The following is a 143,613-nucleotide window of genomic DNA, read 5'->3' as shown; positions in this document are numbered from 1 at the left end:
AATTTTACAGGATGTATAGTGTAATGAAGAACTGAATTACTACAGAGGAGTTTAAATTGCCAGTTAAATAGTCTTTTATCATCACTTTGGTGGGGAAAGGGGGACATCTGGTGGGAGGTCTTTGTAAAAATTGAGCAAGGCAATTTCCTACTTGAAGCAGTAGGATATAAATCCCTATGGAAGTGGTATATTCTGAGTAACCGTTAGATTTTGCTTGATTTCTAACCAATTGATAATTAAAGTGTATCAAAATCACACAGCAGAATGTTTTGCAGTGGTGCATATAGTAAAGCCCTCATTTCCCTTTTATCAAGTTCGCAAAGAAGTGTAGCTAAGCCTGGATGAATGCTCTCTTGTAAAGAGATTTTTCACAAAAGGTCTGGGAAAGAAGGGGTGAGAGGAAGTCTGATCCAGAAAAACCAGTTAATACTTTTTGCTGGGGGTTAGAAAATAAATATTAGATATCTGCAAGAACTGCATAAGAAAGTAAGATGTTGTGGCATTCACTAAGCCTTGAGTAGACATATTCTCAAGGATCGTAACCTGCTTAATCAAGACTTGGAAATGCAGCAAGGCAGGAGGCAAAATATACATTAACACTTGAGGAGGACACTTCAACATAAATTGCAGCAAATTAAAAGAAGACGTAAGAATGTGGCACACCCAGGGTACAATGCCCAGTATGCTTTGGCCCATCATGTAAATAAAAAGTAATTACTGCATTTATTGCTAAAAAGGAGGAGAGGTACAAGTCTTTGTTGTTTCCTTCTTCTCTGATCCTTTCTAGCAACAATCAGTCTGGAATACGCAGCTCTGTTCCTTTTGCTGACATTTCATAGCTTCTCTGCCATTTTGTGCATGACCCCCTTCAGAAAGCATCCTGCAAGCAGACAGCTCCAGGGTCACAGCAGTCACAGGGTAAGAGCTTCAATCTTGCTGTGGGAGCAGCAATGATGGGAAATCATTCCCTGCACAAGCATTGCTGCACAAGGCTTTGAGAAGATAACCAGCATGAGGTGAGACCTTGACACTGCTGCTTTCTCTGTCAGGCCTTCTTGCATTGTAGCTGAGCTATCTCACCCACTGCTAACTGGCTGAATTTAATTTCCATTAAATTCTGCGGCAAATAGACCCTTTCATTTCTTTTCACCAAAAAAAGCGCACAAGAGATCTGTTGCAAGTTAAGAATTGAAGGGACTGTACTTCTTTTTCCCCAACTGCACTGCATGCTGTATTTCACTTCTTTGTCTGAATCATCTTATCTTCTGTGTCCCATGGCAGCATAGTATACTTTTAGCCCCTCATTGTTACAAATCTAGATTATTTTTTTTTTAATATTTCTCAGTTCTCACTAAACATTATCTCTGAGCACATTCCAGATTTATCTGCAGTCTTTAAAGTGCAGTAAGGGACTCTCAGTGCAGACAATTTATGCTTGCATTTGCGTTTAAGTTATCATTAGCGTAAGGTCTTAAATCAGATTATGATTAGCTTGCTTTTGCAAAGCTAAAGCAGAACTTTCTAAGATAAACTGTATCTTGCTACTATCCAAAAAGTTATTTCCATATAAAGTATGTTTATTAAATGTGCTGAACTGTTATAAAGTTCCTTTAAATTTATGAAAAGACTAAGAAACTGCTTGGCAAGAATACTTGAAATGACAATATATATCATAAAGGCCTTTCATACTATATAAAGAACAGCATGCAAGAAGAACAACTAAAAAAGTTCAGCATGTTCACTTACGCTCTGAGTATAACATAAGCCAAGCTGACCTCATTTTATGAGGCTGTTTTATACTCAAATATACCATTAAGCTTTATTTTATCTGTTGTATTTTCATTCTTTTTGGCAAAATTTGAAATGAGAGCATTGAGGCTTCTGAGCTGCCTGATAGAGAGGAATTTAAAAATGGAACAAGGTTCAGAACTGACTCCTCCGATGGATACATAATTTATTTCAGAAAATAGGCTTCTAAGCTAGCACAAAGAAGCGATGCTAATGTTGTGGTCCTACCTGGAGTGCACATTTTCATTGTCTGAACTTCTACTGCAAATGGAGTTTCAATTATCTCTTTCAAGAGTGAGTGATCTCGTAGTTTGTTAATTTTGGCAATCACTCTCTGAGTAGTTTAGTTTTGTAATGCACTACAACTGGCAAGTTAAGCCATTAGGAAAATTATTAGAGCCAAGTGCCCTTTCACTGTCAAACAATGAAGAATAAGATTTCTTGCACTAAATCTTCAATTCCCATTGGTTCCTGTAGGGTTTTATATCAGTCATGCAAAGTCATTTTTAAAGGCAGGCTCTCACAGCTGATGGTCGACAATGAAGCAGCTCTATGAAGCACCATTACCCAACACAGTTATTGCACTGAAGACTCTCTGGTGGAGTACTATTTGTTTGAGTAACTCTTCTGTTTAGAGATGTGCCCAAACCAAAATTCTGGACTTGAATGCCTGAATCTGAGTTTGTTTCTGCAGTTGATAGGTGGCAAAGGGAATGGTCTTCACCATTTGTGAGAAAATCTCAGTGAGATTGTACTCATTGGAGTCCATTGGCTAAGCTGTCTAACTAAATTTTCAGAAGACTTTACCAATCCACTTGCCTGTAATTACAGAGTTTAGCATGCTTGGAAAAGTAGCCAAATTTCAGGATCGGTCTGGTATGTTCTTCTATTTCCACACTATATTAGTCTGACAGGGTGTTCTACTTTTCTGTAGGACACTGAATATTTACTACTTACAAGTGAAAAATACCAGCCTTGATGGAAAAATCATCTGGCATGTTGTGGTAGGGTCCTGCCTTCCTGAGAGCCAAGACAGCTTAATAGCTAGGGTGAGTGCTTGCACTTCCAAAAGGCCAGCCAGAGGGCCAGTTTATGTTTGGGCATTGAGAGGCAAGGTGTGCAAATGGCATCATCCCTGAGGATTGCTGGGTGTTCCCTTGCAGAGTCCAAAAATGAAAAAGTTTGCATGACTCTGTGTGCATGTGTGCCCATATATATTTTTCAAAATAGCTTCAGATCATTTTTGTGGAAGTGTAGCCATCTGTAAACCTGTTCATTGTCTGACTTAAGCAATTTTAATTGTCGCAGACTCATCCATGAAATAAATGGGTGAATGAGATGTAGTTGCACTAGGCAAAAAGTAGATTCCTTGTGGTAATAGATGGCAGCAATCTTCAGCACAAAAAATAAGTGGCAAGTGTTTGCAATAGAAAGCTTATGCACATATATGAAAGATACTGTTAGTGATTTGGGTTAAGATTATACCAGAGTTAATGCTTGCCCATTCTTTTCTCAGGAACAGTGTAATGAAGGAGTTATATCTATTTTTTAATTGGGGTTTTCTGTCAAATCTTGTTTAAACAAATCCAAACTCAATTGAACTATACAAATAGAATCCATGCCAGATTAATTTTGTATGGTTTAGGGTTGCTTTTGTACATCATGCAACTGGACTTTCTATAGCAGACTGGCTCCCCAGCATAAGTCTGTTGACAACAACTTACATGACCTGTGTGCAGCGTGTACCCAGCTGAAGGTGTGTATACATGCATACATTTCATTATGAACTCTGCACAGGAGTCTTCCAGCTTCTTGGAAGATCAACGCTTTTTCTTTGGCTCTAGCGAGGTAAAAGATACTCCGTGGGAGAATTCAGAGAAGGAAACATTCATTTGAATTGAAAACACAGACAGGAAAATACATGACATCTACAGCACAACAGTTTATTTCTGAGGGATTAGTTGATGAGATTTTAGGAATAAATACAATGTACATTAGGTTTAGAAAAGGCTTTTCGCTAGATTACCATAAGAACATTATGCCATTGATTTCTGACACTGGATTTGTAAACTTAAAATGTAGTGCTGAATCAGTAAGCACAGCTTTTGTGGAAGTTAAAAATCATCTCATGCGGTAATTGTTCCAGCTGTAACTCTGTCACCAGCAGAACTGTGGGAAGTGTGATTTCTGTTCCAACTCTACAATGATTGTGCTGAATTTATTAATTTCAGTGTAATTCCATTGAATTAATGAAGCTATGCTAGAAGCAAATTCTTTTCTGGTCTATTTTTCAACTGGGTCTTTCTTTTTACTTGTTTAACGGAAGATAATTGTGTGATAGCTGTACTGGTTGCATCTGTAAACGCTTATGCTAAATTGACACCTCTATGGTGTTGTGCAGTCCTTGCTTAGGTGGTAGAAATATTTATAAGCAGGAGGAGAATTCAAAATACCTTTGAGATAGTCCTATGGTCATTGTGTGTCAGAAAAATAGGATCGACACATAACATTGTGAGAATGCTGGCACAATCTTTGTGAAAAACATCACTGAAACTAATTCGGGATTACAGCTGGAATAATTTTTTGCAAACAAGTCTGCTTAATATATTTTAAGCTATCCTACTTGGCAGAAACTCTCCCTGCTTGGTCTTTGTTCCATTTTTTCCATTCTAATGAAAAGAACAGTCGTTTTCACATCTTGTGTGGAAGTAGCAGTAACAATTAAATATTTTCAGTAATATTAACAGCCAAGGAGATGCAGGAGGGATGTGTTGATACTGAAAACTCTCTAAGCTGCTCCTGCTTAGAGAGTGACTAGTGGAAAGATAAGGTTGAAAGTAGCACACAGTTCTCTTCCTGCATGTAAATGATAACACTCTTCTTACCGGCCTGTTTGTCGGACTTACCTCAGTGTTGGAAGAATATATAGGAAAATGTGCTATTTAAAATCTTTGAACCAATTCAGTGAAACAAAAGCCTGATGTTTCATGCTACTGCAAAGTCTTCACTGTCATCAAGATAAAGTTCACCTTCCATAAACCAGAAACTGATCTTTCATCATTCTTTGACATTTTTGTGCTTCTTCCATTATTTCTTCTTCCTGTTCCTTCTCCTTTTCCCTTGGCCATCGGAGAAACAGATATGTAGATAGATTTTTTTTTTCTACATAGGTACATTTACATATTTTTATAAATACATACATGTGTTTAAATTTATGTATAAACATATCTATATATAAATAACCTTGCAAAAGAAAACAATCATCAGCAACTAAAATTCACTTCTCTGGATCAACTGTGCTGAGTAACCATCAGGAAGAAGAGAACCCCAAAGCTTAGGAGAATTAACAGACTCTTTGAAGGCAACTCAGGCAAACCAGGCCATGTCCTCTCTCGGGACCAGGTCCCACGACACAGACAAAGAAAACATTGAAGAGCCTGAGCCTGTCTCAGGATGCCACCAATGCGCTAAATCATTCTATATTGTTAGGAAATATTTATATTACAGTAGAGCACAGGAACACAACTCGAGATAAGGCACTACCGTGCAAGGCTCTAAAGTGAACTTAGTAATAGCATACTGACTGCCTGGGAAACCTTGCATCAGTTTAGAGAGCCCTCAGCAAAGTTGCTCCTGTAACAGAAATTACTCATCCTCCGAACACCAAACACCTCGTTAAGCTCCGAGATGTGCAGCAAGACATGATAATCACATTTTGCCCTGAAGCATTTGGGAGTTAATAATTCTTATAGAGAAAATCCACCTCATTCAATACTCAGAGGAACTCGTTGTCCACCCAGTCACCAGATCAGTCCCTTTTCATCTAGAAAGGGAAGAGTATTTCACGCTGTATTCTGGAATGTAATTCTGCATCACTAACTCATAAAAAGATAATAATGAACCGTGATATAAATGGCAAGAACTGCAAAAGCCATGGACAATACTTGGCCGATAGAAGCTGGTAAGTATGTGTGGGGTATCAGAGAAACACTGCTCGGCAGCTCAGGCTTTGAGGGATGCACTGGTTTCCACGAACACAACACTGGCTCCCATTTCTGGCACTCTCAGCTGCCCCCAAGAGAACTAGGGCCAGGCACGAGCTGGGGGCTGCTCGCATCTCCCACTCATCTTGCTGTGAACATCAAGTGCTTTCTCTTACATCCGTGGATCTGTGATGGTAAAAGCCTGCTTGAAGGAAAAGGGAAATCAGGCTTTTAGTGTCCCTGTAGCTCAGTTCATTCTCTTTTAAAATATTGTGAAGGTTTATTTATTTAGTATTGTTTTAAAGTTCAGATGCCTTAGTGACAGAGGCCTTTTACACAAATATTTGGAAGCTGTTCTTATGCGAGCTTTAAAACTTATCTCCTCTGGAGTACTCCAGGGGTCTAGACAGATTTATTCCCTTCACATATGCTTTCTTTCTCTCTCTCTTTCTCTGTTCCTCCCTCTGCCCCATGTTCTGTAAAACATATTAACTTCTTTGTCCTGAAAGGTATTTATTTTTAACTTATTCAAGAGATGGTCCTGAAACTCCATAGCTACATGAATTAAACATCATCTAGTTTTTGGAGCTGTAAATGTTGCTATGTTACTTTGACTCTGTAAGTGGGTACAAAAAAGATATTTCCCTCCTTTTCAGTGACTCATTAGGCATTGTTCTGTATGAAATACCTCCATCCACTGACTTACGTATTTTATCAATGGTTATAAATATCCTGAATGGGTACAAGCCAATCAAATAAATAAAACAGCTGATTCCTGGCTCTCGAATGAGATCAAAGACAACCATAATCAACCATTTCAGAGCAACAGTAAGTTTATGGAACTGACTCTTTAAATTTGTGTTCCAATATGTTTTTAAAAGAGAAGGAAGTGCTTTTAATTCCTACCTTACGCTGCCCCAGAGTTGTAATTATTGCACCACTTCTTTGGTTTTAATCTTTTTATGATTTTTTATGTCTCCACGTATCTAGTTCATAAATTCCCAGACATTTTTTCCCACTTTGGATAACTTTACTTCCTTCTGGAATGGCAGACCTCTGTACCATGGAAGTAAAAAATAAGCTGTTGGAGAAGAGACTGAAAGATTGATGAAGAACAGGAACTAATAAATTACATAGAGTCAGCATATCCTGCACTTATTTCACATAATTCTTTAAAAATATTATGATGTAATGATTTTTTTGTTCCATAAAGAGGACTGTTGGCAAAAACTTGCCCACTGAACACATCCTAGCACTAAGCCTGCACCCCTTTTTTTTTTTTTTTTTTTTTGCTGACAGGAACTGGCAAAAAAAAAGCGCCCTATAATTCGGAGTAGGTCTGCTCGAGGACACCACACTGCCTGACTTGCGTGCTCCTTTATTGGGTTCATCCTCGTCCAGGTAACCCACATGCTCTCTAAGAAACCAACTCCTGCGGAGTTGTGTTATTTAAGTCAATTCACTTGGGTGACTGTTTCAGACTATTAACCTCAGTAACTTGGTGTCTTTCAAGCATCAACATCTGATTCTGACAAATCCAAAGTAAATGAAGCTGTACTAGAACAAAACTGGGGAAAGATCAAAAGTGGGTGTCAAAATTTATTGTTTTCAGTCATGGAGTAATCTGTTAAAGAAGCTAAACTAAGACAATTCAATGCCGTTAACAGGTACTGATCGGTGCTACAAATGGTAAGAAAACAGCAGTAGAAACTAAGGCTGACTGGGTTTGTTATTTTCAGTTGCAATTTGTGTAACTGTAGTTCCATAAATAGTCTCTCTGATTTCAGGAGAAATACTCAAATTCTTCTGTCAATCATGCGTGCAGGGGCTTAGCATTGTTTCTGGTTAAAGAATCTTCACATATTATGTCACAAATCTCACCTTTGAAGAAACAATGCATTTCACTGCAGAGCTCCAAGCAGGTTTACATTGAATTAAGGGTGGAAATGGTTTGGGGCCTTCCAGAAGCACCATCTGTTTCTACGGCTGGGCATTGTTTGGATTATTTATGACTATAATTTTAAATTTATCTGGTTAACATTTGGATAGCCTCCCAAAATAGCTATTGACTCTTTGAGTTTTCAAGGTAATATATTAAGATGCAATTATTATTTTACAGAAGGGACCTCAAGGCTTTTTATGTAATATAGCAATACCTACAAACCCAGGAAATAGCTATACTATCACACAGCAAAGGGAACTGAAGCATCACATATTTGTTGTTCTCACCATGACCTATGCTAATTGAAATTTTTTCATGAGAAAAACAGAAAAGCAAAGGACAGCCTTTTCTTTTTTTTTTGACACTCTCCCTCCCAAACAGTACTTACCACAACATCTATCTTCATGTTACGGTTTAACAGAGAGAGAGGAGTAGATGGGATGAAGCTCCTCCAAAAATAATAGAAAAGAAAAAGAAAATGAGTCTTGAAGATTCATGACTTGCATCAGACTTAAAATGGATGAAAGGAGATGGAAAAAAGACTTTTCCATGTTAGCCTGTGTGATCTCATCCTGCACTATTAGAGGTGCTGGGAGTCTTTCCATTTTCCTTGAGGGATCGGGTCCCACAATTCAAAAATATTATGCTAAAATAAAAAGGACAGAACCCTGCTTGGTTTTGCAATCATTCATCAAGGATGGTTCAAATTTAGGTTGAAAATAAGCCAGTAGAAATTAGTATCTGTGGGAAAGGTTTTGTTAGACTGAGGTGGTTTTAGTTGGAGTATAATTACACTTTTCATCCTTGCTAGGTTATGCATACCAATATATAGACTTCAGTATTAAAGAGCATGAACTTTCATGAATTTGTTTGTATTTAAAGGGCAGAACTCCAGTCAAATGAGAACATTTGTAGAATTTATTCTTCAAAAAGGGTGAGCCCACAATCTCATGTAGCTTTTGGCTCCTCTTGGCATAACAGGCTAAAACAAACCCTGAGATTAAAACACCTTACTGTTTCACTTTGGACTTTATGGCTTACGTCCAGTCTTGGTTCGAAATTCATTTTACAATACTCTGAATCCACACAGCACTCTACAAAATGCACATTGATAAGGATATTGGCAACCACTGGGAAAAACAAACAAACAAACAAACAAACAAGTTTTGAAAAATATACTGCAAGAGAAAGTTAGTCTTTTCTTAGCAAAATGCTATGAATTGGGAAAACCTTTTTAGTCTTCCTAACAATGTGCGGTATTCCCCTTCCCACCAGAGAAAATATTCTTAAATTATCTAAATCTAAAAAAGGCTTTCTTCCTTTCTTCTTGGTGATCTCCCTGCATTCCCCTATCAATAAAAAATAAATCCAAGAGAGATACTGCAGTACAGTGCTACAATAAATAATAGCCCCAGGTATTTTAGGAGCAACTCTATGTACCTGGTAGAACATAAGAACATTAGATGAGGATCTCAAAAAACCATGAATTTAGGTCTCCCAGGTGGTACTGCAGAAAGATCAGATTGTTTCATTTGGGGGAAAAAGAGCCAAAATGCTGCATACCTAGCCTCTTTTTTACCCAAATTCACTTTGGCATAACCTTTTTAGCAGTCAGTGAAGGCAACCACATCATCACATGAGCTGGCACAGTCAAACACAGCAGAGGAAGTGAACCAGGCTGACTTACTCTATTACAGCCAGGAGCTTCCCAAGATGCACTCAGTATTGTATCCTATCTGTAGTCACATAATCTTCCTTTTTATGCTTCTAAGCCTATAAAATTAATTTGTCATTGTGGTGGGTTGACCCTGGCCAAAATGCCAAGTGCCCACCAAAGCCACTCTATCACTCCCCCTCCTTAACTGGACAGGAGGGAGGAGAGTCAAAAAAATAACAACAGGCTTGTGGGGTTGAGATAAGGACAGGGAGATCACTCAGCATTTACCGTCACGGGCAAAACAGACTCCATTAAAGGAAAAATGTAATTTCTTGCCAATTAACTCAGAAAGGAGTAATGAGAAATAAAACCAAATCTTAAAACACCTTCCCCCACCCCTCCCTCCTTTCCTGGGCATAACTTTGATCCCGATTTTCCTCCCTCCTCCCCCCCAGCAGCACAGGGGGAAAACAGGGAATGGGGGTTGGGGTCAGTTCATCACACTGTTGTTTTCTGCTGCTTCTTCCTCCTCAGGGGGAGGACTCCTCACACGTTTCCCCTGCTCCAATGTGGGGTCCCCCTCACGGGAGAAAGTCCTCCATGACTTCTCCAATGTGAGTCTTCCCACGGGTTCAGTCCTTCACGAACTGCTCCAACGTGGGTCTCCTCCATGGTGTGCAGTCCTTCAGGAACCGACTGCTCCAGCGTGAGCCCCCCTCACGGGGTCTCTGGCAGCAAACCTGCTCCAGCGTGGGCTTCTCTCTCTCCACGGGCCACAGGTCCTGCCAGGAGCCTGCTCCGGTGCAGGCTTCCCACGGGATCACAGCTTCCTTCAGGTATCCACCTACTCCGGCGTGGGGTCCTCCACGGGGTGTAGGCAGTCATCTGCTCCACCGCCCATGGGCTGCAGGGGGACAGCCTGCCTCACCACGGTCTTCACCACAGGCTGCAGGGGAATCGCTGCTCCGGCGCCTGGAGCATCTCCTCCCCCTCCTTCTTCACTGACCTTGGTGTCTGCAGAACGTTTCTCTCACATATTCTCACTCCTCACACTCGCTGCAATTACTGCTGCGCAACAACTCTCTTAAATACGTTATCAGAGAGGTGAAAAACGCTGTTGCTGATGGGCTCAGCCTTGGCCAGCGGTGGGTCCGTCTTAAAGCCGGCTGGCATCGGCTATATCTGACATAGGGGAAAGTTCTGGTGGCTTCGTACAGAAGCCACCCCTGTAACTCCCCCGCTACCAAAACCTTGCCATGCAGACCCGTTACAGTCATATTAGACCCAAATTGTAATTTGCATATTCACCTGAAACACTAGCAAAAATGAGGGGGGGTGCGTTTACCAATGTGTACCTGACAGGAGGGAATAAAAGAGAGGGAGCCAGGCTCTTTTCAGTCATGCTTACTAACAGAACAAGAAGCAATGGGCACAGATTAAAAATCATGAAATCTAAACATGAGAAAAACCTTTTTTACTCTGAGGGTGGTCAATCACTGGCACAGGTTGCCCAGAAAGGCTGTGGAGTCTCCATCCTTGGAGATTTCAAAACCAAGCTGGACATGGTCCTGGGCAACTTGCTTCAGGTGGCCATGCTTGAGCAGGGGGCATGGACTAGATGACTTCCAGAGGCATCTTCCAACCTCAGCCATTCTGTGATTCTGTGACAAGAGGAACTTCTCCTTTAGTTAGTCCATCTAGTTAAGCTTCAGTGTAAGACTGATGGCACAGGGTGAAGTTGATCACATTGTGGTTCTTTAATCTAAATAAGATTCCACAATGGCTAAACTACATTTTTTGAACCTTACTAATCACAAACACATATGGTGAGGGAAAAAGGGGGGGCGGGGGGGGGGGGGGGGAGGTGTTATGGTTATGTACCCTTTGCCCTTGTAGTTAACCAGCTTCAAATAATGCATTTAACACACTGTGGAATCTTCTGTGACATATTTTTTTGTTCAAAGTGTCTTGCTGATTTGATAAAGAAGCATAAAAATGTTTTACAAAATTTCTTATGGAGCGGGCATGTGTTTTGAAGTTTGCTACAAACGAATACAAAACTAGCAGTTATTTTTACATGACTTAATCTTATACTACCGCCTAGTGGCTAAGGTCTAAATGAGTCGCTGTACAACTGCACTACATTTTATATATTCATACAGATACAGAGTTGTTATGTGTGTTATAATATACTTTTCACTCATTTTAAGAAAACATATTATGATATTATATGTCCACACAGTAAGAGTTGCCAAACATAGTGAAGACCAGAGAAATTTCCATGTTGAAGGACACTAATGTTCGTGCTGAGCACTGCTCATGATTGAGTAATGTTAATATCAACAAGATCTCCATTTTAACATAGTTATGGTTTGAGATAGATTTACTTTAAAAATGAGCTATAGAGAAGGACTTCAGCCATCATGTTTGAGATATCTATCTGTTGTCATTGTTAGAGAGAAACGTTATTGGGGTAGATTGTGTTATAAATGTTCAGTGAGGAGTTTCTTACATCTTCCTATAAAGCTCAAGGGCTTGGTGATGAATAGAATTTTATCTTGCTCAGTGTAACAGATCCAGATACAGTCAGCCCTCAGGGATCTATTTCCCATTGGTTGCTGTAGTTCCTGTACCCAGCTCAGTTCACAAAATAAAGACCATGAGTGTATTGAGCTTGAAGTGTAAATCATTCAGAAGTTCCAGGTTTTCCCATTCCCTCTAAAGCCCACGCCATGGGTCCTAGCAGCAATACATGACTTAGCAAACAATCAGACTTTTGCAGAAGCTTAGAGGAAAACATTAGTAGTAAAAACTACTTCTGCAGCTGACAGTAACAACAGCTAGTTGGAGAAAAGGATTCCTCCTCAGGAAGATGAGTTTCCAGAAATGCACACTACATGACTTTTAATTCTTGGCATTTTGTACGCCTGCCACAGAAGCTGCTTCTACTACCACTTTCGGTGTTCTTTGTGACGGCACAACAGATGTGCACCTTGACTACTTCTAAAACTTTTTTTTAAAACCCGTGTATCCATATGCAGAGCTAGGTATAGATAGAGAAATTTAAAATTAATTATTTAGGTCTCTTCCCTAGAGGCTTCTGTACCTCAGGTCTTGCTAGAAGGAGAAATTTTAGTACATAAAGTTAGGTGCGGAACAGAAAATACAATGTCATTTTGTCCACCAGGCGGCACTTTTTATCAGGCTTCCATGTTTAAAAAAATCGCCTGAAGGCAAAACAAACTAGATTATGATTATATGACAGAGTATTATCTGTCTGTTTCTGGAAATGTAATCTACACAGATCTCTTCTGGGGAGGGGATAAGGGAAGGGGCTTTCTGTCATTGACTTAAAAGAAAAACAAATTGTCCTCAATTAGGTGAAAGCATTAGGGAAACTATTTGCAGTGTGCAGGACATATTATTTTTCTTCTCTCTGACTTGTTAGAAGATCTATATGAGTGATGGTGAGTGGTCTAATGCAACAGAGAAGGGAAATGGAAAAGGGGACGGTCACTGAGTGGCACAAACTCAGAATTTTGGACAATGAATAAGCCAAACAGGCAGTGCAATTCCTTCTGCAAGAGCTTCCTGCCCTGATGGAAAACATCCTAGTACAGTACTCATAAACCTTTATTTTGATGCAGTTTAGTCCAACACACACATTGTCTGATGTTCCTTTTCCACCACCAGCCGGAAGTCAGGCTGCAGATGTTAGTGTAGTATAAAGACATTTGTACAGTGTAAATGAGAAAAAAAATTATCTCTGGTGGGAGCATCACAGTTTGAGTTTGGAAACTGTCCCTTTACCAGTCATCTGTGCAAAAACTGTAGTTTAATGTTGTTTAAAAATGTTTTATTCTGTTCTGCGCAGTTTTTATGATTATGTATATGTTTAGGTAAATGTAGGAATGTGAGGTGTAGGTGATGTGCAATATACTGATGGAAGCTGAAACTGTTTTCCCAGTGGAACAGATCCACCCCATGTGGCAGCAGTCAGTGCACCCCAGTACCCCTGGCCAATACACTTCTGGAAAGGCAACTTCAGTCCTTACTTCTAGACCCTTTCAATCCTTTCCTCTTTTTCCATTGCAGCTCTCTGACAGTAATGGCTTTCCTAGAAGCAGCACAGTGAGATCACTGAGATCTGCCAAGGCCTTTGTGCTATGACAGGTCTCTGACACTGTCTCAGCTGGTGATTAGGGAATATTGTATTGCTCTTCATCAGACATCTCAGAGGAGCATCTTCTGATGTAAAACCTTTCTGCAAAGGAACAATTTCTAACTTTCTCTTCATATCTCCCATCCTTCTAGTTCCACTCTTCTACTTCTCCCTCAACCAAGAATTATTAATGGAATGCTTTACAAAAGGAATTAAAGGGAAAAATTTCTTACCTTTACCAAATTCACTCCAAAAGGTACCACAGGAATGGTAGCCTAAAACTGAGAATAAGACTGTACTTTATCATTGTTGGTGATCAAAATTAGGACAGTAACCTTTTTTTTCATTTTTCAGCCTGTACGTCTGATATGCTAAAGAGCTTGGTCCCTGGACAGGAGTCTGATTAACTGCAGAACACCAAACAAATCTCTGAGCCATGAAAAAGAAAAGAAATTAAATGTTTGAGAGTTTTATGCTTGTATCTCCAAAGACAAAAGAGAAAAAAAGGGCAGGGATAAGAATATGATCCTACTAAGCAAGGAGGGACAGGGGACAAAAGAGAGTAAGGATGAGGCTAAGACATGGACATACAGAAACAACATTTTAAGTTGATGAGAAGCAGGCAGTCCCCTTAATATTTTGGGACTCCTCCTAATGTCACCCAGTGCCAGACTCTTGACCCAGGATCCCAGAGGAACAACCCTACTAAGGAGTCATTGACCAATTTCCGTGATATATTGTTCCAGGCACAAATATTTCCTTTCAGATCTTATTTCAAAGGAAACAGATCAGTGAACACTTGGTTCCACCTTCAATCCTGAAGCTGCAAATGACAATGTATTTTGTCACATTCTTCATGCCAAGGCAACGACTAAAAGCAAAGTTGAAGCTTCCACACATTTTTTACAAGACTAGAGGTGTGTCAGTATCACGCATTTGTGAACTTGATACACCAGTGAGTCTCATAAGGTCTGTATTTTTGGCTGCTTTGATCAATAAAGCATCTCTTATAGTGATATGCACTATTTGATCACTATTTTAAAGGATTCAGTGGTGTTTCATAGAGTCACATGTATACCATAGCCATTACTAAAGATTTACATAAAACAATGAAAACCATAGTCAAAGTTCAGTGCAGCTTTTCGCAGTGCATGCAACCTCATAATTTTATACTGTGGTTTGCAGAAGTGCCTCTCTATGAAGTTTATCAAGTTACAAAATCTCTCAGCTGACATCAAGAGAAAAAAGCCAATCAGATAGGAAGAACAGGGAATTCTAATTGAAAAGCTAAGGATCATGTAACTTGATAAGAAATTCAAAATGAAGAAAAGCAGGAAAGGCATTGAATTGAGCACATAATTTGAATTTAAATGGGGTTTAATTTAATTTCATAGCACTTGCCTTTCCAAATGTAAAGATCAGAAGCTTTATTAGATAATATATTTAGGAACATTTCATCATAACTATTTCTTAAAATTTCTGACATCTTCTCCTTACAAAATTACTTCCAAAGTAAAGGATTATTTTTGCTTTACACAGTCAGGCTTTGCTGCTCTGGAGCAACACAAGTTCTCCTCATTCTTTTGCTTGGTCATACCCTCACTCATATGCCAGTGATGAAACTGGGAATTTCTATGGTCAGTGATTTCAGGTTGAGGTTCCATGTGTAGTATCGCAGGTAAAGTAGTGCTTTTCAAATGATCAGCTGCAGTATCAAAGGCACTGTAATGTCATGTCAGACTTCTGTGACATCTGTAGCTTTTAGTGTCAGTTCTCCTCTCTAATAATCATGCACCAAATATTTTCTTTGAGCCTCAAAATACAGTGTTGATGCCTACTACTCCTCTGATTGCTATTGCTGTGGCCACATTGAGCACACGTCTTCCTGGCAGCTGGCTTTTGGGTCACACTCAAACCACGCTTAGAAGATAAGGCTACAGGGTGCTAAATGTGCCCAAGCAGGTCATCATACAGTTTAAACAAAACTTTGGATTAAACAAAATTTTGAATTAACAACAAGCATGGGTTCAACAGCATGCCTGCTTCTTGGCTAGGTACCTTAATTTAATGAGTGTGTCTCTCCTAAAATCACTGCCCTGGGTTTGTCTAAACTGAATGGCAATTTAGCATCTGTTACATCAGTAAAGCTGGTCTGACAGGCTGGCCTCCATGAGATTGGACTGGAATAAGCTGTTTTACTATGAATGTTCCAGGATAGCTGTCCAGAGTGGAAACCCCATTAAAAATAAATAAAAGAGCTTTACTCCAGTACTATCATGTTCTGACATTTTTTAGAGTTAAAGACCTATGAGTTTTAGTAATTAAAAAGGGAGGAAAGAGGACACGAGCAAGAACATGAAACTTAGCTTTTAGAAAAGCTTTTCAGTAACTTCCTTCTCCTTTGTTTTTCCCCCTGTAATTAGTCTTTTTCTTTCCTTTTTTTAACAAGCAAAACAGACATGAAGCAAGCTGAAGCACTGAAGCAAACTTTGGTGGCAATAAATTTGCTCCATTTGGATGTCTCCCCTGAATAAGCAGTACAAAAATAATCTGAAAAGGCAAAAAATCCTAGGGTATTTTAAAAGATAAAAGGCTTCAGTTAGTTTTTTATGAACGACACCAGCTCTCTATGATTAGACAATAAGTCATCTAGGCATGGTAATTCTTTTCATTGTATCTAGGTTCAACCTCCACTGAAGCCAAATCATGATCCCTGAGCAGCTTTAAAGACTTAATAGCTGTTTCTCTAATATAAGTTCATAATAATCTGTTATACTACCTCTCCACACTGATGTGGAAGGAAAAACAAAGTTAAAAAAAACAGTAGTCATGTCAAAGCAGAACTCATTCAGTATTCTCAGTATCTTAGAAGATCATATTTAAACGAATTTGCTCAGGAGACGAGGAACAGAAGGCTTGACAGCCATGAAAAACTAAATTATTTGGAATTTGTTTGGAGGAGTTTTCTTCATATTTCTGAGTTTCTCCTTTCCCACTTGCTGTGTTTGTCTTTTGTTGCCCCAAGGAGAAATTGTAGTAGCAATAGTAGCTTCTTTGCATTTCTTTAATTAAATTCTGAAAGGCGCCAGATGCTTCCATTTGCAATTTCCCTTTCTCTTACTAAAGCATAGAGGAGTTAATCATACAGTAGGCTTCAGTTTGCTCTGAACTCAGGCTGGGGCAATGTTAATTAAGTCTTGCCATTCAGTTAAAGTATAGCCTGTCATCACAACAGGTCTCTGCTGCATTGTTTTCTATTGTTTTTTCAATCCAGAGGAGAACTCTGAGATTTTAGCACTCTCTGTAGTTTAAATTATTAAAGACTTGATTGGTAATCGTTTCTTCTTGTCCAAGAAATAAGTGCTATAATTTGGCCCTTAGGAAGTGTCTGGTTCAGTCATACTGAAGCGTAGACAGCTAGGGCTTGAAGAAAGAGCAAGAAAATTTCCAAGGATGATGATTCTTATTACTTTTAACCAGATTCAAAATTTATTTAGGTGCCCAAAGGTACAAGTAAGTGTGCCCTGGGATTTTCACAAACATCTCATCACTGTTAAAAATCCTGGTGTGGCATCATGTGCATCCTTAGGTATCTAAACACTCTATGTTCTTGACTCTTTCATCCTCTTTCCAGGGATGCTGCAGTGTTGAGCAAGGCAAATGTCACGCAGCTATTTTGGCACATACCCCAGAAACAGCCAATGAATTCACAGTCTTTACCTTTCGTAATGGAAATTTTATCCAAATAGTGCAACTGGGATGCAGATCACTTCCCAGGCACATCCTCAGGCTGACAAGATGAGTTTTTTGTCACTTTGCCTTTTCCTTCCCACATCTGATTCCTCTGGAAAGGAAATGTGGGTGCATGAGCCAGAAGAGACCCCCGGAGCACTCCAACTGGGTCCCTACCTGAGGGGCTTGGGCACTCAGTAAACAAGAGATCCCAGTCAGGAAAACACATCCTGCTCTACCTTCCCGTCTCACAACATGACTGTCAGATATTCACAGAGATTTATTCACAGGTGAGCTGCAGACCCAGAACTTTGTTTAGAGGAAAGACTTAACAAATAATTTTTAATAACAAACACATTTGAGGAAAACTTGCTCTGCTAGGGGACAATTATCAAAGAAGAAAGGTAAAAATCATCAGATAAATTATCCATTATGAATTATTCAAATAATTTTACAGAAAACTTTAAATTAGTGCAAGATAAAGATCCTAATTTATTACTCCCTTCCCTGAAGCACAAGACTGAGACCTTTAAATCACTAGGCTTTGTTTTCTTAAAAAAAAAAAAAAGTTTAAAGCATATTGCTTAGGCCTTTCTGAGTCTTTAATAACTCACTTGGATGAACTTTATCAGATTTGTAGTTATGTTAAATTAATTACAGAAAATTAAACTGGGGCCACGTAAACTGAAGTCATCACCAAGCATAGCCCCGACTCCTCAGGCTTAGCTTGAGCCTTACACACATGCACACACACACACAAGGAGCTTTCTCATAGGCTGCTATTGTCAGAAAATAAAATACTGTCTCCAGTGCAGGCAAAAAAAATAAAAGGCCCAGCCAGGCTAAGAACAAAACACGAATTGTGTGGGATTTTTGTCAGTCTTTCTCACAATGTCTGTTCATCTGCCCACTCTGGGGTGCCAGGAAGCCTTCTCAATGAAGGACTTTGAGTAAGGCCATTCCTCTTCATTTTATCCTGTCTATCTCATGCTCATATAAATTCATTGCTGTTTCTTTGAGAAGACTGTGTTATCGCAATCCCTCATGCTTGCCTGGATGCTCGGGATTTTAATCAGGAATCTTTCCCAGTTTTAACAAAAAGATCTTTTCTGCTGCCACATATCTAGCATCCCCTCTGTTCTTTCTGTAGTTAAGTTTTATATACTCAGAATCACTTAAAAACGTAATTCATTAGTCCACATGAGATTTAACACACACTCACACACAAACTCTCCATACAGTACCCTACTATTCTGGCCTATCCTTACTCGCACTCGAACAAAGGTACAAGGTACAACAAAAAGGTACAAAGGTACAAGGTACAAAGGCACAAGGTACAACATTGAGGAAAGCTCAGGGTTTATTTTAGCCTAACAAATGTTACATTACAAGCCCATACTTGTTAAAGTGCCCATAGCCTAAATAATATTGTCCTCAAAATGAAAATTAAAAAAAAAAAAAGGCTTTTTTTTTGGTGTAAAAACAAAGAGATCCTTGGTGGAAGAGAGGAAGCATGATTAAATGTTGGGGATGAGGTCACAGATCTATGATGTAGAGTGTTCAGCACCAGTGCCTTGTTATGGAGTTTCCCTCTTCCTTCTGTCTCTCATGCCTTAAGCCATTTGTTTCTGTTCCTGTGACTCAAAGCACCATCCTGGCTTAGTGGCAGCAAAGCTGTTCACGGGACTAGGCTAGGAATGATCACGAGCCCTTTACAATACTTGGCCAATATATTTCTCGGCAGGCTCACAGCACAGGCCCCTGCAGGGGCAGAAACAGCTACGGGAGGGCGATGGGCCACCAGGGAGGGACGGGTGAAACTGGTATGGCACACAAATGGGATTGCACTCTAAAGACAAAGCATCATATTAGCAGCCCATCAGACTTACTTCAACTTACAGATTAACTGAGAGAACAATTTTATTGCTGTGGAATGCAGCAAAGAGGACTGCCAAAAGAAAAGGCTGTATTACTGTGGAGAACTGCTGGATGCACAAGAGCTTTGTGAGTGGCAGCAAGCAGCAAACTGGATGCACACTTCCAATGTCCTGCAGTAATAAACAAATAAACAAATACACTGCTATGAAACTGGACTGTCTATACCTTTTCAAAGCATTTTTTTGCCTGCTTTGAGCTTATACTGCAGTGGAGTAAATGCTTATGAAAGGCTCATGGCAAGAAAAAAAATCAAAACTCTCTTCTCAAATGGCAGCCAAGAAGAAAGGTCATAAATTAAGAAAGATCAGAGGGATTGAAGTAAGCAAAATTAAGGTTCTGTTTTGCAAACCTAGTAATACTAATAGGGTTAGAGGTAAATACTGATCATGCAAGCAGGCTGTGCAGAAAATCAGGCTTTCATCAAGGATGATAAAATAATATAACCTAATAATAGAAAGAAATAAAAAAGGGAAAATTTAGACTTGATAGCCAGGGGGGAGCCTTTCATCAGATTTTTTTATACTGTGAAATAATATCCAAGGGAAATGGCAGAATTCACTTGAGACATTAAAAAAAAAAAAAAAAAATTAGACTAGCAAAGGCATTAGAAAAGGTACTGCAGAAAACTATCCTCCAGTGCCTGGGAGTGCTCCAGGTGACCTTTTGTAATAGAACTTCTCCATTACTGTTTTGTTTCTTTCTGAGCCCATATATATGAGCCCATGTATATTTTACTTTGGCCCTTAAATGAGATTGCATGATATATATCAACTATTGGAGAACCGGGATTGCTAATGGGAGCTGATCTTCAATGTCCGTTTGTCATTATACATGGAAGAAAAAGGAACCAAATTAATTGTTTCATTTCATTTTTATTCCGTATACTCTAATATATTTTCATGTTTTGAATTCCAATTTCTCCCAGTTCACTTTGTATCCAGTGTTGGAAAAGCCATTTCTTGTATTTCTTAATATGCTTGAAGGATCTAAGGAAATTACAGAATTTAACAGCTTTACTTCAAAAATCCATGTAAGAGCTCCAATGTCCACCATAAGCTGCGTGGTCATCCTGGACAAATTGTCTGACGGTTTAGAGAATTTACTTATATTAACATCTGGAATATAAAGTAGATAAAACCCATCAGAGAGTTTGAAATGTTCCATTCATCAGTAAATCCATTATACAGTATAAAACCACATTGACCTCTTCCCAGTTATGACATAAGTTTCCATTACTAGAGGTTTAAAGAACCTCTGTTTTTTCCAAGCCTTTTAATATTTAGATGAACTCTGGAGTTTGGAAAGATTCAGGATTAAACTGTGCACTCAGCAGTCTGAGTGAATCTCATACTGAAGTCAGTAACATCTGTTAGATGCATATAAAGAGGGGGAAAAAAGTCTTTTTTTTTTTTTTTTTTTTTCCTGAAGTCCTTAACCACATACTTATTAGAGGAAATTAGCTGAGTTCCCGCTGGTAGGAAACGGCAGGTACAAGCAGGTGAGAACTCAGCACTTCCATCATATCTTGTCCCTGTCCTTTCTGAGTCCCCACATTGGTAAGTTTTGTGTTGAGAGTAACCCCAAATGCCAAGCTTGGTCCAGAAAAGATTCAGGCACACCGTCGTGTATCTGTTAAATCGATTAGTATGTGAGGTCCGATTTTAGGCTGGTGACAGGTACTCATGCCAGCTGAGAGAGAGGACACACAGTACCTGCTCTGGCCTAAGGCCTGCATACACAGAGCTAACCAATCAAAAATTTTTGACCTGTGTGAACCAGCAAGGTGTCTCTGTGTTACGTGCCTACGGCCTTTTCAGTCTGGGATTAAATGGCCTAAAACTGGGTTTATTGCATGATCAAACCACAGCCTGCCCTCTGGCAGGCTTCCCCTTTGCCTCCATGCCCTCAGGCAGGTAGCTGGGATGGGGAAGTCCAGAGGGCAGGAGCAGCTGACGTCCCTGGAGAGGGGGCTCACTGCCCCAGCCATGACCGCAGTCTAAGGAGGCACTGGCAAATGCCAGGGACATGGGAAAAAAAGTGCAGGATGAAAGGGATACACTCCCCTGGGCAACAAGGCCAATATAAGCACTCTGTATGACTTGGCCGCATGTGATCCCCGTGGTGGCATGCCTTCACTCCGCTGCCTTTGATCCCACCACTGAAATACTGCCCTCGCTATTCAGCTTGGTGCCTGGGCTCAGGAAGTCTTTGAACCTCAGATTACTGGAAGCCAAAGGAATATTCTCAAGAAGTATCGCTGCAGCGTCTGTTACTCTTTCCCCAGCACCTACTATTAGCTATGGTTAGAGAGCAGATATCATCTAGAAGGAGTTTTAGTCTCACTCACTCCTGCTGTTTCTGTGTTTTGCAGTCTAGAGCGGTGTTTCAGAAATGCCAGTGCGCTCAGCCTGCCCTAGCTCTGAGCAAAGCTGCAGCATTCCATCTTCCTCCGACTGCAAGCACCTGTTTTTCCAGAAAACCTTTCAGTTACAGATGTTTGTCATGAGGTTCTGACTCTCCTTAGCGACCCCCAAATGACAGAGTCATGCAAGAGTACCTCTCTTTACCCCGTGGGAGGTATTTTGTCTGTACATGTATTACAAATCGACCACAAGTTGCCCCATGCAAAACAATTATTTTGCAGAATCTGCCCTTTAACTTGCATCCCTGCAATTTCTTTTGGCACATGGCTCTTTTGCCTCTCATTAAGTCACACTGGGATTTATCCTGGCATTTTCTCAGGTTATAGATACTGGGAGAAGGCACCATCAGCAGAAGGCCAGCCAGGTCTAGAGGGCTTGGGGGGGTGGGAAACTGCACTCAGTGATCTCAAAAAGAAAGTTGCTAAGTTGTGGGGATCTTTTCTGGTCACATAGATTCATCCCTCAGCTTATTCTTGTGACTAGATCCTTACAAAGTTACCACAACCACATGTTTGTGAATATCTGGAAAGAATCCTGATTTCAGTAAGACAAAGTTGAAACGTCAGTCACTCAGAGCAGTTTTGCAGCAGCTCAGCTACATTCACAAACTCAGGCACCAGTGCTCAGAGCACACGAAGCCTAGAAGAGTTGATTATAACAAGAGCTAGAGACTGTGATGTGATTGTGGCATTGCCTTTACCATGAGTATTTGCTGTGAAGGGGAACGGGTTTCTTTGAGGCTGTAATGGTGACAGCATCGTAAGAAATCTCAGTGAGGGCTTCTGAGTCCTCGTTCTTCTCCTGGACACTAGGGCTATTGCCCGCAGAGGTGCTCCCCCCACAGAGGTGCTTCCTCACATGGAGAGTGCCAGGGAGCCAGAGGCTGGTTCCTGTGTGCCGAGCATCTGGCTGTTGCTCAGGGTGTGAAGAGGCAGTCAAAGGCTGATAGCTGCAGTAGGGAGGAGCAGGGCATTCTTTGAAATGCAATGAGCTTTCCTTCACTCCAGAAGCTATGGAAGAATCTTCCTGTACAGGGAGATCAACATCAAAGCAGCAGGACTGCAGATGGGTGAGGAGGAAACCGTAGCACCAAGCCAGCCAGCACACTTTATAGTACTCCTGGCACAACGGTCGCTGATCCCCGAGAGGCCACAGGGATCAGAGGCTGTGCTGTAAAGAACCACAGTGGCCTCAGTATCAACTTTTTCTAAAATAAAATCTCTAATACACATTTTTGTGATCCACAAACCAGCAAAGGTTTATGGATCTAAGTGTACTAAAAAGCTCACTGAAAGGGACACCTAATCAATGCTTTATTTAAGATCTTTTTTCCAGAGAGAGTTTATTGAATGTTAGTACTATGTGTGCCACTTCATTTCTTCACAAATCACCGAAGGAGCAGAGAACCTCAGGGATGCTTTACAGGGTTGCTGCTGAGCAGGCACATCAGGCACAGAAATGTATTGCCATGGCCCTCAGTAGTGAAGTCCTTAGGATTTTCCCTGGTGTCCAGTATTTCCCCATGCCAGCAGAACTGCAATGGTTTACGGGCACTGTTACAACAGCTTGATATTCCTCCAAGCCTGTCCCCATTCCTGAGAAACACTACTAACAAATGAGTCACGGACCAGAACTCTGGGCAAGCAATTAGTCAAGTCATCAGGGTAAGCTGCTTTTGGCCATGCTGCACCTTGGGGAGCAGCCAGGGCCAGCTGCTCCATTAGGAAGAGGAGCCACAGCCGCGTGCAGCAAGGCAGGCAGGGCAGTGGCCCCTTTGACAGGTGCCCCATCTCTGTGCTGGCCCTCAGCCCCTGCAGCCAAACTGAGGAGCCTGACAACTGGTGTGACATGTATTGTTCCACATTTTTAAAGAATACTTGCTTGTAGCCTGAAGGTGTGACTATATCATAATACACTGAGTGTTTCTTTGTGACGGTTTTAGGTTTGCTACAGCTATTGCTGTTTGTTGCCCAACAATAATGACAGGAAAAGCAAGAAGCAGGTAGAATTCACAGAATCACAGAGTGGTAGGAGTTGGAAGTGACCTCTGGAGATCATGTAGTCCAACCCCCCTACCAAAGCAGGTTACCTCAAGCAGGTGGCACAGGACTGCATCCAGGTGGGTTTTGAATATCGCCAGGGAAGGAGACTCCACAACCTCCCTGGGCAGCCTGTTCCAGTGCTCTGCCACCCTCAGAGTAAAGTTTTTCCTCATGTTGAGGCAGAACTTCCTGTGCTCCAGTTTGTGCCTGTTGCCCCTTGTCCTGTCACTGGGCACCACTGAAGAGAGCCCGGCCTCATCCTCTTGACTCTCACTCTTTAGATATTTATAAGCGTTGATAAGGTCCCCTCTCAGTCTTCTCTTCTCCAGGCTAAAGAGCCCCAGGTCTCTCAGCCTTTCCTCGTAGGGGAGATACTCAGTCCCCTAATAATCTTAGTAGCCCTCCGCTGGACCCTCTCCAGTAGTTCCCTGTCCCTCTTGAACTGGGGGGCCCAGAACTGAACACAAATAACAGTGGGACTGACACCCAACCACCAGAAAGCCATACAAAATTAATCTGAATGTTCGATTTCTACAGAATCCTACTGTCGTGCAACCTGTTAGCGCCTCCGGTAATTGCCTGTGGAAACAAAACTGAGCCAAGCAGACCTGCCACAATTAATGCATGAATGGGATGAGGAGCAAAGATGCCCACAGGTGCCGCCGGTGGCCCCACCACAGCTTGGGAATGCCAGGCGCTGAAATCCAGCTGCACTTTCAGGCCCCCTCCTCGCTGTGCCGTGCCATGCCATACCGGGGTGGTCACCGTTGGTGACGGGTGCTGGGCTGGCAGAAGCGAGGCCTCTCTCCGCAGAGGTACGGCGGGGCTCCACCGCGGGGGAGCGGGAGCCAGGCACACCCCTGTGCGGTGGCACGTCTTCTTTCGTATTCCAGTCCTCCCTGAGGTTTGCTGGACGCTGAGTCTCACCTTACGGGTTTGCTGTCGCATGTCTTTCTTCCTCGTGTGTCTGAGCTCGTTTGGGAGAAAAAAGGAGCGGGTTCAGCCACCTTCGGGAGAGGGAGGCCAGCGTTTTGTCTTTTGGGAACAACACTGAACACGCCACATCTCAGCCTGCCAAGTAGCCGCCAAGTCAGGCGTTCCTCCCCAGACACACCCACCGAAAAAAAAAAAAACAATATTAACTAAACGCTTTATCAACACTGGTTTTAATAAAAGCTCGTGAAATGGGGCTGCCGGGTTGTTGTTTTCGTTTTAATCAGCAGCCAGCGGTTGGAAGGCCCTCGGCGGCTCTCCCTTGAGGCGGGACCCGCCAGCCCAGGCTCCTTTCCCCGGTGCCAGGGGCCGCCTCCTCGCTTCCCCGCGGCGCCGCCCTCCCGCCCCGGACCCCGTGACGGCCCGGTCCCGCCCCGCCAGGCGGTAGCGGCGGGGAGCTTGTGGCTCCATTCGGCGTGGAGAAGCCATGGGCTCGGTGGCGGAGCTCCTGCCACCGCTCAGGGAATGCGAGCGGGAAACGGGAGAGGCGTCTGTCCGGTACCGGCGGCGCCCGGAGGAGCAGGTGGGTGACAGCGGGTGAGGGGGCTGGGAGGGCGGGAAAGCGGCTTTGGGGCCGCCCGGGAGACAGGGCGGGACGCTGGGGGGGGAGCTGGCCCCCCCGCGGCGTCCCACGCCGTCCCCCGGGCGGCCCCGAAGCCGTGAGGCAAGATAAAACCGTCAACGCCTTTTGATCGATCGCCCGTGGCGTTGCTGTTCCAGCCCGGGTAGAGCTCGGTTGCGGCGGGGCTTATGCAACCCAACCGAGCTGCGTGGGGCTGCCCCCCGTGGGGCGGTGGGGTTACACACACACACCCCACCCCCCTGCCCCGCGGCGCTTGGTCTGCGTGGAAATGGATGGGAGCAGATGGATAAGGGTGGTGGTCCCCGCACAGCATCCACGTGTGAAATAATTGGGGTGCTGTTGCCATGCCCGGAATTGCCCAATAGTTCAGCTCTCGGTCGGTTTACGCTTGTTTGCTTAATTATTTCAAGCTTTCAGTCTCTTTGTTACTTACGAAATCGAAGGTGGTGTAATTGGAGAAAAATATCAACTCGTTTTTTGGACTTGGCTTTCTTCAGGGTGTGCGTTTTTTTGTGGCACAGTGGATGGAAGTGGGCTTTTCGCTTAGGAAATGAAAGGAGCTGTGTGCGTTTTTCCTTAGTGTTAATTGTAAAATGGCTTTCTACGCAGTCTTTGTTTTGTAGACACCATTGTCCCGGTGCTTAGACAAAAGCAGTGTTCTTAATGCGCCTTCATTGATGTTTCATGTAAAGAAAAAACCACAACCTTTTTCATACCCGATGCTCAAGTGTAATGATCTGTTCTGAGCGCCTTAAGTGGTTAAGAGAAATGCACTGGTAATTGCTCAGGGGCGAACAGAGCTGCTGGAGTACATCCCAAAGTAATTTCTAGACAGTTGTGTTTAATTTGTTAATCATTTCTGTTGAAAACTCTTATGAGATAGTCATGGTGGCACTCAACCATAAGTGACCCCTTTCACAGCCAGAATAGCTCAATACTTGAAAGTCTCTGGTCGCGCTTGCCTGACGTTACAGCTAGAAGCAGGCCACTTCTGAAAGACGCTGGTACTTGAGAATTCTCTTGGTGACTATTTACATAAGCCTGTACATCTTCCTTGGCCCTTTCTCTGGAAAAATGGGGCAGAGCAGGGCACACACCTGAATGTAGGGTAAGGCTGGGTGTGCTAAGAGGGGCACAGCAGTTCCCCTCCCTGTGTCCACAAGCCCTTCTGCAGGATGTCGCAGGAGAGTCAGAAATATTCGCTGGTTCTGGCTGCTGCCTTCCCTGAAAAGAGAGGTTAAAAAGTTGCATCGGGTCATCGTGGATGTTACTGTCTCGAAGTGCTTGTAACTCGCTAAGGAGGGAGCTCCCTGCAGGTTACCACCGCTTCTCTGACGAGTGTGGCGGCATGGTTTCAGGGGATGGTGAGGGCTGAAGAAGTGCTTTCCAAATTTGCCTAAATGCGTTAAAATGAAGCTGGTAAAGATACTGCTTGGGTGGCCACAGGCACAGTTGGCTGAGAAACTCTCTTCCCACTTTTCTCAGGCCCAGGTGCTGATCATGGCCCTTTCTGACAAGTTGGGGCGTAACATTAAGATAGCAAGACAGAAATTTTAAGTAGGAGAAAATCCTTCCTGTTTACTGGAAATGTTTCACCATTGGAGTGTAGAGTAATTTTTCTGCATACTGAGGTGCCAGCAGCTGGATAAATAATAAACTAGATCTGGAAATAAGGAATATCAGTTGCCTTTATTTAATATACATAGAGAATGTGAATATTGTATAACATAACAGTAAAAATAACCATAAATTGATAAATAAATAGGAGTATTTTATTTTGATGGGTAGATGAGGAGTTAGTGATACATACACTTGCTGCAAACTTTGACAGAAAGTCCCAGATTCTCTTGTTCAAGATGAGCACAGACATGTAGCTTGATTTGGAGGGGCCACTGCATGATTGAGTCTGGTCTTGTGCTGTCACTTGTTTGCTTTCATGAATGTGTCTGAATTTCTCTCAAAATCATCTGTTCCCCCTACCCTTTCTGCTCTCATGGAGGGGCTGTTGCTGAACCTTGCCATTCCAGCGGGCAGGCTGGGTCCTCCCCTGGAGTCCCTCGTGGAGGCCTAGCGTTGTCGCTGTGTTTGCTGAGAGCGTTTGCACTGTTACCATGACCGCTGGTCCTCAGCCTGTGTGCTCTCCTGAAGCACAAATGTGCGCACCGCCTTAGCGTGTTACATGTCTGATGCGAAAGAAATGGGTCAAAATCTGCTTTGACGATGGTGTAAATGCTTATTCTCTCAGCTGGTGTAAAGCAAAGCCTGTGTGAGAGCAAATCCTTTGGCCTTCTTTGAGAAGGTTTTGGGTTTTTTTTAGTTGAGGATCTGGGACTACAAACCTGGGTGTGATTTGTTTTTTCCCCCGTTTCCTCCAAAACAAACTCAGTTTGTGTAAGTTCATACCTAGTACTGTAATGCTAAAAGAAGCAGGATCTGAATGATCGTATATACACCCCTTAATATTTTCTTAAAAAAAAAAAAAAAAAAAAAAAAAAAGGTACTCTGTAGGAAATCTATTTCTTTAATGCCAAACTCTCTGACTTTAATTTTCTATTGAAGCTTATTATTATGTCAGCAAGGACATATTTAATGAAATTACGGATAGGTGCATTTTTAAAAGAACAGAAGGATATGTTACTAAGTATTCTACATAGCAATTGGAATCCATTATTGCAATAGACTGTAGAATTATCTACTTCAGTGATTAGATTTAAAAGCTGAACTGGATGATAATGTGATTAATATCCTTTGTAGGTTTGCATGCAAAGATGAGAATAATTGTGCTTACTTTAATCTTCAGAGCACTGCAGAACCTGGGTAGTTTCTTCCATCTTTCCTGTATTTCACTGCTGGTGTTCAGAAGTGGTGTGTGAAGGCACCAAAAGATTCATCTGCTCCTGAAGCCAGGGGAATAGGTTGTCTGCTTCACCCTGTGAATTCACAGTTTTTTCTTAACTGTTGATAGTTATTAGTCAGATCTACCAGTTGTCCTGTATTTTCAACATTGCTAGAGTTAAGGACCTCAAATCTCCTTCCTTAACCCACTTTCTAACCTAGATTAGCCTTTGTCACATTCCTACAGTCTAAATCTCGTCAACACCTTAAATTAAACCATGAAATAAGAATAGAAAGGTGGAATGCATGCGAGTGTGTAGTAATAAAAGGTGAGGCAAAAGTCCTGCATTACAGTAGGGCATGAGGTGGTAGGAGGAGATACCACACCTGATCCATCCATCAGGACTTTGAAGCCAAGCTGTGTTACAGCAGACTGAGCTCCTGAAAGCCATGGCATTGTGGCTTTCTTCTGTACGGAAAATTGTCTGTCTGGGCAGTAACGGGTTTTAGTCTCTCGTAATCTAAGTTGAAGGCAATGGCAAAATTCCCAGTTGCTTCAGCGAGGCCAGGATCTCCACCTCGTGCTGGTTTAGGATACATAGAATCCAAAGTGCTGTTGGACAGCTAAGCTAAAACCAACGCTTCTCCTGGCAAATGTCTAAATGCAGAGTTAATGTGCAATACATATATTCACAAGTAGATAAATTAGCCTAGATAATCACCTTTTCATTAACCTGAATTTGTAATACTTTGGTATGTTTTATTATTATTTTGAACAGTGTTTTCTTGTTTTCTCTCCATAAGTAGAGTACTCTATCTTCTAATAGATGGCTTCAGATTTAGAGGTGCTCTTACAAAAGGTTTTTGGTGTTTCCCGTTGAGAATTGTGTTGAAGAGGTATGGGTCTCTTAACTAAGTTCAGGTCCTGAACTATTTTAGTAAGTTTCCAATATCGCCAGTATTTCTCCAGCATGGAAAAATTAAGCAGAAACAAAACTAGAGAATAATGTGGTATCCCTTGTGTAAATGTTTCTTCGTTTATCAGACTGTAGGATGGATATATGCTGTGTTGCCTGGAACAGTATCACTTCAGTCACAAGTAGAGGCCAGGAATGTTTTAAAGTAAGTTTGTATGTGTGGAAACTGTGGTGCCTAAGGCTAGAAGCCTATTTCTAATTTATCCCACACAGAGATAATCTGAAAATTGTAGGTTTCTCCTGCTTGCAGTTGTTAGGATTTGTTTCTGAACTGAAAGTAGTAATACCTGACAGGGAGGGTTTAATACCCACTGTGTTCTGGCTCTACAAATCATATAATTCTGCTGCAGAGGTTCATACAAAATAATGCATGATAATAACTTTTTAACAAGCATTAGTGGGTTTTCTGAGGCTTGACAGCATTTGATGAGGGGGAAAAAAAAAAAAAAAAACAGACAAAAAAAAAAACAAACCCAAAAAAAACCCGAAACCAAACCAAAAAAAACCCCTTCAGGCATACCTGTAGCACCTACAATAAATAGGAGAGCATGCTCTGTTTGAATAATGTGAAGATCCCATTTTCTTAAAAAAAATTCTGTTCAGAATACTTTTCTTTTTTCTTTTTCTTTTTTACTTTTTTCTTACTTTATCTTCAGAATACTTTTCTTCTTAAAAAAGCAAAGTTAACAGCTGTTGCTTTTCAGCAAGCCAGTACCTTGATGCCACGCTGAACGTGCAGTGGATTGCAAGCTTTTTGCTGGGTCAAGCTGACCAATTTTAGTGGGGGAACCTTGGTAAACAAAACCCTATGGAAATTTAAGTGCTGCAGGTGTAAGGAAAAGAAAGATTAGAAATTGCTTTTCATTAGTCTCTCTGTAAAATTGCAGCTTGGATGGGACCAAGTTACAGGGACAGTGGTAGGAGCATAAGGAAGAGTGTAAACAGCAGCCTAAAATGGGGGAGAGAAGCAGCAGATCTTAATGTGAGGGCAGCCAGGTTTCCTCTCCCTCAGACCCTCCTGTGCTGGGTTCTCATCTGTGACACTTTCTTATCTGGTGCCATGTTAATGGGGAAATTTACTCCTGAAATCGTGGGACTCAAACACAGTTTATCACAGGAAGCCTTTGTTGCTCTTGAAGCCTTCTCTGCTCTGCACATGCACACGTTCAGTATCTGGAAAAGCCTTTTCGTCTCCTTAACAGAAAACTGCTCCTGGTATTTCAAAGTTTGTTCCAGCAACCGTTGATCCTAAACTTGAGTTGCCGTAAAAGCTGGCTAAAGGGAATCAATCCAGTGCAGTTGCTTTTCTTATGTTGTTGCTTGTTTCTATAGAAACATCTTGTTTCTATTTTATAAATGGTGTCTGGACTCTTGTTGTGAAAGGAACGTTAACCCAATCTTTATTTCGTAATGTTTTATTTAAACTCCCTCTAAGTATCACTTTTATTGGTAGCTGATGTAAAGTACCTCTGGTACTAAGAATTTTTCTAGTTTTCTTGCATTTGCCTTTTTTTTTTTTTTTTTTTTCCCCAAAGGAATGAGTTAAACTTGGTTTTTCTCTGTCTTGTTTTTCATCTGAAAGTGAGGTGTGATTTTTTTTTTCCCCTCCTTTCCTAATCTATTAATCTTTTCATATTAAAACTAGCCTAGAGAAATTAACCTGATTTTTTTTTTTCTCCAGACAGTTGAAATTAATTTTGTTGTCTTAATAGTCTGTTGGCTGAGTATCAAGATCTTTTTACTGCTTACATTTATAAGGTCAAATACTAATCGTTAGCTTCATGCTAGCAAAGGATGCAAAGCGATACTGTTCTTTTCTTGCTATAGTAGAAGAGGAAGAAAATCAGAAACCTTTCCAATAAAATTCTTGGCCTTTCTTGGGCAAATTTCACTTTCTTTTAATTAAACATAAGAAATCTTTTTAAGCATGAGAAAGGAGGGTGAAATCCTGGTCACATGTCAGGTGTTACTAGTAACGAAACTGTCTAGTTTGCATATGAGGAGGAGTAGGAGGCAGAAAGCCTGTACCCAGCCGCCCCATGCATTGCAGGGTTTTGTGCTGGTGCCTTGCGATGGACCGAGGCTGTGGTTCAGAGAAAGAGGCCACAACCTGGGAAGTTGTTCACTGCAAATCTCCAAAGCCTGCCCGTGGCAATACGCTTGGGCAGTCAGACGGCAGAGTACCAGCAAGGCTGGGTAATCCGTTCCTCTGGGACTGACATTGCTGGCTACACAACTATCAAGTAGCTGTGTGTTGGCTGGTACATGTCTCTGCACCCAACAGAAGTTGGCCTCTTATTTTGGAGGGGAAGGAACTTGTGGTTTCTTCCATCCTGGTCTTTGTCATCTGCTCACTTTCTTCTCATATTTTTCTGTAAGACTGAGCTTGGAAGTATTTTCAGTTTTAGTTTGCAACCTCTAAAAAGCGATGGCTGTGTGACACTCTCTCTTCTGGACGTTAACGTTCCCGCTTTCAAAAACATCGGAGTATTTTTCAGTACGTAAGAATGTTCCTAAAGTCACATCTCGGTGGCTTTTTTGACATTTAAGTATCTATGAGCCTCAGCTGTCAGACACACCACCTGCTCCCTGGTGTAAAAATAACCATGACTGGAGTAAAATAGATAGTGAGCAGTTAAATCCTGCAGAGGAAACTTTACTTGAAAAAAGGGAAAATGTGTGGGTGGGTCTGTAAGTGTGATATCACTGTGTTTCTTAATTACACCTTTTTTTTTTAATGTCTCCTTTAGATGTCATTAAACACATGTTTGCGACTAAACTCAAAAGGGGGTTCTTTCTATCTAATGTGGAAATAATTCCCTTAAATATGCCATCTCTTTTTCTGTTATAACTGTAAATGTGACCAATTGTAACATGATCTGAGGCACGTTACAAACAATTTGGAGACGCTGCTGCTTTTCTGTCTTGGAGATGAACTTTGTGGATTCCTTTTTCCTACTCCCCTCTCTCTTTGCTTTCCTTGCCCAGAAGCGTTTTTTCAGCTGTAAAATCACAAGCTTTTACATGGAGAGCAGTTATTTTCCTAATCCATTGGACTTTTCTCCTCCATTGCTGGAGTTCCCATTTGTGTAATGCCCTTTTGGGCAGCTGAGGCAAGAAGAGAGAAACAGACTTGTACTCAGCCTGGTGCTGTTGTCAAGTTGAGTGCAGGGTGGGAATTTTTCAAGTTGTCTGAGCAACAGAAGACTGTTGGGGTTTCTTCAATTTTATTTCATGAAAAATAGGAAGAGGGAGGTTATTTGGTTTGTTTTGAAGGATCTTGTGCTTTCAGAGTAGTTGAATGGATTTTTTTAATTTTTTTTTTTTTTTAACAAAACATCCCGAATTTTTAGGTGGGACAGGTTCCTTATATTCATCCACTCCCTCCTCCCACAGAATGAAGGCTGTTGAACTTCATCCAGTTATTTCACTCAAGTCACTTACAGTTTGGGGTTTTTTTTCCACACATGCAAAAAAAATCCCAAACCAAATAAACCCATCTAAAGATCCTTAAGCGAAGTGTGGAAAATTCTGGACTAAGCTGTTGCTTCATCAGATGAAATGCCTGGAAGGCAAGACCATTACTACGCCTGTTTTCCTCACGGTGAGTGCAGCGGTGAGGTTACAGGACTGAGAATCATGGCGGTCACTTCAGAGCAGTTTGGTTTGTGGTCCTCCCAAAGAACTCGTTGAGCCCACTGCTGTCTTTCCTGGTGGCCCTATAGCGCCTCATCCATCACACTAGCCTGGTGGCAGAGGGGTGTGTGATAAAGCAGGGCTGCCTTTCTTGCAGAAGGCACCGGCTGCAGCAGCTGGAGCAGCTTGCATCACTCCTTGCAGACTGCTTTCTTCTTTCCAGGGATGAGCCTTGGGATGCCCAAGTTGTTCTGGTGGGGGTGGCAACCCTCAGCACACAGAGGTTCAGCTGCACACAAACGTTGCAGTAGTTGGTCATGTGTGATCTGCGCATGGCCAGCAAATCCACCACATCTAGCAAGTGTGGGGTGCCCTGAGGCTGGGCACCAGGCTTCATCACTTGCAGAGGAAAATGCTGCAGCAGTGGCTGTGCCCCTAAGAGAAGCTGCAGGGACTTCCAGGCAGAGTTTGTTGGCAAGACTGTGTAAGGACATCTCGTATTTGTGTAAGGACATCATTTATGCTGTCCTTCAGTGAGCCAGCGTTGCTCATGGCAGAAAAAAGAAATGCTAAATCTGTGTTTCTGTGCTCTCTTTGATTAGCCACAGGAAGATAACTTCCCAAGCGTGTTGGGTAGGTTCATGTCCCCTTCAGATCTATGTGTGTATTGCATCCTCCAAGGGCTTGGCAAAGTTATTCACTGTGATCTGCAAATGGTCAGGGCAGGAACTGTGTGCTCCTAGCAATTTGAGGGGAAAAGACCTTGAACCGGCTACATTATACTTAGGAGGTGCAGAAAGGGATCAGCCTTAAATGACTGTGAAAAGTTCAGTGCTAACTTTATACTTCTCTCCTAGTGAGTACTATATGAGTCATTGCAAAAGTGATTTCTTTAGGGGGTGATTATGTTCTGATGGGTTCTCGTGTTTCTCTGCATAGTCAAAACATCCTTGATGGGAAGGGGGTAAGCAAGAAAAGGTTCCTGCTGTCAGAGTGGTGTGGAGTGGCCTCTGCTTGTGACTTACCATGTGCTTTCCTGAACTCAGGCAACAGTGAGTTTGAGTGAATGTGGTGGAAGTTTGCCATAAGCAAGGGTAGTTAGTGGTGAGAACACACGTAATTTTGTGTGTTATGTTGATGACAAACATAACTGGTAAAGCCACAGCCGATGTTTGTTGGGTTCAGTAGGCTCAGTTGACTTTACCTTCTCTGTTGTTTTAAAATTGCTTCAGGAAAACATTCAATTACATGGGAGATTTTTTTTTTCAGAAGCACTTCACTGATGTAGAAGCACCAGCTGTGCTGGGAGGGGACAGAACTTGCACTTAATATCTCCTCTGTGACCTCCTCAGAGACTTTCATTCTGAAAAAAGGTCCTTTTATGGCATCCTACCTCTGAAAGGGCATGTCATGGTTCTCCTGAAAGCATCCAAGCCCCGAAGCCATTTGGCCATATCAGCTGTGTAAATTTGGTTGCAAAGCTTCCATACTAAAGTTTTTCAGAGTTTGGATCTTCAAGTTCTGACTTTCCACCAATAAACAGCAGAAGACAGCAGACAACAGCCTTGCTGATGAAAATATGCCATTTTGAATAGGGAGGGAGATTTTGTAACACTAAACATCTGAAAAGACAGAGAAAACTGGGTGCTTGATGGGAACCTTCTGGTACTGCAGTAGGCTTGTGAAGAACATTGTTTGTGCATATGTGCTGAGCAACGGGACAGATCAGATGCTTCCCCTTCTGTTCCATGTGATAACTCTATTTTTAATTTTAAAGAATTTAAAGTCAAAAATAGAAACCAAGAATGAAATGGAGTATGGAGTACTGTGTCCAGTTCTGGAGGCCTCAGAACAGGAAAGACATGGACCTGCTCAAGCAGGTCCACAGGAAGGCCAAGAAGACCATCGGGGCTGGAGCACCTCCCCTATGAGGACAGGCTGAGAGACTTGGGGTTGTTCAGCCTGGAGAAGAGAAAGTGTCTGGGGGGACCTTGTAGTGGTCTTCCAGTACTTAAAGAGGGCCTGCAGGGAAGGTGGTGACAGACTTTAGCAGGGCCTGAAGTAACAGGACAACGGGTAATGGTTTTAAACTAAAAGAAGGCAGATTCAGACTAGATAAAAGGAAGAATTTTTTTTACAATGAGGGTGGTGAAACACTGGAACAGGTTGCCCACAGAGGTGGTTAGAGGCCCCATCCCTGGAAACTTTCAAGGCCAGGTTGGATGCGGCTCTGAGCAACCTGATCTAGTTGAAGATGTCCCTGCTCACTGCAGGGGGGTTGGACTAGATGACCTTTAAAGGTCCCTTCCAACCCAAACTATTCTTTAATTATACTGAGTATTTTTTAAGTGGGAAAAAAAAAAATTATTACACTATATGAAATAATTTAAGGAATATAAAATGAACAGGAAATTGAGGAAATGAAGTCAAACACAATGGTTGTACATTTGTGTAAAGGAATCTGCTAGTGTAATTTGGCTTTAAGGGCATTGATGACCCCAGTATGTCTAAAATAAAATCACTTAGATTTTAAATTAATTTAAATTACTGTAAGGAGCAATTCATTACAGCAATTTGATAAGAAACATTAGGTTAGGAAACAAATGTAGTCAGCATTTCTAATACATTCTTTTTTAGCTTTGTGCACACAGGAAAGCACATTCTCCTTTCTCCTCTAGGAATAATCCCGTATGTGTGTATTTGGTGAGTGTCTCTTAGCCAGTTGGAGAGGAGGGAAGTTGGGGAGACAACTGCTGTTCCTCTTTTAGGATGTTTGGGGCATGCATCCATCTATATCCATCTAGATCTTGCTCCCCTGGCCCCTCAGAATTTCTTTGTTGCTCCTGTCTTTTGAAGTGTGAGGAAAGGCAAACAAATTGCTGCAGATGAAGGAGACCTCTTCTATGTTCCCTCCTACCTTGTGGCAAGTGAAGCCTGGGGGTGCCCCCTGCACAGCAGGTGTAGCTATGAGGAGAAGAGCTGCTGTAAGGCCTTGAAAGCATGCTTTCTTGGGGGCTAGCGCAGGTAAAGAAATTCCCTCTGCTCTCTCTTGATACACAAAAAATTCTTAAAAGTTATGAAGCCAAGGTTGGGTTGTTGATTTTAAAACTAACGACTTTGAAACAGAAACTTCTTTTGCTTTTAAATGAGGAAGCTCTGTTTGGGAGCAGGGAGGGGGCGGCAGCTGCTCAGAATAGGTAGGTTTCTCTTTCTGCATTTTTCTATTATGGTAGTGTCTGTCTAGCTTCAGGCTGATTCAGCAAGATTTAGTATGAAAATAGGCCTATGGAAACTGAGTCAGCTGGGAACTGTGAGCTTGCTGAAGCCAGCTGATTTCTAAAAATGTTTAGAAAAGTACTTGGGGTGGCGGGGAGGGAGTATTTGGTTCTAAGGATATGGTTTGAGAGCTACTGGCACATATGCGGGACCGTATACTGTTTTACTATTGTCCTGAAAATTAGTGCGAGAACTTGTAGCCACAGTGTTAAAGCTTATTTAATATTTTTTAGAAATTTTGAGTATAGTAACATTACTGGTGTTTGCCCTAATGGTTCCATTTTAGCTACACCTCTGAAGAAATATATTTGTCCAGCATGTGAAATACTATGCAATACTAAAGAAAAATATGTCGTCTGTGTTTTAGGGCTCATCATCTGTTTTCAGCTTCACTTGGGTTTTGCTGAGTTGCCTGAAGCAAGTCATACTCAGCCTGAATTAACTGAAGCAGACTTTGAAATCTTGAGAATTCCATGATCATTTTGAAAGGTTTTGTAAGCTCTTGAAAATATTTGGAAAATAACTTGATGCTTGTTTTGTAATTAAACACAGTTGTTGGCCTCTGTGCTTAGAAGCTTGCTTTGCATAATGGCTTTAGGAAGTCACGAATCTACCCTTGTTTGAGAAGGAGAGGATGAGATAGTCTTACTTATGATAAAATAAAATAGACCTGGACAGCCTAAGTAAGGTGGAGTTTACTCTATACCCTGCTTAAGAGACTCTATGTAACTTCTTGCTGTTAGCTTATCAAAGCAGAATGGGAAATCCTGTGTCTAACAGCTGCCTCATACCAGGACAGATGTTGTCAGTGTGGACATGTACAGTTCATTGTGCTTAGCTGGCCTAGTGAGATGGAGTTCATGGACATGTGCCTGCTGGCAGCCTCCTTGCTAGTGCTGCACTCCGCTTGCTCTGTGTGAAGGCTTCCAGGACATTGCTAAGTACCATTAATAATCCAGAGGCAAAGAAGCAGTTCCTTTGTTTTCCCCCTCTGGTTGCACTGGCCACTTTGCTAGAAGGTGTAGTGATTTCTCCTGCACACATTAACTGCTTCTCTCTGAAGTGGTCTATGCGCCTCTTGACATGAGCTGCCCTCCACCAGCATCCCGTAGGCTCGTCCTCCCTGTGGTCTCTGCATGCAGGAAGCAAATAAATGTATTTTCCCTTCCCAGCACATCCCTTCTCTTTTTCCCTAGTTGTTCTGATCAATATACCACTTAGGCTAATAGTTTGTTTGTCTCTCTGTGCCTCTGGGAATAGAGGGATGCGAGTTCCTGTAATAACACTGTGTTCCCTGGGTGGCAAGCTCTCTGCCCTGCCCAGTCTGCAGGGGCTCACCAGAGGCTCTGCCTTTCTTGAAACACTGGAATTAACAAGGAGTCAACATTTATTTGAATTAAATAAAGCACAGTTAAAACTAAAATGCTGAAAACTGGGGTTTCCATATCTGATGAGGGGGAGAAGATGACCTGGGCCTGAGAAGCGGGCTGAAAAGAGACAAGGCGGTGGCTGTCAGTGCATAACCTCCAATTCTGCAGTTCTCCAGGATCAGGCTCTTCTGTAGACCCACAGAAAAATTGAACACAACATTCATTACTATTTAGGCTTCCTGCACCCCTCCCTTTCTGGGATTCAGTACTGAAGCGTAAACCAAAATCTTTATGAGTAAACAAATAAAAAAATACCCAAGAGCGCACAACTGAGAACTGTGGGGGTTTTGTTGTTGTTTTTTTTTTTTTTCAGTAGCAGCTGTGGTGCTTCACCCAGCCTTCATTCAGTTAGAAGGTTCTGCATTGGGGCCTAAAGTCTGGCCTAGACAAAAAATAAATAGCGTCCTTTGCTGGATGTTTTTTGGTGTGAACAGGAATTCGCTTTATTACTTGCTCTGTAATGGAGAGCCTGGCACTGCTGTGGGAGGGAGTTTCTAGTTCTCCACTGAGACCAAGCTGTGTAACCAGGGATGCAGAATAGCTTTCATCCTTGAGGACAACTAAAGATACATGTTTGCTTTGAATCCAGGAGTAGGCTAATTGCACATAAAGTTTGCAGGCAATTTGTTGGACCTATTGATCAGTTGACTGAAATATTGATGCGTACCTGCTGCATGTGTTTTCATTTCCATTCATTCAATGGAAGGATTAGAAAACTCATGTTCATAATCTTGAAAAGTGTGTTCACCCTATCATAACCAAACACAAGGCAATAAGGTTTTGTGCAAAGGATCTCTGCACACTCGGGAAGGAGAGTTGGATTCCAAGCTCTAATCTAGTTACAATTTACATGTTGAAACAGTCACATGTTTTCTGCAGTGATACTAAACGTGGTATCTTCATCTGAAGATATGCTTCTGCCTTCCTATGCATTTGCCCCATAATTTTTCTTTTTGGGAAAAGTGCGGAACTTGTTTCCCCTCCCCTTTGCTTCTTTGTACCACCACTTTGTGTCTGTGCAGTCCTTGGGTCTGTCTTTCTTTGACTTTCATGGCTTTCTACGCCAACATCGGGATGGATGTTTGCCTTCTTCCTAGTGGAATCCAGCACCACTCTTTCAGTGCTGACAGTGGCCCTTCAGTTCGCTGTGCTTTAGTGCAAAATATTTTATAGTTTGTGCTTAAGAGTTTTGTATCATTCTTGTCATTCTAAAGATATTCTGGAAATAATTTATAATAAATCCCCTCCCTGAAATTACAGGCATCTGATGCCATTTTGGTTACCCTGACAGCCACATGGTGCAGACAGGTAAAATGTAAGACCTACAAGAGAGCTTCACCCCTCTAGAGTGGCATCAGGAGGGGAGACAGGCTGTTGTGTGTTTGTAGTATCACTTCAGATGTCCCAAGTTTGGACAAGTGAGTGTCATCCTTAATGTTTACTGAAGGCAAAAGCTATGCAACATTTTCAGCTTCTCAGTTTAAGAAGTAGCTTTATTGCATGTGTATCTTGTTTTTATGCATTTTAATAGTAACAGCTGAGACTTGTTCAGAATCACAGTAATAAGGACTGATTGTAACAACATATTTTCTAATTTTGTCTTCTGTCCACAGGTCCAGCAAGAACAAAGAAACCACCCTGCCGAACCTGTAATAGATGACTACAGGAAGATGGGGACTCTTTTTGGCGAACTAAACAAAAGCCTTATCAGAATAGGCTTTACAAGGATGTACTTTGGAGAACGGATAGTAGAACCTGTAATAATTATATTCTTCTGGGTTATGCTCTGGTTCCTTGGCCTACAAGCTCTCGGACTGGTTGCTGTTCTGTGCCTTGTCATTATTTATGTACAACAGTAAAATTTTATAGATGCTGTTTGGATTACATATTTCAACACTGTCACTATGTCAGTGGATTTATGTGTTTAAATGGGTGGCATATCAAAAGCTGCAATGCTTCGAATTGCTTTTCACTGCACTTCCAGCGCTTGGGGTGAGGGGGACTAAAATTATCCATTTTAAGCAAAGACAGCAATGCCCTACTACATCTTTGAAGGGCAAAAAAAGATGATGTTTGTAATATAATGGTGTCCAAGGTACTGTTTTCTGCACTCTTGGGGCCTTAGTCCAAGGACTGGCTTTTTGCTCCCTCAACGTTCTTACTTTGTATGGGGAAAATTTCCTGTCTGGTTTTAAGAGGACACTTGATGTGAGTGTCCTGTTTCACTGTTAGGGGCAGGGAGCGCGGCTCCTGTGCTGTTTGTTCCCTGAATCTGCATAATTTGCTAGTTTTTTGCTGAAAAGCTAAATCTGCATGAGGGAGGCTTGCTAACAAACCTACAATGACAAACGTTCATAAGGTGAAGGCAACTTCCCGACACAAAAGCATCTTTGGTTAGTATAGTTTACAGCAAGCTTTCCCCCAGGAAACAAGCTATGCCAGCAAAATGCTTTTATGCTAGTGTTAGTGACTTCACACAAGGCTTCAGTTGTTGCTTAGGAGGAATTGCAGTCCTATATTGGCCGAATGGTGTAACGTAGCTCTGCCTTGTTTCTGGAAATGTACTCGGCTCCTGCTGCTATTTTTCTTTTTTTTTTTTTTTTTTAATACTTGCTTTTTCCCCCAGCCCTCCTTCTGAAGATAAATATTTGGATAATTCATGGACTTTGTAGGTAGTTACAGCTGCAGTGTTGGAGAGTTGCCATTCCAGATGGCAATACTAGAATGTTGTCTGCTTCCTCTGGGTCATGTGTGTAGTGTCTGAACAGCCAGATAGCTATCAGACCAGATCTCTTAATGCTTCCCTGATTTGCTGCAATGTAGACCCAACACGAGCTAGAAGCCTTGCATACATAAGCCATTCCTCATGCAAGGCAAGAATGTAGTTGAAATCAGGTGGCGTTTTTATTTAATAGTCTTAACTGATTCATTTCTACGCTGGGCAACAAAAATGCGTATCTGTAGGTGCATGTCATGGGCAACACAAATCGGACAGTAGGATATATGCATTCAGGAGTAGGTGCAAAATTCACTCTGGCTCCCCAGAAGCCACACCAGGGGTGTATTGAGTATTTCCAAGTTGAAGGTGCTCATTTAAAGAAAAATAGTAAAATGAGAGAGAATATTTAGTAAATAGGCTACCAATTTAATATTTGCTGTATGTTACTTTCAGAAACTTAATCGCAAAATTGACTTCATCTATGTTAGAGTGAAATTGTACATTTACTTAAAGAAATGTGATAAAGATGTGAAATTTACAGAAAACTACTTAACCTTTTACAGTGACTTTTTTCCTAAACATTTTTATACTAGCAGAGATCAACAAAGATTAGTTGAAAATGCTGTCCTATCCAGAGACTTTGAAGGTAAGGGGAGCTTCTTTATGATCTCAGCCCTGCAACTGGATTCTGAAGGCCGATTTTATGCCTTCATGGATCGTGGTGGTTGCTGGGCTCTACTTCCAGGACCCTTGGCCTAAGTCCTTTAAAGTCTTTATGTGCCTAAATGCCATCCATAGACATGTCTGTGCTTTTCTAATGAAGGTGTAGTACCTTCTGAGGAGCTAGGTCTCCTCTCCAGATTTTCAGGTGACCTTGACTGTGGATCCGAGAGGCTCTGCTGAACCAGCAGGACTGCGGGGGAGCGGGACTGAGGCCCAGCTGTGTGTTCAGATGGCAGCCTGTGTTGATTGGCACCTAGTTAAATAGTTATGCTGGTGGCAGGGAGATGTTTGACAACAGGAGGTGTTCCTGGATACAGGGGTTTGTTATTCACAGCTGGAAGTCCCAGAGCAAACAGCAAGTACAGGCTGAACTCAGAGGCAGGAGCTCTGTACTTACAAGTGCCTAGGGGTAAACTTTGGTTTTGTTTCAAGTCCCTTATAAAGCAGAACATCTGTTTACACCTTTGCATATTTGTATAGATATAATGGTGGGTTTATGTGTATTCTTTTCCTGTTTAAGGGCTGTACTACAAAAGCATCTTGCCATTAAAAAAAATAAAAAATTCTTCCTTTCTTCCCCTAATCAAGTTACTGTTCAGAGGATCTCATCCAATTCCTTTCATCCTGTAGGAAGAAGTGTCTCTGTGATATCCTTGTTGCAGTAGTACTCTTGTGTAAAGACACTGCGCTGTGAGATGGCTTGTAGTATTTCCTCGAAGTGGTGACTTTGCTCTGTACATAAGGCGTGGGGAACAACGAACCAAGGGTGTGACTGACAAGTTCAGTAGGGGCATTGTTTATATGCATGTAGCCTTGTAGTATGTGTGTAACTATGACTGTTTCACTCATGAAGTCATTTTAGTTGTTCTTTCCATGGTCATGTTTGTATACATGTACTCTAGGGAAAGGTAGTTTTTGGACTAAGACTGCGTACAGTGAATGTTTTATATGGTTTCTCTTAAGGGTAACTTCCTACGTCTGGTCCTTCATAGAAGTTTTTCATTTTAAAAACCTGAAAAAACAGCCCTCCTGATGGAGTTATGTTGACTGAAAATGAAAAAAGAAAAATCATGTATTGCATGGAAGATACCCATCACCTGCTTGGTTTCATACATTCCACTGTATACAAGAATTTGCACCAAATCATCTGTCCTAATTTTGTGCTATTGCTATACTATCTCCCTGTCATTTGCAGGAAAGGAAAGAGGAGTTAAGGAGAAAAGGAGACTGGGATATAATCAGACATAAAGAGTGGAAAATGGAATGCAATGAAATTGCGCATATCTGTGTCAAAAGAAATGTGATCGTAGACGTGTGCCAAAAGTGAGGGGGGAATGGGTGAACAGTCGTGACATTGTGTTCTTCCTTACATCCAGGCGTAGGTCCAAGGCAGAGGAAGTACCAAGCATTCAAACCATGTTCCTAGCTAAAAAAGCAGAAGGTTAATTTTTTAAAAAAAAGACAATTTCACTGTTGTCAATGTAGTAAAAATTGATAATGTTATTTATATTGGTATATATGTTTATTATTCTCGATAGAAATGAAAGCATGTTTATGCATCTATGTGTAGGACTGTATGAAGGAATTATGTTCCTTAAAACTGTGTTAAACAACAAATGATGTAATACCTGTTCATCAGCGTGACATATTGAAAGCTTTTTACATAACCTGTGTTTTTTTTAATGGATGGACTCTTCGGTACTGTTTCACACCCACCAAATGCATAAATGTTTCAACTACTGTGTACAGAGAAGAAACTCTATGTGTGGGAGAATCTTGGAGAACCCTGTTTGCACTGAAAAATCGTCACACCGACACTGTCCATATAAAAAGGAAAAATCATATTTCTTAAAAACTCTGTATTAAATGAATCCTATGGAAAGCACTTTGTTATTCTTTCTAATAAAAAGTATTGCCATCAATGAGAACTGTGAACTCTTTGTGGCGCTTTGTTCAAGGTTACTTGACTCCGTTCAAAATTTCTTGGTAGACCCAGATGAAATGGGGCAGGGTTCAGATATCCACTGAAATCATTTAACTTGCAGCTAGCGGAGAAATAACTGCAGTACAAGAGCTGAATAAACTGCATCAGGTCTTTATGGTTGAGTGTGCAGCAAGTTATGCTAAATTAAAAAAAAAAAAAAAAAAAAGTAGTAGAGCTAAATGTTAAAAAAATAATGATAACATTTTGGTTAAGTAGTGCTTATTTCACAGCATACCTATTTTTGCATCCGGATGTGGTCAGGGGGGTGAAAAATCCTTTAAAGTGGCAATTTCTGTGCCACAGAAAGGTATGGGAGTTTTCGTTTGGGTTTGTTTTTTGTTGTTTCTTTTCTAAATCTGCATTGAACAGCATATGGTTCAAAATGAATCCACTTCAAACTGTTCATTCTGGTTTTTTGGCAGGTCAGAAGGGTGTTTGTTCTGCCAGATCCAACAGACACTTAAATGTATCCATGTTGCTCAGGATGGGCAGTGAGTTAAGCAGTATAGGTTTTCTAAAAGTAGCAAAGTTGAATTTTGGTCCTTCGAACTCATATTGGTGGTTGTGCACAAAATAAATAAGGCTCACTGCTCAAATAAATTCAAGCTTTCAGGTTTTATTTCCGATAAAGTGTCTTGGTCAAGCCTTTTACAGAGTGCACGCAAATTCAAGAACAACCTGGTTTTGACTCCGAATCTTCCCATTCTAGGCTTTACTCTAGGTTTTGGAAGTTTATTTCTCAGCCTTTCCCCTCTGCCAGAACCAACATCTTCATCCCCTTCTTATTTTCCTCCTTTCACTCTGTAGCGTTGCCTTCTCTAGGGCTGCTCACTTAGAACAGTCTCTCTCTGTGCCAAGAGTTCAGGCTTTTTCATCTTTCAGTCTTATTAAAAGCTATCTAGGCAGAAAATCTATTTTCAGTTGGATATTTTGTTTTACTGAAACTAGACAGAAGATTTAAAAAAATTAGCATATGCTGGGTAGTTACTTCTTTACAGTGTTTAGCTGTTGTTTCAGGTGATGGCTACTGAACTGCGAATTGCAGTCACAAAAGGTCCAAGAGAGTGTTGCAAACATGTAGGGTAAAGAACTGTTGGTAGACTGGCACCAGGATTTTGAGAATAGATGGGTCAAGCAGCAGGTGGCTTAGGGTTGTTTAAAGCTTATTCAGACAGGTAGACTGCTAACTTCCCTTAAGTCCTGCCAACACCTCAGTTTTTTCTGAGAATGTCTCCAAATGCACATAAAATCATCAATATTGCTTCTGCAGTTGCTCTGGAGAAACAGATTTCATCAGCTCTGTTTTACACAGAGGAACTAAAAGGGCATGAGAATGGAAAAGGGGAATTAGACTTAACAATAGTGGTTTTAACTTCTGTGCAAGCTTGTGGTCTTCAAATTTTAGTCTTGTACTATCCAAGTAATGTTCTTACATCTTGTATGCAGTTGTTAGAAGTCTTTATATCAGCCCCAGACTATATATATTTTCCAATTAATACAGAAGTGAAGCAGCTGAGAAAATATATGCTTTTTCCCAAAGAATTTATTGAAAACAACCCCCCAGCCCCCCAAGTGGCAGGAGGGGTGTGATGGGATAAAGCCCTTCTGATGACAGGAGCTGCTCTTGGTGCAGCCCCAGGGGAACCAAGCTCCTCCCCAGGGTTACCAGGGTGCTGGGGAAGACATCTTGCCCAGCCCCAGGCATCAACTAAATAGCAGGAGTCCAAGTGGTATGTAAGGGGAAGGACTGTTACACCACAGTCCAAGGGATTTCATTGGACAGTGTTTGGGACAGAGCTGTTAAGGAGTACGGTGTCTAGGTTTTATGTTCATTAAATTGAAGTTAATTAAGCCAAATTGTTTCTTGGCTTGCCCTGGTGCATCACCTTAATGTCCAGAATGAACGTTGCTTGCAGCAAATGTTTCTGCTTCTGGAACCCATCTGTGTCTGTCTGGGCATACTTTAGACATACCATTTGCTGTTAATTGCATTTTAAAGCATTAAAAGGGAAAAGGCTCATCTTTCAGTCCTCATTTAGATGAAATTTTAATTAATATATGTGAGAAGGGAGCCAAATTAGTCACTTGCAAACTGTTGAAGGTTGAGGACCTTGTAGAGGAAAAAGCTGCTAACTGATGTGTGGGTGATGAAGGTACAAGAGACACGGGTTTGCATGCCATCCAAAATGGGTGGTGGAAAGTGATCGGGTTTTTTTCACAAATAAATTATCTGTTTTGTAATGTAGCAGTCTTCCTCAAGCTAGCTGGAACATACTTCCCAGGTACAAGAAGTCTGTATCAAGGAGATGAATCGTTAGGTAAGGAAAATCCTTTGGCAACCAAAATCCTGTTCTGTAAGGTATCAGACATTGAGAAGTCTCTTCCTGACTTGAATGAGATTTAAGTGCTTTGGCTTGTTCATCTTGAACTTTTTACCTGGTTATCCTTTTAAATCATTCTTTCCTTCGTGTTCTTTATAAAAGCTGTCAGTATCAGGCCAAAATTCTTAAAAGCCGCTCCTCTGTCAATAGCCGTTACCAGTAGGGCTGAAGATAGCGCATGCACGCAGGGTGGCAGGTCACAGGGAGAGACTGGCATGTCTTTAGTGCTACCTGGCTGGTGTCACAAAGCCTTAAAGCAGGTCTCCAGCATTTTCTTTGCTATCGCTTTCTGTATTCATGCATCTTGTTAGGTGCTTAGCAAGAGCTGACATTAGCCAAGTACCTGATTTCCTTGGGCATTTCAGTTCTCTGCACTTGGGACTTGATGCTGCTGAGAGGACTCTGCCTGTCTCCACACAGCTGGGCACCCACATGACTGTCCTTCACTTCTTGTTAAGAGTGGAAAGATACTCCGGCATACTGCGGTCATGTCCTCATGCTAGCAAGATTAGGAAAAGCATGACTATGTAGTTTTCCTGAGAGAGCAAACATTTCTATGACTATAAGCTGACCTCAATAAGTCTCTCTGAGAACATTCCTGTTGCAGAGGGGAAAAAGAATTTAACAGCCTTGAATCTATTGCCTGGTTTTGATACTTAGTAGATAAGAAAACCAAAGGCATGCATTTGAATTAAAAAAAAATTTCATTTTGATTCCTAGTTTCTTCATTCCATCTGTGATTAGAGAGATAAGAAAGTATTTGGCTGAGCTCTGTTAGCAATGGAGTTAACTTGGCTCTTAATTAACAAATTCTTATCCCAAGGTCTTCAACAGGTGCATACAAATTGCTGTACTTTTTAAGCTTTCCTTCACAGGCTCTATTTTTTTCTTGTTCTAACGCATTAACCTATCTTTTTTTGTTTTTTTAAAATGTGTTTTGGGGAGAGTCTGTTCCTTGCTATGCATATAACTCAGTGGAGATGGGATTGTTGGACAATTTAGTGTTTTGACCCTGCACTCGACCTGGGTTTTGTTGTCGTTGAGGCCTACCTGTCTTGTCAGCTGGGCTTTACCAGCTGAGATTTCTGTGCTAAGAAGCAGGTAGGTTTTAAAGTATAGATAAGGCTTGAGATTAATAGAATATACTTCTGCAGTGGTGGCTACGCTGCAGTTTCCCAGGAGACAAAGCCATGTGTTGTAATGACAGTGTTTTGCAAGGAACTCTAGAAAATAAATTAAAATACCGTAAGAAGAATTCAGGCCTTCATGAGTAACTCTGCTCTGCCATTAATCCTCTGTTCTTCCTTTGTTACTAAAAAAAAAAAAAAAAAAAAAAATACTTCAATGCATTTTTAAATCCTCCACTTAAATTTTGGGACTGGTAGCACAGATCCTTTTTGGCGCTACCCTTCTCCCATCTTTTCAGAAAGCTTCCTGATTGCCACCTTTATGTTTTCCTCTCCAAATCCCTGTGTAATACAGATAGTAGAGGATAAAAAGTGTAGCTCTTCCCAGATAGCAGGCACTTGCTTCCAGTGTAGTGGTAATGCAGGCTGCTTTTTCCTTCCGAAGTGCTTCAGAGATCTCCTGGGGAAACTCAGAAACCCTTTAACTCTGAATCAGCTCTGCTTCTGTATCATTATATATCTTGCTTCTTTGTACTTTTTTTGATGAGTAAAATTTAAAAGCAGGTTTCTGACTGAGCTTATTTGGACTTGCTGCTGTGTCCTAAATAACTCCCGCTGTAGAAGTCCCTAAAGAATTTGTCCTGTGTGCCCCATTGTACTGCTTTCAGACAAAGTCCCCAGGGCCAAATTCAAATCATGATTGAAGGAGCATATTCCACCCCCCAACACAGCTCTCGGTCCAGCTCTAACTGATCTTGTCCCCTTATTATCCTTTAAGAATCCATCCAGAACCCCCTCTCTGCAAAATCACCGTGAAGATTCAAAGGGGGTTTTCAGCCTGCGAAACACAAAGTCATGAAGAAGTCTGCCAGAAATCAGGTGTTTAACTGTCATGGGATCTGATAAGAAGCAAAAGTTTTTTGGAGATTCCCATAAAACACTGAAGTAGTGAAATCTTTCAGTCCCTCCACTTTCAGCAGTTACATGCCTGGTGCAGGTTTTTTCCATATGTGTATTCAATGAACATTAGAGTTAATTTTTCTCTCCTGAGTAGTATTGAGCTATGACATTTTCCATCTTGACATTTTTGCTCTGTGTTTTTATTCAATCCAATCCAATTCAATTCAATATTTTATTCAATCAATTTTATTCAGTTCAATGTTATTGTCACTCCTGCTGAAAGCTTGTTAGATGCTGCTGTTGATGGGGGACAGGGGGCAGCGGTCCTGCCCTTCCTAGTCCTGCCCGGAAAAAATGTCCTTGTGACACCTCTGTGTCAGCCTGGGGCCCAAGGTGCATTTCCAGCCAGGCTTATGCCGTGGCGGGTTTGAAGCAAACCCGCATCCTGGCTTTTCTGCACTCTAGGAAAAAGCCTGTCAGGACTGTTTCATGAGAGTGCTGTGTTGAAGGCTGCTGTGTTTCGTGATGGAAGTCACCTGCATCTTCAGTGATCTTAAACAGGGGAGTCACACGCTGCCTCTCCTCTGTCTCTGTGCCCGTGCCTGGGCGAGAATAATTTTGGCTCTTTATGGGATTGTAAAGCCTTTGCCTGGATTTCTGACTGATGGTTTAGGAGGAATCCTTTGCCAAGTGCGTAGTTGCAGGGACTGAAATAGAACAGACTCTGAACTTTAAAAACAAACTAAGCGTGGGCTTCTGCCTTTCTCCTTTAGGGCTTTTTGTAAGGAATACATAGAATAGTTTCTTTCTCAAATAAAGAAATAGCTTTTGAACTATTCTTTTGTAAAATGAGAACACAATGAGGCTTTAAATAACACTTCTCATTCCACCTCCCGGGACATGCTGGGGTTTCCATATGGCTCTCAGTTGCCTGAAGAGCTGTGCTACGGCCTGTTTCCTCGTGGTGGCCATGGTTCAGCAGCTGGCATGCAATGCCCGCTGAACGCGTGTGGGTGTCTTCTATGTGTTTCTGAACCAACATTGTTTCACTGCCGAATGCTGAAAAATATTTTATCTTGAGGAGGAGAAACAGAGCTTACTGTATCAAAGATCTATGCAGGCACAAGAGTCCGTGCTGTTATTACTGTAAAAACCACTGAAGCACTCCACTAAAAAATGTAACAGTTAATAGTGCCATGCATTGGGATGATTATTTTTGTTCATCTCTTCCTGCTTCAATGATTTTATTAACAGCAAAAAGCTGCAAAACCATTCTAGTGTTGCAGTTCACAGATGTGTAATATCTGTTACCTTCCCATCTGGACAATGAGCTGTCACAGGCAAAAAATTTATTAAGCCTTGGATTTGTTTATTTTAGGAGTGTCCTCTTCACATTCTGCTATTTATTAATAATTTTCACATGAAGGCAACCTATTGTATTATTTAGAAGGTTGGCACTATAAAACCCAGTTTGACATGTCTCCACAAAGGATTTTTTAAAAGATACTGCATGCATATCAATTTACGTAGGAGCTTGTATCTTGAAACATAGGTCCTTCATCTGATGCATGGTTTAACAAGGCCCAGTGCTGGGTCCTGCATTTGGGTCACAGCAACCTCATGCAGCGCTACAGGCTTGGGGATGAGTGGCTGGAAAGCTGCCCGGCAGAAAAGGACCTGGGGGTGCCAGTTGACAAGTGGCTGAACATAAGTCAGCAGTGTACCCAGGTAGCCAAAAAAGCCAATGGCATTCTGGCTTGTATCAGAATTAGCGTGGCCAGCAGGAGTAGGGAAGTGATTATGCCCCTGTACTTGGCACTGGTGAGGCCACACCTCGAATACTGTGTGCAGTTTTGGGCCTGTCACTACAAGAAAGACAATGAGGTGCTGGAGGGTGTCCAGAGAAGGGCAACAAAGCTGGTGAAGGGTCTGGAGAACAGGTCTTGTGAGGAGCGGCTGAGGGAACTGGGGTTGTTTAGCCTGGAGAAGAGGAGGCTGAGGGGAGACCTTATTGATCTCTACAGCTACCTGAAAGGAGGTTGTAGTGAAGTGGGTGTTGGTCTCTTCTCCCAAGTAACAAGTGACAGCACAAGAGGAAATGGCCTCAAGTTGTGCCAGGGGAAGTTCAGATTGGACATTAGGGAATTTTTTTTTCACTGAAAAGGTTGTCAGGCATTGGAACAGGCTGCCCAGGGAAGTGGTGGAGTCACCATCCCTGGAGGTGTTCAAAAAATGTCTTAATGTGGCACTTCGGGACATGGTTTTGTGGGCATGGTGGTGTTGGGCTGATGGTTGGACTTACTGATCTTAGAGGTCTTTTCCAACCTAATGTTCTATGATTCTATCTGGGAAGGGGCCTTCTCCTTCCTTGAGCTGTGTCTGGCATTTCCCTGGCTCCCGTTCTGGTCCCCAGCCCAGCTGTAAGTATGGGGTTGTGCACTTCTCTCTTTATCATAGTCGCATAGAACTGTTCTTGAAAAGTGTCTTGAAGATACAAAACAAAAGCTCACATGAAGATGGGAATGAATTATCAAATGACTTTAAGGATCACAAAGAGGGGTGCTCAGCAATGAAAGGCAGTGACATCAGAAAGGCAACAGGTACAACTCATACCATAACTCCACAAGTTATTTGTCAGTTTAGAATAAAGTCAGCTGTAAATGACTTAAAATAGGACTGGACTGAACTATTGAGTTTTGGGTGGCCTAAAGAGCTACTGGTTTTGTAAATAAATTGAGCTTTTATCTGCTTTGTGTATGTAAGCTGTGTTGTGTATGGTCTCGCAAAAGATCTCCAGCTCTCCTAAGCAATGTACAGCTTGGACATATGTGAGCCAAACTGCAAATTTGTCCTGGTACTAACAGAAGTCCTTTGTAGTGCCTCTTTTTGCATCAGTTCAGTCACTGTTTTCTCCAAAAATTAAGTACTTCAGAGCCATTTTTGCATACTTTTGGACTCTTAACATGTTACAGTATGTTCCTCCTTGGTCTCAGAAAAGCCATTTCTGTCCTTCAGAGGGGCTCCCTGATTGTTTGTGCTAAGTGCAAAGCAGGAACCAACCTCTGCAGTAGCATTAACTTGTGCTGGACGCAGAGTGTCAAAAAAGGAATTGAAATTATTTCTGTGCCTCATGGCTTACTTTTGAGCTTATCTTCAGCAAGCCCAGCTTTTTTGAGCCTAGTGGAATCACAACAGGCCTTTGATACTTTCATATGTGAGTCTTCTCCTTTAACAAACAAAATAAAAATAGCTTTAAGCCTTTTCCTGTATTTGGCTCTTCCAGGAAGTTTAGCACATTTGCATCTTTTGCTTGTGTTTCCTATTTTGCGTTTTGAACAGCGAAATTGTTGAACTGACTGCCTAAAGCCCAGACTCCTCAAAGTTAGCAGGAAGCTGCTGTGCTTTTCTAAAATTGCTTACTTGAGACTTCCCATGTGTGTGCTCTACGTGTTATTTCCATAATAGAAAACTTAATTCTTATTCACAAAACTAGATAAAATACAAAGTGAATTTGTTTCTTAGAGCCATATATTTCTGAAAACTGGTTTCATAGCCAGGAGAAATGTGGCAGATCTAGCCTACCGACAAATCAGTAAAGTATTTATACAATATGGGAAGAAAAGTGTAAGAACTCAAACTGAGGCAAGGGAAATGAAGAAAAGCTGGCAGACTGGAAGAATTTTTATAGGAGAATTCTTCACAGTGGGGTCTGTACACCTGTCTTGTTTATATTTGCAGTAGTGATGGTAGCACCAGAATTAGGCTTGCAATAAACATGCAGAAGCAAGAGGAAGGATTATGCAAGAATGCCTCGGAGTTAAGGCCTGGAGTTAAAAAAAAATGTGGTGAGCGGGGCAGGGGGAGACAATTACATAGCATGATGTGCAAGATCATATAGTTCTGAATTCATACGAGGGCACTCGAAGAGCTCACCTGTTGAAAGTGACAGAGGAGGACAGCTGGAGTTTTAGCTGAGCACAAGAAAGAGCTTTTGGGCTAAAGCTCGATTGTTTCCAGAAGAGGTGCTATGGGACAGTTGCCTGCCAGAGGGGAAGACTGGACTCTGGCTCTGAAGCAGATTTCCTCCAGTTCTCTGGTACTGCTACAACTAAAAGTTAAGCTGAGTTTCTCTTGTGCTCTTCCAGAGATGTCAGTGTAGGAAGGGGGGCACATTAAGAGGTCTGTAGATTGTCTTTTTGCTCATTTCCCCATCCCCGTTGTCAATATGTTGCAGTACTGTGCAGCATCATACAAAGAGATTATCTAACCTCATCTTTGCTCTGACTTTAGCTGGTTTAACTGAAAGATTCGTTTCTGAGATAACACAGTTTATAATTTGCTTAATACTGTTCTGTTTCTAAATATCTGATTTCTTTGGCTTGGAGGCAGGAGTGCTATTACTTCCTATGGAACAACCAAGCTGATATGATCTGTGTCAGCATCATTGCAGTGGAAAAAAGAAAGGAGTTCAATGATTAGGCTCTTAAGTTATTGCTAAATCCTGCTTGCTTGCTTTTGGTTTGCTCAATAAACTGTATATTGTAGCAATATGCCCCCAGCATCCCGGGTTGGACATTCAATTCCGTGTGACCGTAAAAGCTGATAATCTCGTGGCCAATGAAGTGAGAAACACTTCCCTTTTCAGTTTAACAGAAATTGCTCACTAGTTACAGCACCTTCCTCCCCTTCCACGTGCAGCTCAGCAGCACACAGATGCCTGGGCAGAAACAGTCTTTCATGAAAGCCATGGCATAAGGGAAAACTTTGCAACTCTAGCTAAGAATTCAGATCCAATCCAAGTCAGAAAATCACAACTGCTATCACCTCAGGGATTGTTGTAGGGCTTCTGCAGCTGGACTAAATGATTCACACCCAGTTCCTAGTCAGTAAATCCAACAAAGCAACCATCACAGGTGGCGTTATTTCATGTACTTCATCATCCAGTGAGTCAAAAAGTAACAGGCTTAGGAAAACCTGGAGGCTGAATTCAGCTTTAAGGGAGGGACAGCCCAAAGGCTATAACTTTGGGGAAGTGTATCATATAACTTCGATTAATTCCTCCTTACCTCTGCTGAAGGAGAAAGGCTTGACTTTATCTCCCCTTTTGTAAAGGTGGAAGGAAGAGGGGCACTGGAACAGGCTGCCCAGAGAGGTTGTAGAGTCGCCCTCTCTGGAGTCATTCAAAACCCGCCTGGACGCGTTCCTGTGTGACCTGCTCTAGGTGGTCCTGCTCTGGCAGGGGGGTTGGACTCGATAATCTTTCGAGGTCCTTTCCAACCCCTACCGTTTGGTGATCCTGTGATTTATAAAATAGGTCATTTAAGGGAATCTCAGAGCTAAGCGGGGTGACATTCCGAGACCAGCAAGTTTATGCTGCTTCAACCTGCATATAAAAGTTTTCCATCTCTGTTCTGTGCTCTTCAGAGGCAGAGTGCTCTGGAAAACATACAACAGTGACACAGACCTGTACTCCAAGCTCGTTGGTAGGTGTGGTTAAAACACATATGTGTGCTCTCTTTAAAAATGTATATGTACCTTCTTCATGGCTGAAGAGAACACACTGAAAAGATGTAACTTAAGAAATTAACTTCCAAATATTAGACATGCGATACTATGTCAACACAGGCAATGTTACTGCAGGGTGAGTCCACAAAGGCTGTTCATGAAGGCAGCATATGTTATTATTTACCTTCCGTTAGTACCTGCAAACCTCTATGCATCTGACACTGTAAAATTCTGATGTAAGAAGCCTGATCTGTTTCTAAAGGAAATGAAAACTCTGAGGAAATTCAAAAAAGGCAGAGGGTTGAAAACAGTATTTTTCTCAAGAGAGATGCGGCGTGGTCATAGTCAGGAGCTGAGACTTGTCTGAAATCACAGGCGTCTACAAGAGAGCTGGGAACTGAGCATCACCCTCCGGAGTCGCAGTCTAGTACTTCACCATGTTCGTGGCCCATTCGCATGTTTGCTGGAAGCCCACGCTTCAGGAGCTCGTTTCAGAATCAGTAACAAATTATTGGTCTCAGTTCCAGTTAGAAGAATAAATGTTTCTGCTGGCATAAATGTTCCCCAACTATCGCATTAGAAAACACCCGTTCAGCTGCTGAATCTGCTGGGCACACACAGCCTGAACTCTGTCTGCCCGGGCAGCTGTTGGCAGGACGTCCAGAGCTCTGCAGACAGGAGAGTGTTAGCATCCAACAGCAGTTACAGCCAACAGCAGTTACAGCCTGTGCAGCTGGCTGTTTCAGATCTTCCAGCGGGAATATCTAGAAATTATATGCAAGCTTTTTAGTGCACTAATGGAAAAATCATTATCTCGTGCATGGAAGCCTCATTGCAAGATAGTTCTTGCTCAAAAAACAAACTTGAATTTCAAGATTGCTATTAGGTAAAGCTATAAACCCTCAAAGCATCAGCCAGCGGGATGTGACCAAAATAAATGAAGAAATGGTGCTGGAGGGTGTGAAGTAAAAAGAAGTCTGCCACAATAGACTGAAGAAACAGGTAATCTCTACCACCTGATGAAATACAGCAGGGGTTAATTTGTCACAGCTTAGTGCTTTGTTAAAAAGTAATCACAACTGTGGCTGCAGCACTGTGAGCTGTGCTGTATTAACAAGATGCTGTGATGGAAATAGCATAGATATAGCTTTCCAGGAGCTTGAGGACTGCACCTAATTTGACTGTATGTTTGTATAAAAGTGAAACTAATTGACACCATCTTTGTGAATCTAATCATATCTGCCGTCACTGCTGCCTCTCAATGAATGCTAAAAACCATACAGTGTGTGCCTGGGAGGATTTCTTTTTGTCTTCAAAGTGAATCAGATATGACAGAATCAAACATACTCTCAAATTTGCATTTCTATGGCTGTTTTGAAATGAGACACATGCTGCCAAGTCATTTCTAACAGAATACTTGTTTTCTTAGTGTTTGCAATTTACTAACTGAAAAAGGTGTCATAACAAGTAATTCTTGCTCCACTGGAAAATCTTTACCTCATTTAGTTAGTCATAAAAATCCTAGGCATAAAGAACAAGGTATTTGTCCTAGCCCCAGTTTCATAAGGGTTGGGTTTTTTTTTTTCCAAAATACGTTTTTCCAGGGGGACTCTGTTGCCTGGTGATCTGTCTCCTGGTAAATCAGTACTTCTGGGAGGGAGGCAACCTATTATTTAAAGCTGCAGCCTTTCAGTGATAGAGCACTATGGTAGTGACCAGCAGGTCAAGCATCAGTACTTAACCACCAATCTTCATAATTCTGATCCAACCTCCAGGTGATGGATCAAAACAAAAAGCGAAGAACCCCATGACCACATCAGTCGGACATATCCCCCCCTGCCCCCATCCCTAAACACCTACAAGGATTCCTAGCAGCTACGGGAGTCCCCAAAGTGCCACATCTCAGTAAATCATCCAGCTAATCTCCTCACCTAACAGCAGCCCTTGTTAACAGTTTAACAACCCTCTTGGATATTTTTGGGCAGTCAGTAAAACATTGCCTCCTGTCTATGTCTATGTAAGATATATGTGAAACATTATCAGAGGCACAGAAAACAAATACTTGTGCCAGGGGGACGTGTCCCCTGGGGGAGAAGGGGACCTGGGAAGGCTCAGTGCAGCTTCAGGTCCATTGCTCCTGCCCCTGTTTCGTTTTGTTTCTGCCCCAGCTCATGAACAGTTGCAGTTCATTTGTGGCTCCAGCTCATGGATGGCTCTGGCTAGTCTAAGCTCCAATTCGTTTCAGGGCCAGCTTTCAGCCTCCAACTCATTTGCAGCTTTGGGTTGTTTGTTTCTGGCCCTGTTCATTTCAGGTCCAGCTCATGAATGGCTCCAGTTAGTTTGTGGCTCTAGCTAGTTTCAGCTCCAGTTCCATCTGTGGCTCCAGCTCATTTGTTTCTGCCTCCAGTTTGTTTCAGGTCCAGCTCCAGCTTGTTCTTGCTTCCAGCACATTTTAGGCTCTAATTGGGGTTCACCTCCTCTGGCTTCATTTTGGTTCCAGCTTGTTTGCAGCTCCAGTTTGTCTGTGGCTCCAGCTCCAGTTCACTTCTGCTGCAGCTCGTTACAGCTTGTGCTTGTTCAAAAGATAGTGGCTTTTGACAAGGTCGTAGATCAATCAGTCATAACTTGAATATGAACTCTCATAATTCTATGTTGTTTAAACATGGATGAGATAATGACGATTCTGGCTGGTACACGCCTTGAATAAAGTGTTGGATGTGAAGAGAGTGTGAAAAGTGTCTTTTGCCCCAGAGGCTATCTGTCTCAGAGGTTTGATTTGGCCTGGTACACATCGGCCTCCCAAACTTCAGGGACCAACACGACCAGACCGCCACCTCCAGCGGGGCTCCACGCACCCTGCTCGCCACCGCCCAGTCCCCAACGCCCTCCCACCCCCTGCACCAGTGGCCAACCCGGCCCCTGGGCCTGACCCCACCAACACCGACTCGGTCTCTGCTTCTGAGCCCAAACACGCAGGGCTCGGGCTCTGCTCCCACCCCCCCAGCCCAGCCCCAGGAGCCCCTTTCCCAGCCCCAAAACACGCAGGACTTGGGCTCCGTTTTCAAGCCTGGGGAACGCCCGGCTCGGTCCGTGCTGCTGAGCCCCAAAACCGGCCCCAGGAGCCCGGTCTCCAGCCCCACAAACACCCAACTGAGCCCCCGGGGCTGAGCCACAATGCCCCCGCAAGCGCCGCCTGTGGTCGGGGGCGGCCCCGGGAGGTGCTTGAGAACCGTGAGGCCGCGGTCGGCTCGGTCGAGGACGGGGGGCGCCGAGCTCCGGCCCCTCGCACTTTATCCCCCGGTACCCCCAGCCCCTCTGCCTCCTCCGCGGAGCCACCGGCAGCGCGGCCGTCCGGGCACCGGCACGTACCCACCCGCCCCGGCCCGAGGCCCCCCCGGGGCCGCAGCCCCACAAGACCCCGGCCCCGCGGCGCGGCCGGCCCCAGCGGTAGGAGAAGACGCGGCGGCCGCCGGAGCTCAGACCTGCGCGGCCCCGCCCCGCGCAGGCGCCCTGAGGCCACGCCCCTCCTACCGCCGCGTCCGGCTTTCCGCCCTGCGCATGCGCTTCGTGCTCCGGCCGAAGGCCTGCGGCGGTGCTGCAGCGCTGCTGGGCCCGAACCGGGTTACCGAGCCCGTGAGCACCGGCCGACGAGGGGAGGGCGTGTCTCGGCTCTCTGAGCGCATTTTGCCCCTGGGCCCTCCCCGGGAACAGCCGGCAGGGCTCCAGGGCTGAGCCCAAACGGGTGGGGCCGGGCTCTGCGGCCAAGCCCTAGAACAGCAATGTGGGCCCACTTCCAAGCCCAAGCAACATAGGACTTGGTCTCTGTTTTCCAGGCCCCCAAAATTGGCCAAATGAGCGTGGTTTCAAGCCCTGAGAATGCAATATTTAGTTTTTATTTCTGCGTCCCCAAAATGCAGGATTTAGTCTCAATTTCTGGGCTCTAAACTTGGCCAAGTGAGCCTAGTTCCAAGCCCCCCCAAAACACATTACTTAGTGTCTGTCTCTGAGCCCAACGATTCAGGACTTTGGCTCTGTTTTTTCAAGCAGTAAAACATAGGACTTTTAGTCTCTATTTTCAGCAACTTAAACTGCCCAAATGAGCCCAGTTTCAAATTCGTGACACACGGGACTGAGTCTCTGTTTTTCAAGCCCCCCCTGCCCCCCCCCCCCCCCCCCCCCCCCCCCAAATGCCAGACTTACTCTCTGGTTTTGAGCCCTAAACCTGGGCAATTTGGAAATTGGAGAAGCCTTACAAGTTGCCAGAAGAAGACCGAAGAGCAGATGAAAGGAAAAGGTAAATTCAGTTAAAACCTCATCTAAGTCAACTTCATCATTTTTAAGACAGGGAAGAGAGGTGGGCAATTTCCATCCTGCTGCTGTGAGATACGACTTCTCTGCCATGGGGATTTCCAACACCATCAGCGCTGATCCTCTGAACCTTTGCACAGGAGCTCAGCTGATTAGTCTCACTGGACTCTGGGCCCACTTTTCCTGAGGAAGGTTTACACACACACACAGAGATGCCTGAAAGCTGCTCGGTTCAATAATACGTTATTGGGAAGCAGCTTTCTATGAAGTGGAGTCTTTTCGTTCATTGTTGCGGGCTCAGCACAGGGCTTATAGCAAGTATAGCCAGACCATCAGGACATCTGCCACGCTGCCTGTAACCCCGTGTTCAGCTTTGCTGACCCTCCTTTGTACAGAGCTGTTAGCAGCAAACTTCAGACCAGCTTGTGCAGAAAGGGAGAGCCTGGGCCGGTCTGGGTGCAGAGGAGTGTGCGTCACATTATCCACACTGGGGGGAACAGAAAAACCTCATTTAAGGTTTACTTTTTAACAAGGAAAGAAAAAAAGTCAGGGTGTTACAGCAGAAGAGCTGGAGAGCAGAGGGTGAACTGCCCTTTCCATGAACCAGCGTTACACTCGCTCAAGCGTGCCAAGACAGAAGGACTGCTCACCGCGGCAGGGGGAGGAAGCGTCTTGGAAGAGTCTGGGAAGCTCTGACGCTCCCTTTCTTTGGCCACTTCAACACACAGGCTCTGCTTTTCACATGTTACTTTCCAAGCTTCCCGTGTCTTTGCCATGCCTTCACCCACCAGCAGGTTTCCTTTCCCAACAGCATTTGAAGTGAGGAGAGAATAACGGCAATTTTAATAATGAATGCTTTCAGATGTGTCTTTATTTTTAGTGAACACTCTGTTCCTCCCTCCTTTCCTTGCTTTCCCGGGTAATTGGGGACACATCTGCTAAATTACCTTTCATTCTCTGCCATTGTCTTCTGATGAACTTTCCCCTGGCACTCACACTTCCCTGGTAGTTTAGAAAGTCTCCCAGTGCACAGTATGTTTTACTGTTTGCTTTATGATACAAATACTGAAACTCACTTGGGTTTTTTTCCCAATTTTCCCGGACTACAAGTTGTACAGCATGCAAATCTGATCACTTAGAATCTTTGCAAAGGCTCATTTTTCCTCCAGCCATTTAACTACTGGAAGCAGTGTTCCTCTATTGGAACATACAGCATACTGCCATTTCTTCTCTTCCTCTGCCTTCCTATCACCTCCTCCATCTCCAGCTCCCTGTAAATACTGATAACGGAGGGAATGCAGCACCTGGATATTTCAGCATGCCAGTATGACAGATACTCCCCAAGGAGTAAATGAGGGCCCCCTTTATGCTCCTGTGACTTTTTATGTGAGTGAAAGCTGGCCGTGGGTGTGAACACAAATACAGACAGAGATCCCAGCTCCACCGACCATGGATAACTGTACTGAGTGAAAGTCTTAACAATTAGCGAAAAAGAGAAAAGCTGGATGTTTCCTAGTGCTTTTGCCAGTGAGAGCAAGCTGCTTTGGAAAGGAGGTTTGTTTTGTTAGCTTTTAGGAAACAAACAATTGTGCTCCTGATTCAAACATATCTGTGTTGCTAACCACAAATTACTGATGCTCTCCAAACGATCTTTCAGTTATTGCTCATATTGTTCTTTTGCCTTGACATTTTCCTATTCTGTTTTTTCAAATGTCTGCTTCAACACGGCTGTCACTACCCACTAACCACACGGTGTCTTACAGAGTGGCACCCTAACACAACTGCATTACCTTTTTTCGTTAAAGGAGCAGGCAGTGCTGAAATGTGTTTGGCATCAGGCAATATCCAGGGAAAAAGTCTGGCAGAGATGTGTTTTGTGCTTATGAGAGAGAGGTGGGGGGGAGGAACAGAGGGGCAACACACTTAAAAGGCATTCACACCTTCAAAGGAAGCAATTAAATGGGAGCTGCAGTAGCATTTGGGCCAGTCCAGCCAGGGCAAGGTCTGAAAAAGGTGCTTGACATGGTAGCAGGGACCATGGCCCCACCTGGAGCCTCTGGCACAAAGCTCCTGGAGAGACTCAAGATTGATCTCCAGGGTTTTGGAGCCGGGGATGTAGAGGACGTGAAGCCCATTACACTCCAACTGAAAAAGCAATCTTAGCAGAGGAAGGAGTTGGAGCCGCTTCAGCAGCAGTTGGTCCTGAAGCACAGCTCCTCTTGGCACCACGGTTGCCTGTGCTGGGCTGGCTGTTGAAAGGGAGAGTCCCCTCTCCACATCACACGACTGATGCTGCATGGAGTAAGTGGGTGGCAGGGATCAGGCAGGAGGCTGGAATGGGAAAGGCCAATCACCCGTGAATCCTGGAAGGGATTGTGGAGCAGCCAGAGAGCTGAAAGTTGGGAGCGTGGCCAGAGAGAGCCCCTAGGAAAGATGGGGAGGGACTCTTTGTCAGGGATTGTAGCAATAGGATGAGGGGTAACAGTTTCAAACTGCAAGAGGGTAGATTTGGATTAGATCTAAGGAAGAAACTTTCCTGTGAGGGTGGTGAGATGCTGGAAGAGGTTGAATGGATGTCCCCTCCCTGGGAGTGTTCAAGGCCAGGTTGGATAGTTCTTCAAACAACCTGAGTGGAAGGTGTCCCTGCCCATGGCAGGGGGTTGGAACGAGGTGATTTTTAAGGTCCCTTCCAAACCAAACCATCCGATGATTCTCTGTCAGCTTAATGAAACACAACTTCCCCTTTGGGAAGCTGTGTTGACTGTTCCTGAGGGTTGTATTACTCATTCAATGTCTTTCAACAGGACCCAGTTTGCTGTTCTCCATCCTTTCTGCAGGTGCTGAGATCAGAAGAAGAGGTCTGTAGTTTCTTGGGTCTTCCCTCAGGCTCTTCCTGTAGACTGGGATCATGCTTCCAGTCGGCAGGAGCTCCCCAGAGAGCCCAGACCTTTGGTGACAGATGAGAGGGGTCCTGCCCTAACATCCGCCAGCTCCTTCAGCAACGATGATTTCAGCTCAGGATGATGATGAGTCCAGGGCTGGGGAGTGGGGTCTGTAGTTTGGGAGATGAGAAGAGAGGTTCACCAAAGGACGGACAAGAGCTGCTGTAAGTAACAAATAGCTTCCAGCTCCCAAACTGATCATGGGATTGGCTGTAAAGTGGGAGGGGACCAGAGAGGATCAAGTGACAGCTGCACTCTCTGCAAATGGAATTTCCAAATTGGGGCAGAATTGAGTAGAAAAGGGAAATGCACAGTTGCAAAGGAAGAGCCTTATCTAACAGAGATTGAACCCTGATGGAGGCCGGGAGTGGAAGTGAGTGTTAGAGGGGCAATGGGTGAGTTATCGGGGAACCAACACCACTGCACTCTGCAAGTATTTGACCTGGTGGAAATGTCCTTCTCCCTGAACAAACACACGCCATCCTGCTTGTCAATGAGGGGTGGCTGGACAGGACAGCCTGGGGTCTGGCAGTGCGATTGCCGGTGCCACAAGAGATCCTTGTCTCCAAGGATGCTCAGGTAAGTCCTGGATGTGAGGAGATCTGAGACTGCATTGGGGTTTTCCTCCCCTAAGGAGCTGGGACCCTTGTGGGGTCCTGAAGAGGTCCTGCCCTTAAGAACGACAAGGACCTGGGCACAGGGATAGGGCAGGTGACAGTTTTGGTGCTGTCCTGCAAGACCCCTGCAACACACCCCCCTTGAATGTCAGTGCTAAAGGCGGCCCCCAAAAGGAAAAGGGGAAGCTAAAGAACTTTTCAGGGGCTTTCTTTTGGTTTTTGTTTGGTTTGGTTTGGGGTTTTTTTTGGTTTTGTTTTTTGGGTTTTTTTTTAAACAGTGCACAGAAGTTGAGGCCTGCAGCAAATTTCCACAGCCCTACAAACAGGGGTTGCTCAGGCTCCCATGCATTGCCCAGGTCTTTCTCCCAAGGACATTTGCCTGAGGAGACTGTAAAGGGGAGGTAGGGAAACTCTCCTCCTGCTTCCAAATCCCCTTCCCTCCCACCTCAGGCTCAAGCTGTCATTCACTTGATCACTCCACGCTTGCTGTACTCCACAGCCCAAGGAGGCGGGAGATGCCCTGCCATGAGCCTGGCTGCAGGGATTTCCAGCTCCCTGCAGGCAAACAGGCTGTGGGGTGGAGCGAGAAGCACAGCAGATCCTCCTTGCCCTTGCACAGGTGACCCCTTCAGTGGCCCACACCAGCAAAGGGGGAGGATTGCAGCTCTAGGGCAGGGATGGTTTGCTCTCAGTTTTTCCTGTGCATGTATTTTTCGGTGCTTTGTCTCTTCTCAACATGCTTTTGGAAGGGGCTGAGAGTGATAGAATGCTTTAATGCAGTCACTGAGCCAACAGCTCCGTCCTGACAGTAGTGGTATACCTGAAGATACAGCCAAGACAGCAAAAGGAATGTGAAAGTATTTTCAAGAGGATTCCTTTTTTGCTTAACTAGTGCACCTAAATTGTGGTTTATAAAACTCACACACGTTGTGACTTAATCCGGTAGTTGTCTAGCTTGAATGATCCAGCAGGGGCTTTAATTTTCTCCAGAATTAAGGTGGAAGTGACTGATGCTTGCTAACAAAGTCCTGTTCAAATGCTTAAATCTTCCAAGTTGAAGAAGTGTAAATACATTTTCTTTTCTTTTTTTTAAGTTGTTTTTTTTCAATGTTGGAAGACTTTCCACACAGCACTGGAAGAAGCTTTAGCAGAGCGCCCCACTGAAGTCTGTCCCTCCTTGCAAGCAGGAGCCTGGGTCTCCATCAGGGTGTGCTAGTGCCAATGCCCTGGGGCTGCGCGGGAAGAGACCTGAGCAGGCCCTGGGAATTCCTGATGCTGCAGCTATGGGCAGGGGCTGCTCCCCTGGACCATGCTGCCCAGAATCAAAGGGTGCCACCATCTTGAGAGCCAACGCAGAGGGCATCGCCTGTCCCAGCAGAGCTGGATGCTCTGGAGGAGCTGCCTGGGATCAAATGTCACCAGAATGACCAGCTGGAGCCCTGCAGCTAGCCTGGGATGAGTGTGCCGGGATCACCTGAAGTGGAGTGGTTTTCGGAATTGCAGCTGCTGCAGATGCGTGGTCCTCTAGGAAGCCGTAAGAACTGTTGTATGCTGAGAGGGTCAGGAATGGAGGCTGAGGAGGGGTGCATGGCTCGAAGGCCCAGAAGGTTCTGCCTGGTGATGGGGCTGGCATTTGTACAGGAGGATGGGTTGGGTTTTTCCTTGGCATTTGAAGACATGCAGAGCTCTTCTGGAAGGCGAGGCACAACTTGCTCCAGCGTCCCAAAGAAAGTCTGCAATGCTCTGGGCAAAGTGCACTTGTAAGAGCTGACCAGCTGGCTTCCAGCCATTTCCAGGAGTGTTCCTCCCCTGGCTGGGGCATCGGGAGTAGCAAGGGCTGTCGTAAGTGGAGATGCTGCCATAGCAGAACTGGGCAATGCTCTTCCAGCTTTCCAGCTGGAGGGAAAGAAGCATCCCGAGGAGCCCTGCAGAACAGAATGGCCTTAAATGACGTGCTGGCCACTGGAGAAAGGAACACAGGCACTGGTTAGCACCATGGACTCTCCAGATGCAGAGCAAGACAAGAAGGGACCAGAAAGTGATGTCCATAAATTGTGAGGCACCCAGTCTCCAGCCAGCTCCTGCTGGGGATGTGCCCAGGGCCCCACAGCTCTCCCTGGGCGGCCAGAGGGGGCAGGGATGCCGAGACCCCCATCCCACAGGTCCGTCCAGCTGGCCAGGGCAGGACCAGTGGACTTTTCTGCTTGGCTCTTGGCTTAGGAGGTGCTACCTTGTGCAGAAAGCAGCAAAGCTGGTGGATCCACTGGAGGAGATGGAGGTGGACCCATGAGCAGCAGGACAGGCACATGCTCCCCATCCACTGCTCGCAGTTAGGGTGGGTCGCCTGCCACTGGGCTGGGGTGGGTGGTCTCTGCTGCAGGGACATGGCACCTGGTCCCCTGGTCCTAGTGGCACAACCGCCACCACCACTGTGCTGCCCTGAGCACCCTTCTGCTTGGGGAAGGGAGTGATTTCTTCGGGCCAGGCAACCAAAGTCTAACCCTAAGCCCAGCCAGGGCTCAGCACTGGTGGCAGAATCCCGCTGTCCCCAGCACGTCCTATGGCTGTGGCAAGTCTAACAACCATCAGTAGCCAAACTGAAACGACCGTGCCACTTGCTTGTTCTTCCAGGGCTTGGCGGAGCTGGAGGGATGTTTCTTGAGATGAAAAGTTGGAGTTTGTAGTTAGTTGTTATGGTGGCATATCAATATTTGTCACTTGTTATTCACGGATAAAAAGGTGGCATTTCAGGAGACACTAGGTCTCCTGTATTTAACAGGCTTAAGCTAGAGGATCAGTTTTTTGCAAGTTCTTTCTTGCTGTACCACTTGATGGCACACTTGCATTAGCAGACTGCAGGTAGGGCACATCAACAAGCAAGTCCTGTCCAAAATTGTTCCACTTAATTTGTTTTGCATCATGGATGTACCTGTTTAATTGATTAAAGGAATCTAACTCTGTAGTATTGAGTAGGAATAAGCAGGGCATACAGAATAATTACACCAAGAAAGCCCTGTGTTTTGAAATTTTAGTCCCAGATGTTGTCTGGATACTTCATTACTTTTTCATTCTTTCAAGCAAGTTTTGTAAGAAATTTGCCTTTGCCTTACCGAGCCTTTTCTTCCAAGGGTGGTGAATTTTCCTTGCTCGGTATTTTTTTCTTTCTCTATCGGAAGGTTTGTAGCAGGTTTGTTTGTTGCATGTGTTCATGTGTGGTTCAGGGTTTTCTTTTGTCCTTTTGGTTCAAAAGCCGCAATGAATTGTTACCCGAACTAAACAACAACACCTTCTGCTGTTTGCTAGATGGTAAATGGAAATTAGTTTATGTCCTCTGAGTAATAAAACTATGATTCAACTTCACATCAGAGGAACATTCTCCAGTGGGCTATACAAGGTTAATAAATGAGTATGAAGTGTTATCACATATGCCACTTATCTCTAGATGGTTATAAATACATCAGCAAATGCTACAGATGCTTACAGGCCACAGGTAGAAACAACGTGCTGGTCTGTTGGATTTTATGACTTCATGAAGAATGTATTAGAACATTTATTATCTCTTTATATGCAGAATCTTAATGGCAACTGTAGCTACCAGGATCAGAGTGGAAGCCTCACAAATAAGTGTCATGGGTAGGCAGCACCTGAGAGGTCTTGAAGCATACACTGTCCTGACTTCCTCCATTAGCCACTGAATTGCATTGGCAACAATAATTGCAGCTTCAGGAAAAATAACTGCTAAACAGCAATAGCAGTAAAGCCCTGCAGCCTTTCTCAATTATATTAAGTGGAAATTTAGTCCTTGAGTACTGCTGCTGAAACCAGCTGAGCAGAGTAAGAGCAAGTGCCCTGGGGGGTTGGAGGATAGTGTAGGGCAGGAGAAAGACTGCTCGCTTTGCTCTGGGACCACCCTCCCTACACCTCCATCTGAAACATCAGTGGCCACCTCTGCCCTATATCTAATGTTGGCATGAGAATTAAAGCAGCAGATTGCAAGCTGAATCTACTTACAGAGGCCATGTAAGCTGGTGAATTTAGGGGAGGGCCACTGACATCTCTGTAGCCATCATTTCTCTTCTGGTTTTGCATCAGCAGGTTGTGCTTCCACTGTTATTCATCTGTCTCAGCCACAACCTCTTGATCTTTGAAGGCTATTTTGGTATTGTCCTTTCTACCTCATTTATTTCTGTCCTTATCCTGGTACTTGCAGTTTTCTTATCAATACCATCTGCAAACATCTTGCTTCTGTTAACGAGTCTTAGTCTTACAAACTAGAACTTTTTATCTCTATACATTCCTGTGCGAAGTGGATCTGGAGTCTTTTTTGGTAACAAAATATCTTTACACTGATTTGATGTAAACTACCCAAAATGAAAGAATGAAGGAAACCAGAAGTCTTTGCCGTGTTACTCAGTGAATCCAGGAGAATTTCTTCAAATGGTATCTAAGCGAGCATTTACTTCAGCCTTCATAAAGGAAGGGGAACTCTGCCTTGATGAACATTATTTGGGATAAAGATGGGATAGGAAGGACATGTTTTTATGGAGGAGAACAGACTGCAAATTGTTATAGCCTGTTAACCTCTTCCTGCAGTGCACAGAAACAATAACCCGAATAAGTAGAAAGGCTTTTAGCCAACCTTTGCATAATGTAGCTCTTTAAGAAGTGCTGTCTCAAAGATTCTGTATAGGTTTCTGTATTCAAATGCTTCACAGTGCTTAGAAAAACTGTCTAAAACTTCAGAAAGCAGGTAGACACAGCACATGGCTGTGGCCTAAGAAAACTGGGTGCGTTCACCTTTGTCTACCATCCAAATCTTGTCCACTGAATTGAATTCGTGCCGTTCTCCTCGTAAAGTGACCAAGCTCTTCACAGCGCTGGGGTCTAGCCTGAAGTTTCCTTTCCCCTTTCATCATCATTTCTTGTGCCAGTTCACCATTGCTCTTGGTGTATTTTGAGCAGCACTTAACCCTCGCACTCTGTGACAGGCACTTTATCAGTGTAACAAAGCGTCTCTGGTCTTGGGGGAAGCAGAAGTCGTCATGTGTCTGGATGTGGCCAAGTCTTACTACAGGTTGTCATGCAGAGTCGGAGGCTGAGAAGAGAGAACTTGTCAGCTTTACTTTGATAAGCCCATGAGTGTGAAAGACATGCCACATGCAATTTCCATTACAGAGATCACCAGGAATCCATGAGAAGCATGAATGAGTGGAAGGAGTCAGGCGTGCAGAAAATTATTCAGACTAGAAACCTCGGGCAGTTCCAGGTGTTCCTGGTTTCCGTAGGAATCAAGGGGATTCTCAAAATTGTCTTACAAGATCAAAAGAAGCTCATCCATTACAAAGTCGATCAAGATAACATTTTCAGATTAACCTTCCTGTATTTTTTCCCCCTTAAGCAAAAAAGGTGATAAATTCTCTCATAGTAGGAAAGTAGTTTTGGTATCATCCAAAAATGTTTTAGTGCTGATCTCCAGAGGTCCCTTCCAACCCCTGCCATTCTGTGACTTTCTGCCTAGTTAGGACTGTCTTCCTGGTTCACTTAAAAGCAGCGTCCTGCATCCTCCTTGTCTTTCCCTGACACTGGCAACTTCATCCACGGGTACAAGCATCCTGTCCCTTTGCGCCGGAGGAGGGATATGGACTGTTGGCGGAGCTGGCTTTCAGAGGCTGAAAACCCCAACTGTCCTTACCATGAGAGATCGGAAATGAAGATCCTGTTCTTCAGCAGCATCTCAAATTCTGTGGCTGCAGTGAGTCACTCACAGCAAAGGAATTCGCACGCACCACTGCTGCTGTGCAGGAAGGCCCCATCCAGGAGCCAACTTCAACTTGGCAAAGAGGGTTGGCCATCAGCTGGTCACCTACCATTGCTTTTCCCCCCTCTGAAGCACAGCAATGAATAACGATCTACAGTAAATGCTTGCACTGTGGCACCATAGCAGATGTCACATCCTTGACTTTATCAGATGTTTATAGGAGTTTATCAGATGAGAAGTCATGATTTGAGGTTCATCTTCCTGGAGCTGGCTGTTTGGCATCAGCTGAGGGAGTTGCAAGGAGCCACACAACTCAAACATGTGTTTGTACTTGGTTTCCAGGCACCAACTTTGTTTTAAAAGCTGTCTGCAGTTAAGGAAGGAAACCAGCTTTTGTTACTTGCATTCACCCCTTGCACAAAAAGCTTCTGCACCTGGCAGCTGGTAACAGCACAGCATATTTGTACATGTTAAAAATACTGTTTCACTTAGGAAAAATAATGCCCTTTTGAAAACTGCAGTTGAGCAAGTGATGCAATATGCATATAAGACCTTTCAGACCAATGTTACCCCTGGACAAAGCGTTTGTTTATCAATACAGTGATAAAATAGCATCACTGCAAGAGCTGAGCAGCCTAGTTTCAAGAACTAAACCAGATAATGGTTACTTTTGTAGGACAAGTAGAAGCAAAGTCTGATTGTGTCAATCAGTATGAAAATGTAATTTAATTCAGTGCAACAGAAATCAGCTTTTCTCCTAGGATGTAAGACAGCAGAAATTAAGCTGAGTGTGTGATACTTAGTTATTCGTACAACTTCAGCTGGGAAAAGCACAGTTCCTGTGTTTGTTCTTTGTAATTCCTTCCTGTTCTGCTGTACTGCTTCGAAGAAGGAGGCTTACAAAGCTTCACAATGGCAATAAAATCTTACTCCAATTCAGACTTTCTTTTGGCAACCAGGAGATGGACTCAATGCTCCACCAGATCCATCAGGCCATCTCCTTAGTGTCACTAAAGCAAGCTCAACAAAGGGAAGAACACAAAACCAGAGGTCCTTAAACCTTTCAAGAAAGAGAAACTTTTCTCATCGGTTGCCTTCCCTAGAGAAGTAGCAGCACATAAACTGCACAAGACCCTCATTCAGTCTTCTGCTCTCCAGAAAGATGTATTTGTCCCAAGTATTTTTCAGCATCATCTTGCAGTCCAGGGGCACCCAGATCCCCCAGTTTGGGCTAGGAGCTCCCACAAAGCAACCCAAGTCTCTCTGCTGCAAACAAACTAAGGGTCCTGTGCCTTCATGTTGCCCTGCCCACACATTCCCCAGCTGCACTTTCTGGGCTCTCGCACCACACATGGCCCTGCAAGGAGCATTAAGTTACCCACACTAAAACAAGTCTCAGTACCTGCGGCATGGGCAGACCCTCTGCCCTACGGGGTGCTCAGCCAGTCTAACCAGTGCCCAGGGCACTTACCTTGGAGGTAGGAGGCCAGCAGCAGGGTGCTGGAAGAGCAGGGCTGCTCCATGGAGGAGGACAAACCAGGACGCCCAGGTTACCATGCCACAGCAACTTCACCAGTGTGGGGCACACGCCAAGCAGCGGGAGCTGGTAGCAACAGCCAAGTGACCACCAGACAACGTGCGAGGATGAAGCAAGTCCCAGGGCAAGCTAGGAAATCTGACAAGCAGGTGAGGTGGAGGCTAGAGGCACTAGGTGAGCTTGGTGAGGGTAAAGAGTCTATTAGCACCTTCACACCCTGCCAGCTGGCTCTCCTTCTCAGGCTGGTTTCAGTCAAGGATTTTACCACTGGTCCATGAGCCACAGTAGACACTTTGGTTTCTGAAATTCGGATTGCATTTCCTCACTTAAAAGAGTTTTTACTTGTAATAAATATTTTCATGAGGCTTCTGTCTCTCTGACCTCCTGAGCTGTTTCTTGCCCTCGCCTTTCCTGAGAGGTGAGCATCCAGCCCCCAGCAGCCTGTGCACGCTCCTGCCCAGCACGCAGCAAGGTCTGCCTGATGGCAACCATGAAGTTCTGTGCCCTGCCCAGGGCTGTAGCCCTGATGGCTGTGAACCGCGGTGGGATAACCTCTGCCATAGCACTGGGTTCAGGAGGCAGAGTAGCCCTGTGGTGTGCAAAGCTTCCCAAGCCTCTGTCGAGGTCCATCAGCATCTGCTTGCTAAAGGGTCTTGGCTAAATGAGGCTTGGCTCTCAGGCCCCACTGAGCCTCCACGCTGCTGCAAAAATGCAAAACCCCCACCATTTCTTCCTCTGAAAATAGACTTGTACCTATTTTGATTGCTGCCTGAGTGAAGGACATTTTAACCATGCTCATATTTGCAGGGCATTTCACCAGCTGTGCTTCCCCTGTGGTGGTTCTGCTTCCCTGGGGTGGCAAAGGACACCTCTGTGGCATGGAGAAAGTCACTTCAGGTTTTTTCCATCTCTCTCCAGGTTAAAGGTTATTGTATTTGGGGCAGGGATATTTTGGAGATGCTTCCTTGCTGGCCATTTCCCTTGGAACAGTTTTATTAATAAATGTGTGTGTTGACAGATGCCCAGCTGCATGTGCTGGGGGATTATCACATAACCCCTGGAGCCAGCAAAGCCCTCCGCATGCTGCCTGTGTCTGGCAGGGCTGCAGCTGGGTCCCTGCCGGTGGAGTAAGGGAAGCCTGGTTTGTCTCTGTAGCTAAAACAAGGTGGCAAGCTGCTGGGCCACTGGGCAGGCATTTGTTTATGCAAGTGCTAAGATATGGTGAGTCCTTCCACCCTTTTCCACAGGTCCCAAATTGTCTTTGTGCGTTTACGGTTCTGCTCACTCAGCTGCTGCTCATCGGTCCTACCCGATTGCCAACACTATTTATACCACAGCTCTAGGGTTGCAGAGGGGCTGGAAACCGAGCGCCACGGTGCCGCAGCAACAGGGATGGTTACAGAGCGCCAGAAAGGAGGGTTAGCGGGGCAGCTGGAACCAGTGAGTGCCCAGTGAATGCATTCGAAAGCGGCCCCCGAGCTCCCAAGCCTCGCTGGGGAGACACACGTGAGCCAAGCCCCGGCAGAGCAAGGGCTGGAAGAAAAGGGAGGCTTTGTCAGCACCGCACAGAGCACGGTTTCATCCCCGCTGACCCCAACCCCGGTGGACAAAGAACAAAAGGTGGCAGATGCCAAGGAGTTAAGTGTTGGCTGCCCGCGCAGCCTTCCCATTACGGCTGGCACGGCTGAGTAACGCTCAGAAAACACAAGAGGCAAACAGTGATAGGGGCTGTTTATCTTTTTATTATAAATTTAGTATGAATGACCAATGGAAAAGTCACAATGGAGTACCAAGAACATTTTATCAAAATTTTAGCAGCATTTAAACAGTAATAGATTCCCAACCTCCTCTGGGCACCCCTTGCCCTTTGCCTACCACCCATCAAACAGTAACCTTCACCCCAATGTGTTTTCCAAAGGCGTACAGGGGATGTAGCTAGCCATTTCCCCCTGAGCTGCCCTGAAAAAATCATCCCAAATGCTGGTTACCACGCAACCTCCACCCACGCAGGGCCAGGTTCCCATCCCCTCCTTGCAGCTGGCAGCACAGCAGGAGGCTGGTGAGCTGTGGCGTGGGATAGGACTCACCAGGGGGGGACCCAGCACCTGCTCCCATCCTCACCGTGCTCCTTATGCCAGCCCCTGCGTGGGTCTGCAGTCCCTTGGGTGCCCATACTTTCAACCACAAAACCAGGGCTAAGCCCTTTTCCTACCCGCTGCTGCCCTTCGCTTCTGTACGTGGGGGTGCTGTGCACCCCGCGGTCCCGCTCCTGTACCTGAGAGTGTGTGGTTGTGGCTGGATGGACAGAAAAAGGGGAGACTGACAGTCTGTTCTCCCGCTGGAAGTGACAGTAGGGCAACCGGGAGCCGAGACTTGAAGGGGAAATGTAGAAGGTGAGCAGTGAGATACTTCAAATCCAACCCACAAAATGAAGTCAGTCTACTATCAGCTAATGTGGAGAACTGTGGTCTGCCTACTAAGTAATGAGAACTAACTTTTTTGTGTGCTTTTTTTTTTTTTAAGTTACATTAAGACATGAACAGTACTATCCAAGCCTCACTGGTGGGAGCTTGGTGAAAACAACGTTGAATTAGAGGTGGGGAAACATAACACACGCCCACATTTGTAGACAACAACATAATATCGGCAAGCTATTCCCCTGCTTCTTTGGTACTTCCTAAACTTTCTTATCCAAAATATATAAGGGAAATGCACCCTTTAAAAGTTACTGTTTGTAAGTATTTACACAGCCATAACCATCACGCTATGATACACAGAGATCAATACGATATGAACAAAGTTATTTTATGAAAAGCACTTCTGCACGTTTTATTTTGTTCCAGTATCTTAATAACTTTAAAAAAAAATTGTGTTATGCAGTCCTGTACCTCGCTTCTTCTTATATCAAATGGACAATAAACATTTCCTAATCCATACTCTTCTTCAAAAGATTAAAAAATTGCCACCAAAATGATACACTATGTACAAATTTTACTAAATATTAAATTCTAGGCAATTATTTTCACCCCACTGATAATATAACTTAGGTATCGTTACCTACTATATGCATATATATATTTCTTTAATATATAAGAAATGGCACCACATCACCATGTCACCAATATGACACATTGTTATGTACAGTAGATAAGAAATTAGATATGGAACATGGATCCTCTCTGACTGGTTCTTTCACGGGAACGCTTCTCCCCTTGGTCGTAGCTTGGCCGTTTCCCCTTTTCCCAGCGGAGGAGGCTCTTCAGACATAAGGCAGGATCCCGTACATCAGCAGTGCCATCACCCCGGCGCTGAACAAGCCAGCCACTGGCACAGTCACAAACCACGCCAGGAAGATGTTGCGGAAAAGGCGCCAGTCAACGGCTTTCTTGGAGCGGATCCAGCCAACGGCCACCACGGAGCCGACCTTGGGAGCGCGAGGAGAGAGAAGGAGACAAGATGTGAGGGGCAGGTCCGAGCGCCCGTAACACCCATGGCCACACCAATGCCAGTCAGCTGATACCAAGCGATGCTCTGAGATAAAGAAGCCCATGATGATGATGATGGTGGCTCTGTTCTGGTGGGATGGCAGGAGGGGGACAATTCCAGGGTCCTTTGACCTTTATTTTTCAATGATCTCCTGTTTTTCACAGGTCTTGGGGTCAGCCAAAGGGGAATAAATACTTTTGTGGGTTTTTCTCTGCCCTGCTAGCTCCCGGATCAGCCACGAGAACAACCGAGGCAGCCCTCCACCCACTCAGCACCTGACTCAGTCTGTAGGGGAGAGAGCAAGCATGCACTGAGTCTGGCCAGACTGTGATCTAAATCATGAAAACACTGGGAAAGTTGTTTTTAAGGCTCTGCTGGAGAGTGTGGCATTTGGGGCAGGTCAGGATAGCTAGCATGGTTCCTGTCACACCTGCCTGTCCTCTTCCTGGTTTGGGATGTCCTGCCTGTTCACCCAGCAGCTGCTGAACCTCTGCAGCTTGTATCCTGGCATACAGAGCTGACTCCAAACAGCACCTATGTTTTTCTGTACTGTGGGCTATAAACAGGACAATGGCAATGTAAGCAGCTGAGCTCACCCTGTACCAGCGATGGTAACTTGGCAGGGGGCAGACAGCCAGCACAAGGTTAGACCCAGTACAGCTGCCCTACATCAAACTCATCAGTCTGAGCCCACGGAGGAAAACCAGCCCTTCTGGACCAGCTAGCCAAGCAAAGAACCCAGAGCTAAAATCCTCCCTGCAGGCAAAGACATCAGCCTGATGCTATGGGGCATGCAAACTGCACTGACATCAAGAGGTCTGACTTAGGTGGGGAATGGATAAACCACCAAAATATCCTTCAAAGGCACGACTACGAAGGCAGCTGGGTACATCAGTATTTTTTAAGACAAAACACTGTGGCGTGGGCGGAGCTACAACCTTTTCTTCCTTCAAACGTATTTTCAGTTAGTAAGCTCAGGTATAAACCCAGCATACCATTTTTTAAGAAAGAGCTGGATTGAGAAAAACATTTCTGGTAAAAAAACGATGCAAAAACTTCAGAAACACCGCATTTTCTTTCTGCCTTGGAGGTGGCTCTTGTGCCGTTAACAAAAACATGTAAATCAGTGCAAGTCTATGCAAAGCACATGTAAAGCAGCAAGAAGGAATATCCTGTTTTGAAGGAAAGGAAACTCCAAGGCACAGCTGGGCTTGTGCTCCCTGAAATGCCATCCCTACCTCCTCTTCCCTGCTTGTTTTCTTAATGGAAGTATCAGTCCCTGCCTATAGATAGAAGATGGGGTGCTCCCCATGTGCGGAGCCAGGAAAATGATAAAAGCTGGGAAGACAGGGAAGCAGGGACAGATAGGGCGGGGATATCAAATCCGCATCTTTTGTTAACACCTATTTAACTTCTAACTAGTGCTTAACGTTTCTTTTTGGAGAAAACAGTTATTTGGGGAAGATCCTGTAACTCTAGAGAAGTAAGACTCTCAAAAGTGCCTGTGACAGAACAAGGGAAAACTAAACTTAATATTCCAGGACGGAAAAGGCCTCGGTCTAAAGCTTGATCCAATAAGGAAATCTGTTAGATAATATTTAATCTGAATACCCTTTCAGTGGACAATATGCTATTTTGTATTTAGGAGGTGTAAGTGTATTTAGGATGTGCCCAGCTAAGAGGAACTCCACACTTCTGCCTATATCAAAGTGTTAACCCGAGGAAACAGCACTTGGTTTTTCAGCAGCTCAGCTGTTAGGCTCTGCTTTACATTTTGCACATCCTTAGCATCCATCTGTCATGCTTGCAACAAGAAGCATTGCTTATTGAGCGAGCCTGCAGTCTACATACGGTAATCTCTGAGTCCTTCCTGAAATTTAAAAGGTATCAGCAATGATGGCATTGGTAATCTGTTTTAAACATTATTAAAGTTTAGTTTATTAATAGTGATTTTGATGGACTAGAGGTTAGGAGAGTAGCTAAAACTTGGGTGTAGGGACACTACACCGTCTGCAGAATTTCAGATGGTATCTACATTGAGATTGGTTTGAAACCAGCGCAGTTTGCCTTCAGTATGCTCTGCTTAAACCATTACAGAAACGCTTTTGGCTCTCTTGTTCCTGTGCGATGGCATACCATAATAACACACAGAACATGATAATTCCATCATAGCAACACAGAGAATATTTTTCCAACCCCCAAAATCATAATAGCAAAATGGAGCTGACGGTATGACCTCAGCAAAGTCACTTTTGCACAGAAAAAGCATTTAACTCCTGCACTCTAATTTTATCCGTATGTGAACACGTTCAATCTGTTACAGCTGAGAAATGCCTGTCTATTTCTACATCTCATATCTTAGAATAAATAGCAGGCACTGTGGGTAAGATTCAGTACGATCATTTGTCTACCTGGGCAGCAGAAAGGCAAGGTATGCATTCACACCACACCAGATTTTCAGTGCTAAACCCTAAGGGAGGTTGAACGGGTGCAGGCAGAGCAATGTGGCTACCGTGTACAGACTCACAAATTCCTTTGGAGGCTCAAAAGGTTAGGTCTTTCCTTCAGGCCCTCTTGACTTGGAGGCTTTCAGAGGGACTTCCCTCTCCCCTTTGACTCCTGGCAAGGACGAAGGTGTAGTTCAGACTCTCAGCAGTCACCAAGTGTGGCAAAACTGCTGGGCTGTAGATTTAGGATAGGAATATTGGGCGGTGGCTACCTCATGTAGACCAAAGCCTCTGATTTAGGGCCAAATGCAACTCCTGATCTGAGAGGGCTTGACGAATCTTTCTCAGAAGCTAATGCTTTTCTTCTGCTACCAATCTCCAGTTTGCCACCACATCTGCTCCACAACCTGAAAACTGCTGCTCAGAGCTTTCCTTCATACTTGGTCTCCATTTTTCATTATAGTCTATTGTTTCACCTCAAAAAGGTCTTCCTTCACCTAAGGTCTTTCATGCTGCTCCTTCTTTGCCATCGGTTTACTTAGTTGGCGCCTTTTGGTAGGACTCCAACTTTAGCAAATGCTATTTAGCTGTGGAGCCAATGTTGGGGAAAATAATAATTCCCACTCCCCGATGCTAGAGGCTTAGGACTAGGCTCACTTGAATCCATTTTCTTTTTAATTTCTACAGTGAAATAATCTTTCTGCAGATTTTTAAGAAGGCGTTTCTGTCTCAATGGCTGACAGCACTTTCAGAGAGGCTTTTTCCCATGGAGTAAATGATATCTAACAGTTCTTTTATTCCTTCAGTGGGCCTTTGAAGAAAACAGGGAATACATCCATTACAAGCATTTGTTTTGTCTTGTATTGATCACTTGGGATCTTTCAACCCAGGATCTCATTTTGCTGGAACACAGAGTCATTTATAATAATGGTACATCCTGGAACAGTCTAATCCTATTGCAAAGTGGATCTTCCCATTAAGAGTGATGCATCTAATGAGATACAGCAGACTACAGGGAGCAGACACAGACTAACCACATTAACTGCTTTTATGGAAGTATTTCTTAAAAAGAGTTATTTCACTCTGTAGTTAGAAAAGACCAAGCCTTTAACTGTGTGGAGTCAATGAATACCTCCTAATGCTGCCCTCTCATTAGCTTATGGCTTCCAAAGCATCTTCTTTTTAAATTCGGTCTATTTGTCTGCACCAAAGGGTATTTTCTCTTTTATGACAGTTGGCTAGAAATGCTTCAGGCACGCAACTGGAATAATCAAAGCTGTATTATCCTCCCTGGCAAATTCTTCATCATGCATTTGATATACCAGTCAGTTTAAAGGGAGGTGGTTTCAGGCTAGCATTTTTAGAAGTGGATCACATTGTTATTATTTTTCCCCTCCCTGCTTGATTCAGAGGAACCAGAGTTCGGCCAGTGCCAGGAAATCTGAACAGCCTTTCAGAGGAGCTCAGTCTTGGCTGCTTCTCAAAGAGCTCTACAGCAGAAGAAAGACATGATTTTGAAATAGAGGAAGGCTTTCTGAAGAAATGGTTTTCACTAGAAAAAGGCCGATTGAACCAACTTGGGGCATTTTGCAGGATGTGTGGATTTCATTGACTCTTTCACTGGAAGCCAGGTCAATGTCACAGGCAAAGATGCCCGGCTTCTTGCCAGCCTGCCTGCCATGCATGGAGCAGTTAGCCCCAAAAACCTGCCTGCCCCAGCCCCAACCAGAGCTGGAAGGGCTCAAGGTCCCCAGGGTGCCGCAGCAAATCCTACAGGATCTGGTTCTTGTGGGGCTTGGTGGTATGTCCCAAAGGAGAGGGGCTTTGTCGCTTTGGGGTCTCTGATTTCAGAGAGGTTCAGAGAGGCTTCCCCATGCCCTGCCAGAGGGTGAGGGATACAGAGAGGTCTGCGTGTCCAAGAGCTTGGGAGTCATGGGGAAGCAAAGGAAAGAAAGATGGGATATTTGACTAAGGAATTTCCTGGGGAACAAAATTCCAAATTCCCACTATGTTCTGCCAGGACTGTAAATGCCCACGTGCTCCTTCTTGCCTACAAGCAACATAGATGTTTTTCACACAGCACATCATACAACACAATTAAATTCTGCTCATTACCCAGCCTGTATCTATACCTAAAACTATATTATAAACTGGTCTTTTTTAAAAAAAAAAAAAGCCAACAACCTTATTCAAAGAACTAATTACAAGGGCCAGATTCTGTATTACAATGCACAAAAGTGAGGACAAGTTGGTTTAAAAGAAGAGACACATTAAAATATTAGCGTAATGATGCAGCAGTATTTTTCATACAGGTGGCTCTAAAATACATGTAACCAGGATCACACAAACTACGAGTCTACATTATTTTAATATGTCTATGTTAGTTCAATACGATCACGTAAGGGTGAAAGAAGTTCCAGACTTTTGTGCAATTCCTTATAACGCTGACTTTGCGTAGCCGTACCGGCTTTAAAAGCCGTCCTCGTTATTTTGCGATTGCTGTCTGCACAGCACGTCGCATAGTGAAGGCAATCTGCAACAATCGGTATCTCTCATATTTTGTTATGGTTTGTCCTAGTGATGTGATTTACTGATGTGATCACTGCAAACTCCAATACCTTGCAATGGGTGGAGCTTATTGGAATACCCACATTTGAGGCTACAAGTACCGTTAGCGCACACATTACTTCAATGCAAAATCCACTGTGAAGAAATAAAAAAAACAAAAGAGACAGATGGAAAACCTGTCGTAAGAGAGTTACATGCAGGAAATCCCATGCCATGCACTTATCAAGAAAGTGAAGTACAAATGATGAATGGTGCGCAGCCTCTGAACAAGGGAGAAATGCTACTCGCCCAGGTTCAAATGGCACTGTTGGAGGAAACCAGGCTCTTCCACGTAATCGTTTGCTTTATCTTTGAGGTCACGTTTTCGTAAGTGTTGTTTTTCTTTAACCACAGCTACGGAGTTCATGCTCTGCCCAACTGGAGCAGCTTTACTGTGACAACTCCAACGCATTTTTTGGAAGCCTGATTATTTTCCAATGTCACTGGCGTGACCGAGACGTGCTGATGCACCTCTGCCTAACCGTCCTCCGTGAGCAGCTGTTTCCCCCTTGCCGTGCCATTATCCGCTGGCTTGAGTGGCACAATTTTAAGATGAATAGTCCAGACTGCCTTGACTACAGTCGCTGGGCAAAGGCATACCTTGCAGTGTGTAGTACTGACAGGAAGTCCAACATTGGAAGCTACCACAACTGTGAACGCCGAAGCCAACTCAATAGTGAATCCACTGCGGGAAGCATAAGAAAACACTTCACAATCACTCTTTGCATCAGCTTGGACTGATACCATGCAGCGTGCCAAAGTCTTACCCGTTTCTTCCTTCGACTGTTTTACCTCCGACTGATTTTTGTCATAGGAATAAGTTAAGAGAACAAGGAAGGGCTGAATAATGGGAACGGCACAGGCTAGTCATCTGTAGTAACCCGGCTGCACGGCTTATTGTGTCAGGGACTTTCACTACTCTACGCTGCGGTGAATCATGCCTAATTAGTAATTTCATTAAGCACCAGCAGAGGTCGAGTATGCATTAAGGATGACAATTACTGTAATAAATACATATGGGTTTCATAGTCTGAAGCGCAAGGGGAAAGCCACTGTAATCTTGCCATTTCCAAATGCACCTTCTGCCACCTTAATTAGGCCATCAGCAGAAGACTGTTCACGGAGACCTCTATGCCTCAAACGCATTCAGTGTTAGTTTACAGGGTTATCTTTTTTTCCTTTCTCTCTTTCTTCCCTTTTCTCACTCTTTCTTTCTCTCCTTTTCCTCTTTTTTCTCTTTCATTTTTTAGAAAGACGGAGAAGTCGAAGACAGGTTACCATTAAAATCAAAGCACAGCAAATCCAGCGAACTGCATTACAAACAGAATACTGGAGCAGCAATTTCTCACACTGGTTCACGCACAAAGTTCACACAACCATTATGACAACTGTGCACCTACCTTGACGGTGTGATTGGAGTGAGGTCTTTACCCATAGTCTGGATAACTCTTCTACCCCAGACCCAGAGACCCACACAGATCCCAACACCTCCATAAAACAGCAGCCAGACGGGAGTCGATGCTTCTTGCATTACACCACCTTGCTTGTAGATAAGCCAGAGCGCGACAAGGGGACCGATTGCATTGCTGGAGAAACAGAAAATCATTGCCCGAGTTATAAAAATGCAGATAATTGCCTTGAAAGAAGTCTCTTATTTTCTGCACGATTTTTCTTCATCGCGCATGCAGCACTGCTCTGGCTTGACCCTACAGGCAACACCATTTCTCGCTTGCAAAGGCTGCGGCAGGGGACTCTTATCGTGTTGCTTTTTCAGTTGTCACTTCACCACTGATAACTATAGCGAATGCTGAAAGGAATTTCTCTTTTACAAATTGTTTCCTGAAATGTCAGACTCGGTAATACCTCATTAAGTCTGTTCTTGGACAAAACCCAGTATTTTCAGCACTGCGCTGAAACCATCTCAAAATTTACCAGTTCCAGAGCTTTAAAATTCAAGTATTAAATTAGCAATTTTTGTCAAAGAGGGAAGTTTATGAATAAAATTACCATTGCAGACGAGAAGATACAAATATAATCTAGTCTGATAACCTGTAATGTTTGGAGATACGATCAGAATGCAGCCAGGAAGGTGACTTAGTCCTCTTCAAACGTGTTGTAGAGCTAGTTGGACTGGATCAGAGAGGACTCCTTGGTGACACAGAGCTGGTGTAAGCCCTTTTTGCTACCCTGCTGCTGCTATCTAGAAAAACACTGCAAGTCAGCAACACTGAAGCCCCACTCCTTAACGCAGGTCACCCAATATTGGTGGCTGGAGTCTCCAGTACCTGGAATGAGATTTCTGACTCTATTCTAAAAAAAGCATCAAGTTTCTAGACATGAGAGTTAGAAGAAAAACTTGGAAAGCTGGTATCCAGTTACTTTAGAGGCTTAAATACTAAAAAGCATATAAGAACTTCAACATCCCTCTTTTTTTGGAGCTCTTTGGCTAAACTCAGTAGCTGCTTGCCCTCCCAGGCTGCATTTATCCACAATCCAAAAAGTGTAAGAAGTAAGGCAGCACTGCGCTTATGTCTAAGTAATCATGAGGAGAGCAGAGCAAACCTGTCCAATGTCATTCAAAAAGTCTGGAAACTAACAGGAAGCTCCCCTCTTTGTAAACTGATAAGGAGAGCGGGTCACGGTGAGCGCCACAGGCCGGACAACAGCTATGTTCGCCCTGCAGCCAGGACTGGATAAATTTAGTTCCTGGTCTTGCTCCAAAGCACACAGATGTAGTAAGGGCCCGTTTTAATGTCAAATGTTGTGCAAACCAAGCCACTGTAACCAACAGTTAATAATTTACTTGAGTCCCATCTTTACCAGATGCGAGGTGCTGGGGGCTGAGCACTAACTGCCAAGAGACGAGGGTCCTCGGCATCGCAAAGCTCAGCTCATCTAAGCAATAAAAGACCCTCCTTCTTTCTTCTGGTCCTTGAGAAATCAAGCTCTGAACCCTGAGAAGCGGTCCTGGAGCAAAGTAACTAGGAAGGAATTTTCCCTTGTAAACACACACAACAACGTTCAAGCTGAAAGGCAAATGAAAATACTTTAAAATGCTCTTTGAGATAAAAAGGAATGAATAATTCTTATGGATTTTGAGAAAGATGCTGGAAATAAATTAGTGAGCTAACACAGGTAATAAAATCCAGTGGGTTTGACAACACCGGGTGGTACAATGAAGAACTAAATACCTCTAAATAAAGAGTGATTTCCACTAGTAAAAATACTTTAAAATTCTGGTCTAATACTGTGTCTCGTACGCATTTGTTTTGTTGAGTTTTTGCGTGAGTGAAAGGACAATATGTGAAAAGTCCTTAAGAGCCCAAACACAAGAATTATTTTACCTTCAAGGAAGAAGAGATTCTCGAGCAAAGCATTTCTAACATTTTTAAGTTGACCTGCAACTTCTTCACCAGTGTTTTCAGATGTGGATTAAATTACCTGCACATTGACATGCCTTATTGTGCATAGCAAAAGAAAAGTAATTCACTGTACCTTCAACTAATGGATGCAGGAGGATGGATAAAGGTAAGTAAAACATTGATCAGACGAATAAAGGGAAAACTGATCATCCCTTCTTATAGGACTATATGACATGGGGACAACCCCCCTGTTGAAAATAACAGGTGCATTTGGAGTGAGCCCAGGCACTGATTCCTGACTGTTCTGAAGAGATTATGGATGGATATTTGTCAGTCCTATTGTAAATGGGAAGACAGGAAAGGCTTCAAAAACTACAGCAGCACACTATGCTCTTTTGTACCAAAATCCAGTTTTAATTATTTGCAAATGCTACACCTCCGTGATTCAACTAAGCTTAATCCTCGAAGAAAAGGTTATTTTCTTATTTATGGCAACAGAAGGCAAGGCAAAACTCTGATGACTTGTGCTCAGCCTCGGCGGATCCAAGTAGCTGATGCTGCCCAACAGATCAGAAGAGATGACACTGATGCCCACAGAGGCAGCACCTCTGATACCTTCCCTGTAGGAAAAGAAAGCAGAGGAGCACTGGATCCATATATGCTTGGAAAAGCAAAGAGGCAATTAACGGCACGGCCATTTGTAGGTATCTGCACCACTCGTTATCCATAGCATAGAGACATTGCTCCTCTCCCTGCAAATCACATTCAATGTGACTTAAATGTTCAGCTCCCAGGGACAACAGCATCTCCCAGCCTGAACTCCTGCAAGTGGCAACCAACAGCCAGCAAACCGGCAGTGGTGCGCAGCCAGTTGGCTCTGATCTACTACCGTCACAGCTCTTCACAGGGCTCCTTCAGCTTCTGGGTTTGTTCAGTAGGTCCAGTCCCAGGGGCTTGTGATAGATATCAAAGCTTCCTATGCCAATGGAGAACAGCTTTAGAAGAAGCTGTTAAGCCTGTCCCACCACAAAACTGCCAAAAACTCACAATGAATGCACCTGACTCATGATCTACAAAGATAGGGTCTTGGTACTGCAGACATCAGCTTCGAGACATTACCACAAGCATGTGCAATCAACCATCCTTGGGACTAGGAAGAGTTCATTGGTAGAGGATGACCAGTGCCAACAGGAGAGTAGGAGAGAAACAACACATTAAAAAAAAAAAAAAAGGTGTTGTTAGATAAGAGGCTTTGCTTTGAGACTTTCTGTGATTAACAGATGTCTCCTACAGCTGAGTGACTAAGCAGATGAACCACAAGGACGCTGGCTAGACTGGGATGTGGCTTTCACAATATTTCCCAGCAGTTCTATCTCATTTGACTCAAGACATGACTAGCAGGAAAGCAGACCTCAAGTCTTCTGTTCATTTGACTAAGACTCATTTCACAAGTCTATACTCAAGGAGTAATTTTCCCTTACTCTCCCACGCAGCTCTTTTACTTGGCTTAACTAACTCTCCTTTGTGCTGGAGCTCCAAGTCTTATTCGTGGTGCTTTAGAGGGAGAAGAAAAAAGCCTGAGATGGTCACTCAGGGGCTCTGAACCCCTATCCGCACCTATCTATATGTAAAATTGCCATTAGGTTCCCATGTAACTGAAGTGCTTTCGAGGATGTTACCATATTATTTAGCTATTAGGTCTGAAAGCCCAGATAAACTACTCCTGTTGTGGTATTCAGTTTTGTACACATTCTTCCATGGAGCACCAGAGGATGGCCACTACAAGTTAATTTTAGGATGAATTTATAAAATGTTGTGGCATAAGAAGCCTAACTCCTGAGTCTACCTGTCATGAAGAGTAATCTCCATGTCCAGTATTTTTCACCATCTCTGCCAGGCTCCACCAGTGCCGGTTACTCGCAGGGCACAGGACTTCGCAGCCGGGGCGGCGCCTAGGGGCTGTTTGCCTTCCCTGGAGGTGCGATACAGGGAGAAATGCCATCTACAGTAATGGCTGTACTTGCAGACGTGTGTCACAGTGGTTCAGTGAAGTGCTGCTGAGTGTTTCTGAAGTGCTCTCTGACCCTCATGATTTTGCTAGCTCTCTCAACTAATGTGAACTGGCATGACTTCTCTTTTTCTGCTCGCTTATGCCAGTAGAGAATCTGTCCCGCACCATTTATAAAGTGGTTGTGAAAGATAGAATTTGACAGTGAATCTAAACTATAAATAGAGTTGGCTTCTCCTCTCCCCTGTGAACAGATAGTATTACTGACAAAAAAAACCCCACATTCAGCTATCATGAGACAGGCTTGGAAATTACAGTTTCCCAAGCACACACATACACACACGAACAGAGATTTTTAGGTACCTTTGGGTCACAAGTCCAGGCCCTTCTCTGGAGGAATGAGGACTACAACCTTTTTTTTTTTTTTTTCTTTTAGTAAAAATTAAGGGCTTTTTGAAGTAATGGAAGGGTGCCAGGATGGCATCAGCTGAATGCTCTATCACCAAATCCCATCAACCTTGTCATATTATTTTATAAACTAGTAATGTTGCTGTTACCTCACTACTTCTTATTTGAGGGGAGTAGTGAGTTGGGCAAAAAGAAAAACTAGTTGTATTTGAATGCTACGCACTGAATAAGCTTTGTGTTATAAGCCATGATCTACAGACTACTTGATGACCATGCTTTGATTCTCTGCTACTTAAAAAAGCAGATCATGCTTTAGCCACTTTTTCTAGTTGAAAGAAGCTTGACACATATATGATCACTGATTAAAACTGAATGACGAGCAAAATAGCCATCTGAGAAATCTGTATTAGGCTTCCAATATTACAAATATAATTACAAAATCCCCCGTCATTTGACTATTTCCCAAACCCAGATTTCACAAAGGAACTTTCCACTGGGAAAATAAGTGGGATGGTATTTCTGAATATGTGGCAGTTATGCCTGGAGACAGTTGAGTAAGGGTGTAAGGAAGATACACCTGTATGGACCAACAGGGAAAAAAAAAAAGTCCTAATCTCCAGAGATCTCAGATTATCGACAGAGTTTTATCCTAGTTCAAATAATCAGAGAGTTTTGAAATAGTGCGTACACCATAGCGCAACAGAAGTGTGTCACAGCTGTGCCCTGTGAAGTGCAGGATTTGGGTGCGTTAATGAGTCAGGAAGGCTACATATTTCTTCCTGCAGCTCATCGCCACATACTGTAAATGCTGGCCCTGAAACCCCAACTCCCTGGACCCTGGAGGGTTGGGTCCATCCTCCCCCTCGCCCACCAGCATCAGCCTTCCCCCAGCAAGCCCAGCCACCGGCCCTGCCCACAGCAGGATGGGGAGGGATTCCTGCACCCCCCAGAGCCCCCTATTTCTTGCTGCTCTCCTCTGGCTTGCCTGCATGGCACAACAAAGATGCCACGTACCTGCACAATTAAGGAGACAAGTGGAGATTCATATCTACTTGGGACACGGGCTGCACTTTCAGGTCAGACTGCTATTAGAAAGGGAAGAAATCAGATTTCAGGCTGCTCTCAGCAATCGTAATGGACAGATTAGCTTCCTAAATATTCTAAGTGATCTTGACTGCAGCTCTCAGGGAGGAAATAAGAAATACTCATTTCGTAATCCAGCCTTATTATAGCTCCTTTAGACTCCTTATTTAGCCAGGAGACTGAATACCACTAAGCTCTCTGTGAGCAGTGAGATACCGGCAATGTTCTGGCCTTTCCCTCCTTTAATCCCACTGCATTTACTTTAGGAAGAGGGGGAAAGGTGAGTCCCACTGCTGTTTGTGTGCTCTGACCTAAAACTCCAGTCAAGTCCACAGGAAGGTGAAAGGAGAGTTTTCCTCTCTCTGTATTTTGGGCAAGCAGGTATTTCCTAGTTTCACTAGCATTGCTTTGCTTAACAATGAATTCCCTATCTGGGAGCAGCTCAGTTTCCCTTAAACCACTGACAGAATATGTGGAAATGTATAAAAAATACTAAACATTTTTACTATAGCTCTGAAATAGTTTTAAATCCTGTCTTCAGCAATGTAGCTTATATCATTTGGATAATAAGAGAGCCATTCTTTGTCAAGCTTGTGCCATAAGCCTATATGGCATTACCTGCAGACTCTAACACAAATGACCTCTTTTTCCTGTAATATCTAATTATGAATCCGCAAGGGTAATTGTGAAGTCCTCCACGTGAAATTTAATTAGAGCAGCCACGTTCAAACAATTTATGTAGCAGGAACTCAGCAAAACTGAGATCCCCTGCACAACCATGAAACGTCTGCAAGCAGGTTTTCTCCTCCCTGCAGCACGTACCAGCTAAACCTCGGTCCCGCCTGCACCTTGGCGTGCATAGACACGGGCAGGCAGCACAGTCTGTGGTCACCCTCTTCAGCTGCTCAGCTGGAGCATCGTGGCTCCTGCCACCTTCACAATAATAAACCACCTTCCTTCATGGCTGGAATCCATAAGCCCCAGCTAGATGCCGGCTCAAATAAGCCAGGGCATGCAGCTCCTTCTGTCATCCCCAGGGTTTCTCTTGTGACAGCAGGAATGATGGCCTGAGGTGGACATGGGGGACAGGAAGGGACAGAAGAGGCTACGCATTTATAGGAGAAGGAATCCTTACAAGACTAAACACATGGACAGAAAGGTGTGTAGGAGCACAAGGCTCAGGCTTTTTTCACAGCATTAACAGCAGATTTTAATCAGCAAACCTCACATCGACCTACAGTATCTTTCCAAGGGTCATCCTGCTTCGATTGCAAGAATTCAAGGAATAACAAGCTCCAGAGGTTGCTTGAGTTAACAAAAGCATCTTGCCATTTGCTTGGATGGGCTGCAGGGCCGAAGCACCGTTTGCTCATAGCTTTCTTATTCCCATCCCAGTAGCAAAGCAGCCACAGCCACCATTGTGCTGAGCACAGGAGATAGCTATGGGGTTAGCAGTCCTCTGTAGCCATTTCCAAAACAGCCTGCCCAACTGCCTGCATTTTCGGGAAATAGTTAATGTCCCTACAGCTTCAGCGACTCTCCTGCTACCTGCATTTATACAGGTAGGCTTCTGCGAGTGCAGCACTGAGCTCTGGATCATCACAATTCTTGATGAACCAACCTATATTTAAGGAAAATAAGCTCAGTCCAACTCAACTGCAGGTGTATATAATCCCCACCAGGCAACGAAGCCCAGCCTCCCAGCCTCTCTGGAAAGCTGGCTCTGAACAAGCATTTAGGAAGCTGGCAGTTCTCCTTGTGTCACGCTCCTGGCCCAGGTCTTTTTTTCCATCCTGCCCTTTTTATTCTCCCATTGCCCTTGCAATGACCTGACGTGCTCCCTTTGTGCTTGGGTGCTGAGCCAGTGGGACCTGCTCACTTGGCGCCGCTAATTAAGTTCAACAACAACATTTTTTTCAGTGGTTCTGTCCCAACACATTTAGTTGGGATTTTAAATTCTTTAGATTTCATTCAGCCCATGTGCACGATGGTGTCACAAGGCTCTCGGCCCAGCTCAGTTAGTCCCAGCCCTGGAAGGGATCCAGCATCCTTGACACAGCACATATAAGCTCTGCAGCAGGGGGGCAGGAGGGGATGGTCTGAACAAAAGAGTCACCCAAATAAGGAGTTACCATGACTCCCTGTTTCTTTTAATGCACAACTGCCCCAGCCAGGATCCCTGCTGATGTCAGCCTAAACATGAGCCCTGACTGCTACAAACATCAGCTCCTACAGCAAAGATGGCTGGTATCATTGTGATGTTAAAAAGCATCATCTTGGAAGAAACTGGGGTTTAGCTACCCTTATTATGAGTTAGTTCTGCAGTTGAAGGCAAAATACTGATTTAACTTCCAGGTCCAGGAGAAGAGCCTCAACAATGAAACAAGGGGGATCACCATAGGGTTTTTTGCCCACTAAAGTGCTATCCAAATGATATGGGGCACTTCTGCTCCATAAAGTGTTTCTGAGCTGCATCATGGTTCAGTCCATACCATATGCCCCATGCTTAAATATACTCTAAAGTGGGTCAATCATTTAACTACCTAAAGTTTTAAATTTTTATATCAGCTTTTATTTTTTCTTTCTTTGCTCCTCTTACCTACTGCTGTCCCTTCAAGGAATACTAGCAAACAGCCTGATCGAAAATAAATAGAAAACATGGGACAAGAGTGAGTTCCAGGATGGGGAAGGAAAATGCAGAAGACAAGTCCAAAGAAAAAGCTGTGGACAACAGAGGTGCTGCCCTAAATATATGAGCGAAGAGCTTAAAACCAAATGCAGAGGAAAGCAGGATTTTAATGACAGGATTCAAGGCTGAGAGAAAAACAGAGAAGCAGCTTGACAGCAGCACCTAAAATGAGCAGAAGGAAAGCGAACCAAGGAGGGAGATGAAAAGATAGCAGCCTTCAGTGGAAGATGGACTGCCAAAGCTTGCTTTCTTACGGAAATGCGGACAGAAAGCCGTGCTACTAGCTAGGTTCTACTGCATTATTTTTAAAACAACACACTGCCTTTCAAGCTCTGCAGATCTTTACGCAACATGCAGAGGAGCCAAGAGCCCAGTAAGAAGTCTTCTGCTGTACTAGACAAAGACTGGAAAAATGTCTCTGCTACATAATCCACAGCATAGATATCTGCATTCCCAGAGCGTTTTATCTACTCAACCTTTTTGGCATACAAAGGGGTCTTTAATTTTTATTGCTTAGCTGGAACTCAGTACAATGGCAAGGATGGGTTCCTATCCAGTCCTACACCCATGACCACCTTCTTGCATTTCTACCAGATTTGACAAAATGAAGCTGACTCATTCTTTAGTTCTGCAATTACATGAATTCAGCTTAAGAAGAGATTTTGGAATAAACAGCATTTAATAAAAATGCATGCTTGCTGGCAAATTTGGTAGGGTCACTGACAGAAGTTGCGCTCTGCAAAACACTAAAAAATATTAATTTTCAGGAAAGGATATTGCCAAGGCAACAAGCCAGGCCAAATGCAGAATTCTGGGGGAATTAAGCTGCAAGGTGCAACAAAACATACTGCACAGAGTCGAAACCTTGTCTGTCATTCTGTCCAACTCCTATCATCACCATTTTTGATTTCTGAACTGACTGCATCCTTACAGATCACGTCTAACAAACTCTACTACCTTTGCCTCCTACAGAAAAGGCAAGTGATGTCTGCATAAACATGTGAGTCCTTGAGGAGTATGGACAGACGTCACCTACAGGGAATAAAGGAGCAGGAGAACCTACTGGGGTAGCCTGTGAACTTTCTGCAATGGTATTTCCCAGGGTACATTACAAGAAATATCAGCAGTGTTTGTCTTTATTCCTATGTTCCTCTTGGCACTTGCTGCTGGCCACTTGCAGAGCACGGGTACCCGTCTCCACAGGTCTTTGCACTTGCCCAGTGTGCTCAGAGCAGAGGTACTGGTCAATGGACACCATCCGAGAGGAAAGACAGTTGCACCACTGCCCTCCAGTCCAGAGGATGAGGGGACCCTGGACTCCTTCCCAGAGCCAGATCCCTGCAGATATGAAGGGAGTAATAACAAGAGTGAGAACAAGAAGACTCTTCAGAAAGGGCTATTCTGAATTCCCAGGACGCTGGATGGACAGGGAGGGAAGAGACATGTTTGTAAGTGTTTTCGAGATGAGCTGCAAGTTAAATCGGGTGCCTGACAAGAGCAAGGAGCAATAACCGTTCTCCTTGCTGAGTGCGACAGCATTTGCCCAGATGCCTAAGGAGGACTATGAATGTTATGAACACTGCAAAGCCCTGCTGCAAATGCTGAAACCGACACCGGCAGGGCATAGCTAATACAGAGAGGGTTCAGCGGGAAGGGGACTCAGTGCGGCCCCTGCTACAACCCAAATAAGGACTACTGCTTCGACAAGCAGCTTCTGAGTGGATTTCTCAGGGGACCTTATCACGATACAGGAAAGAGTGCCTACTAAATACCAAGTGGATTGCTCCAGGCCTAGGGAAGAGGCAGTCCAGCCAAATCCTGAAGGAAAAATATGCAACGTTCCCAGGGACAGAGCAAAAACACCCATACTGCTCTTCAGCCACGTGCCACTGCCATGGCGAGGTGCAATAGGGCCCTGCAGATGAAGCAATGCTATAAGCAGATGAGCAATGTGACTGCAGAGGAGGAAGGTATAAAATGCTCCATCCTGAGCCTACATCCTACGTCCTTCGGTCAAAAGTCTTGTACTTTGTGGAATGAAACAGAGCCAAGCCTTTGAAGGGAAAGAGGTCGGCAAATAAGTGAGTGAAGAGACGCTATTTTGCAGGGGTCTGACCAGATAACGGAGGGCAAAGAGGTGCAGATAAACATTTCTGAGACCAACTTTGAGATTTTGTCAGCTGCCTGAGTCAATATGAACACGAGAGAAAGACTCCTGGAGGATGATCCTTTTCCTTTATTCCTGGGAAATTATGTTAATGCCACGTGATTTAAGGACAGACACATTTAAGCCAAATGACTAAAGGATGAACTCACTGGCTTCTTACAAACTCAAGGAGCAAGTCAACAGTGATAGTGGCTCTGGATAAAACTCCTGCTGGGGAGTACTGCATACAAGAACTATGTCAGGAGATGGCAAGCTTCTTAAATGACAGCTAGGAAATAAGCCATAGTCCATGTCCTCTCTCTGCATGGGAGCACGGGAGCATGCCCAGGGCTCCTCGGGGGTAGCTCCCTTTATTTTGGTAAGAAAACTGTGGCAGCTGGAGAAGTTGCATGTGCAGTTTATGTACTTTAGTAGGATTTTCATGTGAAGGCTTGTTAGATTTTCTAGGCTATTTAGTGATACACTGCCTCACATGGTCCTAGACCTCTGGAAAACTCCAAGCAAAAGATTCAGCAAAGGGAAGTCTGTAAAGGCTGCAGCAATCAAAATGAAGACATTCTTCACACACCTTTTTTCACAATGTGACAGGAGATGAAATTCATCTAATGACAAAAACGGTCTAAACCTTTCATTTGCTGATGGTCTCCAATCTTTCAGTTAAAATAGACTGTGAACTCTGTGAGACTGGGGCTGTTCTGTTTGCTTTTACAGTGATTGGCATGCCAGGGAGAGTCTCAATGCCCCAAAGCTTGTCATAATTAAACCTGAATTAAACTAATTACTGCACAATTATTTAGCAGCGAATAAAAAAGATGTTACCATTGAGAAGAAAATAAACCATAGACTGAGAGCCTAACTCCTGGAAAGCACGAGGGACATCAGTGTCACAAGCTTTGGAAAACACAGCCCTGATGACCATCTGCCTGCAGAAATGAATATGCTTTCCAACTGACCAAGCTGGCAAACCTTGCTCCAAGCACTTAAACTGTAAAATTGCTGCTTTGTGAGATCTCGTCCTCTTACCTGACATCATTACCTCCATGGGCAAAGGATCCAAAGCAGGCTGTTAAGATCTGGAGGAAGTGGAAAAGTAGGTGGACCTGAGATGTGTCTTTCTCTTCCTTATCCTCTTCCACGGGATCAACTGGGGGCCGGTTAGGATCTGCGAGTTCAGAGGCCAACTTCATTTCCACCCCACCTTCCTCCGCCTCGATCTCTGCCTCGGCCACTGCGTTGCAATAGCTGGAGTAGCTGTCATAGCGAACTCGCTTCTTGGAGTAGGAAACAGTGTCTCCCACTAACTTCTCACTGTCCTCTGGGGTTGACGTATCCGCTGCCTTAAAGGAGGAATGCACAGGCATGCCACAAATAGCAGCTGTGTAACAAGTATAACTGTTGTTGCGTCGTAAGAGTTTGTAGTTGTTTTCCTGAGCGGGCCGCTCATCGGTGGCCCTGTCCAGGTGTATTTTGTGGAGCAAGTCTTTGTATAAACCTGAGTCCTTGTGCACAGTGTGATAAACGTGGCCATCGCTCCTCATCTGGCCATCGAAGCTGAAGGTGCCATTGGAAACAGGTGATTTCACTGAGGTGTGCGTCATCGAAAATGCCCTTCCTAAAAAGGCAGTGATTTAGAGTTTTTATTTCTACAAAATGTAATGCAGAAGCCCCCTCCCTCCCACTTCACAAGACAATAAATTTGGCAGCGATCTGAGAGTACAGGACAAAGAAGACCAGTTTGCAATGCACGCAGTGAATAAGGCGAGATTCAATTCTCTGCAAAATAAACTCTCTCATCTTCCGTGCAAAAAGGGCTTTGTTCCAGCGTTGAGTCTCCCCCAGACATGCTGTGTGACTGGCAGCAAGTCACTTGGGATCAGCTATTCGAAGGTGATACTTGAAGGTTAAATCCTCAAGTTCTTTGAAAAAGTAATTTCTATAAAATTTCCTGCTTGTAAAATAAGCTCTAATTTTTCTGAGGCTTATTCTGTGTTGAATAGGCATAATAAGGATTTCAGGAAAGGTGGTTTACTGTCATTGCATACTGAATATGAGGTCACCTTTCAAAAGTACTTATGTTTAAGCGACATTTACATAACTTCTAAAAATAATTTTTAAAAAAGAAAGCAAAAAAGTTTATGTTCTGCAGAAATATTTCCTCAGCTATTCCAACATTTTGTCTATCTTATTTCTATGAACATGATGATAGTTATTCCCACTGTATACATTTCACATTAGCGTACGCTGTAGGATGTATCATGGCTAAGGCAGTATTTCTGAAGAAACTATCTTTTCATTTCCTGACTTCCTGGATTTCCACTGTGCAACATTCAGAATTGGTTTTAGCTATTTTTAAACTGGAAGCACATACTCAAAGGGCTTCACGTCATGACTTATTTGATTTTGTAAGAATCAGTTGAATGTATTAGACATTTATTAACCAAATTACAGGGCTGTGTAGATGTTAGCAAAGTGATCTCAAAGTCAGCAGACCGCCAAGTGTAGGGGGGTGCGATCCCACCACATGGAAGAACAAAATGAGCTTTATGCACACAAGCCTACTTCTTATAAATATACGTTCAGACAACAATGTGTGAGAGTTTTCTAGTGGACGTGCTCCAAACAGTCACACGTTCGTCAACTAAAGCCCAAATCTTTTCATCTCCTGTGATAGTATGCTAATCATCTTTATGCTGAATTTAACCTTCATACATCAGCAATTTGTGTTCTCTGTATTTTTCCACTGCTTAAAAGGATAGAAACACCATTAAGGATACAAAATAAAGCAAAAAGGAAAGTAATTTTTGTTTTCAGCTGTTTCTAAAATTGAAATACAGCCAACAAAATGTAATTGTTTTTAAGTCCTCTCTAGAAAACGTCACTTGTAAACGAGCATCCTTCCCAACAAATGCTGAAGAGGGATTAGAGCTGGAAATCCCAAACACTAATTTACCGTTTACAACAGAGACCCACTTGCAGTTAACAAACCCTGTCAAAACAAGAAGATAAAACCTCTGTGTTGTCTTAGTTTCTTACCATACGGTACACGTGGATGGTTTCCATTTGCAATAGTATCTGATGCCCCAGCAGCTTCTGTTACTGAGCCAGTAAGCGGAATTGTGCTCTCGTCAGATGCTTTGGCACCGGGAAGCTCTTTAAAGACTGGTGTTTCTTCATCTTGAATTTTATCAAGACTTTCATCTGATATCCTTGACAGTGCAGCATCTTTCTTTAACCGGCCTAAGGAAATAACAGTACTGTAACCTATCCATCTTGCTGCTTATGTTTCCACTGTTTGCATCAATGGCATAGATCAACGTGGATACAATAACCTGGCACCGTTTCATACACGTTCTTTCTTTATTTCTTACACTTTATCTTTACTAAATTCACCTAGAAAATTCTAGAGCATCTTTGTTTCTTGCTACAGAATTCGCTGAAGTAGGTAACTCAAGTAAAACACTGAGCTGCTCGTTTATTAATGAAATCTGAAACTTTTCTCTGCATTTTAAACACTGCATTTGTTGACTGTAGCAAAGCAAACAAGCAGAACACTGTAAAGCGAAAGGCTGTGATCAGCCCAACTTATTGTAAAGTTAAAGAAGTTACTTAAAGGTAATAATTCTGCCAGATTTTTCCTCTTTAATGTTTTCATAATAAAATATAAAATGGATTATATTCTAGGATTTATTTTCCTGTTTCTGCTAGACTCTAGAAGAAGGAGCACTGCAATGGATGGACTAACAAGGTTTTGAATTTCTACCACTGCAGGGTTTTAAGAGCAGGTTACACAAATACATGAGGAACAGTTTAAGCACATTCTGCCTGTGGGTGGGGACTGGACTAGGTGACCTCTCAAGGGTACTTCCAGCTCTGAAATGAAATTTTCCATGATTTATATCACTCACATTTCATCGAGCAACTACTTACTTTCTATTTTTCTCTTCATCCAGGGGCACACGAAAATCCAGACTAAAACGGCAAATACTAAGGATACGCCGACTGATATTAGAGCAATGGCCCACATTGGCAGTACCAGTCCCAGTACTGTGAAGACAAAGAAGTAAACCCCAAGCAAACTGTAAATTAACATGACTTAATTATCTCAGGCAGTGGAAAAACAGTCTGTTGCAGAAAAGCCTGTGATCACAATGTATTCAAAACCAACATGAATAAGCTGATAATTTTTAACATATATATCAGTTAGTGCAGTATTTAATGGTCTAGTTGACATGCAACCATTTGCAGGGTTATCTTCCAATTCTCTGTTACCCCACTGTGAGCTTATTTCCAAAGCCCACATCAGGGCTGCTAAAACAAGTTTGGAGTGATTTTATACACTAATGCCTGTTAAACCATGTTGCCCATTAAGGTAAGTATTTACATGACCTTTGCTCTGGTGGTTACAGCCTGATGCTTAGCTTAATCTAAGTCATTATTTGCTTATGATAATAGCTTGATGTAGCACTTGAGAGCTGAGGTTTCAGTCCTGCAATGCACAATCATGTCAATAACTCGTGTTCCTGTAAGTATTCCCTCAACAGAGCTCCATGTGCTTGTTCAATTAAATGATCAGACCCTTAATGAAGAAAGAGCTTGGACTCTGATCTTTCAAACCCGTATATACATGCCTATCTTGAAACCTTCATGAGTAATTCATCCTTGTGAGTAAATGTTGCCAGGGCAGAGGCCTTGGTGAGTAACTGTGTATTTCCTGAGTATAAAAACAGAGTCCCACCTTTTTATTCACACACTTTATAGAGACTGCTAAGCTGAAACAGAAGGGACATTAAGATTCTTATTTCATTTATTTTGCTTAATGAGTCACTGCAGAGTGCCTGACCTACTTCTGCAGTACAACTAATGAGGAAATGTTGGTTATACAGCTGATTTACTGTGAAACATCTTGGCTAGGCAGCCAATTAGACTTAAGAAAAAGGAATAGTTGAGTTATGTCACTCAAATTGTTAACTTCTCAAGCCTTTTATTAATTTCAGTAATGCTATGCTATGAAGTAGAGTCTACCAACTGCATTTATCTAGTACATCTAGTGTGTCAGGTTTTAGAGAAAAGAAATTTCTGTTCAAAAAAGGTCACTTTCTTAATTCAGGGGCGTGTTCAGGAGTCTTTTTTAAATTGCTTGTTCATTCACAGCTCTGGGGCAATAATCTAATCCAAAGATAACATTTAATGGCCAGAGTCTTCAATAAAGTAGTCAAAAGCATTGAACATCTCTTTTCTGAACTCTTGCTGCAAGTGCGTTTTAAAATGCACACTGCTTAAGTAAAGTTAGATATAAACATATAAATGCAAATATATAAACATAAAATGTGTGAATATAAATATAAAAATGTAAGTTCAAATATAAACACAAATATAAATAAACACAAACATATAAATGCACATAAAACATACAAAAATATAAACAAAGTCCTGAAAATTGCATGTATCAATGCCTTCTACTGAGTTCCAGTGAAAACACAGCACCCAGGAAAAAAGATGCATTCAATGCAGATACAGGCTTGGGGCTTCTTACCATTGAAGGGAATAAGAAGTAAATTTAATTAATAGGCTCCATGCCAGATCTGCCAGCACCATGACTCTGCTGATTTCAACGGAGCTATAGCGTTAGACTGAGTGCAAACAGACTACCTGCTCTTACCGCCCACTCTGAACCTTCCCTCCTTGAGGGCACATATCTGGAATTCCGTTGAGAGGTGAACACATGCTGAGATTTATGAAGCTGAAGGTGGCAGCTCCATATCTCCCCTTCCTCTAAGGGGGGATTTTTATTTTTTTTTGTAGCTGTGCTCTTCCCCACTAACCAGAATGATCAGGAGGGAGTCATAAAAACACATGCACACACAGAAGCGTGTGGGGAGGTGTATGATTTACTCCTGCCTTCGTTAACTCCTAACGTAGGGGATCCCCGTGCGGTGTTGACAGCTCCCTGACAGCAGGCCGGCACAGCACCGTTGCGCACCGCGGAAGCCTCCCTCCCCTGCCTCCCGCTGCGGCTGGCTCACTCACCTGGTGCCCCCGTGTACATGATGGAAAACACGTTAATAGCTATGGTAGCAGCATAAAACACTGGAAGTGCGCGGAGACCGTTAGGCACAGGGTCTTCCTGCATAGATATCAGGGGAAAAGAGGAAACATTAGCTGGATTTTCCACCAGATTAATGTCAGCATGAACCGCCATGAGGAAAGCACGTGCTCCCGAGTCAGTGCCAGGCAGATGGAGCCTTTTGGGTGGATGGTGAGGAAAGCATGGTGACCTGTCTGGCTACACCCAAATCCACAACGCTGGTCCTGGCAAGCACCAGCATTCTGGGGCAGCTTGACGCGGTTAATGGGAACCAGGGAGAGAGGTTGTACTTTCAGGTCAGCTGCAGACCTGCTGGGTGACCTGGGGGCAGGTTTCTTTCTGCGAGCATTTTCTTACCTATTTTGTCTCCAAGATGAAGAGTGCCTTTCACTCGGCACGACTGAAGGGTGCCGAGCAGGACAGGGCTTTGATATTTTCAGGGCAGGGCTACAAGCACCAGTGCAAAGTGTCCATTGCAAAACCTTATTCCTAACCTCTCGGTTTCGACTGAGCCAAACTGGCACTTTTCACCAGCTAACAGAAATCTCTGAAATACTAAGTGTGTGGCTGTGTTAAACAGGTAACACAAACGAAGCAAGTGTGCAATGTTTAGCACGCCACCGTGCCTGCTGCCCACCACGGTCTTGTGCCCTCAGCGCTCATGAGGAAAGGCTCAGCTGACGGTGCAGCGGAAATGCACCGTGCGAGCCATGGACAAGGCCTTTGTGAGGAGACTGCTTTGGCCTTTTAAGGGGCTCCGTGTGTTTGCAAAGAGCCTGGCAAAGCTAAGGGCTGGCTAATGTGGTTTTGTTTCTTGCTGTCATGAGCTGTAAAAGGGAGCTGAGAGAAGGCTGCGGCCGCCCTCTGCTATGCCCTCGTCCCAAAGTGTGATGCAGCACGGGCTGTACCCACAGGGCCAGCTGCTATTCACAGAGAGCCCCAACAAGGACATGAACCCCTACACCAGGCCATTGACTTGCAAGCTGAAAAGCTGCTCTTTTTTTATGCACGCGCACAGCCCAAGTCACTACCTGCTTATGCCAGAAGCTCTACAGATCTTACTACTTTGTGAATGGCACAGATGGCTGGCAGAAGACAATTTCATGAGCTTTAACTTTTTCTGCCTCTTGTATGCTTAAATATGTGGCTTTTACACCAGAGTTCATGTGATTTTCATGACTAATTTCTAACTAAGTTGTTACATTTTGAATGCAATAGAGGAACTTTTCCTCGCCCTTTATGAAACTTGAGTGATTTTAAATTCAAAGCTGAGTCAAATCAAATTTATCATCTGCTTTTATCACTGACATTTATTTACATCAGAAATAAAGAACGATGAAGCTGACATTATAGGTGGAGTTATTTATAGCAAAAGAATTAATCTCTCATCTATTTAAGTTCCCTGTATAACTGCTAATATCGTGTCCCTTATTTTAGGTCATTGTTATGCACTGCACTCCCCCATTTTAGCAAGTTGAATGGTGTGACAGAAATGGAAAGAGCAGATAAAAGTGTTCTGGTTCCCAGTTCATGCTGGGTGGCAGGCAAATCATCTTCCACACTGGACATATATGGACTGATGTTACCTCAAAGCTGCCACTTTTGACTGAGGTCACTAAAACCCACAGATTCAGGTTTCTTGAGAATCTAGGAAATATGCAGATGCCCATCTCCTAATGTCTGATGTGCTAGAAAACCAAGCTTAAAATTTCACAACTAAGAAGTACCAACTAGAGTATATCCAAGGGAGGACTGCTCTGTCTAAGTAACAGAACGGCTATCGTGAGGCTAACTCAATGCCAACAAGTTTGCACTAATACAGAAGCAATCTCAATGTGCCATCATTTAATCAAACAGCATATACAATATTCACTATCACGTAGCACCTTCCAAGCCTCAAATACTTGTCAAATAACTTACTCTGAGTTTTCAGAACTGCTAAAAGCAAGTACAGTTCCAGTGCCTATAAAAAAGGTGACTGGTCTCCTGTCCAAAAAGCAAGCCATAAACTTTCAGCTTTGGAAATGCCAGCACTCAAATGGGAGGCTAAAGCACAGCCTTCATACTGAGCACTCATTATAATAGTGAGATGTCTTTACCTTGTTTAAAATGAAGAATCTAATCAGCACAAAGAGGACTCCAGACATCAAGCCAGACAACAGTGGGGAAATAAACCAAGAAGCAACTGTGTTAAAGAAAGAATGAAACATGAAATAAACAGTATTCTTGCATAATAGTTAAGTAAGTAGTTAATGAGCAATAAATTTTAAAAAGTTCTTGTACAACTGGAACGAATGTTCCTTATGTTTACTTATAACTGGTGCAACTCAATGTCCACTGACACTCATGAAAGTCAAAGTAACGGTGGGCACTATCAGAAACATCAGCCAAAGCATTTCCTGACAATTTTGCAAGTTTAGCAATCAAATTCATCAGGAAAGTTTCTTGTAGCTTGATACAGAGTGGACCAAGAAAGCCCTGTAATTTCCTAATCACCAGGACCACGAATGTTGCAAGCAAGTGGAAAGCAACTGCATCTAGCAGGATGCCATGCTGCTCTCAGGGTAAAAGTCTCAATTTCCAAAATGCCGTAGAAGCATCAACTGTAACGAATAACGTGAGTACATTTTTTGCAGGCCAGATTTGCAAGTGTCCAGGACTGATTTAACTGAAGTAGGTGGCAAAACTCCCACTGATTTCAATAAGACTGGATTAGGGCAGCGCTCTGGAAATCTCATCCAGAGTGATGTATTGTTTGTGGCATGGTTAACAGATTGATTCTGCTGTCATTGCAAACTCTCTTCTACTTTTGACAGAATCAAAAAAAAATATTCATTGCTGCAACTTCTCTAAAGCTCAATTGTATTTCCATGCCTTCAGCTTCAAATCCTTTTAATACAGCGTTTAGGCTGCGACTCAGGTTACAAGGCTTCCAAAACAATAATGAAAACTCCTTCACATCCCTGCTTGGCTGTGCTGATCTTGACAGTGGGAGGCTTTGAGTTAAACATGTGCTGTATGCCCAGCTTTCGCCTCCCTGAAGCTGGTGGGTGGAGAAACACGACTGTGGGCATTCACATGATGGCTAGCATTGTTGAGAGCAAGAACGAGGTGGTATGAGCTGCCATGAAAAGAATTAGAAGAGGAGGAATGTCACCTTGGAGCATGTCTCTGAGGGACAATGTCTCCTCAGCTTACAGCTGGGGAAGTGCAACTTCTGTCTTATCCCTTTCTCCACTGGAGACACACTGCAGCCCTCAATGAATATGGCATCAGTGCATTTTTTGAATGACAAGACTGGGGCGGAAAATAATTTAAGGAGGGAGTGCTATCAGCACAAGGCAGATTTCTGGGAAGGTTTGTTGCAGGCAGTGCACGCTATCTCACACTATTACGTGAGAGACCCTCACACATAAAAGGAAACAGCACTCACCAATCTTGACAAGCTGCATCCACTGGACTCCCTGCGTGCCAATTGCCACCAGAGAAAATCCAATCGTAGCACCTACAATGCAATGGGTCCCTGATATCGGGAGCTTCAAGAATGATGCAATCAGCTGCCAAACAGCAGAACCTAGATAAAACCCAAAAACATTCGGTATAAACAACAACAGTAACAATAATGTCACACAGAAAGTTCTTCGTCATGTACTCACATTCTTTTAGGAACGCTGCCTACATTCCACATGCACAACAGAGATCTCCTAAAGAGTTTTGTTCCTCTTCTGTCTCTAAAAGCAGATACTAAGACAGTTTAATAGCAGCTTTGAATGCTGCATCTTACAACTTTTTATTACTAACAGCTCTTTACACTGCACAACAGTTCTGCTTTTTTTTTTTTATTATTTTGAAGGCTATCAGTATTTACAGCCTGTCTGACTAAATTCACAAACTGCTCCCAGTCAGCATCAAGCTTAGAAAACTTCATTCTTGAGAACTGGACCTGGAATCCTCGAAGTCATCAGTGTAAGTGGGCATCTACCATTTCACTAATGAACTACTCATGCTCCTAAATTCAGATGCTACCAGAGAAAGGCTCAAATTGTAGAGGCAAGGAGCTTTTATGCCTCATTGCAGTGATGAGCAGCCATATGGAGTCCTCTATATGAAAAATGGAGTGAGGAGGGAATAAGGACCCTCTCACTGCCTTCATTTGCAGCTCATTGCAGCACTGGAGAAACTCACAACTGCAGAAAAGGCTTATCTTAGTAATGGAGTAGCCAAAGATACCCTTGGCAGAAGGAAGAAAGATCCCCTAACTAACTAAGGGATGGTGGCTAATGGCCTATAAAGTAAACGTGATGTCTGGTGTCCCAACAGATGTCCCAAGGAAGGATATTTGCCAAGAATGAAAGTAAAAAAAAAAAAAAAAAAACCAAAACCAAAGGACCTCAAGCACCAGAGAGGATCTGTTTTATTTGTTTTCAGTCCCAACTTTCAGTAGTTAGATCAGACCACATTTGGCCACCAAGCCCTTGAGCATGCAGCTCCATGCTCCGACTCATTTTTACATTGCAAGGATCCAGGTTTCCTGCTCCTCTTGCAGTGCCGCTAACCTCAGGACACCAAAACCATGTTGATAGTGACATGAGCTTTCTGTGGATCTCACCTAATATTAGAGGATTCTTAGAAAGTTCTCTTCTTCATCTTGAGACTTCATGGCCTTAAGACTAAATCTTCATTTGTTAAGTGGCCCCAATGGCAGCAATCAAAACTGCCATGAGAGATCCTGTATTTTCTGGCTTGTGCCACCTCTCTTAACAGATCTGCAGCAGGCACAGGTCACTGAACATATACTGTTACTCAAAATCTCAGCCACCATCCTCAATCCCAACAGAGAAGGATGGTTTGAAGGTCTTGAAATGGAGCCATCAGCAAATGGTGATTTCCTGGCATCATATGCGGCTACACTTGGAAGTCAACCAGTTTGTAAAACTTATCTTTCCTGGGGTACTATCCCAAAACAACTGGCACTCCTATTGCTATTGGAAATTCTAGATCAAATAAGGAACACCTGCTCTTTAATTTTTTGGCTTCTCTTCCCCTGTACTAAAATAAAAATAAATACACTTTGAAACCTTTGACATGAACTTAGAGACCGGCAAGTGGAAGTGAGGTGAAAGAGAAAACAGATGGTAACATCTGTAAAGAGCCAAATAAACAGGTAAGCCAGCCATAGATATGTAATTACAAAATACTCAATCTAAAAACTAGGGAAAATACAACCAAGCCACAGCTGCACTGCAAATATGTAGTGAGGTCTGGGTTTTCTGTTTGGGGGGCAATAGAGGGAGTATGGCACTATTTCTTATTTAATCAACTTCACCTTAAAAAGAAACAGGAGAGCAAGAGGCAAAGTGGTGGGGACTGACGGATGATCTGAGAAGGACAATCTGTGGTCTACAGAAGTTTAAGGAATCACAGTACGGTAGGGGTCAGAAGGCACCTCTGGAAATCATCTGGTCCAACCCTGCTGCTGAAGCAGGTTCACCTGCAGCAGGTCACACAGGACTGCATCCAGGCAGATTTTTAATATCTCCAGGGAAGGAGACTCCACCACCTCTCTGGGCACATTAAGCACCAGAAGGAAGCACCAGAAGGAAGCACATTAAGGAACAAAAGAAAATACAAATCAAGCCAGAGCAGGGCTTTCCTCTGGGGCTTGCAATGCCTTAACTACCTACATCAAAGCTTCCTCTTTAACATAAAATGCATGTTGACAATTTTTAATCTTTGCAGACCTAACCTGCAGAAGTTTCACTGTCACGGAGTCCCAAACTCAGACCCTTCATGCCTGCTGACAGCATGGCCGCACACCCTTTCCTAACAGTAGCTACCTCCTAAAGAAAAAGGGTTGGCTGCGCGCTTCCCTCACCAAGAGCTGCCAGCACTGGCTTTCAGCTCAGGCTGCGTTTCACGCTCCCCTGCTGCTGAAGGCACTGCATCCGTTCTCCTGAGGCTTCAGTGCCACGTGCCAGCTGCGAGCCCCCATCGAGTACCATGCCACCTGCAAGACTGGGTTAGTACTTTGCTTTGCTAATCCTGGCTGGGATGTCCTCTGTCAGTGGCATCTCTTCGATCGCACCAGCTGCTGGCTTCAGCTCCCACTAGAACACCATTCAGGCAATTTCTGACAATAACCTGACAATTAGCTAATGCTAGGGAAGTATTACAATTTAATCCCAAGGGCAACAGTCCCTAACTTTCCAACTGCCTAACAAACAACATTTTAATATGCTAAAAATTATTACAGAATGTTACATTTTAAAATTTTAATCCCATTGCTCCCTGCTTCCTTCTCTCTTAGGAGAGAAGGTTGCCCTGAAAATCACCATCTGCTGTTTGCTGCAAGCATCAAAGGATCTTCCACCAACATCTGGAAAGAGGATACAGCGACTTTTGGTCTCTCCCAGACTGTTGACTTATTTAAGCCTCATTGAAATTCAGAAGCTAAGTCCATTTGCAAAAACATGATCATGAGGCATGAGAGAACAGGGGGTGGGGGTGGGGGGGTGGGAAATGCAGAGCAAAAACAGAAAGAGGAAAAGAAAACAACCAGGAAGGCTCAGAGAAAACACAGAAAAAAATATCATACATCCAGAGAAAAGCTGGAGATGGATTTCAGGGGAAAAAAATTGAAATCTGCAGTTTGTAACTTGTGATTAATTCTGAGATTTAAAATGTGGAATTTCTTCTTAATGCCCTTACTGGAGGAAGGGAATGCAACTGGTCATGAAGTTCACACAGGCTTATGTAAATACGCATGCAAATAAGTTGTTTTCTTGAGCTTCTGGCCAGTTGCCTCCACAGGGGGCATCTGAGACTTAAAACTTTGCCCGGCCAGGATCAGGATGACAGAAATAGATACAGAAAAGGACCCTTCCTTCAACAAGGTCCATGAGTATCAAGAACATGAAGGTCAGAAGATGCAGGTCACTTAGATTTCAGACAGCATACGCTGCTCCCGGGCAATGCCTGTGAGAAATGATGGAGCTATCTCAGGAAGCAGAAGGCTAAATGATGCAAGTGGAGGGGTACTAAGAAGCCACCCTACAGCTTAATGGAAAGACCAGAAACCTGTAGCTGACCTTGCAAGACATTGGGAAAGAAGAACTGATGGGGGGTGCCCAAGAGCATTTGATGTGGTTTAAGTTGGCAACCCCACAGAGGGACCATTTGGTGAAATGGCTGCCGTCCCAGCAACAACTTCTCACTAATGAACCCCTCTTCCCCTTGGGCAGTGGAAGGTGGCCAAGCTTCAGGAGGCTCAGGAGCAGCGAAAGCCTAAGGGAACCACCTCCCTGCTCTTAAGCACACAAAGCCACCTCAGACAAGTCCAGAAACTGGCACTCAATGTCCATCTTGATGGACATCAAAATTTTAAAAAAGCAAAATTTTCCCATTTCCCCAAAGAAATGGGAAAATAACTGCATGTAGTAGACTTCTGCACGGATTCACCTGTCTCACATGCAGGTCCTGCCTGAAAACTGTGGGGAGGTTAGAGGGTGTAGATGGAAATAAAATTTAGGTTAGGTTAAAGGAAGTGTAAGGAAGAAAATCTTTGAGCGGAGCATCCCTTTCAAACAGAGGATGCCGCAATGCTCATATAAATCACGTCACCCTGTCGTGGGATGCCACGGACCTGCCAGACTGAAGAAGCAGTGGTGGGATGGGCAGACTGGCTCTTTGCCTGCGCTGCCTCTCCCACAGTGAAAGGGTTTCCTTCCTGCTGTCTCCTGCCCTTTAAAAGCAGGTTTGCTATTGATCCTTGAGGGAGCTCTCCAAAAGCTCACAAAGCCTCTTGCATATAAACAAAGAGTAAATACTGTGGCTTAATGGTACTTACCTCAGAATATGCTATTTGTTCTAAACGAAGATTAATTTAACTGCAAGCAAAAGCATGCGGAGCAGACTCTAAGGAGGTACACTGAACTGCTGTCGGCTTGAGTCAGAAAAATTAAAAAGACCTTAAATGTGTGACTGTCTATCTTTACTCCTCCTTTAGTTTTCCTATGGGCAAGGGTGAAGTGTATGATTAATTACAATCACTCAGCTAGACAATCAGTTTAAGCAAATATATTTGGATTTCCTGCAATTTTAAAAAATTATTTAGGTAATTCCTTCTCATAGGTATTCATTGCAAACTGCTATTTCTGTAGGATCTTCTGTACGGTTGCAAATGCTATGCTTACATATTTTCCTCTTACCATCATAAAAATCTCCAAAATAATTTTATCAGTACCCTAGCAATATGTATATATGATCCATTATGCTAAACATTTTTTCTTCTATTAAATGGCTGAATCATTGAAAAATGTAAATGATTAGAAGCATTTAAAAAACATAGGAGACTGAAACAGGAATACAGGCCCCTGCATTCACACAAAACCAGATGTGCAAGTCCAGAAGATGGGAAGAATTAATTAACAAGATCCACAACAAACAGGATGACAAATACACAATGAACGTTACTTGAAATAGGAAAGTATTACTTACCAACCATTGCACTCACTTCTCCTGCCATCAGCAGTGGGACGGTGTTGTTGTACAGGTTAACATCAATGATACCTTTCCGAATTGTTTCTCCTACTTTTGCTCCCAGTAATACTGAGCCAGTGGTTTCAAAAACTGAAGCCAAAATGCAAGCCTGGCGTAAAGTAACAACACCAGAGCCCACAGCCGTTCCGAAAGAATTGGCAACATCATTTGCACCAACCGAAAAGGCTAAAATAAAAGCAATGATAAAACCCACAATGACCATCCACAGGTACTCATCCATTGCCATCTTTCCCCAAACTGTAGATTAGCTTCCCCTTTGCAAATAGTTAATAGTCAAGGCTGGAGGGCACCGCAACGGATTTGGAAAGCAGATTTCTTGTAAACAATGAGTTCTCTCTGGAAAGTGCTGGGTAGTGTTAGAATGTGAAGAAACTGCTAACTGCTGATTTTCAAACTACTATAAATACTGTTCATTTGGCTGCCTTCGGTCAGCAGTGAAACACATTCCATATTTTGCTCCCAAATCGGTACAACTGCAATGTTCTGTCCTGCAACAGGAGAAAAAAAAAAAAAAAAAAAAAAAAAAGAAATTTTTTTAAAAAAGGGAATACTCAGCAGAGCCGATAACAATGCTCGTTTTCAGAAGTAAACAGATGATTTAAACCCATTAATGGGGTCCTACCTCAGCATGTGACTGTTCTAATCATAAAGCAATTCAGAGAAGGTTAAAATTAGGTCACCTCTAAAGCGATATGTTTCTTGCAATATCATGACTGAGAAAATCTTCTGAGCCATTCAAAAGGATTTCGAAAGGTTGGGGGTTTTTTAATGTTGCATTTATCAAGCAGTGCGATAAGACCTCTTTCTAGAAGTAGGATTCCTCTTGTCTCTTTGCACCCAGTGAATATAAGACATGTAGAATATATAGACCACACCATACAGCCTGATTTCCAGCTGCTAGATATCACCCGGCTCCACCAACCTCAGCAGAGCTCTCAACATTTTATCAGCTGCAGCCAGGGATGCACTCCTTTGAAAAATTATTTTATCTATATGTCTGTCTAGGAAATACCACTGAAATATTCTGAAGAGCACTAATATTCATCTATTGCTGTTATCACATCCCATGCAGTAAGAATACAATTTTCTTACAGCTTCTCAGTCACTGAAACAGCACAATAATCGCAATATTCCCACGTATCCTTACAGATCTAGAGAAGTCAAATCAAAAAGTTGAACTAAAAATTTGAGCTCTCTGCTCTTTCCTATAGATGGCTACCAACAGTCATTATAGTCAAACAGTTGTTATATATATCTTTTAGTATTTCTTCTGATAGTTTCAGTTTTATGATTGCCTTTTGAACTACATCTTAATTAGTCCTTAATTAGTCTAGCCTGGAAAAAGAGTGAGCTCTTTCAAGCCAAAAAATGGAGAGAGAGAGAGAGAGAAAGAGAGAGAAAGGGACTTCAAAAAATAAAACCTTCACCATCCAAAAGACTGCTAAGCAGAGTGATAAGGCCCACACTGATGTCAAGATGGTCAAAAGCTAGAAGCAAATTTGCCCAAACCATCTGCCTCTTCTGCTAGTAGCTGCCATGAGGGTGTCCCATGCCACCCTCTGCTTTCCTATCCATGCTGTTTGGTTCCAGAAAAGTGCCATTTTGGAGGTGGCAAGGGGTTAAAAGAACATTTAGTAGCAAATATCTGTCAGCCAACTCCACATGTTTTAAGAAGCATTTCAAGAGAACAGGGGCTATCAGATGAAAAGCCCCAGGCCCACCTCCTGCTCTCTGCTTCCTCCCCGTCACTTCAGCCTCATACAATATATCCACATCCACAGTTTCAAGACCATGCTTAATTTCTTTCAATGACCTCAATGCAATGTAGGTCCTGCGGTAGCAAGGAGAAAGGGTCTCTGTAACCTCTGAAATAATGGTAAAATTAAAAATTAAAAGAGATTTTGCATATTCCTGAGGTGCTGGATCCTTGAGAACAATCCACAGAAAAACACCACATCTATATGTTTCCTAGAAAATGCTTAAGTTGACGTCAAGGACTGATTCTTTCTCTAAATATACATACTCAGCAGAAAAGATGTCCCTCTCTCTTTCTCCATGCTCCAAACTGGCTGAACAACTGTTGCTCCAGTCTTTTCCAGACATGGAGCAGACATCAATCCTTGAATGCCTTACACTCTATAATAACATCTTGGAAGGTCTTAATGGGTAAAAACATTTGTATAACGATGTTTATACTATGAGATAACATGAGAAAACGAAGCACCGATGCATTTTTGATGTTTAAAGACTTGTTGCCTTTTTATAATTCATGAGCACTCAGCCCACTGAGTGGAAAAGGACTTGACAGAGACAGAAAAGGCTAACGATACTTGGAACAAACAATTACAGTTAGCATTTGTTCGCCTGTGAAGGAAGACAAAACACCGATACATTAATTCGTTAAAAAAATTCTATTATGTAGATTTTTGCTAGGAGATGAAGTGCTGGACTAGGGTTCTTTCTTGATCCTGGAGATTAATGATGACATTCTTCATCCTGCATGGATTTACACGGTACCTATAGCCTTGGTGCCCCAGTTTCCTCTCCCGAAAATGGGCAAAGCTGACTGAGATCCATGCATGCCTCCACAGACGCTGTGATTATGAGACCCATTTTCTTCGGACCCACATGATGAAAGCACACCCTTATTCCCAGCAGAGATCTGTCTTTTCTCCACTTATCAACGAACCTACCAATTCACCATGGTGATCCAATTTCTGGAATAGAGAAAGGAAGAGCAGGGGGATTGTGACATTGCCCCATCGCAGTGGAGTTCACAGAACAACATTAGCCAAATCTGGCTCCTCCAGCCACAGCGCGTTCCTGCAGCTTCCAAAATAAACCACTAAGTCACAAGGTTGCCTTTATTAGCTTCCCTGGGAGGGGCGGGGAGAAGAACTCCAGATGGTCCCAAAGAAATTAAGACTTCAAGTGTGCGTATGTGTGCTCCTAAACCTCCTCCTGAAGGCCAAAGAGTCTCCCAAAGGCTGTCAGCGGGGCTCTTGGCAAAGGGCTTGGAGAAGCAGCTACATAACCTCCCTCCCTGTGAAATGAGATATACAGCCTCAGGAGAAAAGGATGTCTTAAGTAAGAAGTCCCTCCTGTTATTTTATGCAAGGTGACAGTTCAAAATAGAGCTTCCTACAAAATTTGGGAGGCTCGACTTGACGTTCACTGCATTTGCACAAGTGACCGAGCACAGCAACAGACAAGCCTTGTCTTTAACGAGATGAAAATCAAAAGGAAAAGAGGAAAGCGAATAAATACATTTTTAAAAATTAACATGCAGGCAGCATTTGAACCGATAGGTGTTACTACTTTCAACCTTAAACAACTGTAAGAGATGTTAAACATTTAAACAAAGAAACAGAAAGAAAAAAAAAAAGGCACATCTCTGCTGAGAAAGTTTTCAGAAATGCAAAATATCCTACAAAGTAGGCCAGTGACTAAATACAGACTAAATCTTGTAGCATGCTTCTTTCTGGAGCCCAAAATACATCTGGCATGCTCAGACACGCTGAGCTATGCCCCTCATCACCTAATCTAACCCGAGAGCCTGTGGTATTTCATGTTGTTACTGGGACAAAAAAGAAACTGGAAAAAACCGCTGTACAGTAGGGAACGGCAGATCTGCTTTCTGCATGACAGCTGGAAGTCACTAGCCTGTTTATCTCCTGCATTCATGTATATTTCATCAACCCGCCTCTATGCATGCCAAATGCAATTCAACCTGATCTGCTAGATGCTAGGAAATCCTCCCATTTACCTGCGGGACGGCTGCCGCCCCTCCATGGAGGCCTCCACAGCCAGGTGCGCTACGCTACTGCAGCAGACTCTGGGTGGAAAAGTTCGTTTTCCTATTTACGCTTTGGATAACTCTTCCTGAGCCAGCCCAGCCTGCACTGCAGTGGCCGTGCTGCAAACTCACCCTTGGGCATTAGCAGGGCAGAGGAACTGTGTTAGCACTGGGGAGCTGCAGGACCCAAAGCTGGAGCGTGCATCTCTCATAGCTGTTAGAGTGAAGAAAATCGCATAGAGATGAAATGTCAAGTTGTAATAAGCTAATTCTGCGTTAAGGGAAGATTTTTAGCTAATACAGTTTCCTTATGATCCATAATTAGAGAATCATAGTTATGAGGTCTGAGTTGAAGCTTTTAACTGTTTACACGGACTCAGAAACTTACAGAACTTGCACCTCAGTGAGAAAAATCTGATTTTTGGAAATGCTAAGCACGTCCCTCTGCCTCACTGGCAGATGATCCAGACACCCCCCTCGGACTTTATTTTGTTGCTAGCTAAACATCTTGTTATAACTCTGTCAACACAAAGTGCTATTTCTTCCCTAAGGGAGACACAAAAACAAAACCTAGGTAGGGGAGCACCTTGATTCATGCAGAACGACAAGTGAATCCTCCGGAAAAAGTCAGGATCTTCTGAGATCATTTTAGGATAGGTTTATGCATGAACATTTACTAAGACAGCTCTTCTGGAAACTATTCACAGTACGCTTCTAAGTCTAGACAATTTTTTAGTGAAAAAATAATATGAAATTTGAAAAGTTGTCAGTTGTTTGGTTTTTTTTTTTTTGCCAAACAAATTGCTGCTAAAGAGAACACAGAAACATCTAACAACAGGGACAAACGGTTAAATAAAAGCTCGGGACAAAGTTCAAAGTCTAGGGAAGCAATCAGAGTGCATTACCCACCAGCAATCCAACTGCGTGACATAAAGGAAACAAACAGAGACTCCATAAATGTCCTTTAGTCTTCTCTTTGCAGAAAATTAGGGAAGAACCTACTGCACTCGTGAAACATTGAAAGGTATATAAATCATCCCATGTGCAGCTCATACCATATATAAATCATGCTGTATGCAGCTCTTCTGCTCTCAGAAGTTGTCCCGTGCTGCAGTTGAAAACTTCCTCCTACTCCGGATAGGACAGAGATTCCACAAGGTCCTGGTTTTAACTGTTTTGTTGTTGCCCAAGTATGAGTAGAAATCAAAAGTCAGCAGCTAGTGTAGCATTTCTCAAGATTACAACTACTCCACTTTGCATTGTTACAAGACAGACAGGGGAGGATTATTTTTTTTCCCTGCAGTGTTGAAAACAGCAGACGTTTCATGATAGACAGTGGCATGGAATTTTTACTGACAGGCAGGTTCACTTCTGGTTAGCAGTTGCTCAAAAGTCTGTCTAAAATGCTTACCAGACAGCAGCTTCTAGGAGGTTATTCCATACCTCTCTAATTTCTGTATGTTGTTCTTTATATAAACCCAATCTGTCAGGCTTCCCACCTACGTATTATAAACTCATACCAGATCTGGCATTCCAGTCTATTGGTACTAAACACAGCACTGCATAGAAACCAAGCCTGGTTTTTAATCAAAGCTACTAACATCGTTCACATCAATAGTCCTTATCGTCTCCCATTCATGCTCGGGCCACAAGCCTTGCAAATTATCTACTTTAAGTTACTAATACTATACTCATTATATGAAAGGTGATATTAATTCAAGTGGTCCAAGACTAAGAACATCCCTATATGGCTCTAAATTACATGTACAAGACTTGTCACAAGGCCAAGCATGATGCAAGTTTACTGTTCCGGTACACAAAAAAGCACCCTCAACTTACTTTAAAAAAATCAATCACCACATTCGCAGAAGCAGTTTTTGTATCAATCAGTCCCTATTTTAACACTTCCGCAATGTGTTTAAGCATACTTCACGCTACTACTTGATATGGAAACAAGACTGAAGTTGATAGCTTTCCAAGGACTCCCATCCAGTTTAACACTGCAGAGAGGGACTGTCACCGCCAGCTCCCAAAACTTCCAGAGGATGCTTCCTTTTCTTAGTCCCTATCAACCTCTGTTCCCACCACTGAAAGGTCAAAAATGCATATAAAATATTGGGCGTGAGACTCTGTTGCTGAAAACATTCACTAAAAACACAGAGAGCACTCACACTTAAATAGCAATTCTACAAACAAGTAAGATAGGTAAAATACCAACAAGTCCTTGTTGTGCATTTGCTGATAAATCTTTTTCTCTAAGGGACAATTGGATCCTTCAGTGACTGAACAAAGTCTTTCTAACAAGCAAGTGTTTTTTTTAAGATTCGACACTACAGAGTTTAAGATCCATTCAGAGAAAACAAGTGTTCATGGTTATGGGAAACATGTTTTATAAAAGAAAACCATGCAGAGAAATCTTTAAAACTCACCCAGTATTTAAAAGTTGTTTCAAAAGAAAAAGGAGCTAAGTTCTTCCAGCGACTTGCCCTCCCGATTGTAAATACAGGCTGAAGTCTAAAATAGACATCCTATCATTCAGCACAGTCACATCTGAACATGCAAACTTCCAGAGGGTAGAAAGAGGGCTGTAACTTACACCAGGCAGTCCGGGGATAAAATTCACTCCGGCACAGGAGAGCACACAAGACAACACCGAGAAGCATCAATGCGAGTCCAGAGTCTTATTCAGTAGGTGAAAATCTGCCTCCTCTTAAGCAAAGAATTCTGCTGGGGGTGGGCACTGATAAAACACAACACTGCGTCACGACTGCACAGTCAGACAAACCAATCCAACGAAGCTCATATTAAAAGCAACAAAACGTTCCCTTTTTTTTTTTCCCCAAGCGTAGGCATACACTAGAAAGGAAATCTCATTTTTGACCACCAGCTGAGCATTTTGGTGCGATCAGGTAATCTCTGAGGAGCCCCAGGTCTTCTATTTGCAAGCACACTTAAACACACGCTTAATTCAAGTGCATGTGATGGTGGGGTACGTACAACCAATTCAGGAAAGATGTGGCATGCTCGTTACTTTATCCATGTCAGTAGAGGTCTCACAGGCTACGCAGACTGCAGAAAGTTAACGATGTGCACGAGTTTTGACTGGATTGATGCCTAAGCAAGCAACTTTGCTTTCAACAGTTCAACCTAAATTACTCAATCCAAATTCCTTCAACCACTTTCCTTTAAGTGGGAAACATTTTTGCATGTATGTCAAGGCAAAAATAATGTTTGCCTAAAAGCAGTTGGCTTAGCTTTATATAAAATATTTGCTTTAATACTATATAATGCAATCAAGCCATTTTATTCAGCAAAAAGGAATGTAAATCAAAACTGCATTGTCACAGTTGAAACATCTGACAGATGCAAATTTATTTGGACATGTTTCTGGTTTATAAATAAATGATGTTTTAAATTTAACTGTTAGGTTTTACTCCATTCTGAGTCACTCAAAGCTATGGAATCATATTCCAACATAATAAACTTAAATTGGTAAATTTTCTGCATCCTGAACAGTTGAGATGAAAACAAATTTAGATTTGTAAACACAGTCTTGGAAACATAATTCTTACCTCATCTAGTTTTTCAAGTTTGAATAAAGGATATTTCTTAACAAGGAGGCAAAACTGTTCTAAATTGATTAAATTCAGCTGCAGATGATATTCAGGGATAATTTGGTAAATCTGAAAAGTGGTTTACATTTCTTAAGAAGAAAACTCACACAGATTGGTAAACCTACATCATCTTCTAAAAAGAATTAGGGAAAAACTCCAGCTAGAAATCTGCAATGCAGAAATGACATTAAAAATCCCCAATAAAAAAAGAATTACAACTATCAGGCCACGCTCCTTTGTAAGAAATGCTGACTCTTTATTTAAGGTCAATACCCAAGTCCTATTAAGCTTTCAATATAGCCGATAACTTTGTGAAAAGCTACATCTCTTAAGTCTGGTTGTAAAATCTTTCCTTCTACTTCTGTAACAGCTGGCAAACAGGCCTCCTAGTTTTAGAAAAGTGAGAGGTTGACACTTTGACATTGGTTTTCCCTTATATACAAAAGCAACATATTTTAGCAAGAAGAATAAACATCTCTTAATACTTTTTTTTTTTTTACAAGCAGCGTCAATCAATTCAAGTGAGAGCGATCATAGTTGTAAACATGAAGTCAGCCTGTATTTATAGGTCTGGATTCCAAGGTTTTAAGGAAGCAAATAAACAAGCACAGAAACTTTCTCGGAGCACTTATTTAACTTTATAAAGTAAAAAAAAAGAATGCAAAATATTATTTCTTGTTTTCTTTATAGCTGACAAGTTGTTGATGTCTGCCTTGAAAAAGCTCAAACCCAAATGGTCTGAGTAAGTGCTAAACCCACCCTAGTCCTCTTTGAAGGACCATTCACCCAGCCTAGAGTAACCATCATCAGTGTGCCGATGCAGGTAAAAAACTGTCGAAAGGACACATTATTTGGGAGGTCTCTATATCGATTTCAAAAGCCAGAAGTTGCCGGCCCAACCTGTGGGAATCATCTTGGACCCAGGAGAACAACAAACTGGAACGGTTAGAGTGCCACTTCCCACGAGCCAGCCTGACCACAACAGTGGTTTCTTGTTGAGCTAAGCTTCAGAGCTCGGTCTACATGTGAAGCAAAGGATATAATAAACAGCACAGAGAAAAGGAAATATCTTCAAAGTTTTTGTTCTGCTAAATCAGCATTGTGGACCTCAGGCATGGGAAAATTCAAGCCAAGATTGGTTGACCATTAAAAAGAGTTACAATTTGGGATACCACTGAAGAAGCAGGCAAAGAAAAATTTATACGACCACAGAATAAATTATGAGGTTCAGCTTTTGGCAATGGCAGAACCAGTTTGGTTCCCATCAAATCAAATATTTGTAGAAACGATAAATATTATATATTACAATCTTGTTCAGATATCATAAATTTTTTTAAATTGTAATTTATTCTGGTAAATACACAATTGAGAGATCCCTGTTTGATTCAACAAACCCACACTAGGCAGATTTATATTCTGGTTTAAATAATGTAATAGGACATGCCAATTTAAATAATTAATTTTAAGCTCCCTTTGTTTTGCATTTCTGCATCAGCTATTTTCTGAAAGATGCCCAGGTTTTCATTTACCAGTAACCACTAAAACAACGTTAATTTGCACCTTAATGTAACTTTTACAGCAAATGTAACTGGCCTTTTTGCCATTCAGATGGCAAGGCTACATATTTAAGCGATTATACGTATTTTAAAATACATACATTTTGAGTAGAAAATAATGGGGGATAATTATAATTGTTTAACTTAAAAACCTGTAAGAATTGGAACCTCAATAGCTGTAAGCTGGATTTGGTTAGAAACAGAAGTACAATAAAAACATCCAAAAGCTGCAGGATGTTGTTCCAGTTACGTCGTGCCAACTTAAATAAGGTTACTGACCAGCAAAGGGAGCTTTTGGGCTTTCACATACCTGCTGGTACTCGAAAATTTAGAGCCATAAGCAGCCGCAACTGGGGACTTTTTGTTTTCCTTATCAGTATTTGTGCCCTTGACCCTGCCTGGGAACTCTTATTTCCCCTCAATCTACAAACAAAGAAAATAAAATTAATGAGGAGGAACGAAAATGAGTGGCAGATGACTGCACAGGTATTGCGTAGTATCTCAAAGAAATCCAGCTTTTGCAATACTGTTCATTCTGGTTTTGAAGGTCCCTGTGACCATGTACACCATGGGGAACCTCAAGCAGGACACCACACGCCAATCATCACCTGGAAATCAGCCCTGAGGTCCTTGAGGCTAACAGAGATTTAACACAGCTGTACAGAACACAGCACCACTTCTGGGTGCTTTAGTTACTCCATTGTCCCTAACAAATACCAACAAAACTTTGAATATCTGCTCTGCAGATAGCAGGTCGCCACAAACACAGTTCAAGCTGGAAAGAGCCAGCTCCAACCAACAAAAGCACATCTGCTTTTGCATATTTGGTAGCAAGCTCAAACACATTGTTATCTATCAGGATAATCTCCGCACAGAAAAAGATGCATCTGTGTTTCACTGCAAGAAAAACCATTTCAGGGACTCTCTGGAAAGTCTAATGTGGTAGACATAAAAATTAAGTCACTTGGCATTCAGGTATGGAGCGACTCCCTTGCTCTGAGGAAGCAAACCATTTGGATGGGCTTTCTTGATGGCTCTGAACTCTGTTGTCCAAACCTCTTTTTCCAGCAAGCCCTCAGGGTTTCAAAGAGGACATCCCACCCCAGCTAGGAGACTTCCACTCCCGATGGTCGAGGTGAATTGGCTGTGCTTGCATAGGCATGCAGGGAGAGCTGCCATGTTACAGAGCATGACTCTGAGATCACACTTGTCTATCGAGCAAGCAAGCCCTGGGAAAACGAAAAGGAGGAACCCACAACTGCAACCTCTGGAGGCCAAGGCTGGCACAGAGGATGACACAGGCTCCGGGCGTCGTGTGGCCTGGGAGAGCCAGGCTGGCTCCAACCCCTGCCACAGCACAAGCCCATGTCGAGCCAGGAGGAGTTCAAAGGCAGCAAACTCATTCTGAAGGAGCAAGGCTTCGGCCAGTGCCGATTCAAGCACTGCCCCAGTTAATGTCAGGAACCGGACTCGTATTGCCCATGCCTCTGGCTGATTCACTGGAGACTGAGCATACTATGCCCATACTAAGCCCAAGGAAAGGGGTGAACCTACTGCTCTGAGCCTCCCTGAGCTTAACACACCATCTCCCTTCCCCAGCCCCATATCCAAAGAAAGCAATCAGCACGGGCAAAGTGTTTCTAAAAGCCCTAGCTACTGCTGACAACTCTAGAAGCATTATCCTGATTTACTAACGGACGTATACCGACTTTACACAGAACATAAAAACTGCCATGAAACACTCTTGTGGCAATCCAAGAATACACATGTTGCAAATTCAGAGGCTTATGCAAAGATCCCCTTGGTAAAAAGCCAGAGTGTGGTTGACAAAAGTTAACAATGCGAATTTTTCAGATAAAGGAAACCTGACACCTCAAGCCCCAGATTGCCTGCCATTTCCATTTCGGTTTGGGTTTCAGAAAATAACCACTGCGGAGTCTTTTCCAGTTGAGCCAAAAGAGATGGCTGGGGCTCCCCCGAGTCCAGCAACCCTCTGTCTTCAAAGGGAGCTGGAGTGCACGAGTAGCTATCAACATGCCAAACCATACTGGCTGGCTCTCACTGACAACCTCCAAAATCAGTGTGGCCAGCAGGACAGAAGACCAAGCACTGCTGAAATGAGCTAGCTGAATGCCAAAAAAAGGAAAGGACCAGGGGTATAACCAAAGAGAGGAGGGATGATGGCACTCAGAGGTGCCAACTGGGCTTACGGGAGTAAGTGGAAGGAGGTGAGGCAATGGAAATTCTGCTGTGGTTTTTTTTCTATGAGCAATGCAGTGATAAAGATATAAAGGTGGAAATGGCAATGAAAGCTTGGCTTCATTTCATAGGAACAGGAGGCAATTATTACACCAGGAGGCTGGTGACCATGCCTAATACTCTCTGGAGACCATGCAAAGAATGGCACCTGCCTGTTTCCCCCCCAAAGTCTGGCAGCTGCTGATCTCTGTTCTTCAGAGATAATGGCCCACATCTATCTCCTGTAGCCTTTGCTGCTGGAGACATGAGGAGCATGATGGTGAAGCAAAAACCTTGAGTTCCACCTACAAGGTAGAGTTGACATGCAGGCTTATTCACTGTAGGTTGACAATGCTACTGGAGCAAACAGGTGGCCAACAGACTTGTCACACTGGCTAGGAACTAAATCATTGCCAATGCAGCATGCCAAAGAATGTCCCACAGTCAGGTACTTGGCTCAGCAAACACCTCCAAGAGGACTTACTACGGGCAAGCAATCCTGTGAAGCAGGTCAAGAAAAGCTAGGCTTTATCCTTTACAAAGGAAAATCTTGCTCTCCAATGCTTCTCCTGTCCAAGAATTGGCTCTGAAAATCATAGAAAAAGCGGACCTACAAACCAGCTTAATATAGTAGCTTGGTTAGGAATCTTGTTATCAAGAACTCTCTCCCTCAGATGAGTTACTGTTCATGGAGAGATGGCTCCATGTTTTATTCCTAGCCTGGGAGCAAACCCTGGTAACATTAGTGTTTGTGCTTCAGCGGTCCAGTGCCTACATCCAGGTGGAGCACAAAGAGTCTTCCTAAAGGTACAGGCAGGACAACAGGACACACATTGCCTCCAGTGAACTGATGAGCGTATTTGTCTGTAGCAAGAGCTCGAACAGCTAAGATTTCTCTGCTTGCTGACAGAGACGCTATAAAGAGAAGAGAAAGTCATTAAGGTAGCAGAAGATATACGAGTACATGGCACCAACAAACAGCACCAGTGGCTAGTGTGCCTCATCCTCTGAAAAAGGTGTTTATAGCTAAGCCATGCGGATGACAGTGACGCACTACAGCACCCCAAAGGTTGCCCAAAGGAAGAAAGATAGCATGTGTGCTGCTGAGAGGTCAGGAACAGCCAAGGGGATTCCACAAGGAACCCTCCCTCTTCCCTGCCTTTCTGGAGAAGGGCGAGAATCAGAGCTAGCTGTGCCAGGATCCTGCTATGCCCACCGCAGCTTGAGCAGGGACTTCTCTAGATCTATGCCTTTCCCTTGCAGAAAATTACCTACCCGACAATGGGAAAGGCACAGTGCGGACACAGACCTCTCCTCTCCATACAAGCACTGAGAGAAGAGCCACACCGCTCCAAGGCGGGATGCAAATTCCCAGAGAGAAGTATCAGAAAAAAATCAAGCAAAAAAGAAGAAAAGAGCCTAAATAAATAAATAAAATCAAGTCTATGGCAGCCAGGTATGACAACCATGCCACATGAAGAGATTCCTCTGGAGTATGGAAGCGCATATGGAGTGTATTTCTTGCAAGACCTGGAAGGGACCACAGCCTACCTCTGTTATACTGGTAAGGAAAAACAACTCACTGTTACCCATAAAACAAATAAGCAAGTGGATCATCATTCAAAAAACACTAAATACTCAGACAGAAACTATGTAAAATATTTTTTCTTTTAAAGAAGTAAACAAGGAATCTATAATTAACAAACAACTGCCTTGTTTCTGATCACCAAGACCTTCAGAAGTCATACAAGTAATATCCTCTTCCAACTCTTCTACACATAAATTAAAAAGGGAAAATTAATTATGCCATTTTTCACCTGTCAATCAGTTCCTCAGCCTTGAATTAACCAGATATTGAATTAAATCAAATTAATAAAATGATGTGAAGAAAATAGTTGCTCTGAAATGGTGGAATACAATACTCCCAAAATGGGTTTAATATTTCAATCAATGCTGTCTCCAAGTGTTTAAGTGATTATCTTCTGCAATTTGATTTTGTTTTCTTCAAAACTTCAGCAGACATGAACACCTTTGAATCACTTCATTTAATACAAATAACTAAAAAGATTACAATACAAGTTTGTTTCTTTCAAATCCAAAGTACCAGGGTTTCAAAAGAAACAAAATCCTTTCCAGTTTTAAACATTTCTCAACCAAGCAAAAAGTATTTTCTGTTCTCCAAAGTAATCAAGAACAGCGACCATATTGTTCACTAACATACATTCAATGGGGGATATACTGGTGTCACTGATCTAATGCGAAATTCAGGTGTGCAGAAAACCATTTGGTATCTACTTTAAAACACAATCATCAGTTACCGACAAATATATTTAAAATATGAAAAAAAAAAAAATGAACTGAACCACTGGCTACTCTACTAATCCTGGGATTTTAATTTGCCTGGGATTCTCTAGAGTTTATTCAAAAAACATAAAGTAATTGCACAAACTCAGAGGCTCAGTTCTCCATCAAGAAAGTCTTCCACAAGAACATGCAAAAACCCACACACCGAGAGTGCCTCATGGGTCGATCTAAAGAAGGTAAATACCATGAAAGGAATAATGCTGGAAGAAACACTAGGTGAACGTACAGGCAGAGGTAACACGAAGAAAACAGAAATGTGCAGATTTACTTGTTCCAGTCAACAACAGTAACTAGTTTATTGATTTCAGTTTCAGCAGCTAAAAATCCATGAAAACATTTTAAAATGATACAGACAATACTATCCCATATTCAAATTTCTATCAAAGTAATAATATCGTCTAGGATTTTCTCACAGTCATGACGATTTACTTATCAATTAGTACAGTAAAACCTATTTTAAAATATATATATTACTAAGTGCAAATAGTTTTTGTATTCAATTGTAATTTACCTATTCAATTATATGGAAATATCTAAGTAAAGAGACTGAAAAAATGTAACTTAGCTACAAAAATAGCTGGACACATTCTCAGCCACTGTCTCTCAACTGTTCCTTTTATATCCACTGTAAAACTATTTCCAACACACTAATCACATCTATTCGGAAGAAACTAAAATTATATGATTTCAAACTATTTTCATTAGAAAAACAGTCCTTTAACAACTGCTTTTGCTCTTCCATCTAATTATATACTCTTAAAGGCCAAATATTCAGTCAGTATGCAAAAATAACCATAGCCTTTTATTAAGGATGAAACACCAGATCAGAGTTCATAGGAGAAACAAAGATGCTCTTTGCCTCTACCAGCAGCACTGTCCAATATAGGAAATTACATTTAGTTTTAAAATTTTAAACACATATATGACAAAGTCCTAGTAACTCCATAACAGAGACTTACTACAATTAAGTCTGTTCACAGCATTGTAAGTTTCTGGACTGCATGGCTAATATTTCCTTGGAGATACCTCATGTAACGGCCAAGACGTTCAAAAAACTACCTTTATAAAAAGCTCTCCCCTGACTCAATACTAAGTAATCTGAATATAAAACCCCACAGCCCTGCCAAGAAATCTCACCTATCTGGAACATTTTTGTGAACAACAGTCAAATAAAAAAAAGAGACTGAACTGATTAATGTTTGATTCTGACATCTGTCTCAGGACAGAGTAAAAACAGTACATCATAAGGTTACTCAAATTAGAGGGCTAGCACTATCTTTTTTTTCTTTCACCTATGCACCTGTCACACTTTTTATGCAAAGGTTGTTTATTAAATGCAAGCAAAACCCCCGATTTCCTATTTTGTAATGGTCATGGTCTGATCTCCATATTCAATGTACATTTCTACAAAAAAAACAATTGATTTCAAGTACAAAGCAGCAGCTATCTAATCCACAAATAAAAACTACAGCGACGTTCTGCTCTTCCTAAAACAAGCTTGAAGCCACGATTATATTAAAGACACAGATGTGAGGGGATTTTTCAACTTCCAAACAGATATGCAAACAAAGCATTACAATCCAGGGGCGCAGGTAAATGTATATGCAAGCAAACTACGTGACGTTTGTGCAGCGTCCTCTCAAATCCTGCAATCCCTTTTAGAAAGTCTGGGTCTACATCTCCCTCTTCTTTACTCATGTTCTTCTTGCATGGCTTGGTCTCAGAAACTTTCCATGCCTGTAACGGAAACTTGAGCCAACTTCTTAAATGTATGATTTCTTCATCTCCACTCATCATCCACTTCTGTTTCTGAGAAGCTCCTCATCATGACACCTGTATCTCAAGAAGCAAAACAGGAAACATCACAGGGATGAAGCAAGGAAGGATGAATAATAATATGCCTCTGTGTCTTTAATAAAATCCCAACTTTCATTCAAGTTCCTTTTAGGAAATAAGAGTTCCTTTCACAAAAGCAAAGTTTTGCCAAACTAGGTATGTCATCGCGTGCCAAAACTGGGGTAACCAATGAAATCTCCCAATCTGCACCTCCGTTCCTGACATGACGAGCAGGAGAAATCCTGTACTGGCAAGCCTTGCACACTGTGGAAAACATCATCAGGTGCCAAGCTCGCAGAACTAGTCTGCAGCAGCCAGCTCAACTAAAAGAAACCACTGACCCATCTACTAACTTATCCGCTACTGACAACAATGCAAGTTATCTTTACCCAGGACCCGTTTGTCCAACTAAGTAGAGCTCTAGCCCACAACTGAGATGACAAACAAAGATGTAAGCCTCTCCTCTACTTCCCCCACTGCTCCTGAGACTACGCAATTTCCACGGTATGTTTGTTTTTACACATCAGGTACCGGAGAAGATGCTTCCTCTGCATTACAGCAGTTTAACTACAAGGTGACAAAGGCCTAAGGATTTTCAACGTGTCTTTGTCCCCAGAATCGTGTCATAAAGTTTGGGGATGGGGGGTAGAGGAAACTTGGCTATCTGTTTCTGCCATCCAAAACTTGGGATCAAGCGGGCTCAAAGCCAACAGCAGCACTGTTTAGAGCCTAACAACAAAAAGGAGAGGGATGACTCATCCACAGAATGGAGACACAGCCATCTTGCGTCCAGACAAGCAGCCCAAACCATTTGCCTGCCCCACGATTTCACCGGAATGCTGATCGAGGAGGGGCTGCAGGAGAAATTATTTCTGCAGCCTCCCCAGCCATGAAGACTTCGGGGCAGACAAAGAGGCACCAAAACCATTCTGCCAGCCAGCTCTCAGCGAGACAGAATCTTGAAAGCAATTTTACCTCTCCCTTTTAGGGTTAGGGCCATCTTTAAACAAACATTAGCACCAAAATCTCTTTCTAGCAGAGGCAAAGCAGATCCTACCTCTTATCATCTACCATCTCAAATTCTCAGAATTCCACCTGCCATCTGAAATCCTCCTTTCTTCTGCAAAAGCACTTGACAGCAGTATGCTCCGTACACTGGGCACACTTCACTCAGAAAGACAGCACAGCCCTTCACCAACTCCTCCCAGCGAAACAACAGGTCACTTTGGCTCTCTTATGCTAAAATAAGAGGGACAGCTGTAGGGACAGAGTCCCATCTGAGCACAAAAAGTCTCGGCTTTGGTTCTTGCACATTGCAGTAGAGAAGGTAACTGAATCTCAGACAGTCAAAGCAAGAAACCCTCTGATAGCACTCTGGGTATTGCAGAAACAATAGCTGTTAAGTAACCGGACAGAAATGTATTTGCTGTGCAGGGATTATATGTCAAAGAAAACTATATATTCCCTCAATTCTGAACTCTTGAAGAAGTCCTTACCCTCAAAAGTGCTTAGGAGGCAAGCAGTCCTGAAAGCCTGTGCCTCTGTGATCATGCCTGCAATTGAGAAACATGCAATTGCCTACTCAGGAAAGCAGGCAGATCACATTATCACAGACTTCAAGAGCTTACGGAGACAAAAGCTGAGGCATTCACACATATCCCGTCAGCAGGACATCCAGAACATGTCCAGATATCATCCAATTATTTTATACCACAGTGATCATTAATCTTTTATCATGATGATCACTGTATACAAGAAACAAAAACCACAACTTCACTGTTCCATAATCATCATAACTCCATATTCTCTCTGAGCACCAGAAATTAACTGCAGACAAATAACTCAATTTATTATTGACATCCTCACTCGTTAATCAGATGTCTACACTCAGCATATGCACCATTACAGATTACAAGACATCCAGGCTGCTCACTGCTGCATGCAGAAAGAAAACTGCAGAAAAATATTAGTAATTGTCAAAAAGATCTGACGCTGGCTGTCACCTGAAACAACCAAGGAATGTTCAGTTTCCCTTTGAAGAGACAATTTACTGGCAGGCTGGTACTTCTGACTTTGATCTTCATAGCAGCCAACACCAGCAGAAGAATATTGTAGCTCAGTAACAAAACACAGAAACCTCCCGGACTGTTAACTCAATTAGAGTATTTTGGCAAGGAGGCCTTCCCCTTATACCTTGGGGAAAGTATTAAGAATAAACAGTGCATGTTTTAAAGGCTCATGTACCTCGGTTATTTGGTGTAACTGTTCATGCACCTAATTGCTTTGAGAGAAAAAGTATTCCACAACAACTTGCTTGGAAGACTGATATTTTTCCTTGTTTCCCAAGGAAACAACACTTACATAACCACACAGACTGTTCCATGCACAGAAATGTAAATTATAAGGCCAATTTCAACTTAATCTGATGGAAAAATGATAGCAAATTCACAGGTGCTCAATTCCTACAATTCCTAGGCTTGCAGAATAAATAACTGAGCCTCTGAGCAACGTGCCTGGTTCACAAACATCAGGGAGACACCAAGAACTACAAGGTGGTGAGAGGCAGCTCAGGCACTGTCCTGTTGGGAAAATCAGGGATGCTAACAGTACTGCTGTGTAACGGAAAGAAAGAAGGGAAGTTGTTTAAGGTACCACAGTGACACCAAAACTGAGGAAGCTGCAGGAAAATCTTCACTAGTTCAGCTGCTCACAAAGACACTTTTGAATCTACAGAGCAATACAGCAATGCCTTAAGTGCCCATCACAGCTTCCATCTTTGCATGGGCTGCTGCCGACGTGTTAGCAGGCACTTCTGAGGATTCATTAAGTGTACGCAGTCAACAGTTGTCCTTTTTCGCCAATGAGAAACTGGAAAAGTAGACATATGCTGCAGTACAGGTGGCCTCAGAAAACCCTTAAAAAAACCCCAAAAAACGCTTCTCAAAAACTCTTTCAACAAGATCCTACCCCGGCAGGGTAAGCTAAGCACTACCACGACAGGTCAGATTGCTGGTCCATCTGTTTGAGAATCCTGCCTCCTGTGATCGGGAACAGATGCTTCAGAAGGTGGAACAGCTCGGGTAGTGAACAATGATGTAATTCACCCAAAGGGGAAATTCCTTCCTGACCTCATCAATTAGCATGAAGGTTTATATGCTTAATTTATTTTTAATCCTATTTACTGCAACTCTGGACATTGTCATTACATATATAGAAATGTCCAGGTCTGCTTGGAATCCGACTAAACTTTTGGCCTCAGTAATACCATGTGGTATAATTACGCCAGGTTTCAAATGTACTGATTTCCAATTGCATTTAAACATCCCTTTGTTCTTGCACTGCGGGAACTAGCACAGTCATTAACCACCTCTCTTCCCCTTCTGAGTGCTCCAGCCCAGCTTGCACTATAAGCTCCCATGCCATACTGTGCTCCGTGACAGAGCGGGAACATAATTCAAGGGCCTTTAAGGCAACAACTTAGCAACTTCTAACAGTTATCCAGCAACCTTTATACAGGCTAAATGTCTGGGATCTGCTGGAAGCTGGCAGCTCCACCAGAACTTCACCGGGCCCTACCCTCTTCCAGATCTTGCAAGCTCACTTTTCTGATGTTTCCCACTCCAGAGCTGCCTCCCCTATAAGCAAACTGTTCTGCCCTGTGTTGTGCTCTTTGAAACCCCCTGAGAGTCTGATAAATTCCGTTATAAAAGGACAGGAAGCATACCATGGGTTTTTCAAGGTCAAACAGGAACCTCTCCCTCAGAGCAGAGAATTCCCCTCCCATCTCCATGCCTGCATAAAGAACAACAGTGTCCAACCAAGCAAAACCAATCCCATTCTGCTCTTGGCTGATGTTCCCTGTGGGCCCCAGGTTCCTCTGTGCAATAACTTTAGCCTATGTTGTTACTTATGGACAAGTTTATGACATCGTGATTATTATGCCAAGTACTTACTAAAGCTTCAGTGCAATTAGTCACTGCCATTTCTGCTGACGAGGCATCAAGGTATAAAGCCACACCTTCATTCAACAAAAGTTTTGGTGAAAAAGAAAATACAATGATGTATGCAAATAGCAGGCAAGGAAGGGAGACTCTTGAAGCAAACTTGAGGTTCTGGATCCTCTCATCTTCCCAAAATATAGTCCTGCTTTCAGTAACTATTTGTGCTGCATTTTTTTCTCCCAGCCTCTGGAGCTAAAACTTTGGACCCCAGGCTCTTAATCCCAAAGTCTTTAGGAGAGAAAGAGTAGGTCTGGCTGATATTTCATGGGAAGATGGCCCCGCAAGGAGATGACAGAGTTTTTACAGCATCTGTGAGACACATCACATAGCCATCACTGTTCTACCGCAAGCGTTTTGATCATGGGCTTGGAACTGGTGAATTATGGCAAGGGAATAGTTCTTTGCCCCAACCAAAAAGAAAATTACACCATTTCATCCCTCTTTAGAAGGATCTTCAGGCAAGCAACCGGTCGAGAGAAAACTCCTGTCCCAGCCCATTATGGTCCACAAACAAATGGAGCTCTTCAATGATCAAAATAGCACTACCAGAACTGATAACAGGCACCACTTTCCCAACAGTCAGCTCACTAAGTAATACAACCACATGCAACGTTTTTCTCTATTTGAGTATCATATATTGATTAGAGTCAATAAAACCACAGGTTTCATAATGGCAGTTAAATTTTCCCACTGCATACTTCTGAATGACCTCTCCATGCTGTTTAGTAGTTACACAGCAGCCTTAGAAACTCTCTTCCAGAGCAATGATCTTAAGACTTTCTAAGAGGCCATAAACACTTTCCTGTTCTTCGGTCTCACGTGCGTAAAGACGACTTACTGAACTGAGTACTTCTACAATGCTCTTAGGCAATGCTCAAACAGAGGTCCAAGCCACAAGTTTCAGAGCATTGCCATACCAGCATCTCCAGGACCTCTGATCAGCCATCGAGTGGTTTGCCCTTGGCATTTCAGGATTTGCTGAGGTTGAAAGAGAAGACAGTAATCATACAGAACAATTCTCCCATCAGTAGAAGCAAAAAGTAAACTTGGAGGCCTTGATGGCAATGCTTTCACTGCTTTTGGGTCGTTACTCAGTATGAAGTCAAAAAGATGTTGTATTTTCTGTTTGTCACAAAAAAAAAACAGAGTTTGGGTAAGGAAATCTTTTAATGGACTCAAAACGGTATTTTTGGCTGCTAGAGTTCTCAATCTGTTGTGTTAAAATTAGCTTTAAATAAATGTGCAACACAAGCAGTACATACTTTGCCTAAGAAAAAATCTGCTGGCCACTTACAGATCATGTGAACTAACATCTATTATTCCAAGCCTTATCTGTCTGCAGAGTTGGATTATTTAGCAATGGCACTACCACATACCAAAACGCACGATGAGCCACAGCTCTTTACCAAAGCAAAGGAAAGTTCCTGCAAAAACAGTTGCTGCCATTTAACAAGATGGTCATGAAGAAAAGAGGTAAGATTGAAAAAGCCTGCGCTTCTGCCTCTACCCTTCCGACCTTTCCTCTGAAAAGAAAAAGCAAGTCTTCCTCTTCTGTCAGTCCGCCCTTCCTTCCATATTATTCCTTCCTCCCTGCTGTCCAACAACCAGAACTATGGAAGACAATATTCTTACTTTTTTTTCCCCTTCAAGCTTTTCATCAATCAGTAAAAGGGTTCCCTAAGTTCTGCTCTGTTTTTACAATCGGTGTCACAGAAGTTGGTTCTAATATTGCTCACCAGAGCGTACACCACAGTCTGAGCAATGGCAAAATAGTCGTTCAGACATACCGAGTACTCTGTGCTGGGTAAAGTTCACAGCAGCTGTTCAAGTCCCAGAAAGACATCTGAGAGAAGCGCCATAAATAACAAAATCACATGGAGTCTCCCATTGCACAACCAACATACATCTTTCCTGCTCAGGAATTTATGCTTCACACCCTACACTGTCAGTCAAGAGCATATTACAAACTATGTTTTCAGGATGATCCAGAGGATATTTTGGAAAGTAATACAGCCCTCCTGCCAGCCGAGTCTTTTCAAAATACTCATTCTATTTCATTATAAAAAAAAAGACAAATGTTTCTTTAATCTTGTCCAAACTGCAGCCTTTCTCAGGAGCAAGCTATAGACCCACTCGTGCCTTTTATACATCACGATGCCTAAAACCAGTTCCAGCAAGTCTGACAGTCTTACAGAAACTGGAAGGGAGTACTCCTTTGCAGACTCGGGATCCTAGTTTTTCTTCAGATGTGCAAATGTAAAAGCATTTTCTCAGACTCCAATTTCAGCAAATCCCCAATTTGAGCAGCCCTTTTTTAGGATTCTTAATTAATTTTACTGCTAGATTAAAATTAAACCTAGTTGTCCTAAAACATCTCATTCCTGGGCCTCTGCAAGGGAAGAACCACTTTTCAAAGTAGCGCCTAGCTGTAATTGAGAAAGAACATACATGGCTATTTTACAAAAAATTAGATTTCTTTTTCCTTTTTCTGGAGTTTTGCCACAAATTGCCTTCGAGGGCTTGGTTCAGAAATTCCAAATTCAGTTTGTTGTTCTTCTCATTGAGAACTAACTCCTTTTAGCAATTCTGTTAATCTTGGAGTTTGAAGTTATTTTTATTAAAGTAACGCCCAGAGTTTAGATATTCCATAAAAAGATCAGGAATTATTTTTATTAAAGTAACACCCAAAGCTTAGACATTCCTTGCAAAAAAATCAGGCAAAGCACCTTCATTCTTAAAAAGGTTCTTAGCCTTTTCCTTGTAAACACAGATTTCACAGAGACAATCGAGCACTGAAAAGTTTTATCAGCCTTTTTTTATCAGAGTTGGGAAAAAAGTTATCAAGGCAGGCTTTTTCCTGCCTAAAAAAATCGTGAGCCTTTTGTTCTTAACATGACGCGTGCTTTTTTTCCTCCTGCCTTCTTGTCTTCTGTTACAGAAGAAGTAGTACCGACTTCCACTCCCCAACGTCAGACTTCTCACGAGACATTTGCGCTGGCTCTGGGGTGTGCTGCCCGCGGTCAGTATCTCCGGTCATACTCTGTACCTGCCCCTCAGCCAGCAGGGAGTCCCGCCAACCCAGGCGACACCAATTCCTGATGGAGCTTGTTCTTAGCCCTTAATTCTCATGCCACAACAGAAACAGGGCTACAAAGTAAAGGACCTTACCTCCATTCGCAGGGGCCTGAGGCACTGAAACCTTCTGCTCTTCGGTGGCAGCCCTGTCTGGAGGACAGGATCAAGTGCTGCCTTCATGTTTGAGCAACTATGTTAATAAACTAGGTGACATCACCCACGTTCCTTACAATGACTAAAACATGGTTTAAGCGTTTGGAGGGGAAAGGGAACACCTTTTGATCATTTCCGATTCGGAGCGTAAGCAACCGTGACTGAAGACTGCACTTTGTCAGCAGGCCACCTCCAAACGCTAATGCTCTTCAGGCAATAACAGGGCAAAGACATCAGGGAGTTAATAAACCATTTTCCAAGGTGCTTCTTTCCTGCTGAAGAAGTCACGTAGGGACAATTTTCAGTATCTTTAATGTAGAAATTAGGGCTGGGGCACCTTTTCAATTCCTCCAAAAGAGAGGTTAAGTTGCAACATACGCACCTTTCTCTGTGCAGCGTGTATAATTTCAGGTTGCTCAACAGCAGCGGCACTCCTGAGTTCAGGAAGACTTTAAAAGGAGTGATTATGCTCACGGAAGTAAGCTAATGTGAATAAACTGCCCAGGCAACAGGGAGGCATTCCAGAGCCCTGTGCTGTCACCAGGCCTTTGGCCAATGCTGGTTAATAATATAGGTAAAATGCAAATTACAGAAATATTCATCACAGGTTAGGATAGTCTCAACGAATAGTTTTGCGCTGGGCTGAAGATGCTTCCCCGCAAACCACCCTCAGACGAAGGCACTGGGTTCTTCTCCCCATTTTCAGAGCTTCTACTGGCGTCAGCAGCACAAGTCATAGAGCAAAGGCTTCCTCTGCGGGTCTTCTCGATGGATCGGGCAGTTTTGGAAGGCAAGTCTGAGAGCACGCTTAGCAGCACCCGAGCGTCACGCTGCTGGCATTCCTAACTCTTATGGCCACAAGGCACCACGGCAGCTGCTACAGGCTATGTCCTCACCTGGGCTTGGCCGGCACACGCTGGTTCACACTATCCGGACATGAAACACTGGCCTGAAACTCAGAAAGCTCGTGGCACAGGGGAAGGTACGTTCACTACAAGGCCCACAGAGTTTACAACAGTCTTCTTCAGCTTTAAACACAGCCATGCTCATAGCTCAGAAATATTTAATGACCCTCTTGAGCCTTTTCACAGAATTTATAAAGCTGTATCTGAAAAGCTTTGATCGCCTGTGCAGCACTGAGTATAAAACCCAGCCAGCCGCATTTTGGTTACGAGGAGAGAGATGATTTTTTCCGCCACTTAGTAGAAGATTATAGTTTTCACGTAAGATTACAGTGTCACAGTTGTAGCTCCATCTGAAGACTGCACTTACAGAGATCTGACTGTTCAGCACCTCCCATGAACACAACAGAGCAGTCAGATTATCAGAAACATCCGAGCTATAATTGAGAGCAACTTGTTAATGCTTTTTTGCAATACCTCATAGGTTTAACTGCTTTGAAAGCCCTCCCTCACGTGCCTTGTGTGATCAGACACCACTAAGACCACATATCACAATAGCTTTTTAAACAGTATTGGGCAATCTAGAAAGGTTTGCCTCTGTACAGCATTCTCAAAAATAAACGAGACTAAAGACAACTTTGGCACAGTTTTTTTAAAGGTCACAAGCTTTCCGCATCCAAGACATTTAATAATGCAGCATGAACAAAGTTCCACGAGAGTTTGAAAATCTGCTTCTGTGCATGTCTACAAGCCCAACTACTATGAATAGATGCAAAAAACCCTGATCTATTGTCTCTACCCTATGAGCCTTTGCTTTCAGGCACTGATTTTTTACCCCAAATTAAAGAAAACCTTTTTTTCTACACACAATATCGTGAATTAATGGGTAAAAACTGCTGCAGAAATCTGAAGCAAAATTTCAAAAGCAGACTGCACCCCCCTGTCCCAAAGCACACTTGTACTGTAAAACTGAAATACAAAGACTCCAACAACACAGGGTATAGTTTTGCTGGGACGGAACTTCAATAGCCACCACTTCAGTCAGGAAAACGAACCACCACCTGCTCTTCGCTCACGGCTCAAGCAGCATTCTTCCCACGCCCCAGCAAAGGCAAAAGGTACGAGCCTCGGAAAAGCTTTTCCTTTTGTTTCTTCTCCTTAAAAATGTTTTGTCTTGACCAGTAAGTTCGTGAGATACTCGTGCCGCTACCTCACCCCCGTGAATACAAGCGGAGCTGCAGGGCGCTCCAGATGCCCAAGCGCTTCGCGGCGCTTCCCTCTCAGTTGAGGGGAAACCCGCGCGGTTCGGGGCTGCGCAGAGCGGGACGGCTGCGCTCCGCAGGCGGCACACAACGCGTTCGCTCCGACACGCCGCTACACCGAAACGCCCGCAGCCGCACCGGGCGGGACGGCAGCCCCGGCGAGCGCCACAGAAGATGCGCCATGAGAATGGCCTCGCCCCCGCGCTGCCTGCCCCCTTCCTGACCGCCCGGGCGGGCAGGGCCGCTGGGAAGGAGGGCTAAGCTCCCGGTAGTACCGTGAGCCCCGCGCCGGGACAACGCTGCGGCGGCGGCGGGGTGAAGCCGGGCACGGGAGGCGGAGAGCCCTCCTGCCGAGAACGGAGGGGAAAGCCCACCCAGCCCGACGGCACGCAGCCTGTCCCCGGGCCCCAAGCGGAGCCGGCGCCAGCCCCGGCCACCCCCTCCCCTCCCCACCCCGCCCCGGCCGCGCTTTCTCCTCGGGCGGCCCCTTCCCGCCTCACGGCGGCCCCCCGTGCGCCGCCGCCGCCGCCGGTGAGGCAGCGCCCCCCGCCCCTCCTCAGGGCGGCCGGGGCGAGGGCGGGGCGCCCCCGCGCACGTGCCCCGCCGCGGCCCCACTCACCGCTCGGCGGGCGCCCTCCGGCCTCCGAGCAGCAGCGACAGCGGCGGCGGCGGCAGCCGGCGCGGCCCGGAGGCGGAAGCGGCGGCAGGAAGTGAGGTCGGCGCGGGGGGGAGCGGCAGGGCGCCGCTTCCGGGGGGTGAATGGGGCAGCGGGCAGAGGCCTCCGCCGGGCCCGGGGAGCTCGGCCCGAGGTGGGTCCCTGCCTCGCGTCAGTACTGCTAAGTAACGGGGCGGCGGTGCGGAGCCGGGTCTACGGAGTAACGTAGGAGGGAAAAGGCAACGGCGGGAGGAGGGTGGGTAGCGCAGCCGAGCCGGCGGCCGTCCTGGGGCTTCCCACGGCCTTCCTCCTCCCCGTCGCTGCGGGGGAGCGGCCAGCCCCTCCCGCCAGCCCTCGGCCCCACCGAGTACGCTCCTCTTTTACGCGCTTACCCGCGGGGAAGCTGCTAAAAGGCGCCAGGGGCGCGATGGCGGCGGGACCTCACCCAAACGAGCCCTTTTCACGGGGCAAACCGACCTGACCGTCTGCTGCCGCGGTCAGGGCAGCCCGGGGCACGTTGTGCTGTTGCTCCAGACGCTACGCTACGGAGTCATTTCAATGTAATAAACAAGATTTGGTGAACAAAGCCAAGTTTCCTCATATCTGAATGGAGCTGCAGGGCTGTTTACTAGTGCTCCAGGATTTAATATATTTTAGCACAGAATTGGGGAAAAAAAACCCACCTCTTTCTAGGTGTACACTCCCAGCTGCCTGTGCTGTTAGCGTTCTGTTCACCACTCGGCCTACTCAAGTCGTGTGAGGTTAGGAATTGCAGCATGATACATCTTCAAGTAGTTTTCATGATTAGATGCCTTTATTAAGAAGTAATTTCTTCAGTATTCTTTAAATTAACTGATTTTGTGATTTACTTAGAAAGAAAAAAGTAACTGGGGTGTGATGTTTCTTCTGGGTAAGCCATGATCTTTCTATTTACGGGAATTTTTAAAGACAAATCCATTCGTTAAAGCACCTTGGCTGAATGAAGCTAACCACCTTTGCTATTGGCAGTACAGTACCGGCTTTAAGTGTCCTCTAGACATGCAGTTTGCCGTGTGCTTCTCAGAAGTTTCTCGAGGAAAGGCTCACCGTATTGCACATGCAACCCCCCTATAAAGGCAGAGCTGCATCTTTCTGCGCTACCGCCAGTGACGCTCCTGGCTCTCAAAGCTGCGTGCCTTCGCTCGGCGGTAAGGCCACAGAGTCTTCATTCGCACTTACGGAACGCCTTCAGCACACGGAACAGCGTGTGATCAGGGAACAAAAAGGTTTCCAGGCAGGTAGGTACCACCTTGCTTTCTCTAGGGTGCCGCTGCCAGAGAAGGTAGGAGCTGCTTTCCGAGGTGCCGGTGGAGAAAGACATAATGTAAAACGCTGGTAAGACTGCACTTCTCTACCCTCAGGCTTCTCCGAGCGGGTCTGCCCTGCGTGGGGTACTTCCCTGCTAAGTGTTTCAGCAGGCTCTCAGTGTACGTCATCACGGGGCTCGGAGAAAAGCTATACCGACAGCAGTGTTTTTAGGAGAGTCCCCTTCCTTTCCCCCGTGCCTTCAGCTACGTATCAATTAAGAGGCATTGAAAATAGCTCCACACTGACTCTTATCATCAGCACTGGGAATATATCCTGAGTTCCTACAACTGTGGGCTTCATTCCACTGACAGCTGTACGCTTTCAGCCTGTTTTGGTGGCTGCTGCTGCTGTTCGTACTTCCTTGCTGAAAAAAAGGAACACCGATCAACACCAATTACGCCATTTATTATGTACACGTTTATATATGCACCCGTGTGTGTATACGTATAAATATGATAACAATCGCGAAACAGACTTAAGATTAGAGAATGGAATTTCAGCACTTGGCCCCACAAGCGGAAGCTTCAGCCACCGTGTGGAACTAGTCCTTCAGCGTATGGCCTTGGAAAGGCCGACCACTAGGGTCACAGCAAAATGTCAGTAAATTAATGGCAGAGAACTAGGATTCCATTCAGGTCCTTTCATTTAAAAAAAAATAATTAAAGACTATGGCTTCAGAAGTATTATTACAGATGACCTGATCGACTCATTCACATGGTTGATCTCCACATCACTCATCTCCTCCACAATACACAAGCCACAAGCTAACAACTGCATTGACTTCAAAATTAATCTGGTTAGCAAGGCAAAGGGAGATCAAAGAGTTGTGTGCGGTGGAACAAACGCCAGCACGAATGTCAGCAGGCGTTCCTCTGTAGAAAGCACATCCTTTTTTGTTCCTACAGAATGCAATGGCCTGGTTTAAGAATCTTGACATTAAATCTTTACATTTAAAAGGTGGTTTAAACTCATTAAGTATTTCTCGGCCATATTCCCTCTAGGCGTGCATGTGTAGCAGATGTGAAGGAAGTAGAGGTGTTTCTCTGAATTGGACCTCTGGAATATCAGGGGCATGGGGCTCTTTCCTACGTCCATGCTGACCTTCAGCATTAAGATGGGAGCAGCAACACTTGTTGGTACAGTCGAATTCTCATTTATTTTCAACTTCTGAAGTTGGATTACTTGTGATTCCACTGTCCTCCCAACTCTTACAAATCTATCCATGTTTTGACAACATTCAGTCATTCCCAGCTCTTTTTAACTTCCACATCGGATTCGTTTTGACAGCCAGAAGAGACTTGCACGGCCGCTCCCCGACGCCTTGCTCCTGTACCCTGCGCTCCCGCAAAACCCTGATCACACGGCACCACAGGGCCGGGGCTCCGCCCCGGTGTCCCCACAGCACGGAGAGGCAGGCTCGAGGCCACCCCTGCCGAAACCGTCCCCAGTAACCCACAGGCCCCGGGGGAGCCCCTGGCTTTCCCGTGACTTACCGATAGAGTACATCTCCAGCTGCTGCCGCAGGCGGATCTTCTTCATGCTGTCGTAGAAGTTGGGCTCCGGCGGCGTCTCGGCGGCTGGGGGCAGGGTGAAGATGCGCATGATTCTCCTCTTGTTCCTGCGAGGGGGGCAAGGCGGTGAGAAGAGAGGCCAGGCCCGGCCCGGCCCGGCTCCACGTGGGGCCGGCGCCGGCGCTTCCCGGCGGGAGCCTTCGCCCCGCCCCCCGCGGCCTCCCCCCCCCGCCCCGCGGCCTCCCCTCACCGCCGGGCGTAGACGAGGAGGGCGAGGCTGGCCAGCACCACCAGCAGGTAGACGTTGGTGGCCTCGTTCCACGCCTCGTGCACCGAGTAGTCGATGGCGCCGCTGTCGCCCAGCGCCGCCGAGCCGCCGCCTGCCCCCCCGCCCGCCGCCGCCGCCATGGGGGGAGCGCGGCCGCTCGGGGACGGCCGCTGAGGGACGGCTCCGTGGCGGCGCGCGCGCGGGCGGCGGGAAGTGACGTCAGGCGAGCCGTCGGGGCCGGCGTGAGGTGCTGCGGCTCGGTGTTCCTGCGGTCAGCTGCGGGGGGGGGGGGGGGAGGGACCTCGGGCCGCCCTCCCCTCCCCTCCCCAATTTCCCCTCTAGGTGCTGGCCCCTGGGGGAGGGGGGACACGGGCAGGTGACAGCTCCCCTCCCAGGGGCTCCAGCAGCCATTTTGCTTTCAGGGGGGAGGCAGCCGGCGTGTGGCGGCGGCGGCCCCGAAAGCCGGGCGGGCGTGGGGTCAGGAGCACCTTCGTCCGCCTGGGCTGGTGGTGGGGCTTGCTCCGTGGGGCGGAATCGCGTGGGCTGTGGCTCAGCGGTGCGTGGTGTCGAGGGGAAAAGAGGCTCAGGTTGTCACGGGCTTTCACTTGTCGCATAGGAACTAAATTTGACAGTTTAGGTTGTCGAAATAGAAACAGCACTTTATGAAAAAACCTGCCGCCTCTTTTTTTTTTTTTTTTTTTTTTTTTTTTTTTGTGCAAAATGGGACTTGTTGGGTGTTCAGATGCTGGAGCAACATCGCTTACTGCCGTGCTCCATATGCTCCAAATGCTAAAAAAGCATAATTCTGGATTATACTTTGGCAGAAAAGGTGGAGCACAGCAAGTGTTTTCGTTTAGAAACTTGAAAAGTTGTCTGACCTGCTTAATGAGATGCAGAGTAACTAGGCAGAGAGTGTACTAACACACACACAATTTTTTATTTATTTTTTTTTTTTTACTGCCTGATGTGGCATGTTTGAGCTACATGATAGGTTAGGTGTGGTGTCCTTTACCTGCTCCTGCTTCTCACTGTCCACTGCTGGCCTTGATTCTTCCTTTTACCATATCTTCCTTCAGACACTGATTCTATACTAGAACTACTACAATGTAGATGTTATGGATGCCTGGGAAGTGCTCCGACCCCTTACTGAGTAGAGGGAGTCTAGACAACTTTCTTGGATGGCACTCGCTTTGCAAGCGTCTAACCAACCAACCAACTCCGTCCTTTGGGGAGCCATTTTCTCAGTGAAAGATGTGCCAAGTCATTCTCTTTCCATGCTATGGAACAGATTTCATTTTAAGAGGCATAAAAGGATGTGAGTGGAAACGGCAATATAAAAAAAAATGGAAAGTTAAGGCACTGTTATCATGAGAAAAGTTCCTTACCCCACATGGTGTGGGAAAGAAGAGTAGAACAGCAATTAGGCATAATTCTAGGTCATTAAATCAGGATGGCACCCATGCACAGAACTGTAGAAACCACTAAGAGGAGGGGAAAAAAAAAGTCTATCACTTATGCAACATGACACAAGACAGTTAATTAAGCATGGTTTCACAGGGATTTTAAACAGTTTCTTGTGAAGTTGAGGCTTTCTGTTTGCTTTTTTAGTACATTGAACTTTTCTGTTAACAGGCCTGACAAGAAAGTATTACACATCTGTGGAAGAAAAGTGGAAAGAATAAGCATAAGTAACTTGGGTGCTCTTTATATTTCACTACTACCTCTAGACATCAGTTGAGATCAGGCTCCCTTGTACGGGGTGTAGCAAAGCTGGATTCAAGCTGTATGTGAAGGCACATTTTATATTAACCCTGCAGCGCTGCTTTGGATGACCCGGGAAGGGGCTGGAACTCCCCAGGATTCTGCACCCAGCTTCCCATCTCGAGGAAACCAAGGCCTCCTTCTACAAGCATGACTTCAGGGTTTTCTCTGCAGCCTCCAGCATGCACGAACAGACTTTGTCTCACTCAGCAGGTGCCTGATTTGTTTGATTTAATTAAATGCTCGATTTAAGGCTTGGATAATCCACCCACCCCCAACCTAGAAGACAGGCAGAGAGAGATTTTCTTCCCCCACATACCCCTCTGAAGTTAGCAAATGTTAAGCCGTGGGTAGGGCAGGCTTAGGTTGAGGATCACAACCTCTGGCGCGGCAGTGAGTGTGGCAGCCTTGCAAACCTGAGAAAAAGGTGTGATCTCCCACTTGCTGGCCTGTAGCAATAGGAGTTCTAGGGGTGCAGGTCTTCTGCATGACTTTCTTGAGGAATCTTGTTCAAATACCAAAGTTGATTGACTCTTAAGCCCAGGTTAGCTTGCCCTGGTACACTGTTGCTTCCATTTATAGCTTGGCCTTTTGTTTCAGTCTTAGGCTCCTGAAACACCTTCAGAAATGGGAATGTAAGCTGCTGTTGAATTTGGTCAGAGCAAAGTCAGGCCTTGCAGTTGTCATTCTGTGCACAAGAAATGGTGTGACCCATCCATGTAGATTATGTAGCACATTTATTGGTACGTATCCCACTTACTGGATGAGGCGGGATGGGATAACCAATGCTTGTGTATGCTGTTAATGCATAAGGACATCAATCGTTTTCTATTTTCTTATGCTAAAGGTGCTTGTAAGGAAAGGATTGTCAGTTTGTGCTGTGCCTGTATAGCATCTGACCTCCAGGATCCTGGCCTGTGACCAAAGCATGTAGGCACCAAACAAGTAATATATAATAATAATATATGGCATTGGCATAAGCTGATCTGGCAAAATGTAGCTACTGGAGACTCAAGCTTAGTGGCTAGATTTTCAACGTTACACAGTAGCAAATAAGCCTGGAGAGTTTCAGCTATGGGTCAGACACAAACCATCACAGGAACCAGCTCTTGGGGAGAAAAACACATAGCTGCGGGGTTTAATTTTAAAAAAAAAAAAAATCCCAACTTTTACAAAAGTGGGAACTATGTTCATTGCACAAAGAAATGTAGTGTGTACTTGATAAAAGCACTCACTTCAGTCCTGCAGATTTGTCAAAAGAAAAGGGTCTTCCAGCTCTACAAGGAAAGAATTCACTTTCCAAAATTCCTTAGCATCCAGCAACTACTATAAATTGACTGAAAACTGTTGAATATTATCAGATTTGAAAATCCAGTTACTTCTTATCCAAAATGTGAATGCTGGAATCTAATGGTAAGCTTGTTCTTTTGAAAATTATGGCCAAAGATTGTCTGTGTGTCTATATATAAATATAATTTTTTTAATGGATTTTGAGTTACCAGCGCTAAACAGAATCAGAAAATGCTGAGACATAAATATCACTGTAATGTAAATATATTCACCATTTAATCCTGATAAATACTGGATTATAGACTTCAGAACACAGACTGACAATTATTGGAAATCATGTGGTCATCTCAAGTATACAGCATTTCAATTAAAATAAAACCATAAAATCCTTTTCTTTTTAAAAAGTACCATCTAGCATATAATTTATTTGGATGAACTCTACAAATATACACATTATATCATGCTAGAAGAACTTGAGAACCACTTTTTTCTTGTTCCCAGGGTCTCCTGACTGTTGGTAAGACATTACAGTCATAATGATAGAATCGGTTTACAGTTGCAAACTCTGCCAAATATCTCACAAATTATACTTGGCAAACAGAACTGCCTCTGTTTCACAAAGATAATGATCCAATGTTTTGTTTATGTGGCACCAAAGGAAAATATTGTTTTAGAGCTCATGACAGAATTTCAAAAAGTTTGTTTGGTATTTGAAACTTCTGATACACCTAATAGTTACCACTCTATTAAATGCAGAGTAACATGGGCTTTAAAATATCTTTCAAAAAAGAAAAAAAACCCTCAAACTGTTCAATTAAATAGGTTGTGTCCATTTTATTTCCTCAACATTTACCCACACCTACAGAGCAGCTGGTGCGGATGGATAGGCGTGCAATACTTCTTACATCTGATGGTGCTGAATGTGTAGGTGAGTTGCCGCAGAGGCTGCTCACCTGTACCGGATTTAGCGTTACAGGGGTGCGGTGAGGATGTGGTCTGAAACCACGGCCCACAACGGGAAACACGCTACGTGTCGTGAGCCACCTGGAAGCCTGCTGCCAGCAGGCAGTTTGGAAGGGAAAGTGGCGTAACCTTGACAGCGCTATTCTCTGGATGACTCTGAGGAGAAAAGGAAAGGAGCAGTGGGTTTGAACTGAATCTGGAACTCGTGAGACAGGCTGCTTCCATTCCGTATCCTGTGGTACAAACCTACCTGGTAAGTGCTTAACCTTAATGGGAAATCCACTGGGAACCTGTTTTGGCAACAGCATCTGACCAAGGGTAGAACATACCATACCTGTAGCGGGTCGAGGTGCCCTGACACAGTTGGCACCCGCAGACAGACTGTCAGCAGGCTCAGCTGGCACGTCCTAGGTCTCCCTGTCTCCTCCACTGCTGGCACAGCAGTGTCCCAGCAGGGTTCAGTCTGGGAACCAGGTGGTATTTCTTGAGTCTGGGAGACGGTCTCTGCTTTGGTTCTTTGTCTAGCTGGTCAGATGGGGTAGGCAGGATGTGCTGTGGCACTGCTGCAGGGATGGCAGAGGAGGCATTGCTCAAAAGGGAAGGGCAACGCAGATCACTGACCTCAGCTAAAGGGTTGTCCTGTCCCTGGGCAAGGGGTCAGACTCAAGGCCTTCATTTTGGTGATGGCAGCAAACAAAAGCCCTGGGACCACGGGGACCGTATCTGCCTTGACACTGACCACCTAGGGTGGTTTGGGGAACCTCCTCTGAAGTTTTCTGAAGATGAGCACCAGTAGCAGTCCTTCTTGTATGGCCTGCATCTCTGTGCAGCTTCCTTGCCTGGACTTTTGGGATAGAGGAACAGGGATACAACAGGAAACCTGGCAATAACTATCCCAGGACAAGCATCTTTTGTGCGAATGGACAGGGAACGTGGGACCCGTGAGCTTGAGATGAGAACCAGCAGCTGCTGTTGAGGTTAGGCAGAGCTGTGGCAGTGGTCTTGGCAGGGGAGGTCATGTCCGCTGGTCTAGAGCTGGCTGGGGAGTGGATGAGGAAAGAGGGGCTTGCAGGCTTCGAGCTGTGAACAGGCCCCTTCCTGCTCTTCATCTTTTGATGTTTTCCACCAGACATATATGAGCTGCTTGTACTGAGGCAGCAAAGCCCCCAAATGTTTATCCAAGGCTGTTATTGGTGGTGAAAACTGGAATGCCCAGCAGAGAGAATTGAAAAGAGGGGAGGCAACTGCATATAGGGCTGTCCTGCCTCTTTTTCTCTCTCCATGAGGCCTTGCCTCTTCCCTTTAAGGGAAAAGAAGCTGGAAATGTGGGAAGGACGGGATTCATGCCATCTTGAGATTGTGGAAGGGGTTGGTGGGGAAGAACAGAAAGATGGAGAGGGTGCAAACTCCTCTGATTTTACTGGAAGACTGGAAAGAAGTGACACTTAAACTTGGTTGAAGTCACACCAGGCTGAGATTAAAAGGAATAGTACACAGATACCATGAGCAAGTTAAAGGGGAGGTAGCCACTTCAAGTGACATGTGTGGCTCTTCTGACAGCCCTTTTATCTATCTGTCTTGTTACTACAGACTCGCTAATGCAAACACAATGAGATCTTTTAGGGGTTTATGGACGTTTGCTAGCAAAATACTGGCTCCAAGGCCAGATCCTGGCTATGTTTGGGCATGAGAGAGTGCAACTGCCAATAACTAATGATAAGCTGACCTTCATGCTGCCATCTAGTGTTTCCTCTTAGGCAGAAACAACATCCCAAAAAAGAAACTTAGAAGCCCCATAATGCTGTACTCAGAACAAACGTAATTTATTCCTGCTGAAATACAGCGCTGGACAAGACACAAGCTGAAAGAGAGGGCATGGGGAAGAGATGTGCAGAGGACTCAGTGTTCAGGGTGAATGTTTAGGGAGACACCTTTTCTTAAAAGAATTTGTAACTATTTAATTCAGGAACAGAGAGAGACATCTCTGTGACAAGATAATTATTCAGAACCAGAATTTGTCCTCATTTATTTTTCACTCTGTGAAATTCATAGAGCTGTTTGCAAGGTGCACCATTACACAACACAGCAAGAATCCAAGCAGAAGCTTGTCTTAACTGAGAGACCAGCATAAGAAGCTTGGCAGGTTATTCTTGTCTGTCCTTGCTACTTTCATAAACACATGGTGTGTTTACTGCACAGCCATCAGATGCTGATTTTTCTTTCAAGTATACATGATGGCTAACAAGAGGTAAGAAGTTATTTCTGGGGGCACATGCAAAAGATTTGACTCTTGGCCCTTCAAAGCTTGATCCCTGCCTTTGAGGAGCTGTAACAGGATGCTTTTCCAACTGTTGCACATCCTGGATTCATGCTGGAACTGTAGAACTCTAACCCTAACAATAACAACTCAAGAGTTCATGGGCTGGATGATGCAGTTACAACAAAGAGAGCATTCTTTTTCCTCAGGCTTCTTTAAGGTATTTTGAGTGAAAGTCCAAAACAAACATGAAGCATCCAAAATCATTGTTCTCTTTTGGAGACCCTGACTTCTGAGCTTTGCTTCCTGACAACCTGAGCAGGAAAGCTGCCAGGAAGGACTGCACAAGTGAAAAATGGCAAAAATCAGCTAACTAACTTAAGAAAAGAGACTACCCAGAGGGAAAGGAAAGCCATAACGAGCAGCCATTAAAGGGCTCCTGCTGGCATTGTATGAAATCAGATATGAATTCAGTCATTTGCAGGGAAGTTTTCCCATTTATAACAACATTTTATAATTTGGTAGCAATAAAAGGCAGGTTTGAACATGATGTATACAAACTGACTGCATGTCCTCCGTGCAGTCACAACAAAGCTTGTTGAGGTGAACAGGAATATCAGCACAGCAAAGAACAGAACCAAACTCTTCAGCAGAAAGGACCATATACTTCTCTGCTTACAAATCATCTCTCAAGTCAAAACAGGAAAGTTGTCTCAGGCCCTTAGGTCTTTCAAAGACCTAGTCTGCAGAACAGAAAGTCCTCAGGTGCATAACCATAGAGTCCATGTGTCTCATTCGTACTATTTCTGTTTTTTCACTGAGAACATCCCAAACCCACCAGAGCCTACTGCTGGATTAAGGCATCATTATTCTTCCTTCCCAGCTGTTGGTACCAGGCTGTAACATCCACGTAGGTACCAAAAGCTTTCTCCTAAACACACTGAACAAAAAAGCAGCCTTTCTTTATGCTTAGTGGGCTTTGAATTCAGACCCAATAGAGTTGTATCTTCTGAATATAGGGCTTTTATTTTCCAAAGCTCACATTTAATGCTCATTGCTGTGGAAGTCACATTCAGTTCCTTGTTCTCTGCCGCTTCCATCAAGTCATGACACTCAGCAAGGATAAGTGAACGAAAAAGAGACCCTTCAGCTCTCTTCCAAAGTGTTCAGGATTTCTGTGGATTAAAAAAGCAAGAGACTCCTGTTTTACAGTTTCATCTCCAAAGACCCCATCTGCCAATACCACGGGGCAAAGGCTTGAAAACCAAAAGCACGTGTCTGTAAGCAGTCTCTTCGGGATGTGCATCATCTGCTTGCTTACAAAGTGGCCACGTGCTTGCTGGTGTGCGATACAGGGCCCGCAGACCAACGGCTGTACAGCTCCAAAACCAACCTATTCCCCATCCAGCAGGGACAGACTGCCGTTGGGGCTCTGGCATTGGGATTCACCAAAATCTGAAGTGAACTGGGGTACTCCTTTCAGAGTGACCACTGCTTTTATTCCATGGGGGAGTGAGCGAGGGCTTTGTGGCTAAGATATGGGCCAAAGCCACAGGAATCAGCACAAAACTTGTGGGCAGCAAGCCCTGGTCTCTGCTCTCCAGTCATCTGCCAATCAGTTTAAGTGGATCAATTTTTTTATTTAACTCTTTTTCTGCAATTTTTTAAGAGAGTTTTATGTATGTTTTATGTTGAAAATTTATTATTTCTTAAGGAACAAATTTCCCCCCACACCATTTCATTTCTCTCCCTCCTCCTCTTCCAGTGATAGATTAAACATGCCAATGGGAAGCTTGCACAGCTCCAGCATTAGGTGGTGGTTTGTTGGGTTTTTTTTTAAATCAAAAGGTACAAGTTCAGTTGTTCTTTTCTTCTCAGTTTCGGGGACAGAGATTTTGTCCTTCAGGCAAGCTAAATGAACAGAAAAGACATGAACTTTAGTACGTTGTTTGTCTCATGATTCACTATAACATCTCCCTAGTACCAGGCATGGCTGCCTCCCGAATAAGCAGAGTTAAAACTTTCCGGTAGATGTCCAAGACCTCTTGGGCAGAAGGCCTCTCAGCTGGGTCCTTCATCTTACACGCTGCATGGATGTCAAACAAATGCAGTCGCACAATATCACTTCCTTCAACGTGGCCTAAGAAAAAATTTGAGACATCTGGGATTTTCCAGATATCTGTTTTCTCATCATAGGGAGGCATGAGGTCATCCTCGAACGGCTCCTCTTCTCCGTAAGGCCAACGCTGCTCAGGAGCTACAAACTCTCCGCGGAGCTCCCGATGACCACACTTCACCAGCCTGCCAGCGCTCCTGTTCACAAGAGGCAAAGCATCCAAATCGTTCACCAGGATGTGAAAGTCACTTGTTAGGAGATACTGAGAGAGGACCTTGTCCAGGTCGTTTGAGTCGCACATCACTAAGGTGCCCAGAGGGCTGCTGTGCAGGTACCGAATGATGCTCACATAGTCTATAGCAAGCATCAACCTGCGATGCCAGGTGTTCATGCCCTTGTACTTGGGGATGTGAAGAGTTTCGTTCAGGCCCCTCAGGGAGCCTAGAGGATGGTACTCGGTGAGGATTGTGAACTGCTGCTCACAGTAGCCAAGCAGCCGGACAACGTGCTTGCTTTGAAGAGCCTTCAGCATCTTCAGTCCATGGAGAAAGTCCTCCTTCAGCTCTGAGTTGGTGAGCTGTGAAAGGACCACTTTGTTTTCCTTCCACTCAGAAAGGAAGACCTGAGAACACAGAAGAGACACATAAGACGTGGAGAGCCGTCTTCCACCGACTGCTACCACCTGCCGCTGACCTCGTGAGTGACTGCTTAGTCATAACTGCAACTTACAGTCATCAGGCACAGTCAAGCCTTTAGTTAGGGCCACGTACCTGTCACAGCAAGCCCTTACCAACGTAATAATTACATCATGGCTTCCTAAGTTTTCTTTGGAATGGGCAATGCAGATGAATTAAATTATTTCATGCCACCCTAACAGACAGTCTTTCTCTGCCATGGCTGTACCGTGCCCCACAAGCGCTTCACCAATCACTGTGTTTTCACTTGTGTAGCTGGATGTTGTTTGGTGTCAGGGAGGCGGCCCAGGGCTCCGGTCAAGTTCTCCTACCTGTTCTGTGTACCTTACCAGCAGCCATATGCCCCTGGATGTCAGCAGTAATTAGCTGCTGTGAGGATAATTATAACAGCAGTATGGGCATTAATTAGCCAGCAAACAGTGAAAGCTCTTTATCCACAGAAGAAAGGAACATTAAACTCACCTTTTTCACAGCGCCTTCACCAACACACTTGAGTTTCCTGACTTCCCTATTGATGGCTTCGCAGGAGAGCCATGGGGAACAATTCTTCGCTGCTCCCAGTTTGAAATACCCGAAAGGGCAGAGGCTGGGGTCCGTTTCGGCACGACCCAAAGGGGTGTAAAACTTGTTGAGGTACAGGTAGAGAAGGGCATTAAGGATCAGGACGGCCGCAAGCAGTAAAGCCAACGAGACGGACGACGCCTCCCTGGGAGGAAACTCCCTCCTAACGAACTGCGGTTTCTTTTCCATGGCCGTGCCTTCTGCATTCTCCGTGAGAGACGGAGGCTAAGCAGGACCCTCTTCCCAGCCCGCGGGTGAACGTCTGTGGGGCTTCTTCATCGCAGGCTACGCAGCTGCCCCGCAGACACTGCAGTCCCGAGCCTGCAGCCTAGAGAAGGCCACGCGTGGCCGCGGCGTGTGCTAAAAGCGCCTGCGAGCTCGACGCTCGCCTCGCTCTTCATCCTCCCGCTTTTCCGAACAGGAGGGCCCGGGCTGCCGGCGGCCCCGGGCTGTGACGCTCGGCCCCGGCACCCACAGCAGCCGCGGGGCGGGGGAAAGACCGACCGCGCTTCCCGGCCCCGCCGCGGCCGCGCAGGGCGGTGGCGGCGACGGCGCCGCCCCGGGGCGGAGCGCAGCGACATGGCGGCGGCGGCGGCGGCGGGGCTGGTGGCGGCGGTGGCGGCGGCGCTGGGCGGCCTGCTGATGGCGCCCGGCCTCTCGCAGCCGCATGGGGAGGGCCCGCCGGAGGCGAGCGCGTTGGGGCCCCGCGGCGGGGCGGCGGCGGAGCGGCACCCCCCGGGGCGGATGGACCAGGCCTTGCTGCTCGTCCGCAACGAGCTGCCCGCGCAGGGCCTCCGCCTGGCCGCCCTCTCCGGCTCCTGCCACCAGGTGAGCGGAGGGAGCCGCGGAGGGGATGTGCCGTGTGTGTGTCACCCCCCCGGCCTCCGCTGTTGACAGCCCTGCCCCGGCCCTCGGCGGGGCCGCTCGGCCCTTCGGGCGTCTCCCCGTGCCCTCGTTGGGTTGCTTCGCTTCGGTTTTGCCTCCGAGCGGCACGCCGTGCGCCCGCAGCGGGGGCTGCTCCGGCCCCTGCGCGTCTCCCCTTGTCTTTTCCTTTGCCACTATGCGAAGGAGGCCCCCCCTTGCGCTCTCTTTTGGCACTAACGAGCTCCCCTCACCCTCTTCTTCCACAGTGCTTGTATCAGCTCCTGGCGTTTGTCCCACCCAGCAACGGGAGCATGAGAAAACCGGGCACGGCGGCGGTAATGGTCGATACCCAGCATCCACTGACCCTGCTGCTCAATAGCTCTGTGGGTGACAGAGAGCTCTGCAAGTATGTGGCCCAGCCCCAGGGAGCACCTGGGTAGCTCTGTTCTATATTTTGGTGGGTTTTTTTTTTTTGTTTTCTTCTCCTGGAACCGTGCACCTATTTATGGCTTGCTCATCACTTCCTTTTTCCTGACTGTTTAGACCTAGAGTTTGGTCTTCCCCTCGCTGCTGTAACTGTGGCGTACATTGTAATTGTGCTGAAAGGATCTAGGCGCAAGCAGGAGCCGAAATGGTACGTGTTGAGCCAGCACCTGGTTTGTCATGCAGAGACTCTGTAGTTCAAGAAGACAGGTGATGTAGCAAGCAGTGCATGTGTGGTAAAGCATCTGTGCCGGGCTAGGGGAGGGTGATGCTTGGCAAAGGCAGCGGCCAGGCAGCTCTTTGCTAGATCACGCTGTTAGGCCATGTTTTCAGCTTGCCTTTCCTACAAGCTTTCATGCTTACAGGCCCCAAAATGCTGCTGTGATACCTGCATGGAGCACTGATGGCTCAGCAAGTTTCATTTCTTTTATCCTTTGCAGGATTCAGTATCATTTTGGAGAGTTTGGCAATTATTCCCTTGTGGTAAAGACCCTAAGTACAAGCACCAAAACTGTTTCTTGTGACCTAGTCATCAATGAAGGCCCTGTCAACAGCTACCTCCGTATGTAATGCTCTGTTTCTCCCTTTCATTCTACAACTTGCATGTCTCCCAGCAAAGCGAACTTCCTAAAGAGCCTGTGCAGCCACTCATGCTGTGCTAAGGATATGTTATGGGCTTGTTCCTCTTCTCTCTCAGCATCTTACCTCCTTATGTTTTATACACCTGTCTTGAGTTCCTGACCAGGATCAGGCCTTTTCACATGATACACTCTATGACCACAACCTTTTTGCAGCAGGGATTAGCCCAGAAAAATCAGTGGGTGTGTGTGCAGAGGGAGATACTTCTGTAGTTAGTTCCTGTTTTCCTGCATGTTTATGTATGCGCAGAATCCTCCCTCTTCTTCCTTCTGTCTTGCTTCTCTCACAAAATGGGAAACAATTCGTACAGCGTTTGGATTTTTGTTCATAGTTGCGCTTTTAATTTTAAACTTCATGTCTTGCTTTTTTCTTCATCTCTTTTTCCATGGCTGTTTCAAACTCTTGTCTACGTCTCTTCCATTCTTTTCCTTTACGTTAGGTTATTCTTCAGTCCTTCTAGTTCTCCAGCTGTAAAGAAAAATTCTCCATGCTTGAAAACTTGGTGTATTACCCTCTCCCCTGCCTTCTTCAAGTTGCGGCTGTTTCTAAATCTCTAGTTTCTTCTGCAGAACGTATAGCACATCACCTCTTTTCTCACCATTATCTT

The 143,613-nt window shown here is 44.0% G+C and overlaps 4 protein-coding genes across 4 annotated transcripts; 1 reads left to right on the top strand and 3 right to left on the bottom strand.

Annotated features, from left to right (window-relative positions):
* Positions 1-25,054: 25,054 nt before the first annotated feature.
* On the top strand, positions 25,055-42,801 carry FAM241A (family with sequence similarity 241 member A). The gene is made up of 2 exons (XM_086464144.1): positions 25,055-25,183; positions 39,011-42,801. The coding sequence occupies exons 1-2, from the start codon at positions 25,088-25,090 to the stop codon at positions 39,254-39,256; spliced, it is 342 nt and encodes a 113-aa protein (XP_086320270.1). The 5' UTR covers positions 25,055-25,087; the 3' UTR covers positions 39,257-42,801.
* A 26,819-nt stretch (positions 42,802-69,620) lies between these two features.
* On the bottom strand, positions 69,621-103,122 carry SLC20A2 (solute carrier family 20 member 2). Its single transcript, XM_009962180.2, has 10 exons — positions 102,737-103,122; positions 97,674-97,814; positions 96,340-96,425; positions 94,183-94,279; positions 92,083-92,199; positions 91,189-91,392; positions 89,179-89,767; positions 77,839-78,024; positions 77,039-77,123; positions 69,621-71,322 (listed from the first exon to the last, which is right to left on the bottom strand). Exons 1-10 carry the CDS (start codon positions 103,023-103,025, stop codon positions 71,158-71,160), a joined length of 1,959 nt encoding a protein of 652 aa, XP_009960482.1. The 5' UTR covers positions 103,026-103,122; the 3' UTR covers positions 69,621-71,157.
* Positions 103,123-129,043: 25,921 nt separating this feature from the next.
* On the bottom strand, positions 129,044-131,517 carry SMIM19 (small integral membrane protein 19). Its single transcript, XM_086464442.1, has 3 exons — positions 131,360-131,517; positions 131,092-131,216; positions 129,044-129,962 (listed from the first exon to the last, which is right to left on the bottom strand). The coding sequence occupies exons 1-3, from the start codon at positions 131,515-131,517 to the stop codon at positions 129,895-129,897; spliced, it is 351 nt and encodes a 116-aa protein (XP_086320568.1). The 3' UTR covers positions 129,044-129,894.
* Positions 131,518-139,612: 8,095 nt separating this feature from the next.
* POMK (protein O-mannose kinase) lies at positions 139,613-141,209 on the bottom strand. The gene is made up of 2 exons (XM_009958701.1): positions 140,922-141,209; positions 139,613-140,386 (listed from the first exon to the last, which is right to left on the bottom strand). The coding sequence occupies exons 1-2, from the start codon at positions 141,207-141,209 to the stop codon at positions 139,613-139,615; spliced, it is 1,062 nt and encodes a 353-aa protein (XP_009957003.1).
* Positions 141,210-143,613: the final 2,404 nt, after the last annotated feature.

Source organism: Leptosomus discolor, chromosome 4, assembly GCF_034619465.1.
Source record: "Leptosomus discolor isolate bLepDis1 chromosome 4, bLepDis1.hap2, whole genome shotgun sequence".
NCBI lineage: Eukaryota > Metazoa > Chordata > Aves > Leptosomiformes > Leptosomidae > Leptosomus > Leptosomus discolor.
The sequence above is the reverse complement of the archived record's forward strand: the minus strand, read 5'-3'. Positions and strand labels throughout refer to the sequence as shown.

Bases quoted from the DNA above. Each gene is read 5' to 3' on its own strand.
- FAM241A (XM_086464144.1), top strand. From the start codon at position 25,088: ATGGGCTCGGTGGCGGAGCTCCTGCCACCGCTCAGGGAATGCGAGCGG. The intron at 25,184-39,010 runs GTGGGTGACAGC...TTCTGTCCACAG, and splicing joins GGCGGCGCCCGGAGGAGCAG to GTCCAGCAAGAACAAAGAAA.
- SLC20A2 (XM_009962180.2), bottom strand. From the start codon at position 103,025: ATGGCAATGGATGAGTACCTGTGGATGGTCATTGTGGGTTTTATCATT. The intron at 97,815-102,736 runs GTAAGTAATACT...GGTTTTATCTAG, and splicing joins AGAAGTGAGTGCAATGGTTG to GTTCTGCTGTTTGGCAGCTG. The intron at 94,280-96,339 runs GTAAAGACATCT...ATATCTATGCAG, and splicing joins GATTCTTCATTTTAAACAAG to GAAGACCCTGTGCCTAACGG.
- SMIM19 (XM_086464442.1), bottom strand. From the start codon at position 131,517: ATGGCGGCGGCGGCGGGCGGGGGGGCAGGCGGCGGCTCGGCGGCGCTG. The intron at 131,217-131,359 runs GTGAGGGGAGGC...CCCCCCTCGCAG, and splicing joins CTCCTCGTCTACGCCCGGCG to GAACAAGAGGAGAATCATGC. The intron at 129,963-131,091 runs GTAAGTCACGGG...CCTTTTTTTCAG, and splicing joins GCTGGAGATGTACTCTATCG to CAAGGAAGTACGAACAGCAG.
- POMK (XM_009958701.1), bottom strand. From the start codon at position 141,209: ATGGAAAAGAAACCGCAGTTCGTTAGGAGGGAGTTTCCTCCCAGGGAG. The intron at 140,387-140,921 runs GTGAGTTTAATG...CTGTGTTCTCAG, and splicing joins GTGAAGGCGCTGTGAAAAAG to GTCTTCCTTTCTGAGTGGAA.